The sequence below is a fragment of the Acomys russatus genome, chromosome 29 (genome assembly GCF_903995435.1).
Source record: "Acomys russatus chromosome 29, mAcoRus1.1, whole genome shotgun sequence".
NCBI lineage: Eukaryota > Metazoa > Chordata > Mammalia > Rodentia > Muridae > Acomys > Acomys russatus.
The window spans coordinates 17,055,521-17,198,042 of NC_067165.1; the positions used below are offsets into that span (position 1 = coordinate 17,055,521).

The 142,522-nt window shown below is 46.4% G+C and overlaps 3 protein-coding genes across 6 annotated transcripts; 1 reads left to right on the top strand and 2 right to left on the bottom strand.

The window, feature by feature from the left end:
* Positions 1–16,806: 16,806 nt before the first annotated feature.
* Positions 16,807–40,820, top strand: Ppt1 (palmitoyl-protein thioesterase 1). Its single transcript, XM_051171400.1, has 9 exons — positions 16,807–16,949; positions 22,761–22,870; positions 23,197–23,324; positions 24,647–24,717; positions 31,513–31,615; positions 36,770–36,860; positions 37,375–37,473; positions 38,732–38,803; positions 40,444–40,820. Exons 1-9 carry the CDS (start codon positions 16,814–16,816, stop codon positions 40,564–40,566), a joined length of 933 nt encoding a protein of 310 aa, XP_051027357.1. The 5' UTR covers positions 16,807–16,813; the 3' UTR covers positions 40,567–40,820.
* Positions 40,821–42,702: 1,882 nt separating this feature from the next.
* On the bottom strand, positions 42,703–67,134 carry Cap1 (cyclase associated actin cytoskeleton regulatory protein 1). Of its 2 annotated transcripts, none has more exons than XM_051171359.1 (13): positions 67,117–67,134; positions 54,913–55,034; positions 53,977–54,077; positions 52,230–52,307; positions 50,175–50,318; positions 50,006–50,091; positions 47,866–47,971; positions 47,249–47,426; positions 44,879–45,063; positions 44,579–44,702; positions 44,375–44,457; positions 43,915–44,058; positions 42,703–43,122 (listed from the first exon to the last, which is right to left on the bottom strand). In XM_051171359.1, exons 2-13 carry the CDS (start codon positions 55,022–55,024, stop codon positions 43,039–43,041), a joined length of 1,425 nt encoding a protein of 474 aa, XP_051027316.1. In that variant the 5' UTR covers positions 55,025–55,034; positions 67,117–67,134; the 3' UTR covers positions 42,703–43,038. The 2 variants fall into 2 exon arrangements, with proteins under 2 accessions (XP_051027316.1, XP_051027315.1); XM_051171358.1 differs by having other exon boundaries at positions 54,913–55,037; positions 67,117–67,131.
* Positions 67,135–125,056: 57,922 nt separating this feature from the next.
* Mfsd2a (MFSD2 lysolipid transporter A, lysophospholipid) lies at positions 125,057–140,333 on the bottom strand. Of its 3 annotated transcripts, none has more exons than XM_051171355.1 (14): positions 140,091–140,333; positions 138,400–138,528; positions 135,935–136,059; positions 130,543–130,681; positions 130,342–130,444; positions 129,521–129,678; positions 128,995–129,085; positions 128,726–128,847; positions 128,439–128,522; positions 127,955–128,038; positions 127,748–127,860; positions 127,269–127,412; positions 126,999–127,175; positions 125,057–125,651 (listed from the first exon to the last, which is right to left on the bottom strand). In XM_051171355.1, exons 1-14 carry the CDS (start codon positions 140,181–140,183, stop codon positions 125,588–125,590), a joined length of 1,626 nt encoding a protein of 541 aa, XP_051027312.1. In that variant the 5' UTR covers positions 140,184–140,333; the 3' UTR covers positions 125,057–125,587. The 3 variants fall into 3 exon arrangements, with proteins under 3 accessions (XP_051027312.1, XP_051027311.1, XP_051027313.1); XM_051171354.1 differs by having other exon boundaries at positions 125,060–125,651; positions 138,400–138,531; positions 140,091–140,332; XM_051171356.1 differs by having other exon boundaries at positions 125,067–125,651; positions 130,342–130,420; positions 138,400–138,531; positions 140,091–140,332.
* Between the last annotated feature and the right edge of the window lie 2,189 nt (positions 140,334–142,522).

Here is a 142,522-nt window from a genome sequence, read left to right on the forward strand (position 1 = left end):
GGTTTGTGCTTGTAATCCCAGGAATAGGGCAGTGGAGACAGAAATATCCCTAGAGTTGACTGGCAGCCACCTAAGCTTACTTAATCAGTGAATCCCAGTTACCAATTAGAGACCTTGTCTCAAAAGAAAAAGAAAACAAACCAAGGCAGAGCCAGGTGGCGGTGGCATTCACCCTTAATCCCAGCACTTGGGAGGCAGAGACAGGTGGATCTCTGTGAGTTGGAAGCCAGCCTGGTCTACAGAGCAAGTTCCAAGACAGCCAATACTACACACAGAAACCTTGTCTCAAAAAACAAAAACAAAAACCTAAACCAGTCAACCAAACAAAAACAAAGCAGGTGGCTTCTGAGGGATGACATTTGAGGTTGACCTCTGGTCTTCACACACATGTACCTGCACACTTACATTTACTATACACACTACACACACACACACACACACACACACACACACACACACTCATGTTACAAGAATTATAGATACTGAAAAGCTTCTGGAATGCTGTCATCTGATGCCACGGTGTGGTGGACCAAGAAAGGCCATAGGAGATTTGTGGCCTTTGCTGAATACTTTGTTTTCAGCATGTGGTCCTTATGTGGTGGCCAATTTTTTTCTCCTCCTCCTTCTCCTCCTCTTCCTCCTCTTCCTCTTCCTCTCTTCTTCTTAGATATAAGGTTTCTCTTACTGTCCTGAAACTCACTCTGTGGACCAGGCTGGCCTCAAATTCAGAAATTTGCTTATGTCTGCCTCTCAAGTGCTGAGGTTAAAAGCACGTGCCTCCACCACCCAGACCTTCCTTCGTTGTTGTTGTTTGTTTGTTTGTTTGTTTGTTTGTTTGTTTTTCAAGGCAGGGCTTCTCCGTGTAGCCTTGGCTGTCCTGGACTTGCCTCGTAAGACCAGGCTGGCCTTGAACTCACAGTGATTCACCTGCCTCTGCCTCCCGGGTGCTAAGATTACAGGCATGCGCCACCACACCTGGCTCCCTTCCTTCTGTTTTTAAGACAGGGTCTCATCATGTCACTCTGAGAAGCCTGAAGCTCATTATGTAGACTATGCTGGCCTGGAACATACAGAGATCTGCATGCCTCTGCCTCCTGAGTGCTGGGAATAAAGGCATGCACCACAGCTTGTCTGTGGTCTTTTTAATAACCTGGAAATGTATATGCACTAGTAGGTAAAGAAACCCTAAGAAGGTGCTATCAGAACCCCAATGTATAGCTAGCTGTTCAGAAGATCCAGAGGCACAAAATGCATTCCCTTTCCGTTTCTAATCACGTGTCCACAATGCAATCCTTTGCATCCCAAGAGCCTGGAGTGGAGGCAGGCTCTCTCTGAGCTCAGACCCAGGCCTTGGCATTCCTAAGTACACTTTCACTGACACTCAAGTGTCTGTACATGCTTGTGGGAGTGCAAACTGGTACAACCACTTTGGAAATCAATTTGTCGTTTTCTCAGAAAATTGGGACTAGTACTACCTAAAGACCCTACTCTTCTACTCTTGGACATATACTCAAAAGATGCTCCACCACACAACAAGGACATTTGCTGAACTATGTTCATAGCAGTCTTATTCACAATAGCTAGAATCTGGAAACAACCTAGATGTCCCTCAACTGAAGAATGGATAAAGAAACACTGGTACATTTACGCAATGAAATACTGTTCAGCTCTCAAAAAAAAAAAAAAAAAGGAAAATTTGAAATTTGCAGGCAAATGGATGGAACTGGAAATAATCATAATGAGTGAGGTAACTCAGACCCAGAAAGACACGTATGGTACATATTTACTTATAAGTGGATATAAGCCCAGCAAAGATGTCCTCTGAGAGACTCCACCCATTGGGGAACCGGGACAGATGCCGGGACTTGCAGCAGGACTATGGGAGAAGAGCTGAGAATTGTATGCAAGAGTTGGGGGATGGAGGGTCCAGGAGGGAGCAGGTGCCCCACAGGGAGGCCATTGGGGCCTACAGATCTGGACAATAGGTGCCTGCACGGACTGATGCACCAACCAAGGACAGTGCATGCGGAGAACCTAGACCCCCCCTGCTCAGATGTAACTGACGGACTGCTGATTCACCACGGGAGGGAGGCAGGACTGCCGCTGAACCCCTGACATGCACTCTGGCACCCACAATTTGGTCCCTGACCCTAGACACGATGGCCTAGAAGGCACACAGAGGAGAAGGATGCAGGCTTTCCTGATAGGACCTAATAGACTTTTGCCAGATAGTTGGGTAGGGAGGGCGCCCCCTGTCGGAGGTCGGGGGAAGGGTAATGGGCAGCTGATGGAGGGAGGGTGGGAATGGGAAGATGGGAGAGGGGGAATGGCAGTCGGGGATGTAGTGTGAACAGGTTATAATAAGGAAAATATGCATTCAAAAAAGAAGGTCAAAATGAAACCAGCCTAGGTGAAAGAGAGAGTCCTAACTCAGGTCAGTCTATACTTACATGAATTCAAACTGCAGAACAAGCAGGTAAGATACAGTTCTAATCCCACTACACGGAAATAGCTCTGAGACTGGCTGAGACATGAATGTCTATGTGTAAACAGTGTTTCTTGTTAGTTACAGGATCCCTGTGGCTTTTTTTTAGATGCCGTTCTTCCCATGGTATGAACGAAGCTTTTTGTTGTTGTTGTTGTTATGTTTTGTTGGAAGATCAGGTAGTTTAGTTTAGTTTAGTTTACCATTAAGCTTAGTTGTTTAGGGGTTAAAATTTTTCAGGTCTAGATAGATGTTTTAAAGTGATAGAGATGAGATATGATAGATATTGATTTACATTCAGAGTTGTAGACTCACCAAGACAGGAAAGATGTTTTCTTCAAGGTTGCCAAATACAAATCGCCAAAACACTATGAACATAACTTTTATATAATTCCTGTTTGTTTTGTGGTCCCTCTTGCTGTATGTAGTTTATTGTATGTGTGTAATAATATAAATGTATATGTAAAAATAAATTTTTAATTAAATTAAAATTTTAAAAAACTTTGGGGGCTGGAGAGATGACTCAGCAGTTAAGAGCACTGACTGCTCTCCCAGAGGTCCTGAGTTCAGTTCCCAGCAACCACATGGTTGCTCACAACCATCTATAATGGAATCTGATGCCTACAGGTGTACATTCAGCCAGAGCAATGTATACATAATTATTAACAACTAAATCTTTAAAAGAGCACTGGTTATTCTTCCAGAGGATCTGGATTCAATTCCCAGCACCCACATGGCAGATCACAACTATCTGCAATTCCAGTTCCAGTGGATCTGACACCCTCACAGACATTCATGCAGGCGGAACATCAATATGCATGAAATTTTTAATTAAGAGTGCAAAACCCTCAGGGGGTGGGGCCGGCGGAAACGGTGTGCAGGGGTAGCGCTGGAGGAGGGGACGACTAGCACCCCGGGGTTAGGACGGACTTGCGTGGACACCTGAACAGGAGCCTTTCTGAGCTGGGGCAGACTGAGAGGCTTGGCGCTGCGCGGAGGTCCGGGAGCAGGGGGACTGGGAGGCCCCGGGTGGGAGCGTTTGTGTGTGGGAGGCTAGGACGCTAAGGAGACTCAGAACCGGATAAAAGGAAGCTAGCTGTATCCGAAAGCAGTGGGGGAAATGGGGGTAGTGTGCAGAAGAGAGTGTGTTGAATGGGGGCAGATAGTGGGGCGCAGGTTGTTCTTCGCTGTTTGGGGTTGGGTAGGAGTGAGAGAAAGAGGGGAGGGAGGGTTAGATCTTTGCAAACACCCATCACCTCCCTGCCCACCAGCGCCCGCACCGGATTCTTAAATGGTGTGGCGAGAATGGTGGAGTCACGGACCCACCCAGTTTGCCCGTTCTCCTTGTCAAAGAAATCTCCGACGAACCAGCACTCTGGACTTGTGAAGGGAGAGGTCTTGAAAAACTAGTATTAGTTAGAGAAGGTTGTTGTTGTTGTTTGTTTGTTTGTTTGTTTGTTTTTAGAGTAGAGACTGTGAGTAAGATAGTGAAAGATTGTTGCTCTAAATTAAAGCGTGGGGTGGGAGCGGGAGAGAGACATTCTTGAGGGAGGTGGGGGAGACCCAGAGGTGTGCTTCCTCTTGAGCGTTTGTGAACTGAAAGTGTGTGTTCACAACACGTTTCTTCCTAGGTTCATTCAAATGTAGAATTCCTTTACGACATGCTTGAGAAATTATATAAGCAGTGTAAAATCAGTAGAGACGATATGGCAAAAGAATGTACAGTAAGACACTTACGCCTTTCACAAATAGAACTTAAATCATAGAAAGGCTGTCGCAGCAGGAGGCTGAGCACTCCGTCTGGGGATAGTTTTAGTGCCCTGCATACGAAACTCAGCGTTCCGATCACGTGCCCATTCAGATTGTCTTTGAAGAAATAAATGAGGTTTTTATTTTAGAAGACATTAAAATTTGAATACCTGGATAAAGTAATCTTACTCTCTGGATCTCAAGAGCTGTTTTCTGGAGTTGAGTTTGAACTTTTTGGCTGATTAATTCGTTTCCAGTGAAAGTCATGGATTCATGTGCGAGGTAAAGATGATTTATCCATTTTAATCTGCTGAAACAAGCTTTCTAATTGTCTATTTTGTAGGTACAAATTTACAAGAATAACTTCTTTGGTTATGTAACCGGATTTTGCCATATTGAGATTTACAAATTCATTAATTAGAATAATGGCCTTAAATTCTTAAACTAGCTTAGATATAGCCATGGAACCCACATATTTGATGTGTATTAGAGGAAAACTTGATTTGTAGTATTTGTAACTAAACTTTAAAGTAGAATTGCTTTTCTGGAACAAGGTAAAGAAAGTTTTGTTTGGTAGTTGAATGGAATTTTTTTTTTCTGGAGCCAGGCATGGTGGCATACACATGTAATCCCAGCAGTTGGGAGACAGAGGCAGGAGGATCTCTGTGAGTTCCAGGTCAGCCTGGCCTACAAAGCAAGTCCAGGACAGCCAAGGCTACACAGAGAAACCACGTCTCGAAAAACAAAATGAAACAAAATTTCTTTATGAATCCAATAAAAAACTTTATGGATCCCCTGTCATATGTAGAATATTATGTAAGGTGTTGATGGAGAAAAGATTACATTATATATCCATTCAACAAACGTTTATTGTTGTTTCTGCCTTACTTTGTGCAAAAGACCCCAGGATATAAAAGTAAAACTTGGGGCTTGGCGTGGTGGCGCACGCCTTTAATCCCAGCACTCGGGAGGCAGAGGCAGGCGGATCGCTGTGAGTTCAAGGCCAGCCTGGTCTACAAAACCAGTTTAGGACAGCCAGGGGCACACAGAGAGACCCTGTCTCAAAAAAAACAAGAAACCAAAAGTAAAACTTGGTCTCTGCTTTTAATTGCTTAGCACCTATGTGGGGAGGGCAATAATGAGACATAACTGTGACGTAATAAGTATACTATACCAATATGTGAGTATGAAAGAAGGTTCTTCCAGCGCTCGGGAGGCAGAGGCAGGTGGGTCGCTGTGAGTTCGAGGCCAGCCTCGTCTACAAAGTGAGTACAGGACAGCCAAGGCTACACAGAGAAACCCTGCCTCAAAAAGAAGACAATAATAATAATAATAATAATAATAATAATAATAATAATAATAATAATAATAATAATAATAATAATAATAATGATAATAATAATAAATAATAATAATAATAATAATAATAAAAGAAAAAGAAATAAGGTTCTGTGCTTGTATTTACATAGTTGACTATGTGGTAGTGGTGGTGGCAGCAAAGGCCTTTAATCCCAGCACTTGAGACAGAGATAGGCAGATCTCTAGTTCCAGGACAGCCAAGGCTATATGTTATTACTGAGAAACCTTGTCTCAAAAACAAAATATATATCCTATAATTTGTTATGCTGAGGCAGAAGAATCATTGCAAGCTTGAGTCCAGTCTGGTCTACATTGTGTATTTCAAGCCAAGCAAGACTACATGGGGAGACCCTGACTAAAAAAATTAAAATGACAACGAAAGAGAAGGAACCGGAGGTGTCAAAATGAAGTTGTTAAAGACCATAGACAGATTAGGACCATAAATGACAGATTAGGAATTACTTGGAAGTAATGTAATTTTTTTTTTCCAAGACATGGTTTCTCTGTGTAATAGTCCTGGCTTTCCTGGAACTCTCTTTTATATTTTTGGGTGTGAGCCTAGCCTTTGATGTCTGAGCCATCTCTCCAGCCCCTGGAACTCTCTTTGTAGACCAGGCTGGCCTTGAGCTCACAGTGATCAGCCTACCTCTGGCTCCTGAGTGCTGAGATTAAAGGCGTGCGCCACCACGCCCGGCTGTGATTCTTACTTTTTAAAAATAAAACCGGCATAGTGGCAAAAAATAATAATAATAATAATTATTATTATTATTCATTTTTAAAACCTTCAATTGACTGGTGATTATGTTCAGTTTTCTTCCATTACCAGAGGCCATGGTACAGCAACCTGGCTTTTTTTTTTTTCCTTAGTAGATGCTAACAGAGAGTCTCCCTAGCTCCTACGTGTCCTATGCTTCCCTCAGCAGACCATTCTCGGAAATATTTGGGTATATGTGCAAGGTATGCCTGTTGCCTTCATTGATAATTAAGTGAGAACTACAGACCACCAACTTCGTGGTCAGATAGATCTTAGAAGAGCCAACTGAGTAAGAGTTAGTGGGATTGGCATAGCACTGCATGCTTTTATAATGGCGCTCGGGAGGCAGAGGCGGGTGGATCTCTATGAGTTCTAGGCAAGTCTTGTCTATATAGAGCAGTGGTTACCAACCTTCCTAATGCCGTGACCCTTTAAAACAGTTCCTCACACTGTGGTAACCTCTCCAGTCATAAAAATTATTTTGTTGCTACTTCCTAACTGTAGTTTTTCCAGTTATGAATTATAATGTAAACATCTGATACGCAGGATATTGATACGTGAGCCCTAGTGGGAGTTGAGACCCACAGGTTGAGAACCAGTGATGCAGGATTCCAGGCCAGTCAGGACTAAATAGAAATACCCTGTCTCAAAAAAAAAATTCTTTTTGAAAATAACTTTAAAAGGGCCAGGTGTGCTGGCGGCACACCTTTAATCCCGGCACTCGGGAGGCAGAGGCAGGTGGATCTCTGTGAGTTCAAGGCCAGCCTGGTCTACAAAGGGAGTCCAGGACAGCCAGCGCTACATAGAGACACCCTGTCTCGAAAAAATAAAAAAATAAAAATAAAAAAAATTAAAAAAAAAAAGAATTAATACCTATTCTTCAAAAGTGACAGCCTAAAGGAGATACTGAGTCAAATTAGCTGCAGAGTCTCTGAATAAGCTGGGCATAGAACAGCCCAGGGGAGGCACAGTAGCGTTTGGGAAGGGAATAGTGCTTGAGATCGCTGGGAATGAGCAATTCAGTTTCAGACTCCATTTAATCACAGGCATAAACTAAGTTCAAGGTCCCAGCCCTAGGGTGGCTATTGTTCCCAAGAGCTGAGCAGCTTCTGTTGTAAGGAAACAGCTGTCAGAGTCCAGACATCTCAGGGACAACTTGTAAGGAGGCAATTGTCTGAGTCCAGCCATTTCAAGGGCAACTTCTCCATCTTGCTGGCAGGGTCAACTAAGTTCATATCCATAGGCCCAGGAACCTGTTCCTATCCTGACTGATGGAAACTCCCTTGCTCAACACTTTATGTCAAAATACGATTGGACAATGCTACAGCCTACCACTCCCCCGCCCCACCCCGCTCCGCCTTGCTTTATGGTTTTCTCTTTTAAATATGCTGTACAAGGTTCCTTCAAGGCCACAGTTCAGCTCCCGAGTATGTTCTTTGGCCTCGGTCAATCAATGGCAGCTTGATTATAGTAATTTTTTGTCATTTGCATTCTCCTGGTGTTTGCATTATTATGTTGGATTTAAGCAGACCCTACAACTACATAAAGACTACAGGACATGACAGGACAGGACAGTTCTTAAAGTTGATGAAATTTTTTTTTAAATCATAAGTGACACCTAAGGTGTTGAATTTTTTTTTTTTTTTTTTTACAGAGTCTCACTAACTATGTAGCCGTGGCTGGCCTGGAGCTTAATCTGTAGATCAGACTGGTCTTGAACTCACAAAGAACCACCAGCCTCTGCCTCCCAGGTGCTGGGATTAAAGGTGTGCACCACCACACCTGGCTGGCTAATTTTTTAAATAATTAAAACTTAAAAACAATTGAGGCGAGCCGGGCGTGGTGGCGCACGCCTTTAATCCCAGCACTCAGGAGGCAGAGGCAGGCGGATCGCTGTGAGTTCGAGGCCAGCCTGGTCTACAAAGTGAGTCCAGGATGGCCAAGGCTACACGGAGAAACCCTGTCTCAAAAAACCAAAAAAACAAAAACAATTAAGGCAAGCAGACAGTACTTTAGTTATTGCCCAGCCCACTGCCTTTTGTGGTGTAATGTACTTAGTTACTCTATTTTCTTTTAGAGAGAGAGAAGGAGGAAGGAGAGAGAGAGAGAGAGAGAGAGAGAGCGCATGAGGCATGAGGATGCCTTTGGCCTTATTGCTAAGATACGAGAACAGCTCTTTAATAACAGTGGAGAGTTGCCTGGTGAGGACTGCTAGAGAGAATACGTTGGCCAATAGGAAGCTGATAAAAACCTGTCTAGGGGGTCTGGAGAGATGGCTCAGTGGATAAGAGCATTGTCTGTTCTTCCAGAGGTCCTGAGTTCAATTCCCAGAAACCACACGGTGGCTTACAACCATCTATACTGGGATCTGATGCCCCCTTCTGGCCTGCAAGTGCACATGCAGATAGAGTGCTCAAAATAAATAAAATCTTAAAATTAAAATAATAATAATAATAACCTGTATAGGACAGCGGTAGTAAAAAGGGTCCCCAATTGTTCCTTATGGATGACTTATGTATGCAGTCTCCTCTCCATCCCAGACGGCCTGCCTGCTTCCCGTCTGGCAGAAGTCGGCTAGTCATATACTATTCTTAATTTGACCCTCCCCATTAGGCCCAAACACCTGTTTTCACAGAAAGACCCTTTATTAAGGAGCGGGGAAGCAGCAGAAGAAAATTTAAAGTGGTGGCTGCTTTCTGACTCAACATGTTGAGACCTGCTGAATCAGCCTTTAATATAGCATAGTTTAATATAGCCATTTTGCTTTTTAGTTTCCATCTTGATTATAAGGTGAAATTAAATTCAAGTTTTCAGGCTCTGCCTTCCAATGATCATGTCTCTATGGTTTCATTTCTCAAACTTTGTATACTCTGTTACCTGGATACTCTGTAAAGTCCCCCAACTACAGACCCAATCAAATTAAAGGTCAGTTAGAAATGCTTTGTCTAGCTAGTTAAAATGATGTAATGTTGCTTCTTACACCTGGAGACCTGGTTGTTAGATGGTTGTGTTTTGTTAGCTGCTTATTACCTGCTTACAGTTTTGTTACCTGGTTGTTTCTTGGTTACAGTTTTTCTTATTAAAAAAACAAACAAACAAACAAAAAACCCTGCCTTAGAAGCAGACCAATGCCACAGTTCAGCTCCCAAGTCCACTGTGTCCCTGGCCACAGCCAGTCTTGGGCTTTGGAGATCGAATAAATCATCACTATCTCATTGAGATTGTTGCTTGAGTGGTTTGTGTGGCGATTCTTGTGTTATAACAAACAGGCAGAAAAACAAAAAAGACTCAAGTGTCTTCAGAGTTGGAAGGGATGCTGGGCATAGTGGTTCATATCTGTAATCTCAGCACTCAGGAGGCTGAGACAGGAGGATGAGTCGGAGGCAAACCCGGTTTACATGTGAGACTCAACCTCCAAACACCAAGGGCTGCTAAGGAACTAGCTCAGGGTAACTCAGGATTGGGGTACTTGACTGACCAAACCAGTGGGACAAAAGGTCCTGAAGGGCAAGACATGGAGTGAGAGGACTTGGATGAGAAGATAAAGAAAGTCAGGACCAGGAGCTCTTGTGTCAGCTGATGGGTTATGTCAAACAAGTTTGTTAAAAAAGCAACAGCATCCTTTATACTATTCCCAGGGGGAGAATGGGACATAGGCAGCAGAAAGCTAGCTAAGCAATGTAGGCAAACAGAACAAAGGAGACCTCAGACACAGCTGCCTTAGGACTGACAACCTCGAGCAAGGAGGAAGAGTGGAGTTCTCAGAAGCTGCAATCTCGATTCCTTTCTGACTCTGGCCCCAGCCCCAGCCTGACCTTGCCAAGGCTGCTCCTGGGCAAAGACACAGAACTAAGGTTCGCTTTGTCCTTTCCTCAGGCCCTCAGAGAAAGCCTTGGCTAGGCCTGGCTCCCATCACCTGACAGTCATGCCCGCATAACCTTGTGTTCAAACCCCAGTGCTGATGAATATATCGTAAGAGCAAAAAACTGTCTTGTGACAGTTTCCTCAAGATTAAAACATCCAGCAGGGAAGTGAGGTACGTTGGAAAGTAAAAACAACTCAAACTAGCTTCAGGACATGCCTGAAACTGGCCAGATTCACAGAACAGAGTAAACAATACTGGCCCAGAGTTCTTCTGAGAGGAAGGGAAACTGAGCTGCCAAGAAGACTCAGGCCAGACCAGCTGCCTGGAAGAAGCAGAGACCAGCTGAGCTGCCTGGAGGAGGTTTAGACAGCTCAGGAACCTGGAAGGGACACATTTCAACCTGCTGAGCTGCCCACAGGCTATGCTCCAGGTTCCTAGCTTTGCTCTGGCAATGCAGCTGTCTGACTCATTTCCATTTCTGTAAACAAGCTTTCACCATATTCCTCTAAGTAACCCAAATAAAACTCACCAAGTTGGACTTTAGTGGTATTCGTAATTTGGTCTGTGGTGGCCTTGCTATTTGGCATGAGTGGACATGTGTGATGTGTCGCTTCAGGAAAAGCTTTGTCACGCGACACTATCCTATAAGATCATTCAAAAGATACAGAGCCATGCCCGGTGGTGGTGGCGCACATACCTTTAATCCCAGCACTGGGGCAGCAGAGGCAGGCAGATCTCTCTGAGTTCAAGGCCAGCCTGGTCTACAGAGCGAGTTCCAGGGCAGCCAAGGCTACAGAGAGAAACCCTGTCTCAAAAAAAAAAAAAAGAAAAGAAAAAAAAAAAAAAAAAAAAAAAAAAAAAAAAAAAAAAAAAAAAAAAAAAATAAAAAAAAAAAAAAAAAAAAAAAAGAAAAGAAAGAAAAAAGAAAAGAAAAAGAAAGAAAGAAAGAAAGAAAGAAAAAGAAAAAGAAAAAGATAGAGATAGAAAGAAAACTCCCCTTGACTATAGGCTAAGGTTTATCTTCATAGCAACCAATAGGGGCTTGAAGAATGTTGGATTATAGCATTAGTTGTAGGAGTCTTTCCTGCTACCCACCCTAGCTCCCAGATAATGACAAGGAGACCTATTCAATTTATTCAACAAGCTTTTAAGCTCCATAACTGGGCAGGTATTCATCTAGTCTAACCCAATTAATTATGCTAGTCTGGCCACCTCCCAGCCACCTGCCCTTTTACCTGCCATCCCAGTCTTGCCTTGGCCTTCTGCTTTAACTCTGTGTCTCTAAGGAGAACTCCTCATCACTTTCTCATAGCAACTTCTTCCTTTTCTTCCTCTAAGACCCGTGACTGGCAATGGAAGTCCAGCCTTCTTGTTTTGTCTGCCCAGTCATTGGCTGCCCAGCTTCCTTATTAACCAATCAGAGCTAATTGCGGGGGGGGGGGGGCATTGTTTACACAACATTGTTACAGGAGATTCTTCATAGAAATGACAGTGCCCACATTGGACTGCTACCAGGTCTTGGGGCACAGAAATCACCATCTGAATGCACAGTGCACAAGACCATCCCCAGCACCTCCCCTTCTTAGTTCAATAAAAGGCCCTTTCTCTTACAGAAGATAGTTGAGTCTAAAAGTGCTTGCAACATGAGCACCTGAACTGAATCCCCAGCCTATGAGGAAAGCTGGTTGGGAAGGCACCGGGAAGTGGGAGAGCAGCCAAAGTACTGACAGGGAAGACTTTAGACAACTGAATGGTTCTCTGGGTTTCATATCAGAGTCACAGGCACCAATTTTATGATTAAAAATAAGATGATAAGATACAAGGTACCAGGCAACAGATAATTATATTATATGAGGTTTATTAAATGAGCATGGGGAGAAAAGGGAAGGAGGAAGAGGTACCCCAGAGAGAGAGAGAGACAGAGACAGAGAGAGACAGAGAGAGAGACAGAGAGACAGAGAAAGACAGAAGAAAAGAGGAAGAGAGAGGGTAGAGAGAGAAAAGGAGTAAGAGAGAGAGGGGGAGGGGCTAGATAGGTCTATCCTTTTATATACTGGGTAGGGCCACGCCCCCTTGGCAGGGAGGCAATGACATTACAGGTAGGCCGACTGAAGCAGAATTCTAACACTAAGTACTGCCCTTTCCGTTTCAGACTCCATTTAATCATAGGGGAAAACTAAGTTCAAGGTCCCAGGCCCTAGGGGAGCTGGGGACTTCCCAAAGCTGAGCAGCTTCTGCTGTAAGGAAACAGTGGTCTCAGTCCAGACATCTCAGGGACAGCTACTCCATGTTGCTGGAAGGGTCAACTAAGTTCAAATTCTCAGGCCCAGGAACCTATTCCTATATTGATTGATGGAAACTCCCTCGCTCAACCCCTTATGTCAAAATATGATTGGACAATGCTACAGCGCTCCCCTTGCGTGTGTGTGTGTGTGTGTGTGTGTGTGTGTGTGTGTGTCTGTGTGTGTGTTGATTACGTGCATCGCTAGCTCCTCCCTCCTATTCCCCTAGATTCCTTCAACACATGCCCATCACACTTTCATAACCACCACCACCTCCTTCCCTTCCTCCTCCTCCTCCTCAGCCCCCTCTTTCCAACCTGAGTTGTCTATTCCCTGATCTGCCAAACTGTAGCAAGCTGAACTGCACTCCGTTATCACAGTCGGGAGCTGCTCTTGGTACCAGGAGTGCCAGCACACCCTGAAGAAAAGTGACTCCCTCTCACCCCAGCAGCTGTCATGAGCCAATACTTCCTCAGCTAGGAGCGGAGCCTCGTAATTCCATCCCTCAAACACACTGGAATTTTTGTCTGGCTTGATCTTGTGCAAGTGAGCACAGCTGCTTGCGTTCAGGAGTACGGTGGTCATGTCATGCTCAAAAGACAGCATGCCACGCCACTCTGCCATCCCCCCACCCCACCCCCGTTCCTCCAGCTCTACGTTTCCACCATCTTCTGAGTTACTCCCAGAGCATTTGGTGGTTAATACAGATGTCTCATGCAGGGCTGAGAACTCAATAGTCACTTAGTCTCAGGACCTTAACTAGTCATTAATTTCCACACTGACTGCTGCCCAGGGTCAAGAGCAGCACCAACCTATGAACATAAGCATAAACACTTAGTTTGGCAGTGCTTGTGTCTGTTTTGCAAATCATCAGTAGTGGGTTCCCCTACTGGGGTCTATACTCTCCTATGGCCTTACAGCAGTGGCTCTCAACCTTCCTGATGCTATGGCCCTTTAGTACAGTTCCTTGTGCTGTGCTGGCCCCCAAGCATAAAGTTACTTCATTGTAATTTTGGTTCCGTTATGAATTGTAATGTAAGTATCGGATATGCAGGATATCTGATATACAAGCCCCAAAAGAGTCAACCCACAGGTTGAGAACCACTGCCTTATAGGCTTTTAAGCAGGTTTCAAAACTACTAATAGAATTCTTGTTAAGGGTAGGCCAAGGACTTAGGCACTGAGGGTAGGGAAAATGTAAGACATGGGAAGGGGGGTGATTCTCACTCAGCTGACTCAATGGGACTCACGTTCTAAAGTGGGGCAAGGGGTGGAGGTTTGTCTAAGTGATAAAGTTCTTTCCTAGCATGGGAAAGAACCCAGACTCAATCTCAAGCATCAGAAATAAACAGAATGAAATAGGATGGAGGGCGTGGCTCCGTTGATACCGTGCTTGCTTAGCATGCACAAAGCCTTGGGTTCCTGTGCCAACAAGTGATGCCATTAAAGTGTTTACAATATAAAGTGCTTTATTTCTTGTGTACAAAAAACAACAACAACAACAACTTGAAACTCAAGAGCATTTGGATGCTCCTCCATTCCCATGGTTTCTTGCGTGATTCAAATTATTTAGGGAACTGGCAGGGAGCTTCACTGCTTTCAGTACTGTTTGAAGTTAACATGGAACTTCAGGCTCTGCAATTTTGGGGACTCCTTATTAAAATCACAACTTAAATTGAGAGAACTACACTTACCTTCCACTAAACACTTCCTCCTAAAAACCAAATGCAGAGGAAGTAAGAACTCTGTCAGTTCTCCAGCACACAGTTTTAACTGTTTGATAAAAATATTTAAACATGGGAGCCGGGTGTGGGGGCGCACGCCTTTAATCCCAGCACTCGGGAGGCAGAGGCAGGTGGATCGCTGTAAGTTCGAGGCCAGCCTGGTGTACAAAGCGAGTCCAGGACAGCCAAGGCTACACAGAGAAACGCTGTCTCAAAAGACCAAAAAAAAAAAAAAAAAAAAAAAATATATATATATATATATATATATATATATATATTTAAACATGGGAAGGTCAAGAGAAGAGATGGGCCAAAGAGAGCAAACCCACAGTTATTGTCATGAAAGGAGATTTTAGCATGTCTCCCCCAAATGCAAAATTGAAGAGTATGAATGATTATATGGAAAGTCCGAGAAACAGAAACAACTGACTTCGTGGGCATCCACAACACACACACACACACACACACACATACACACACACACACACACCCTTCTTCCCCTTCCTCGATCCCCACCTCCAACCCACGCTGCAGATCCAAGCGCTGTGCCTTGGAGACACATCACCGTTCCCAGGCATATACTTCCTGTAGAACACAAAAAACTAAGTACCTGGGCTAGCAAGATGGCGGCTCAGCAGGGAAAGGCATCTGCCACCACTGAGCAACCTGGGATCCATCTCTGGAACGCACATGGTGGAAGGAGAAAACCAGCTCCCAAGAGTAGTCCTCTGACCTCCACATGTGCACAATGGGATATGTGCATTCACATACATAGACACACACACACACACACACACACACACACACACACACACGCACACACACACAATGTGAGCCTTGTTATGTATCCTTGTTATAAAAATACCAATCATACAGAAATGTATAAAGTAAAAAAAAAAAAAAAAAAAAAAAAAAAAATGAGCTGGGTATGGTGGCCCAGGCCTATCATCCCAGAACTTTTGAGGCAGAGGCAAGAGGAGCAACAGTTCGAGGTCATCCGAAGCTACATAGAAAGTTCCAGAACAAGCTGGGCCACTGAGACCTACCAGTTTTTCCCTCAGTCCCTCTCACCTTATTTCTGAGACAGTGTTTCCCACTAGTCCTGGAACTCCCTGATGTGATCAGACTGTCTTGGCCAGCAACCCCACGGCATCCCCTTGCCTTTGCTGCTCAGCACTGGGATGAAGGGGCGTGTCTCTACCCCTGTGGGTGTGGGGATCCAACTGAGGGTCTCAGGCTTATGCAGAGAACTCTTTACTGACTGGAATGTCTCCCTAGCCCCATGCATGTTTTTCCTTTCTTTGTTTTTACTATGTTTTATTTGTTTCCTTTGTGTGTTTATATGTGTAGGGGCATGTGACTGTGGGTGTATAAAGCTCAGAAGACAACTTGTAAAACTTGCCTCTTTCCTCAAAACTATCATAGTCCCAAGAGGAATGGCTCAGGAACACATTAGCGGCCAGTGTTTAAGCATATCAAACTGTGCACTGTATAATTCATTATAATCTTGTGTTTTAATTGGCTTTTCAACTACCAAGTAACTACTAGTTTCAGTAGTGTGAAACAGATGGGTTTCATGTGGGTGTAGAACCGGTTTTTCTTCCAGATTTTTCAAGTCACTCTCCAAAAGAGAGTCCCACTGCACCACGCGTGCAGCCTATTTAACAGATTCTTTTAAACACATTCAATTTTTTTTTTTTTTTAAGGGAGGGGGAATGTTTGACACTGTAATTGAGATGCTGAGGCGGGACTGAGAGAAGCTACAAATAATGTGGGGTCATAGAGGCCGAGAGCCTCTGGGTGTAAACCGGGTGTAACTTGCATAGGAAGTGGCCATGTTTCCTCATCTTCCAGCCTATACCCAACACTTCAGAGTCCTTGACAGCCTGGAAGTCCTGACTGGCTCTCTAACAAGATATCTTCTTCCCCTCAGGAGTTCAAACTTCCCCCTCCCTAATTACATCTTTGCCTGTTGAAATTCTATCCTTCTTTTAAGATCCAGAACCAACCCCACCATGATATAATTCGCCCGGGATGAAAAGCAACTCTCCCTCCCCAGTCCCAGCGCAGAGCCGGTTTTTCCAAAGGCAGTGCTGAAGAGCTTGCTGCCTCTGCGGACCTTATGTAACTTCTCATACAGACGAACATGCTAAAATAAAATAGTCTTCTGGGGGAAAGCACCTATAGCCAAGCCTGATGGCCTGAGTCCAATTCCTGCGACCTGAGGAGTGAAAGGCGAGAACCCACTCCTGCAAGCTGCCCTCTGACCTCAACCCGTGCTCTGTGGCACGGATGCCACAAACATAGAGACGCTCACACACAAAATAAAAATAAAAAGGAAAAATGAGACAGAGACTAGACCGCTTTTTTCTGCTAATACACAGCTGAAAGAGGAGACAAAATTCACTAGGGAAAATTGTCACCTAGGTGACTTGGGTGTAAAATGAGAGCAGTGCATAAGACCAATTAAAAGATGTACAGCAGATCCTGGTGAGTGAGAAACAAAAGATAAAAATCAGCCAACCCGGCGTTGTGGTCCGGAGGGAGGCGTGGTCACCGGGATTACTTTAGTTCGCGGCGCGCTCAGGCAGTCACATGATTGCTAACATGGCGTCGCCCAGTTCCCGGCTGCTCCTGGCTGCTTTTCTGCTTCCCTGGTGTTGCGCCGCCTGGGCCCAGGAGCATCTGGATTCGCTTTCGCCGACACCGCTGGTGATCTGGCATGGGATGGGTGAGTGGGCGTAGAATGGGGCATCCTTTCCCCGAAGGGCAGAGCTGGAAGGTTCCACAGCACTTGCCTGATCCAAAGTTTTCGGATTTGAGGGAAGGGAGCCTGGTGTCTTTGGTGAGCGCCCAGGGAGAGCTGTGCACTGCTGGGGTTTATACTGTCCTTGTTAAAATCCTAGTGGCGGTGGCATCAGCCAGCAGCATCTCACAATCATGCCTACTGGATCCTGCAGAACTGGGCAGCGCCCTCGGGCTTTTATTCACATTTGCATAGAGATCTACCAGGCACCTGCATGACCTTGAGCTTTCATACAACACCCGTCACGCCTGAGCATGGAGCGGATTGAATTTTTACCCTTCTGGAAAGTACTTTCCAGTAGGGAAACATGTCAAATGGTGATGGGTGCAGTGGAGACAAACGTAACACCTTGGGGAAGACAGAGCCTGAGGTGTGTGAGCTTGTGCTTGTAGAGAGCAAGACTAGGACAGGATTCACCCAGAGAGTGACAGCTGAGCAGACCTGAAGTGGATGTGTGGTTGAGGTAGGTAGCCTTATGTTTGTGAAGAATTGTTCTAAGCCCACTGTGGTCCCTAGTGCCTGAAAGCCAGTGTAGGAAAGGTATTTCCCCAGCACGCAGGAGGCAGAGGCAGGAGGACCGCTGTAAGTTTGAGACCTGCCCGATCTACATGGCAAGTTCCAGGTCAGGAAGACTGGGGGTGGAGGTAGGGGTAATTTTAGTTAATTATACTTAGGTTTAAATTATACATAATTAATAAAATGAAAAGATAATTTTATTTGTGACACTAGGTGGTCACGCAGACACTTCTAGTGGTTACTGCAACAAAACCTGTGGTTAGCTCTGGGGAGAAGATGTCATTAGAGAGAAAGGGATTGAGGAACAGAGGATTGCTCAGACTGCAGGGAATTTCGGCTGCTTGTCAACTGAGGCATTACCAGGCATTTTCTCTGGTTCTTTAGGAGCCTGGATTTATTAGCCTGAAGATTCCTTTTCTTATTAAAAAAAAAAGTAAGGTTCAGCTCAGTGGCCTCTTTGTCCTGGAGACTCCCTAATCAGTTTTCTCTTTTTCTCCTGTGATAGGTGAAGAGGGATCAGGCCAGGCTCATTCCAGGGATTGTAGGGAGGGAGGACAGAATACATTGTATATGCCACAGAAAGTGCAAGGGGACACTGCAGACCTTAAACCCTACAGATGCCTGTGGCTCAGAGCTGTGCAATGGATGACAGCTGGGTGCTAACATGCAGTGTGGGGAATTGGTGGAACTTTGATGTCCTTGAGGGTGGCATCAAGGGATTAGATGGGGCTTGAGAAACTAAGGAGGACAGAGACAAGTTTTGGCTTAGATAATTAGAAAGTGAAGTCGTTTTACCAAGATGGGGATAGCTCAGAGGTGAGCACACTGGGGTGTGTGTGTGTGTGTGTGTGTGTGTGTGTTCAAAAATTTTTTAAGCAAACAGAGTAACACACACTGGAACTTGCCACCCACCTTAGGAAGCCGAAAGAGAACATCCTAGTGCCAGGCCAGCTGAGGTACATAGCCAGACCCTGTCTCAAAACAAAACAAAAGAGAAGAAATAGGGGTTCTGCTTTTGGACTTAATAAACCTGAAGGGTATGTTGTTATTCATTTTGGTGTGTTGCTTAGTTTAATTTGAGGGCCATTTTTAAATTTTAATTTATTATTATTTTTAATTTTAAGTGCATTGATGGTTTGCTTGCATATAAGTCTGTATGAGGGTTACAGACAGTTGTGAGCTGCCGTGCGTGGGCTGGGAATTGAACCCAGGTTCTCTGGAAGAGAAGTCAGACCCCTTAACTGCTGAACCATCTATCCACTCCCCTTGAGGGCCACTTTTATTAATTTTGGGGGGGGGGCGGGCGGGCAGGGGTCGTGCCACCTGTGCCAGTGCAGACCTGGCTTTTGGCTGAAACAGCAAGGTCTCATGTTAGCTGCAGGCTAGCTCAGAATTGTATTTGTTGCCTAAACAAGAATGACTTTGAACTTGTGATCTTCACCGCCCCCCCCCCCCCCCGCCACCTTGGCAGTCCCCAAGCACTAGGGTTGTAGACAGGATCTTCCGTAAGCCACACTACCCTTGCACCAAGTATGTCGTGAGGAGAGAAACAAGCCTCTTGAGGGCAAGAGTGTTTTCTCCTCAACCTTACCATCCGGTTGAAATGCGGTGATTCAAGTGCAGAGTGGGACAGGACAGCAGCCCACGTTTCTACTCGGTGGTCCATTTGCTTCCTGTTCTTAGCTCCACTTCTTTTCGGGAAAGGAAGCAATCCTGGGCCGAGGCTGAGGCTCTGAGCTCTGAGGCTCTCGCGCCCGAGGTTATACAAGTTGGATTTCAACCCTTTCCCAAAGTTTACAGTGGCTGTGTGATTAAGTTCTGTGCATTCTGGTCCCTCGGGTTACATACAGACTGTGGCGCCATTCCTGGCTTTCCCTTTTTTTTTTTTTTTTCCCCTCTCTCTTTCTATTTGTTTTTGCTTTACAGTAAGAACTCATGCAGCTCAGACTAGCCACGTGCTTCGCTAAGAAGCTGAGGATGACCTTGAACTTGTGGTTCTCCTCCCTCTGCCTTCGAAGTGCTGGGACCATGTGCACATTCCTTGTCTCGTTGATAGAGTCTTGGGGTCCTCCGCAGGGCCTGGTGCATGCTGGGCAAGCACTCTATCCCCTGGGCTACTTCTCCTGCCCCATGTGGCCTTCTGACGCTTGTTAGCACCTGATAACACAACGATGAGCAAGGAGGGTCTTTTATCTGTCACCGCTGAGGTGCAGTTTGCACTACATCAGGTCCACAGTTGTCAGTGCACAATTTGGTGTGACTGAGGCTGTTCCCAAGGTGCGAACACAACTACTCTCTGGTTTCAGGACTTGTCAGCACCAGGGAAACCTCCATATGAGGTAAACCATTGTTTCCTCCCCTCTCCTCTCACTCCTGATAACCTCCAGCCTATTTTCTATGCCCCTGAGGTTTCTTATTCTGACCATAACGGGTAAAAGGTCTTTTGTGTTGGCTTATTTTACGGAACTTGCTCTGAGGTTCATCCAAGTTGTAGCATGCGTCAGCACTTCGTTTTTATTTGTGGGTGAATAGTATTCCATTGTGTGAATGTACCACCGGTTATTTATGCAGCGGTGGACATTTGGCTTGTTTCCATCTTTCAGCCTTTCCCAAAACAATACTACTCTAGACCCTTCTGTAGTAAGGTTTGGACTGGATGCATGTTTTCATTTTCCTTGGATATATGGTAGCAGTGGACCTACTGGGTCATTTGATAATTACGTACTGCAGGGCTTGTACATTGCTGTACTTTTTCACACTGGTATAGTTCCAACAAAACAGAACAAGCATACCTATTTCTCCATGTCCTCACCAACACTTGTTTTCTAATTTTAAAAATGTTATTTTTTTTGCCAGGTGTAGTGGCACATGCCCTGGCACTCAGGAGGCTGAAGCAGGTGACTCTCTTGTGAGTTTGAGGCCAGCCTGGTCTGCAAAGAGAGTCCTAGGACAACACGGGCTGTTACTCAGAAAAACCCTGTCTCAGAAACAAAACAAAACAAAAGCAAGAAAACAAAACAGCCATAAAAACAAAGTTGTTTGGGGTTCTTTTTGTTTGTTTTGTTTTGTTTTTTGTTTGCCAGATATAGTAGTACACACCTTTACTCCCAGCACTAGGGAGCTAGAGGTAGACAGATATCTCTGAGCTTGAGGCCATCCTGGTCTAGGGTTATAATAATACCCTGCCTAAACAACAAGAAGTTATTTTTAAGCAGTCTAGGTGGGTATGAATTGACACTTCATTGCATTTTAACTTGGATTTTGTCAACAGTGACTATTCCCTATCTTCTTAGAGAAATGTCTTTGCATCGTTTCCTATTTATTTATTTATTTTAGTTTTTTGACACAGGGTTTCTCTGGGTAGCCCTGGCTGTTCTGAACTCACTTTGTAGACCAGGCGGCTTCAAACTCTCAGATCTTCCTACCTCTGCCTCCCAAGTGCTGGAATTAAAGGTGCGCCTCCATGCCTACCTCTCGATTTATTTTTTTTAAGGTGTGTGTGTGTGTGTGTGTTTGACAACATATGTGTGTGCTTGCTGTGTGTATGTGTGTTTGACAACATGTGTGTATGTGCCCACAGAGACCAGAAGAGGGAGGGTCCCTGGAGCTAGAGTTATAGGTGTTGTGAGATGCCCGACACTGGCTCTGAGAACTGAATTTAGAGGCCCTGGAAGTGCTCTTAACTACAGATTCTTCTCTCTAGCCTCTTCATTTCTTTTATTTTAAAATTATTTATTTTTATTTTTGTGTAAATGTGTTTGCCTATGTGAGTGTATATGAAGTGAATGTAGGTGCCCAAGGAGGCCAGATAATGGCGTCAGATTTCCTGGAGCTGGAGTTACATGCGGATGTGAGCCATCCAACATGAGTGCTGGGAACCAAACTTGAGTTCCATCTTTTTTTTTTTTTTTTTTTTTTTTAATTAGTAAATGGATTTTGTTTGGGGATTAAGATAGAATTTCCAACAGATTCTGACGGAACCCCAAGCATGCTTCTGACATTTGTACTATATATATTTATGCAAGCAGTGTTTCAGTACTGATTACAAAACCAAAATATTGGTTAACTCTGAAGAACAGAGTTCTTCAAGGAAGTTCTGTGTGTTCGTTATAAACTATTCAGCTAGAACCAAATCATTTGTTTATTTTTGTTTTAAAGAGAGTTTCTCTGTGTGGCACTAGCTGTCCTGGAACTCACTTCACTCTGTAGACTTGACTGCCAGGAACTCAGAGATCCACCTGCCTCTGCCTCGTATGTGCTGGGATTAAAGGCGTGTGCCACCACCACCCGGCACTCAGGAGGCAGAGGCAGGCAGATCTCTGTGAGTTCAAGGCCAACCTGCGAAGGTAGCTCCAAGACAGCCAGCACTACATAGAGAAACCCTGTCTCGAAAAACAAACAAGAAAGACTAGAAAATCAAAATATTTATTTACAATACTGGGCACTGTGGTGCACGCCTGTAATCTCAGCACTTGTCAGAGGCAGGTGGATCTCTGTGCGTTCAAGGCCAGCCTAGTCTACAAAGCAAGTCCAGGACAACCAAGGCTACACAAAGAAACCTATCTCCAAAAACCAAAAAAAGAAAAAAAACGTTGTGTGCCACTACCGTCTGGCTGCCCTCAGTTCTTTGGGTCTCACTTTTTAGGTTTGGCTAGATTGGAACTCAGCAAGTAGACCCCCGCCTCCCCCCTCCCCCAGCCTGGTCTCTCAAATTTACAGAGATCTGCCTGCCTTTGCCCCCTGCGTGCTAGGTTTAGAGGGTGACCCACTATGCAGAGATAATTTTTGTATACCATGATTTGATTGTATACCTTAAATATGATCTATATATACCAAAGAATTATCTTATAAATTCCTTTATGACTCATCATCAGTAAGCGTTTGAGTTGTAAACATACTTTATATTACCATATAGCCAAGGCAGAATTTCTAAAGAAGGGTGCCAGGTGGTAAAAGCTGAAGAAGGACGCGCACCTTCAATTCCAGCAACACTCAGGAGGCAGAGACAGGCAGATCTCTGAGTTCGAGGCCAGCCTGGTCTACGGAGTGAGTTCCAGGACCGCCAAGGCCTACACGGAGTGACTCTCTCTCAAACAAAAACCTGATTCTGTATGCTGCCCTCTCACATACTGGATAATGCCCTTTGAGACATAAAAGGCATTTTGTGTCTTTTAATAGTGTTTTAATCCATGAGTTTCCACCATTGTTTTTCTTGGCTAGGGGACAGCTGTTGCAACCCGGTGAGCATGGGTGCCATTAAAAAGATAACTGAAAAGGAGATACCTGGCATCTATGTCCTGTCTCTGAAAATTGGGAAGAACATGATGGAGGTAAGGTGCCAGCGGGTCCCCCAGCGGGGTTGATGGACAGCCCTATTTGAACACTTCACCTTGCATTTTTAGCAGCAAACCATAGTCCACACTGGTTTGGCTTTATCTCAGGATGTAGGATTTTGTTCCATAGCCCAGGCTAGCCTAGAACTTGCTCTTCCCGCCTCGCCCTCGCAGGTGCTGGAACTGCAGGGTTGTTCCAGCGTGCTCAGCAACAGTCCAGCAGCTACATCCGGGTATTGACTCATGTCGGTCCCTGTCTTAAGAAGGTGCTGTCTACATGCAGTTCCTCCTTTTCACCTCGCTGCTGCTCCTTTTTTTTTTAGGAAATGGAGAACAGCTTCTTCTTGAATGTCAATCTCCAGATAAGCATGGCGTGTCAGATTCTGCAAAGGGATCCTAAGTTGCAGCAGGGGTACAATGCTATTGGCTTCTCCCAGGGAGGCCAGTTCCTGTAAGTACACATCTGTTCCATGAGACCGCCTTCAGTGGAATTGATGGTTCTTTCATTCAGATGAATTGACTGTAAATATTGGTGATCTTCCCCTATCGTAGAAAGGAAGTCATTCTTAAAATGTCTCTGTACAAGAAGCTTTGTGGAACTTAATTTATTTTCTTTCTCAGTGTGTGTGTGCACTTGTGTGAGCATGTGTATAGAGGCCAAAAGTTAGTGTTAGGTATATTCTTTAACTACTTTTCACCTTCCTTTTTTAGGAAAAATATAAATGTTTTGAGTTTTGTTTTTTGTTTTTTTTTAATTGTGTGTGTGTTGGGATATATGCACATGTGAGCGCAGTGCCCACAAAGGCCAGAGAGGGCATCAAATCACCTTAGGCTGGAGTTACAAGTTATTGGGAGTGATCCAATGTAGGTGCTGAAAACCCATTATTTATTATGTATACAGTGTTCTGTCTGCATGACAAAAGAGACCATTAGATCACATTATAGATGGTTGTGAGCCACCATGTGGTTGTTGGGAATTGAACTGAGGACCTCTGGAAGAGCAGTCAGTACTCTTAACCTCTGAGCTGTCTTTCCAGCCCCAGCAAACACTCTTAACCACTGAGCCACCTCTCTCCAGCTCTTATTTTAACTTAATTTTTGTTGTTGTTGTTTTTGTCAGGGTTTCTGTTTATCCCTGGTTGTTCTGGAACTCACTCTGTAGACCAGGCTGGCCTCAAACTCAGTGATCCACTTGCCTGTGCCTTGTGAGTGCTAGGATTAAAGGTGTACTCCACCACCACCTGGCTTAACTTACCAATTTTTAAACTACACGCACCCATGCACGCATGCCTTGGTGTATGTGTGCAGGTCAAAAGACAGACAGCTCTGAGGAGTCATTTCTCCCCTTCCACTATGTGGAGCCCAGGAATCAACAAGTGCTTAACCCTCTCTGGATAACTTGTTGAGAAAAGACAGTTTCTCTGTGAACCTGGAGCTCAGTATTGATAGTTTATATGACCAGATTACCTCTGTGTCTGGCTTTTTTTTTTTTTTTTTTTTTTACTTTTTTGTCTTTAAGGAGGAAGGCGCATGTGATCCAGGCTCAGTCCCTCATTCATGCATGACAAGCACATCACTGACTGAGCCTATCTCCCCAGACTCTATGATTTATCTTCTGTGAAGTAAGACTTGTCTCCAGCCTTAGAGGAAGAAAAGCCTGTGCTTCTGTGGTTTGGGGACCCATGATGTATTTAAGTAGCTTAACCTGTCAAGTGACTGTCGATACATGCTAATCAGACTGTCAGAGCTGACAGCCATCCTTCATTCCTCCAGGAGGGCAGTGGCTCAGAGATGCCCGACACCTCCCATGCTCAGCCTGATCTCAGTTGGGGGACAACAGCAAGGTAACCCCTTTATCCCTCTGCCTCTCTTCCTCTTTTCTAACCCATGGCCGACTGATGTTTTGTATTTCTTTTTTTCTTTCATTTTTTTCCTTCCTTCCTTCCTTCTTCATTGCTTTCTTTCCCTTCCTCCTCCTCCTCCTTTTTAGATAAGGTCTTGTTTGATTGCTAGTCTGCCACCAAACTGTTAGCAGTTCGCCTGCTTCAGCCACCCAGATGCTGAGGCCATAAGCATGAGCCACACCACAGCCAGCACCTGTGTGTCTCTGTGTTTAACTTAATTACATGTGTGTTGGGGGTGGAATGTGAGGTGTTAGGTTTCCTGGGAGGGAGCTGTCCTGCATGGCTGCTGGGAACTGCTCTTAATCATCGAGCAATCTCTCCAGCCCTGCCTTGCTGGTTTTTAAAAAACATGTAGTAGCACTGAATGGTGGCGGCTTAAATCCTTAGTCCCAGCACTCATGAGGCAGAGGCAGATGGATCTGTGGGAGTTCGAGGCCAGCCTGGTCTACAGATCAAGTTCCAGGACAGCCAGGGGCTACACAGAGAAACCATGTCGCAAAAAAAAAAAAAAAGGGAAGGAGGAAGATATTGTTTTATAAAATTATCTGTATTACCTGTAGGCCCGGCTAGCGATCAATTAAGACACAGACACGTGTTATATTTTAAAATAACCTTGGTTAACCTGGGGCAGGGCAGATATCAATCCTCTAAACTACCTCCCATTGAAAATCCCAAATACTTGCTCATGTTCTTCATCTGGGCTGGATTCTCCATCCGCGCCACCGGCCATGTGCTTCTCCTCCAGTTAACCCATGGCCGCCTTCCTCTCTTCACTTCAGGTCTCTCTCCTTCTCCTGGTGGCGGTCTTTCTTCTTCCCAGAATTCCTCTCTCTCCAAGCCTCACCTATCTCCTGCCCTGCCCAGGTGGGATGGCTTTTTATTAGGCAAAAGATGAGTCACAGACAGCAAGCAGTAATTAGCACCAAAATACATCAGATTATCCCAACATCTCCCCTTTTCTGTCTAAATTTTTTTTAAAAGGCCATTTTTTATATAGAGTAAGTACAATAATAAAAATTATAAAAACCAATAGGTAAGACTTACACACATAATTTTTAATCAAAATGTATTTGGCAACCTTGTAGAAAATATCTATTCTATCTTGGTAAATCTAAAGTTTTGACCTTAAATCAACATCTATTAAAGCTCAGATCTATCAACCTAAAAGTTTCTATGTAGACTTAAAAATATCTTTTTAATTTTTAAACAACTAAGCTTCATTTTAAAATTAACTATCTGGTCTTCAACCCCATCAGAGACTTCAGAAGGAATAAATTTAGCTACTGCATAAAAGGGAACTGCAGGTTAGCAGCTTCCAAAATGAAAAAAAATGACAGAGGCAGTTTACTGCCTGAACAGACACCCAAAACTCTCTGTAATGTTGGAGCATCATCTTCAACCTTCTGGCCCAGTGTATCTGACAGACATATTTGTGAAGCAGGAACTATTGAGGACTTGCTTACCCTGTCTTGGCAGAGTCTGCCTGCATCCAAGCTTGCCCATTTTAGGCAGAACTCTGTCTGTGGGAGAAGCGAGCACATTTTTGTGTGCTGTGGCTGTTTTGCCACACTCAAAGCCATCTCCACAAGGAGCTCCTTCAGTGCTCATCATCTTCTGTGTTAGGATGGTACTGCCAGGAGTTAACCTGCCTTCTTGTCAAAGAATCCTTAAAACAATAAAAATATTTTTAAATGCCATATTCTGTCGGTCTCTGAGGTTTTGAAGACCTTATCTATTTTACCACAAATATCTGTTAAACCTAACATGTGTATTCCTATACTTGACATGACTATGTCATGTCAACCATCATGTCAACATGATCAACAGTTGGCTTGTATGACTTCACTTTCCTAAACAGTCTGCACTAGCACTATCAGACTATTGGAAGTAAACTATGTATTAATTGAGCTGTATACGTACAATCCCTCATACTAGAGTAGAAACGTAATGTATGAAGATAATATTAAATTTGAATTCTACTTCAATGTATCAAAAGTAAACTTATTTTGTATCAGTATACAAAATTCAATATTAATGAATTAAATTTAACCCTATTTGTAACAATTAAGGCCTCAAGTTGAGGAGTAGATTCAATAATCTACTTTTTGTCCTATCATCCCTATGTATCTCTATACTCCCCTTTCTTTCTTTACAACCCCTATTTCTATACCTTTTAATGACAATATATATCTATAGCCCAAGAAAGCAGCCAAAAACCCACCCGACCCCCCTTAAGGGAAATGAGGCATCTTTCTCTTAAAGTTTCTTCAAGCTGATTTGGGGCAGAGAATATCTGTAGGGGGCCCAAATAAAGCAATGGTTAAACAAGAGGGGAACAGTATCTGTGGTCCAGTCTCTAAATGTTGAGAAATTCCAGGCTTAATATTAGTTCTGTGTGGGACAGTCCGAAATGCTGGACCAATTGGAATCAGGAGTCTTTTTTGAAGCTGTCCTTCTCTGATGAGGAACAGCAACCAAAGCACTTGGGGCTGGAACATGAAGGATGCAGGATGTCAGCATCTCAGTATGCTGGAGGAATGAATCCTGTCAGGTCTGATCCAGTGTTAATGTCTGGTTCTTTCATTTTGAAAACATATAATGCTTTACAAGCATTATATAGTCTTAAAACTATGAATGTTTTACGTGTGCAGGATGCACATGTCTCAGCCAGTCTTAGAGCTATTCCCATGTAGTGGGGTTAGCAATATAAGTTAACTGCTTGTTCTACAGTTTGAATTCATGTAAACATAGTTTACCAGTCTTAAGTTACCAGTCTCATTTTTATCCAGGTCTGTTTCATTTTTACCTCTTTTAAAGACAAAATATAACATCACCATTAACAACGAACATACAGTTATCCTCATATTGGAATCAAAGCAAGATTGTATAGTTTTAAATGTCCTTTTTTAGGCTTTGTGGCGCTTGATGTATACGCGAGGCCGCAACCTGTTTCCTGAGAAAATGTTTCTCATTTTAGAAACAAGCCGGGTGCCCTGAGCAGAAAAAAAAGGCATTACGTTTTAAATAAACATCAGATAGATTCTCACTTTATCTTAGTGTTTATGTATATAGTAGGTATCTTGTACCTACGTAGGTAGCGTGTATGTTTGTTTCTCTTTTTAACCTTTCCTTGGTCCTTACCTTGACCAACAAAATATATTTCTTCTTCGGCTATAGATATCTTGTACCTGGCTTTTTACATTTGTTTTGGGTGGCTTTGCCTCACCCCTTCTCTACATGGGAGGCCTGTAGCTTCATGTCTGTCTCCCCCTTCAACCTATGTCTTTACCTTGACCAACAAAACATACTTAACACATTTTTTTAATTACCTTTTTCTTTTTTAAACATAAACCTCAGATTAATGCGTATCTACCCTTTAGGTCAGTAAGCATATACAATCCATTGTTAAGAAAAAAGGAACATACCAAAAAAAAAAAAAAATGTCACTTTAAATCCTAAACAGTCTCTTGTAAACAACTTATCAGTAGGGGTTCAAGCCTGTGGAGGCCAGGTTGGAACTCAGGAGTTCCACCTGGCTTTTGTCTCTATTGTGTTGGTATTAAGGGCTGGTGCCACCACCGCCCTCTATAACTATTTCATCTCAAATTTTTAGAAATCTCAGTAAAAAAAATCAAGCAAGGAAACCAGAACAGTCTAAGCCTTGGGTCATTTGTGCCAATTTAGGCTTCAGTTAGTGAAATCCTGTCCACCATTCCTTGGAAATTAGTTACTGCTATCTCTCTTTGGCAGACCTTTCCCAGAAAACCCTGACAAACACTTTGCAGCTAAGGAGCTTAGAATTCCAGCTGTTACCAACTTTATGGAGAAGAGATCAGTCCCTTCTCCCTTTCTAGTTGTTAGTAACTTAGTCTCACGTTTCTCCGCTCTCTGCCTTTTTCCCTGAACATTTTTAGAGAGGGTAAGGAGAAGTGTGACTATGACTAAGCCCATTGCAAACAAATTCATAAACACCAAAATAGAGCCAAAAAAGATCCAGGAGCTTCCTGTCATGGCGCCTTGGAAAGGGACCATAGTAGTTTTAATTTTATTATTTTTCTAGGCAGTTAACTCCATTCCTCAGGCTAGTTTAGAAGACTGTCAGTCTCTTAAGTCCGCCTCTCCAACTGGCCACGTGTATGTAGCCATCTTTGCTCTGGCTCTTGGATGCTCTCTGCAAGCTATTAACCCTTTTTAGACTATGACAACATGATTTTTTAAGAGTGTGGATACCTGCCCCCACATTGGGCGCCACTTTTTGTTTTATAAAATTATCTGTATTACCTGTAGGCCCAGCTAGCAATCAATTAAGAGGAAGAGGAGAAGAAAGAAAGAAAGAAAGAAAGAAAGAAAGAAAGAAAGAAAGAAAGAAAGAAAACAAAAAACATGTAGTAGTTTGATCTGTACACTGTCGATCACCCTTGTCAAATCCCATTTCTGCACAGTGTAGCAAAGTAGCCACCACCAATACGGAAGCAGGAAGTTTCTCCGGATTATAAAGCTCTGTAGTACATGTGAATCATTGCTAGCCATCCTCTCTGCTTAGCTCATAAGATTTCATAGAGTTGGGCTGGAGAGATGGCTTAGAGGTTAAGAACACTGTTCTTCCTAAAGGTCCTGAGTTCAGTTCCCAGTAGCCACGTGGTGGCTCACAACCACCTATAATGAGATCTGGTGCCCTCTTCTGGCGAGCAGGCATTCATGCGGGCAGAACACTGTATACATGATAAATAAGTAAGTCTTTTTAAAAAAGGCTTTCATAGAGTTAAGAGTTCCATCCGATTGACAGTGGTTGAAAATCGATAAAATACATTGGGCTGTGCGTGTAGCTTGGTGGTAATACATTTGTCCAGCATGTGCAAGGTCCTGGGTTCCAAATACAGTGGAATCCCTGTTCTCTGACCTCTGTGCTGTGCCATCGACATTAGGCTTAGGCAAAAACCAGTATGTAAAGCCTTTTGTTCTGTCCTTTAGCACTACTTTGACAGAGTACCTATTTGAGGGAAAACATGTACTGTATGTCATTGTGAACACATTTGACAACAAAAACTAAATTACTTTATTTACTTAGTTTGATTTTTTTTTTTTTTTTTTTTTTTTTGAGACAGGGTTTTGTCAACAGGGTTTCCCTTCCCTGGCTGTCCTAGAACTTGCCCTGTAGTCCAGGCTGGCCTCAAACTCACAGAACTCCACCTGCTTCTGCCTCTCAAGTGCTGGAATTAAAGGTGTGTGTCACCACTGCTCAGCAATTTATTTTTTTTTAATGCTCTATTTCCTATCTTTGTGTTATATTCACATCAGTTCCTCTCCTTCCCCTTCCCCTTCAACTCCTATATTCATGACCTCTTATTTATTTATTATTGGTGTGTGTGTGTGTGTGTGTGTGTGTGTGTAATTTGCTGAGTCCATTTAGTGTTGCTCATGTGTACATGACCACTTGGGGTTGGATAACCTACCAGGTCTTATCCCTGAGGACAGATTCTCCAACTCTCGCCTATCATTAATTGCCTCTAGTCCTTCATTTTTAGAGGTGGGGCCCTGTGAAGTTTCCCCCACCTGCACTGGTATGTCAACTGGTGGTGTCACTATAAGGTCTTCTTTAGGCGACCATATTGTTGAGAGTTCATATGTGTAGTGACCGTTTCACATATAGAAGACACAGTCTCAAGTGTAGCCATGCTAGGCTTCGGCCTCTTCTTCCAGCATGTTCCCTGATCCTTGGGAGTATGTCGTGTTGTAGATGGATCACTTGCACTGGGCACCTCACAAGCGTTTTGACCAGTTGTGGATTTCTGTAGCAGTCTCCATGTGTGCCATAGAGAAACCTCTGTGGTGAGGGCTGAGAGGTACACTTGCCAGGAAAAGCAGGTGCTCAAGTCGCAGGGCTAGAGCGAGGCCTGGGAGTGTGGTGATAGCTAGATCTCGCTCTCGATCTCTCCTTCCTCCTCCCCCAAAGATCCCCAGATGAGAACTATTCTGGGAAAAGCTGTGGTGTTTGTGTGCGTAGAATCCCAGCGTTTAGGGATAGGGGCAAGAGGCTCATCCTCGGAGAGTGAGGTCAGCCTGGGCTATGTTAGACAGACGCTACCCTGTCTTCATAAAAGGAAAGGGAAAGCCAGGCGCGGTGGCGCACGCCTTTAATCCCAGCACTCGGGAGGCAGAGGCAGGCGGATCGCTGTGAGTTCGAGGCCAGCCTGGTCTACAAAGCGAGTCCATGATGGCCAAGGCTACACAGAGAAACCCTGTCTCGAAAAACCAAAAAAAAAAAAAAAAAGAAAGGGAAAAGGACAGAGTGTCGAGAGAGGGCAGGGGAAACTATTCAGGAAACAAGTGAATTTCCTGACCATTCTCACTCCCTAAACAACACAGTGTGATGACAGTCCATGGGACGTTTGTACCCGTATTAGGTGTCAAAAAGTAATTTCCACAGGACTTAAAGGAAGGGGAGAATCATGGATAAAAGTATGACTTGGGAGGGGAATGGGGTCTGGGAGCCAGGTGACTTCCCCAGAAAGAGGACAGGGCAACCATGTGCTGTATGTAGCAGCCACACATGGGTGGAACTGGGGCAGAGGCCCCTGGTGGGGGGAGTTGGGAGGGAGAGGAACAGAAGAAAACTGGCTGCTGTTAGTTCTCAGTACTTGGACTTTTTTTTTTTCTTTTCATTTCTTTTTTTCAGTTCTCACAGTAGCTGGTACAGTGGCCACTCAATATATGGTTGTCTTTTCGCCTATACAGGAGTCTATGGCTTCCCTAGATGCCCAGGAGAGAGTTCTCACATCTGTGACTTCATCAGGAAAACACTCAATGGTGCTGCTTACTCCAAAGCTGTGCAAGAACAGTGAGTGTGGGCCGGGCGTGGTGGCGCATGCCTTTAATCCCAGCACTCGGGAGGCAGAGGCAGGCGGATCGCTGTGAGTTCCAGGCCAGCCTGGTCTATAAAGTGAGTCCAGAACAGCCAAGACTACACAGAGAAACCCTGTTTAAAAAACAAAAAAAACAAAAACAAAAACAAGAAAAGAACAATGAGTGCAGCTAGCTGTGAGGTCCAGACTGTGGGAGTACCCTGCTCGGTGCATGCTCAGTGATCCCAGCAGTAGTTGCTGGTGATATCACAGCTGTTACTAACTCTGGTCTCTGGGGATCCTACAGCCTCTGGGAGCACTGCCTGCACACGGTGCACAGGCATACATACATGCAGGTAAAAAACACACATACATAAAAACAAAAAACCTTGGGGCTGAAGAGATGGCTCCGCAGTTAAGAGGTTGCTCTTCCAGAAGGCCAGGGTTCAAATCCCAGCACCCAAATTCATAAGTGTCTGTAACTCCAGTTCCAGGGGATCTGGCACCTTTACACAGACATACATGCAGGCAAAACACCAGTGCACATATGATGAATTTTTAAAATAAGTAAATGAATGAATCTTTAAAAAAACAAACAAAATCAGGCCTGATGAAGTGGTAAACTGGACAGAAGAACCGAGGCAGGAGGATCTCTGTGAGTTCGAGGCCAGCCTGGTCTACAGAGCAAATTCCAGGACAGCCAAGGCTACTCAGAGAAACCATGTCTCTAAAAAAAAAAACAAAACAAAACAAACAAACAAAAAAAAGTTACAACGTCCAAGGCACTGCAGTGCGTGAGCTTCCAGGCTGAAAGAGCTTACTGAGTAAGAAAAACAAAGCCATGCTGCCATACATTCCTATGAAATTTCACAGCACCATGCATGAGGAAACGACCCCAACCAGAGTGGATCTGGGGGCAGCATGCTCCCCTACAGCACTGCGGCTACCCAGAAGGCATCGGTGCAGAGCTTTGTAATCTGAGAGAAGATTGCAGCTAACCTCAACCCCTGTATCCCTGTACCAAGGAATGGCCCACTGTGAAGGGAAATGGCGTTACCACCTTCCGACATCCAAAATAAAGGGAAGGGAGGTGGGGGTTGTCGGAGAGCCCTCATTGTGTCGTCAGCTAGCTGTGTGGCCCTGGGCACTTTGAGCCTCTGACATGGAGTTAGTAGCCTGCCTTACTGGAGAGTCATTTTTTAAGTAAGTTGAGTATTAGCTATTTAGCGCAGCCTGCATTCCCATTGAGTAAAAGGTCTGGGCTGTTACCAGAGTCGGGCTGTGTTTCAAACATTCAGCTTTCTCTTTCCCTTCCTAGTGTTGACATTTTGTTCGTTTTCTCCTTTACTTGCGGTTGTGAAGTCTTTCATCCATAACTTCACCAAATATTGAAATTGTTACTGTTTCCCAGGCCTGGTTGCGGGCTTCATAGATACCATGGGAGGGAAGCCAGTTGAGCAGCTTGGTCTCATGCTAGTGGGAGAGGGGAAACAGGCACCTCAGATGGAATCTGCTAAGAGGCAGGCATGCAAGTGATGGATGTAGTTCCTGCACTGGGTACCTTTAATCTGAGTATAAAGGAGGAGATGGAAGGAACATGGGAGAAGCCAAGAAAAGGATGGCTGGTACAAAGGCCGGACAAGTCAGCCTTCTTCTGAGCTGGTGTGACTTTAGTGATAGGTGTAAGAACTAAAGAAACAAGTTAGGGCTTTACCATGTAAAGGCATAGCCAGGAAGGGAACGCTGAGAAATGCTGTGCTCTCTGTGTCAGCATTCAACGCTGTCAGGGTTTTAAGCTGAAGACTCAAGTGACTTGTTTACATTTTTTTTAGAAGATCTCTACTGCTTTGTGGAAAGTGGATTCTGAGAGGGCTAGAATTCAAACAAGAGACTGCTCAGGGTCCTGTGGCAGTGGTCTAGGTGAGAGACAGTGGTGGCTGAGACACTAAGGTGGTGACAGATGGAAGGCTTGAGGGGTGTTGTATCCACACTGTCCATGAGTTAGGCCTGTGAGCCAACACAGCATTAACAACAGTCTCCCCGGGGCCGTGCATCCTGAATTCTCAACAGCTGTAGCACAGACTTAACTTATAGGCCACCGCCTAATTTCCGGAGGGTTGTTTGCTTTTTCTTTTAAAGGTATATGGGCAAACCCTCGTTTGCACAGATGGCCGATTATAAGCAAGCAGTCCATACAAAATAGTGGGAGAGGGTGGTAAGACCAACAGAGGCATTCCTGGGGCCTGGGTGGGGCGGGTGTGTGTGGCTGGATGTGCAAACGGGAGGACCTGGGCTCAGATTGCCGGGACCTACATAAAAAGCGAGGCACAATGACATGCATCGGCAACCCCAGCCCTGAGCGTCAGAGACAAGTGGATTCTGGGAACTCACTGTCCAGCCAGCTTGTCACCCTGTCTCAAAGAAAGAATATCGTGCAGAGAGATAGAGGAGGAGGAGGACGGCCAATGTCAACTCCACAAGAATGGGACCATCCACACATGAGCACACGCATGTAGCCCCACATGCAGACTGAAATAATTAGTGGATAACATTCTGTTTCCCAGGGCCTCAACAAGCATGGTGGCTCACACCTGTAATGCCGGAAGAGCTCAGGAGGGTGAGACAAGAGGATTGCTGCGAGTGTGAGGGCCCCATTGGCTACATAGTAAGGACCAGCCAGCCAGAGTTCCATAGCAAGACCTTCCCTGACAAAAACAAACCAGAAGAGTCAAGTGTGGTAGTACATGTCTATAACCCTAACGTCGGGGATACGGGGGCAGGAAGAGTGTCCATTTGAGTCTGTCCTGGGCTACAGAGTGAAACCCTGTCTCAAAACACCAAAGTGACTTACCTTAACTACCGTGGTTTAACTTAGATTAGCCTTTTCCAATCTACCCCTCAGGGTACAAGTTGATAGTGAGACTGCACATTGGTTCTTCTCTGTCTGCTTCATGAACCTCCTCCTCCCAGGGCCCTGCCCTTCTGCCCATCCTCAGGCCTCCTCTGAGCTATACCACCTACATCCCTCCTCCTCCCCCTCCTTCTCCTCCTTCTCCCAGGGCCCTGTCCTTCCGCCCATCCTCAGGCCTCCTCTGGGCTGTACCACCTACATCCCTCCTCCTCCCCCTCCTCTTCCTCCTTCTCCCAGGGCCCTGTCCTTTCGCCCATCCTCAGGCCTCCTCTGGGCTGTACCACCTACATTCCTCCTCCTCCTCCCCCTCCTCCCCCTTCTCTCCCTCCTCCCCCTCCTCCTCCCCCTCCTCCCCCTTCTCTCCCTCCTCCCCCTCTTCCTCCTCCTCCTCCTCCCAGGCCCCTGCCCTTTCTCTGCCCATCCTCAGGCCTCCTCTGGGCTGTACCACCTACATTCCTCCTCCTCCCCCTCCTCCCCCTTCTCTCCCTCCTCTCTCTCCTTCCCCTCCTCCTCCCAGGGCCCTGCACTTTCTCTGCCCATCCTCAGGCCTCCTCTGGGCTGTACCACTTCCATCAAGCTCCTTACAGTGAAATGTTCTTCACATCTTCCTGCCATCTCTCCTCTTAGCTGATTCTTTGATGGCAAAAGCTTAATGGTGATGGTTGTTCTCGTGCTCACGCTTAGTCAGCATCCTCCTGAAATCCTGAGTCACCAGGAAACTGGTTTGACTGGGTCAAAGACCTCCCTCATCATCCCTTTCCATTGTGTGGCTGATTCATGATCATTCACCTTGGGGAATTGTGTGGGTGTTTTTACCCTCCCACCCCTGAAACTGTGGGCCCACCCGCAGAGTCCTCACCACTCCAGCCTCCCCTCACCTTACATCCCTATCACAGGCTCTAGCATAGCTTGTCTCACATCCTGTACGAGCGAGCCCATGTCATTTAGCAAACCCCTATAGAGAGAGAGCATCTCCTGTCTATCAAACCCCTATAGAGAGCATCTACTGTCTATCAAACCCCTATAGAGAGAGAGCATCTCCTGTCTATCAAACCCCTATAGAGAGCATCTACTGTCTATCAAACCCCTATAGAGAGAGAGCATCTCCTGTCTATCAGAGGGCTGACAGTCCTCCAGGGAGAATACGGTAAGCAGCAATACTAAAGCCTTGACAAGATCGGTGCTGATGGCTGTGTTCTATAAACATTCAGTCTGCTGAACTGTTTATCTATTTTTTCAGTGCTGAGGATCAAACCCAGAGTCATATGCAAGTCAAACAAATACTGTTGTCTGTAGCCTAACCTCTTAGCCCTGAATTCTTTCTTTATTTACATGTTAGATATTTTTATCCTGTGTTTGGGTCTTTATCTGTATGTATGCATGTGTGTGTGTGTGTGTGTGTGTGTATGTATGTATGTATGTATGTATGTATGTATGTACACCACATGCATGCCTGGTGCCCAGGGAGGCCAGAAGGCAGCACAGGATCCCTAGGAACTGGAGTTGTGAGCCTGGTGGCTCATGTGGGTAAGATGACTCAACCCAGGTCTTCTGGAAGAGTACTTAACCACTGAGTCATTTCTTTAGCTCCTAGCCCTGAGTTTTTAAGTATCTGTAAAATTAAACTTTTTACAACTTCCAAACACTTTTGTTGGGGGGTGGGGGAAGAACAGTGTCTCTGGTTGGCCAAGGCTGACCTCAGATTTACTATGTAGCTAAAGATAACCTTAAGCTTCAGAAGCCTCTGCCTACCTCCCGAGTGCTGGTATCACAGGTGGGCACTACCACCTCTGGCGCCAAATACATTTATAAACAGATTAGAGTGTCACTCTGATTACTGATAGTCACACCGAGCTGGCTAAATCTCCATTCCAGTCTGAGGAAGATGAGGAGAGGAACAACAAAGGAGTGGAAGGGGCAAAGGCAGCTGCGTCTTACCAGACGAATAGGAAGCCGAGTGAGGGAGGTGAGGCTGTAAGAAGGGACAGCCTGGATGGACCACTGTGATTAGAAGGACGCCACGTACTGACGGATCTCGTCCCCAAGTCTTAGCCTTTTCTGTATCTGCCAGATGGCCTGTCATTCTCTCAGCACTGCCTGTTTCATTGGCAGGTCTAAGACGTATTCCCTGTTAGAAGGCAAGGCCTGGGACTTGGGGCTGTGGCCTAGGAACCGGGGCGTGCTCCGGGCATGCTGACTGAGAAGCGCCTGGTCGTCTTCATCCTTTTTTCTCCCTCAGCCTGGTGCAAGCACAGTACTGGCATGACCCCATCAAGGAAGATGCCTACCGCAACTACAGCACCTTCTTGGCAGACATAAATCAAGAGAGAGTAAGCACCCAAGCACACTCCCATGCTCAGGCAATTCTCTTCTGGCCATCAGAAAGAAAATAAGCAGTGACCATTTATGGACGATACCCTGTGCATAAGCCAGGAGCCACAGATTTTGTTTGTGAGAGGCAGTGCTCATGAGTTTCAGTTCCTTTTTAGGGTAGCTGGGCTGGGTCTCCTTCTCCCCTGAAGCCCTCCCGTCCTTCATGTTAAAACAGCAGGAGGAAGTTATACAGTCAGTGGCCCGCTGGGCAAAGTAGAAATTCACAGCTGGCGTCTACATAAAGGAGGCCTTCCTGGTGGGGCCTTTCAGGGCAGGTTTCCTCAAAAGAGACTCTGGGAAGGGCAAGGACTGTGCCGAGGCACGAGCATGGGTTTGGGACATTCCGGTAGAATCCAGCCTGCGGTTGACTACACGTCAGTCAGATGGGGTTTTGAGGGAAGGCTGAAGATAGAATGCCCCTGCCGGAACTTGGTAGCAGTGACCCTGCAGTACTGTCCCCTCTTCTTTCAGCATGTCAATGAGTCCTACAGGAAGAACCTGATGGCCCTCAAGAAGTTTGTGATGTTGAAATTCCTTAACGATACCATGGTAGACCCTGTAGAGAGTCAGGTGAGACGCATGGCCACAGAGTGCCAAGAGACGGTGGGATGGTCACCAGCAGTACTGACTGGTGCTGCTTTCTGGGCAAAACCTGTCCTTGCCACCAGCCTTTATGGGACACCAAATCAGCTGCGGTCCCCTAGCTGCACCCAGAGATTTATGAAAAGTATGTGGTTACATTCTGGGGGGCGGGGAGAGGTTTATAGTTTTAACGAGTTTCTCAAAGGGACCTGTGACCCAGACAGGTGCAGACTCACTAACCCCGTCTCTAACCCCAGAGCTTATGTCCAAGTCCGCCTTGACTCAGAATGACCAATCTTTGCAGCTCTGCCGCCCGTACTTAGTACTTGAACTGTCCCAAGCTAGTTCATAGGCTTCTGTCTCACATGCCTTGTCTCTCAAGAGCATCTATCTCCCTGCCTTCTCTGCCTCACTACTTCCGTCCCTTCGTTACGGCCAAATACAATAATATCATTCCTCTAGGACACCAATGCCTAACTTACTCCCAGGTTTTGGCTCCTCCTTTTAGGGGGCCCTCACTCTGCGGCTCCAGCTGGCCTCAAAACTCCCAATGACCCTTCCCCCTTGTCCTCTTGAGTGCTGGAATTGGCAGATGTGAGCAACCGACTGATGCTTCCGCTTTTGAAGTCACCAAGCTCAACTGAACTTCTGCTCACAGTCAGATGGCAGGGGAGGAGGGGAAGGCAGCCTAGGGGCCAAATCTCACTATATTTTTGAGTGGCCTGTGAGCTCAGAGTGTGTGTGTATATACACAGAGGGGGAAAGCTAAACTATTGTATGCTATGAAAACTGTATGAAAGCCAAATCTCCATTATCTACAGAAGCATTTCGTTAGAAGACCCTTACTTCCTCTTCACACTCTGTTGCTCCTTTTGTGTCGTGCGATGGCAAGCGAGTAGCCAACCCCGTGATTCTGTATCTGGCCTTTACAGAAGTCCACTGACCCGGAGCTAAACAGTGAATTGGTTCTCTGCCTGCCAGGCTGGCAGCTTCTTAGAAAAAGGGGCTTGTATGTTCATCCTTGAATGACTGAGGGCAGCACAATGACTTTCAGGGTTGATGCAGTTAAGGAAGGAAGCAGAGGTGACCGGGAAATGGAAAACTTCAAGAAGCCTAGCTCATCATCCCTCAGGATACATTCCAGTGTTCATTGGCTGGCAGTTTCAGGTTCTAGCCAGCCTCAAAAGATATCTGAAAGTGTGCTGCACGGGTGACCTGACCCACAATTCTTCCTTCTCTCCTGCAGTGGTTTGGATTTTACAGAAGTGGCCAAGCTGAGGAAGTCAATCCCCTCCAGAAGACCACTCTATACAAAGAGGTGAGGGGGGGGGCGGGGTTTACAAGTGCTTCGGGAGGTTAACGCTGTTTCTGTCTATCCTGGGTTCCGTTGGGACTAGAGCCCCCACAGCTCACGAGCCACCTGACTTAGGTCACCATAGGCTGTTTCACACTCACTTCCTGGTTTGTGGATACTTACTAGATCCTAAGACCTTTGGCTCATGGTTCTCAAAACACAAAAAGGGAAATATCATCTCTAAGGTTTTACTTTTGGAGAAAAGGCTTGGAACTGGCTTCCTTTGTAGAATTAATTAGTTTGCTGCAAATCCCAGAAGCCTCTAAGGAAATGCAGACATGGGTGAGGTGCTGTGCTCTGACAACCATGAACGGAGGCGTGGACTTTGGTGGTCGGAGGGCCCGCCTCAGCGGCAGTCTGTGTGCTCGGCATACATGACGACTCTCGGGGCTGTTCCCTAGCACCAAGAATAAACATGTCAGGCAGTGACAAGGCAACTTCTACTGCCAGGGCTGAACTGGGGCTGGTGTGGCTTCTGTTTGGCAACAGGTCCTGTTTCTCAAGCAGAAATTACAGTGTATTACCACATCCAGCCACTGCTCGCCACAGACTAAAGAACTGATGCCGTAGATGGACTCACAAATGCCCAGGCACCACATCTGAACCATCTTTCACTACAGTTTTCCCACACACAATTCCAGAGACACTTTTTCCTCTGCTTCTCGAATACGCATGGTGTCCCGGTTTGGCTGAGGTAGAAATACAGGGAAGCTAGGTTCTGGTGGCTTTGGAAATTACAGCCAAGGCCTTTCTTATCATGAAACTCAAACCCAAGGCAAACAAGCAGTAGCACTGTTCTACCCTTCTAGATCTTCTCTTCCCATCAAGAGACTGACACCCTGGCTATTGGGGGATGACACTGTTACTGCAAAATACTAGCATGGCCCAAGTTCACTGCCCTAAGAATCAGATATGTTGTATCTTAAAATATTATGTGGCTAACTTTCTCTTCTTTCTTTGGCTCAGCCCCATTTCACTATGATGTTCCGTACCAGTTTTACCTGTGGCTTGCCCAGCTACTTTCCAGAAAGCTGACTATAGGCACTGTGGTGCAGCTCAGGGCAGGCCTGGGTTTGCTTCTAGCATCTTGCAGGGAGTGTGGCAAAACAATCTGTTTTGTTGTTGTTGTTGTTTGTTTGTTTAAGACAGGGAACATCCTCTATGTGGCCCTGACTGTCCTGGAACTCTATATAAACCTGGCTATCCTTGAACTTAGAGATCCACCTCTACCTCCCAAATGTTGGTATTAAAGGGATGCGCCACTATGTTGACACCCTACACATGTATTTTTAATGCTTAGAAGCAAACTGAAGGAACCAGGCATGGTAGTACATGCTTTTATAATCTCGGCACTCAGGAGGCTGAGGAAGTATTGCTGCAAGTTCGAGGCCAGCTAGGGCTACAAAGCAAGGCCCTGTCTCAAAACAAAGATCTAAAAGGAAGTATCTTTTTCTTTTCACCTCAACAATATACCCCTCTATATTGCTTTATCTTGTATATTCAAAGTGTATCCTGAGACTAAATGTTGTTAACATTCTGTCTTAATCGAAAGCCTTTCATTAAGCCTCTTGGGTTCATTGTAGCCTCTCTCTCTCTCTCTACAGGACTACCTGGGACTAAAGCAAATGGACAAAGCAGGGAAGCTAGTGTTCCTGGCGAAGGAAGGCGATCACCTTGTAATGTCTAGCACATGGTTTATCGACCACCTCATACCCTTCCTGAAGTAAAGCCCTGGCACTCTGCAGCCGAGTTCAGGAAACCACAGCTCCTCCAAGCCATGCAGGCAGCTCTTCGTGCCCAACCCTGACCTCTGGTCTAGCTTACAGCCAGTCCTCTCCTGTTATCAGCTAACATGCACTACTTGGAAAGACCTGCTGCGATCTGAGGCTTATCCTTTGCCGCCTCCTATCCTTATATGGTGTTGAATTCAAGTTTAATTAGCTAATTACCGTGGAGATTGTTTTACAACCTTGTGATGTGGTCAAACCCTCTTTTTAAAAAAGGAGTCTAGGGCTGGAGAGACGGCTCAGCCACTAAAGGCTAGGCTCACCACCAAAAATATAAGGGAGTCTGTTGTTTCAGATCAGTAATTTGTGCCCAAGGGAGATGGAAGAAAGTTAAGCAGCGATGCCAGCTCTGGGGGCAGAAACCATACAGATTTGGAGCAGATAAAAGCCTGGTGGTACTCAGTCCCGAGCTGTTCACACCAGCACTTTCGTGCTGACACAGCATATGTGCATGAAGTGTGTACAGCCTGTTTTCAGGCTGTGTTCCCATTTAAGCGCTGCCCTCTAGTGGTACCTAGCAGTCACACCACAAGCCTACCATCACGCTCCACGGCACTCACTTTGTGTCCTTCATCCTCAGTGGACACAAAAGGAGGGAACAGTCCCAAAGAGTTACTTAAGAGAAGTGCACTTTTTCTTCATCTTTTTTTGAGATCACTCACTTTGTAGCCCTAGCTGGCCTGGAACTCACTATGTAGAACAAACTGGCCTTGAACTCGCAGATCACCTGCCTCTGCCTTCTGAGTACAGGGGTTAAAGGTTCCCCACCACACCCTACAGCAAACTTGTCTTATATGCCGTGAAATAGTGGGGAGCGGAGAGGTGAACCCCGGGTGGGTGTTCTTATTATTCCACTCTTGGCTAAGCGCCCTTGATGTTACAAGAGGCATAAATGTCACTCATAATATTACAAAGAATGAGACGATGGGCTTTTACACTTCCTCCCTAACTCCCATTTGCCAGCACTAGAGCTGCTGATTTGGTTCAAGATAATGGTTAGAGAAGACTGTAGACTTCCTGGAGACCAACCCACATTTAAAAACTGATCGTGACTCTAATGGTTAAAGAAAAACACCATTGGCCCACCGTGCCCTCCATTACTTGAGTGTGGGCCCTTTAACACTCATGCTGAAAAGACAACAGCCCTTTCTGGATGGTTCCTATAGAGCACTTGTTTGGAGAAATGGTTGTTTTCATGAAAGCACACTCTATTAGCACTGCAGAATGCACTCACTGCCATTTTCCTTTTTTCTTTCTCAAATCTATTCTTCAAATAAGAGAGGGTTAGGGCAGGAAGTGGAGGGTATGAAGAGTTGTCAAAAATGAAATAAAGTGTTATTTCTCACCACTGGTGTCATCTTCAGTATGTTTAAAAACATTATCAGTACAGAAAGCATCAGATAATAGCTGAACAAGTTTGGTATTAACTTTATTCTATTTTCTGTATAACTTTAAGTACATAAAGGTTTATTTCCACAGGCCTCAGGAACTGGGCAGAAGTCACAGGACAATCTCTCTTCCCATCAAAAGAAAAAAAAGTTTGCATATTTTGGTCAGTGTGTCCTAGATGGAGAACTGGGATTTCCAATACTAACGCTGTTCAGGATTCTGGTGTACATCAAGACAGCTTGCAGAGGAGGTCTTAGTCCTGTTCAGGTGCCTGCAGTGAGGCCCTACGCTGCTGAGTGTGACAGGCATCTGGCAGGGAAGAGAAACACCAGATTCCTTGGAATGGGGGGGGGGGGGGTTGGTTTTTCAGTTGTTCCCACGGGAATCAAGGCAGTAATCCCTCTGGGGAAAAAGAGGGTTTGAGACACTTTTTTTCCCCCCACAAAAAGGATACTGTTAATGCAGCTGTAAAGCGGAATGCCTACTCTAGCATGGTTGAGGCTGACCCAGGATGGAATGCAGAATGAAGGATGCTTTTAGGGAATAGTCAGCCTGGGATGCCGAGTGGCAAGCCTGGCCTCCCTTGTCAACATCGGAAAGTTGGGTTGATTAGAAGAACCTAATACAATCACCGGCTACTGCTACCCCCGTGCCCACTGTTAGGAGATTAGTATTTTGATCCGTTTGTTTCCAAGACGTTTTTAACCCCCAAGGACTGTTGGTGGAATGACCCCCAAAGCTGAATGCTTCAGAGCTCTAGTCTGGGCCTGCAGCTCCGGAAGCTCGGACTGCGGAGCAGCTGCACTGATGCAGAGAGGCTGCTCCTTCCTGCGAAGATCCACTGACCCGCTGTCCCGCCCATCTCAGCCTGAGGTATATTCAGTGAAGGCAGGTAGCTGGGCTTCTCAGCGCAGAGAAGCAGTTTAAGAGCAGAAAGGTAGAGGAAATCTAGAAAAGAAACGTCTCCATACAGATGTGTCCCATGGTGTGAAGGGAGAGGGCACAGGACCCACAGGCATTCGCTTATCCAGCGATTTCAGTCACTGTGGTGACCAACTTCTGCCCGTTCCACAGGGTCTTGAACTGCTCGGGGACTGGGAACTCGTTCTGGAAAAAAAAGAGGCAATCTGTTGATGAGGCTGGAGAGAGGACTCAGTAGTTAAGAGCACTTGCTTGTAACTTGCACTACGAGGCAGCTCAGAACCATCTATGACTCCAGTTCCAAGTGATCCATCCCATCTTCTGACCTTAGGCACCAGGCAAACATGGAGTGACACAAGCTTAGCCAAACCAGCCCTGCAGCTCTACACGGCTCGCCGTTTAGTGATCTGTGGTCCCGAACAGACTTAGACAGTTCTAGACACCCTGATGGGGGATGGCAGCACTCGCACTCTTAGTGAGCTAAGAAAGGCAGGAACAACCCACCCCTTGGAGTCACCTTCACAGGACTTCCTGGCTTCTGTGTGTATTGTTGGAATTTACCTACTACCAAATGTCCATCAAATAGTTTTCTCTAATTAGAGAAGTTGGTCCTATTTCAACTGTCTGAGATAGGGTAGGAGGATTTTGAGTTTGAGGCCAGCCTGCATTATGTGCTAAGACCCTGTAGGGAATATAGGTATATACCAACAGGCCCAGCTTATTTCTTCTGTTTTTAATGTCATATTCCTCAGGGATGTAACTTGTTGGTAGAATGCTTGCCTAGTATGCACAAAGCCTGGGTTTAATCTCCAACAGCCAAGAAACAGCCCTGTGATGGCTGTATCTGAGCACTTGGGAGGCAGAGGCAGGAGGATCACCAATGATCTCCTTGCAACCCTGGAATAAAAGGAAGAAAGGAAGGATGAAAACAGAAAGAGGAGGGAAGGAAAGAAGGGAAAGGGAAGGAAGGAAACTTACGAAATCCCCGCCTTCTGTAGGAATGAGGACATTCATCTCAGAAGATTTGGCACTGACTATCTCACAGTCCAGGGAGTTCTTGCTCAGGTAAACATGGCAGCCATCTGTTTTGTTAATGGAAATGGTTGGCACTTTTCCCATCACCTGTAGAAGAAAACCAAGACAACTGAGTGTGAGAAGACTAAGCTCTGGAGGGAGTAGTCCCAGTTTTAAGTGGTTACACTCCTTCACAAAAGCCCCCCAGTGCACAACAGATATTCGAAACGGGGCTGGGCTGGGCTGGGCCGGGCCAGGTCCTAGACAGAGCTCCCTTAAAGAGCCAGCTTCTGCCACATCCAAGGCAGCTCGCCTTACAGCCCTCTGGAGAATCAGATTCCTGCCCAAGGAACATCTGCGAGTCTGCTGTGTCCCTCAATTAATTCTTCAGGGGCCAAAAGGAGGAGCCAAGACATCAGGTTACCTGCACTTTGACATCCCTGCTGTTGATTACCTCCACAATGCCCACCACATCATCAAACACCAGGCCGAGCTTCTTACAGTTATCTAGAAGCGAGGAAGCAGGTCAACAATGTAACTGCAACAGTGTAAGAGTTTACAGAGAGGCAGGGAGTGCCTCTGGCTGTGGGTGGGAATCTGCCTAGGGCAGCAAGGACGACTGACTCACCTACTGTAATGGAGTTAATTTTGCCCTTGATTTGCAATGTTGTGTTGACACACTTGTATATGTAAGCCACCTGCTTCAGTTCAGTGTCATCAATCACCAGGTTGGGAACATTCTCCTGGTTTTCCTGATGAAGACACACCCAGGATTCTTACCACACAGCACATTATCAGCACAAGCAATGCCTCTCCCCAAACCTTGGTTCTGCCACCATAAGCCAGAGCCCTGCACTCCTCAGCTAAATTCTGCTTAAAGCTTTCTTCCTATTCCCTCCTCCCAGGAGACCCAGTTCTTTTAACTCACCACTCTCCACTTCTTGCCTTCCAGTTCGAGCAGAGCTGGCTCCTTCTTTGTGGCTGGCTTGGGGGAGGGGTTAGTTTGGGGTTTAGGTGCAGAAAATGGCTTGGGACCACTTCGCACTGGACCACTCTGAGCTTTCAGGGCAGGGTTCTTGTGAGTCTTCATGTCATCAGATACATGTTTCAGGGCTGTAAGAACACAGCAGCTACCTTAGTCCTGTCCTTCATGCCAGAGCTTTGGGCTGAGGCAATAAACAAGGTTGCCATCACTAGTCCTTAGCAAAAACTTCAAAGCAGGAACTGAAGTCTTGAGAAACCATCTTGTAAGCAGTTTTGGAGAAGCGCGTTTATGGTTTTTCTAGGTTATATGGGGCTTTTTGTTGTTGTTTTTTTAAGTTTGTGTGTTGAAGGTGAGGAAGGAGCAAGGGCGTGTAAATGCACAAAACAGATCTAGAAGTCTGCTTATTAAATATATGCACACAGAATATGTATGTATGTCAACAAGAAGGGGAAAGTACGGCACAGTGAAGAAAATTTAGTGGGGGAAAAATACTAACCCTCCTAATGAAATGTCGGCATTTGAAATGTTCCTGCTTTTTGTTAGTATGTATTAATTACACACAATAATGTAGCTCACTGTGATTTCTCAGACATGTACAAAAAATGTTCTGATCATATTCACCCCCGTTACCTTCTCTCGTCTCCCTCAACTCCTACTGGCCTCTTCCTGTCCTTTCTGTTTCATGTCTTTGTGTGTGACACAGTGGAGCATGGGTAGGAGGTTACTTATTGGATGTCTTCTGCCATCTAGTCCCTATTCATGCTGTTTTATTTGGTTAAGCCATACAGATTGTTAACAAATTTGATCTGGTAAATTAATATTCAATTAACAAAATTTTTTTCATGTTTTTTAACTCAAAGTATGAGTGCCAATTTTAGCTCTATCGCTGCTTGAGGCTGTAATATAATTGTTTTGGAGGTAGAAGCTGGTGGGAGGATGGTGAAACCCACCTTCTTACGCGGGGCTGGGTCTACGTATCTCCAGAGCTGCTCCGAGAGCTAGCAGTTACACTTGCCATTATTATCTTAACCATTACATGGTCCCTTGGCATGGAAAGGTGTAGCTCATGGCTGCACTGTATGCTCTCAAGAGGATACACCACAGGTAACAGCCAGGTCCCATAATGCTGGGTATGCTCCTGATTATGCCACTACTGGTTACTATAAATATATTTTTATGAATACATTCTTGATCTTTTTTGTTTGTTTGTTTGTTTTGTTTTTCAAGACAGGGTTTCTCTGTGTTAGCCTTAGCTGTCCTGGACTCGCTTTGTAGATCAGGCTGGCCTCGAACTCACAGTGATCCACCTGCCTCTGCCTCCCGAGTGCTGGGATATAAGTACATTCTTAGTCAAGGGTTATACAATTAAGAATTCCAACAGTGCCGGGTGGTGGTAGCTGCAGCAGCAGTGGCACATGCATTTAATCCCAGCACTCAGGGAGGTAGAGGTAGGCAGATCTTCTGTGAGTTCAAGGCTAGCATGGTCTACAAAGCAAGTCCAGGACAGCCTACAAAGCAAGTCCAGGACAGCCAAGGCTACATAGAGAAATTCTATCTCAAAAAAACAAGAAAAGAAATTCCACCAGCTAGGTATAGAAGCGTCCACTTCCTCTGTAACAATAGGTCCTCCTTATGCAAATTTCCCATGTGACAAGTACACATCCAACACAAGGACTACAGAGTCCATGTGGTACTGTGGCACAGGCTCTGGGAAAACTGCCAGCACTGTTAGCTAGCTAAGAAGGTGCCTGAACATGCTACTTAATGACTTCCACTGTCATTATCCACGTTCAAGTTCTACTTCTTAAAAATTATACATTTAGTTACACACCGACTGTAGGGAAGGAGAGGGTGAGTCAGCAGACAACTTGCAGGCATCGCATCTCTCCTTCTACCAAGTGGGTCTCGGGTCAAACTGAAAGCATCCATCAGGCTTGGTGGTAAGCGCCTTTACCCTTTAGTAAAGCTTATTACTGTGGGCGTGAGGCTCCTGCTGCAGTATGCACGTGGAGACCAGGACAGCTCTACAGCATCAGCGCTCTCTTCATTTTTACGGCTTCCAGGGAATGAACTCAGAGATGACCACGTTTGCGCTGCAAGCACCTCTTTACCTACTGCACCATCCCAGTAGCCCTTCAAGCAGCACTTCATTCAAGTCTGACATCACTTGGGGTAACGTGAAGGCAAGTGACACCCCAAATGAATGTTCCCACATGCAAGCCAGTGTTCTGGGTTAGACCAGATACTGTGTCTAGTGGATGAAGTCTAATCCAAACAATTTGCTGTAGCAACTGCTCATGCCAAAATGCTCACCGTGTGTGATGCTCTCCCCCTGATTGATCTGTGCAAACAGTGCGGAGCGGGAGGCAGAGTCGTCAGAGCCAGAACCAGTAGGGATCGGGGGAGGAGGTGGGCCCGGTGGGGGAGGAGGTGGGCCTGATCCAGCAGAGGGTCCAGATGGTAATCCACTCAGGTCTTTTGCCACAGGCCCCTAAACACAAAGTACAGGAATTCAGTGATCTGCTCCTTATCCTCTCTATTTTTCTTTATTTGCTGCGGTCTGTGCATTTATTGTTAACACTTAGCTTGTCAATTTATAACAGGGGTCTGTCTTTGTATTTTTTTAACTTTAATTTACTTCAACTCGCTTTTTTATTTTATGTGTATGCTAGCATGCATGTCTATGTACCACATGTGTGTCTGGCGCTTAAGAAGGACAGAAGAGGGTATTGAAATTACAGACATTTGTGAGCTGCCCTGTGGGCACAGGGAATCGAAACCAGGTCCTCGTAACAGATCAGCCAGAGCTCTTAACTGCCGGACCATCTCTCCAGCATTCCTTTTCTGGCCTTGGTGGCTGTAAGTCTGAGAAGCCACTAGATCCTATGCTGAGAGAGGAAGGGGAAAGAAGAAAAGGAGGACTCACTCACCGTCTTGCTCCAAGCCAGGCCAGTGGTATGGAACTCCTTGATGTACGCCTGCAGCTCTGTCCATATACTCAAGTAAGCTCTGACCCAGTCCACGTGCTTCTTATCCCTGAAACAATTAAAAATAAACTTCAGAGTATGGTAGCAACTCCAGAACTTCTCCTGCCCATGGACTCTCATCCTCCTGTTGTGGGATTTCTTAGGCTCTGCTCAGTGGCAGCTTCCCTATCCTCAATAATACTCGTTTAATTAGTTCATCTTATGTGTATGGGTGTTTTGCCTGTAAGTATATCTGTATGCCACATGCTTGCCTGATGTCCAAGGATGCCTGGATAGGGCGTCAGATCCCCTGACTGGAGTTAGTGCTGGGAATCAAAGCAGGGTCCTACTCAAGAGCAGCCAGTGCTCATAACTGCTTAGCTATCTCTTTAGTTTCTCATCAATGTTTAAAACAAAACAAACAAACAAACAAACAAAAAATGGTTTAGCGATTAATAAGGTGGTGCACACCTTATTAATCCCAGCACTTGGGAGGTAAAGGAGGTGCATCTCTGAGTTCAATGTCAGCCTAGTCTACAAAGCCAGGACAGCCAAGGATTGGGAGGGGTGGGGGAGACCTTGTCTCAAAAAAAAAAAAAAAAAAAAAAAAGAACCAAAACCAAAACCTTATCCTTTTACCCTAATTAGACCAAAGTCCAGGAGAGCTGGGACGCTGGGTTACGTGTCTATCTTTGACAGCAGTGTTTATCAACGTTTTTGTTAGGACTAGATTTTTTCCCCCCAAAATATACCACAGGCAGAACCTAGTAGCAAAGTGGTTAAAATAGACATTTTTGCAGGAAGCCACAGTGGACCAAGATTACTCAAGCATTGCCATCAAACTGAGGGCCTGTATGAGCTCTCCCAACTAAAGAGGAAAAAATAAACCTGGCGGTACTGGCACACGCCTTTAATCCCAGCACTCAGGAGACAGAACCATGCGGATCTCTACGAGTTCAAAGATAGCATGGTCTACAGATCGAGTTCCAGGGCAGCCAGGGCTACACACAGAGAAACACTGTCTCAAAAACCAAAGAAAACCAAAAAGGAAATAACCAGAAATTCTTATAGAAGATACACTGCACTGGGTTTGGACACCCCTTCTCTTTCTAAATGGGAAGGCGCTGATTACTTAGCCCAAGCAAGCATGAGCTTTGGGTTCCGATTTTTTGATCCTCCCTTCAAAGCCAGGTTTCCTAACCATGTCCGTTCTCAGGGCCTATGACAGAGTAAACTCCGAACAGGTCTGTGGAATTCCAGGCAGCTAGAAAGATTCTAAGAAGTGTGTGGTGCTGTGGGACACAGGTCATACAACTGAAGGCTTATTTCTTCCACAGCTAGTCAACAAATGTCTGCTGCCTGATGGTGTCTGGAGAGTTACAGAGCTAAGTATTACAGAGTATAACTGTGGTCGCTTCAGCTCAAAGTAGGCAATGAAGAAGTCACTTAGGACTAGCATGGTTGTACGTCAGAACACAATAGCACCCTTACCTAACACCAGTGTTGGCTAAGCAGCCCGCTGTCACTTTCCCTGACTACATTACTCTACTTAAAAAGTCCTACTGACCCCTGTGCCCTAGTGCCACTGAGACGCAGCAACAGAATAACAAAAGTTAATACAAACAAGCAACTTAAAGGCCTGGAGAGATGGCTCAGTGGTTGTGAGCAGTGGCTGCTCTTCCGGAGGACCCAGAGTCAATTCCTAGCACCCCTGTGTTGTCTCTCAAGATCCGTAACTCCAGTTCTAGGGGATCCAAAGCTCTCTTCTGACCTCTGACGGAACCAGGCACACATACGATGCACAGATTTATTTACAAGCAAAAACCATACATACATATAATAATAATAGTAATTAAAAAGAAAAGAAAGCAATTTAAAATGCATTAATCATGTTAACAGCATAAGGTAAGGAAGGGTAAGGACTAGGAAACTAAAAAGCAGAAAAAGAAATGGAAGCAGAAACATGTCCTGCTTGCACATGCAGTTCTAGGATCTACCAGGCTTTCCATCCAACAGCTGTGAAGTAAAAGGACCAACAAACAAGGCACTCAGCAAGTAACCAGATGCTTCTGTCCTGTCCCAGCTGGGGAAAGGCTAGACTCACACATCTCTGTATTCCTTGAGGACTCGGTTTGTGTAAAACATGGCAGCATCATTCATCTCTTTCACAAAGGGGCCAGGTTTTGCTGCCTGTGAAAGAAAAAGCAGTCAGTAACTGAGAGCCTCTGCAGCCCTATGTCCTTGCCCTGTTTAGACCTTCCCTTCCCCCTTACCAGAGCCACCCAGCCCAGGGCCTGGATGCTTTCACTGATAGCTGACAGATGATTGAAAAACTTGCTGCCTCGGTTCTTCTCCCGGAAGGTTATAACTTCTTGGATCTGCTCCGAGATAGGTGCCAACAATTCAGAAAGCTTATTCTAGGAGAGATGGGAAACAACTGCGGTTAGTATTTCTATTAAAGCAACATATGCTCATCAACTCTTGACTCTGAAAGCAAGCTTTCCCCTCCTCAGTTTTTAGAGACAATATTCTATGTAGCCTAGAATCCAGGATACTCCTGCCTCAGCCCACCACCCCACCCCACCCCCAGTGCTGAAACTCTAACCATGGGAGAACTTGTTAAGTCTACAATGAGCACAGAAGGTAAACTTTGTGTCCATGCTACCTTAAATCATATGGCTAAGAACTGCTCACATCCTTCCTCTACATAAAGTTTCAGCTTCTCAGAAGAGATTCCGAGTTCAGGACCTATATTCTATACCAGAAAAGCCCCACCATTCAGGCCACTTGTCTCTTTTCTGACCCACTAATAGAAGATGCCAGCTTATTTTTGTTCCTTATGTCCTCTTTTCCACCCATGCAAATGCTGCAGGAGCAGCTTTTCCAGCCCAGCTGCCACGGCCTCTATATCACGTGTTGATATGACCAATCTGACGTGCCCACAGGAAACTACAAGCTATCCCCAGGCCCATGTATGAGTCCTCTCCTTTCCTCTGTTTTTCTGTGAGACAGGGTCTTATGCAGTCCAGGCTGGTCTTTAGGTAGCAGAGGATGACTTTAAACTCCTCCTGATTTTCTGTCTCCACTTCCCAAATGGTAGGATTAAAGGTATACTGCCAAGCCTGGTATAAATATGCTTTTCTTTTTCTGTTAGTTTTTCAAAGGCCAGGGCTTTGTCTGAGTTCTCCTTTGTCCTCAATGCACCCTGAGACACACAGCAGCTGCTGAATAGAGATCTGGTGATAAAAATGCAGTCCGAGATGCTGCCATTCAAAGCCACTTAGCAAAATGGAGGAGCTTTGTGTTCCCATTTTTTGATCCTCCCTTCAAAGGCAGGTTTCCTAACCATGTCCGTACTCAGGGCCTCAGTCTGACGAGAAGTGTGAAAACTACTCTAAAGGGCCTGTCAGTGAATATCTGTTCCCATAAACTTCATTCTGATACACGGGGGTCAGATGAGGTCAGCTTGCAGCCTGTACTTCTGCTAACCTTAGTCTAAAACATGACAATGTGTTGGCTGCTTTATTAATTTGGGAAAGTATGAGCTTGGAAGAAAGACTTAAGTAAAACACTATTGTCACTCAAGACAGATATTTAAATTATTTTCACATATTTAGCATGATTAAGATCAAGGGTTTTATTTCTGCCTTAGCAAGAAGACTTGTTTTAGCATTTTCTGTGACTAGGAGAGCCTAAGACAAGTTAAGAATCTTTTCCTCTGAGAAAACTGATTTTTCTAGCTTTTTTGTTTGTTTGTTTGGTTGGGTTTTTTGTTTTGTTTTTTAGGGTTTTGTTTTGTTTTGTTTCTTTTTTGTTTTTTTGTTTTGTTTTGAGGCAGGGTTTCTCTGGGTAGCCCTGGCTGGTCTGGACCCACTCTGTAGACCAGGCTGGCCTCAAACCCACCTGCCTCTGCCTGCCCAAGTGGTGGAATTACAGATGTGCGCCACCTTGCCAGGCTCATTTCTATAACTTAACTTTCCACATCACATAGCACAAAATGTTGATGTAAGAATTAAAGAGAGACTCCTCCATCAGTAATGGACGAAGGGGGTCCCAGTTCCCCGCTGTAGCTCTGCCACTCATCATAAAGCACTAGAGCTGCCTTTGTTTACTAACGGAAGCAGCAAGGTCCCAGGGGCAACTAAAGTAATGGACAAAATGACAAAAAACAAAAAGTCAACAGGGACCAGCAACTATCCAAGGCACACGCCCCCGGGGCCCTGAGGCTGCCTTATGTCTCTACATTACTGTAGCTGCTGTGACAGCCTCTTGCAAATTTGTTTGCCCTGAGCATCACACCAGACAAAACCATCCAGTAATGAACTTACACCGGCTGGCTGCTGGCACTGAGAGGCTGTAACGAGGAGAGCTCGCTCCAACTTCAGGCCTGTGTGCACCATCTCCGCCTGCAGAAGGAAACAACCCACTGTCCATGACACATGACACATAAGCAGACCCTGAAACTGACCCTGGTAGTATCCAAGCCCTCCATGTTGTCTGCCCCATGCATTCCAGAGCCCAGGGACTGATACCAGAATCACATTACTATTGTTCCTGTTGGAACTGTCAAGGACAAATAAAGAACTGAAATGACCATAATCACGAGTCGTCTTAAGTGAAGGCAGGTCAGTGAGCTCACAGGGAAGTACTTTGAGATCTGCTTGTTTGGGGTGGTAGGAATAGAACCCAGGGCTCTGTGAATGCTAAGCACTCTACCACTGTGCTAAGAATACATCCCGGTCCCACGTAACTTTGTTTAAATTTAGGTTTATTTTTATTCACGTGTCTCTGTATGCATATACCTCATTGTGTGCAGATCCCAATGTAAGCCAGGAGAAGGTGTCAGAGGCCCTGAACTGGAGCATTAAATGGCTGTGAACCACCTGGTGTGAGCGCTGAGAAGAAAGCTCGGTCATCTGCAAGAGCTGCATCTCTCCAGCTCCTTTTATTTTTTGAAGTTCTGAGACTGGGTTTTACTTTATAGCCTACCTAAGTTGACCTTAAAATTGTGGCATCCTCCTACCTTGCTCTCCCAAGACTAGGATGACAGGCAGGAGCTACCACAGGCAGCTGGATTTGCACTTTCAAAGATTAAAAATGACACGATGTTTTAATTTTTTTCCCAAAGGAGCTGGAGAGGGCTCAGCAGTTAAGAGCACCAGCTGTTCTTCCAAGGGCTCCAGAGTTGTTTCCCAGCATCCACCGTGGCTCACACCCTCTAACTCTGCTTCCAGGGGATCGAATGCCCTCTTCTGGCTTCTGTGGGCACCATGCACACACTGTATACAGACATGCATACAGGCAAAACACCCGGGCATATAAAATGTTTTTAAAAATTAATTCTTTTTCAAATGTTATAGAACTGTCTGAAGGAAAAAAACACACCACTTCCCCACCACTAAAGCCCCAACACTGCTCCACAGAGCTTAGACCTCTCATACACTGCCAACGGCGTGTGTACACGGGGCTCGGGGTCAGTTAGAAAGATGCTAAATATGGTTACTGCTTATAAATGATCATCCAGTGCACCAGCAGAAAGGTGCTGGGTCCAAAAGTGATGCAAAGAGTGTACGTGTGTGTGGCATGCAGGTGGTGGTGACAATGTAGGAGGCAGTTCATGAAGGGACGTGGGAGGACAGGCATCTGTCACTGCCTACTTCATGTCTCACAGGGGACCAAGTGCGAAAGTTACCCATATTAGCACAAGTAATAACCATCAGGCATGGTTTTACAGGTGCTAGGGTCATGATGATGATTCCTTTGAATAAGCCACCCTCCGCTTGGTCACACAACACTAAGGTAAGTCTGCTAGCACGTTCTCCACCACAAAGGTGAACACCTTTGTATTTTATGAGCAAACAAGCTTTCTCATAAAAGAAACACATAGAATAGGTAGTAAAAACAAAAGGCATAGAAAAATAAAACCATTTCTGTGCCTAGACAGATGAAGGCAGAAGAAAAGCAGTCAGGGAGGTCCTAGAGGGTTCCTAAGCTGAGAAAAAAAAAAAAAAAAAGTGAAGAAAGCCATCAGTCCTTACATAGGAAGGAAATCAAAGCCCCCCCCCCCCTCCTTACATGTTTCTGCACGTCTCCCCCAATCTCCTTACTCATCTTCAAGTACTCTGCCACGGGATTGGCAAGCAGTGAGTCAAATGCTTGCACATACGGAACTGCTCCTGGAGAAGGCAGACACACACAACAGGAAGAATCAATCATACACCAGAAAGATTTTTTTAAAAATGTGAGTGATGTGGGCTGGCACTTATGTGGTCATCACAGGACAACTTCAGATGTCAGTCCTTCCTGTCCTTCTACTGGACACAGCATCCCTGCCTGTTCATCACTGCACACACCTGGCTACTAGCCCACGAGCTCCCAGGGGGTCTTCTGTCTCTGCCTCCCATCTCGACACAGGAGCACTGAGACCACAGACACATGCTACTGTGCTCAGTGTCAAGTGGGTTCTATAGATCTGGACTCAGGTCCTCTGGCTTGGATGGCAAGCACTTAATCTGCTGAGCCATCTCCCCAGACAGGAGACATTTCTTGAAAGTAGAAAACTAGAGCAGGAGCCTGCCTCTAACACCAGCACTAGCTACTTCTGTGGCATCCTTACTCTCTGAGCGTAATGCTTGTCATCTATAAAGTGAAAATAAACATGAGGGTCCTCCAAGATCCCTTTCATCCTTACTAGTCTATGTGTTGGCTAGTATATCGGCAAAATGGCTAATTGGCCAAATCATTTAGAGAGAAGAGTCTTTAATCTCTTGTCATTTGACAGAATGACTAGTCACTCTGCTAAAGGACAGGACACATCACATAGGCAGGAAGTTCTTCTGTTAAAATTAGTTAACCACAGGCCTCCCTGTGCCAATCACTTCCTTCCTATCTGTTCACAGGAGATAAACTACCTACATTAAGTCTGGGAGGTGGGCTCCAAAGGAGAAAGTTCACCAGGACAGAAAAACTGATGCAGGGACAGCACAAAGCACCCCGCTGGGTCCGGCTTACCTTTTGAAGGACTGTCTCCAAACCCACAGTGCATGTCAGAGGTATGTGACACTGCCTCCAGGCGGCCCACTGCCCTTTCCAATCTTTCTACAAGATTTTGCATGTCAGCCATAATGATCCACCTGCTGAAACAGATCAAATATCATGTGCCATTTTAATATTATACCTCCATGGGGTGAGGAGGATGCCAATTCTGCGGAACAGGATAATTTAGTAATAAAATACAGTGGAAAAGTCAGCTAGAGAATTTGCAAAACAACACAGACGTCATTAAGTAAGAAAACTACTCAGGAAAAGGTGTTCACTAATGCAAATCTTACTCAAATACTTGAGTATTTAGTATATACTAACAAATATTTGTGCACGAATTTAGATTTACAAAGTAGGTGATACATATTTTCTCAGGTTAAACCTCCCTACAACTAATTAGGATGATTGCTATACTCCTTTGGGGGCATGAGAGGTTGAGCCCAGGTTTTCATCAATGCTAGGCAAGCACTCTACAACTGAGTTACACCCTCAACCAATTACTATATGCTTAAAGATATAAATTTAATTTTTAGTAACATTCACTGACTTGTGTCTAGTCATACACTAGTCACTACAGAAGCCAACATTCAAATCTCCTAGCTCTATGTTTAATGCGGTTTCCACCCCACCCCCAACTTCCTGCTGTCTGCAGTGGGATGTCACATACCAGGATAAATACCATCCTTACTAACTTTTAACTTAAGGTGGGGAAAGGGTACTTAACATAGACACTAATGACCACCAAACAAACAGGGAAAGGGTTGAAGATGACGGAAGCTGCAGGTGGGGTGGCATGGGGTTTCAGGGAAGGGCTGAATGCTGGGAGATCAGATAAGGGTATCATAAAGCTGCCATCTGAGCCAGGCTCAAAAGAGAATGGGTGGGGTCTGGACACGCAGCCAGGAAGGAGACCACAGACTGGAAAGCTTGTTAGAGACTTTTCAGAGTACCTTACCTAAGCCAGCCTTGCTTACTGTCTAAGATGCTAAAGAGAGTAAGCTCCAAGAGAGAAGAGTGAGCTGATTTGGTAATTCGACTCTCCCTCTACTCCTCTTTCTAGATCACTCACTACCCAGCAGGTTAGGTTTAAGGTGTGCAGTACTTATCTATGAACCTATACATGTTATGAAACCACAGAGGGCCAAGGGTTCTTCTGACAGCTGCTTGGACTACACACCCAAGCATGAAACATTACCCATTCGCCCCTGTACAAGGTAACTGTGATTGTAGAGTCTCAGTTAAAACTTTGACTTATATTCTAATTCATCAAAACACTAGGTAAGTCAAATAACTGAGGCTGACTGTACTCAGTGACTCGCACAACAATTAGGTCCTTCCCCAAAATGACAGATAGCACAGATTGCTACCACACTGGCCTCCCTGTGCAGGAGATAAGCAGCTCTCCAGACAACACAATCCCTGTTCATTCTTCTCTGTGTGCAAGTGCTATCTCTCTGGACCCAGTCACTCGTTACCGAATGTTATTTAAGAGTGTCAGTGAGAAAAAAATAAGTGTGAGAAATCAAACCAACTTCTCCATTTCCTGAACTGAAGAAGCGGCAGAAATCTCTAAGTCTATTCCTACCCAAAGTGGAACAGACCTGGGACAGCAGACACCTGTTCTCCCTTACGTTAGCAAAACCAGCAACAATACCCATTCTGCTCCCCTGTTCTATTCTGGGTACTGGCCAGGGCAGACTCACATATATCCACACTGTAAATCTAGGGGAGTAAACTATATCCCAAAGCTACTATCATACAGAGCACTCAGTTCTGCTAATACAACATGCTCTGTCACACACAATGGCAGCCAGTGAGGCGAGTGCTAATACAGAAAATACAATAATGGGAAATACAACACAAACAGTGTAGGACTATATATGCTACCACAGCTATGAAAACTAATTTCTTTTAAGATTTATTTTTTTATTTTACATGAATGGGTTTTTGCTTACAAGTATGTCTGTGCCTTGTATATAGAGATGGCCCACAGAGGCCAGAAGAGGGGGTCAGATCTCCTAGAACTAAAGTTACAGATAACTATGAGCTGCCACATGGGTGGATAAATTGAACACACGTCCTCAGGAAGTGCATTAACCACTGAGACATCTTTCAGCCCTAAACACTAATTTTTAAAGTTTAATAACAGTTTTAGGAGCTAGATAGATGGAATAGTGGTAAAAAGAAAAATATATACTCCTCTTTCAGAGGACCTGAGTTCTGTTCCTAGGACCCACTTCAGACAGCTCACAACCACCTGTAATTCCAACCCCAGGGGATCTAATGACTTCTCCTGGCCTCTGTGGACACCTTACTCACATGCAGATACTCACACAACTACACATAATTAAAAAATAAATCTTCCTTTAACTCTCAAGTTGCTGAAGATGACGCTGAACTCCACATCCTCCTGCCTCTACCTCCCACATGACAGAATTACAGGTATGAACTACCTTCCTGGAAAACGCTGCCATTTATAGCTACTCTCCTCCTACCACTAACTAAATATAGACCAGTAACCAGGGCTTTGGGTTCTTTTTGTTTTGTCTTGTGGGAATAGAGTGAGATTTGATAGGTTATGGGAAAGAATGTCCAAATGCAAAGGGACTGGAAGACAAACCAAGGCACACCTCTGTCCTCCCAAGTGCTCAGATTACAAGTGTGAGCCACCACTTCCGGCAAGACAGGCCTCTTCTTAGCCTACCCAACTCTGCTCAGGGTGGTCATGTCCACCTCTCCCTAGCCGTCACCTGCCCTTACTATAGAAACACAACCAACCCACTTGCAAACACCTGTTAAGCCCTCAGAGCAGCATACTCAAGTCAAAACGTGGGATTGGGATTCAGAATCTTAGATCCAGCTTCCATTTAGACATGGAAATCTGGCACCTCAAACTGAAACGTCTTTCCCAGCACTCCTCCCACAAGCCCTCTGCGCACTGTCTCAGTGGTCCAGCACTGCTGGCCGTCACACAGCTGCCCAAGCTAATAACCTGGGAACTGTCAGCCATCGAACAGTGAACAAGAGAAGTCTTTCTGGTGTTATGCTTTGTAGAGCCAGGGTCTCACGTAGTACAGGATTGCCTCAACCTCCTGTTACTCCTGTCTGCACCTCCCAAATGCTGCATGAAACACTGTCTTAAATAAACACATCTACAGGCTGAATTTTGCATATCTCAAGAACAGATTTCCTTGCCTTCATCCTAACTTGAAAAGCAAATCACTAAGGTTTTTCCTTGCTTCCTGCCATTACTTCCTAGCTAGTCTCCCCTAAATTCAGTAACATGGCCCGTCTTCATCCATCTCAAATGCAAATGTAATTAGGATGTATTTTTTAACATTTTGTGTAGGTGTGTGTGGAATAGGGCGGCAGGGAGCTATTTTTCTGGTGATGATTCCCTCCTTCCAGCGTGTTTTGAGGCAGGGGCTCTCAGCGTTCCTTGCCGCTGCACTGTGTATATGATCGCTGGCTGCTTCTCTTGTCTCTGCCCCGCATCTTGCTGTAAGAATGCTTGGGTTACAGATGCATGGCCCAGAACCCATCTGGGTTGCTTGTTTTTGTTTGTTTTTCCCCAACATGAGTCCCAGGAATCAAAGTTGGTTTTGTGCAACATGAGCTTTTGCTTACTGAAGTACTGCCCTGGCCCATAAAACTACCGTATTTGTATTCAGTACCTTTCAGTATTCCCCATAGCATTCAGGGTAAAGTCCAAATAAGCCTTTCCATATTCTGGCCCTGCATTATCTCCTGTCCTCCCCTGCACCTAGCTCAACCACACTTCTACAACCAACTTACTTACATTTCCATAATAGGCGTGTCTTCTCTCACTTATTAAGCTATCTACTCTGGCTGCTTGCACTTTGCCCCATCTCAGAAACTCTTACTGTCCTTTAGGTCTCGGGTAAGACATTACCTACGTAAAAAGCATGTCCGCTTATGCGCTTCCACGATACTGTACACTTACCTCTACCACCACACAGAGCTTAAAAGCACTTCTTACGCAGGGCATGGTGGCGCACGCCTTTAATCCCAGCACTTGGGAGGCAGAGACAGGCAGATCACTGGAGTTCAAGGCCAGCCTGGTCTACAAAGCCAGTCCAGGACAGCCAAGGCTACACAGAGAAACCCTGTCTCAAAAATACCAAACCAAAAAAATAAAAAAGAAAAGAAAAAAATTTTTAAAAAGAAAGAAAGAAAAGAAATTTAATAGAGGCCAACAGGGTATGGTAGTGCACGCCTTTGATCCCAGCACTTGAGAGGCAGAGGCAGGTGAATCTGAGTTCAAGGCCAGCCTGGTCTACAGAGGAAATTCCAGGACAGCCAGGGCTACACAGAGAAACTCAACAACAACAACAACAATAAAACAAAACAAAAAACTTTAAAGTGGTACAAATAGACTACGTTAAAACATTTAGACTGCATAGGGATGGCGTGGAGTATGGAAACAAGGCTGTGTGAGCAAGCTGGGTCAGATACCCCGGGAAGCCTGGCAGTGTCTGGCTTGATACGATGATGAACATGAAAAAGGAGTAATGCTGAAAGAAAGCAAAGTATTTACAAGTACTAGCTGATAAACAGTAGGATTCGAATGAAAGGGAAAACATCAGGGTCTGTAAGGTTACTCACCTACCTAGCTACTGAGATTAAATGAAGGCTACTACAAAAGACTTTTGTTGTTGCTGAGACAAGGTCTTACTCTGTAGCATTGGCTGACATGGAATTCCCTGTGTAGACAGGCTGGCCTCAAACTTACAAAGATCCACCGGCCTCTGCCTGGAGTGCTGCGATTAAACACATGCCACTATGCCCCACCCATCACAAATGATATTTAAAACAAAAAACAAAAGAGCCTACAAACAATCCCCTTTGAGGAGCTAGCACCTGAATTAAGTGCTGGGATATTGTTTTTAAAAGGACAAAATAGTTTCCCTGCCCAAAAGGGGAGAGGCAAAGCTACCTTCCACAGAATCAGCTTCTTGGGATTAAAAGTAACTGTGAAAATCACCTTACACAAACTCCATTTGATCCCAGAATAGTCCCTTCAACATTGTTAGCAATTAGCTGGGCAGCCTCTGATCAAGCCAGCAGGGATGGAGGACCTAGAATTCTGAGACAGCCCACTCTATTCAGACAGCTCCAAGGACTCCTTATATGGAGGCAAATCTGCCTCCCTGGAACTTCCACCTACTCTCTCAGCTCTGCACTTGGAGGGCACACATACCAAGTGTGAACTAGACACAAGTGTAACTGTGTGGTCCTGACTGAAAGCACAGCTGCATTCGGAGAGGGGAGAGACACAGCTCTAGAGTTCCAAGTATGAGGGAGGGCCTTATGAGAATGATGGCAGGAAGGCAGTGTAGCAGATTCTAGCAGGTTCTAGTTAGAGCAAGAAGATGATGTCCGTTTTAGATGTACGGAGCCTGAAGAGAAGATAAAGCCTCTAAATGAAAGTGCCCAGTAAGAACTTAGGAAGAGAGCCTGGGAGAGGACCAAGACTGAAGATGGTGTTTACAAGTCACTGGCAAGAAAAGCTTTATGACATCATCATGCAGAGTAGAAGGAAACTATGAGCTTGATTCTCCAGCAACTTCTTTTGCGGTCTATAACCAAGAAAAACTAGAACTGGCTGGAGATCCTTGTCAAAGTTGCTTCTTTTTCATCATTCTGTATTTTTCTGTACATGCTACACAAATACTCTGCCACTGAGCTACAGTCAGCAAGCCCTCAATCTCTTCATTCCAACAACTTCCTGTTATTCATTAACTCAGGCTGAGGGCAATGGGCTGGGTTACTCCTGCAGTTCTGGTCACAACTCAAGAAGCCAGTAGTGTGAATTGGTTTGCACTTTGTCCCATGGGAGTTCTAAGTCATCAACTCATATAAAATGGAAATGAAGCTGGCCTGTGATCCCAGCACTCAGGAAGGCAGAGGCAGGTGGATCTCTGTGAATTGGAAGCCAGCCCCGTCTACAAATCTCTGGAAGAGCAAAGGCTATATAGAGAAACCCATTGGGGGGGCGGGGGGCGCGGGCAGGGGAAGGAAATGAAAGTAACTGTCCAAGTCAGCCTATATTCTTAATAACACAGCTGACCTTAAAATGTTTCTCTTGGCTAGCTGTGATGGCACAGGACTCAGGAGGCAGAGCCAGGTAGATCTCTGAGTTTGAGTCTAGCCTGGTCTACCGAAGTTCCAGGGTAGCTAGAGCTTCACAAAGAAACTCTGGAAGGGGGAGGAGTGTTTCTTGGACTTTTCTTTGTAAGGCTGTTGAGATTTTATCCTAGGAAGTAAACTAGCACGATGTAGAGACAGTGGTACGTGAATATGTTCGCTGCAGTGTTCCGTATCTATCTACCCATCGATAGCAAATGTACCTTGGGCTCCTAATTATGGAGAACAGTTAAAAGGACTGAGAAACAAACAAACAAAAAAACCTGAATATAAGATTTATAATAGCTAGCACATTACAAAGTTTTCAACAAATTCCTCTTTTTTTCTAAACTTTGACATAGGAGAATAATGTTTTACAATGAAAGAGGAAAGCCATTTTTAATCCCAGAACCCAGAAAGCAGAGGCAGGCTGATATCCGAGTTTGAGGCCAGCTGGTCTACACAGCTGTTTCACAAAGGGGCTAGGGGATGAAGGAGAACACTCTCTCCTGGGTTATCTCTTTCAACCTACCACAAAGCTATGAATTAGTTAGTGCTGTCCCTAAAAGTATAGACCTTCTTAGCAGCAGGCGCTAGGCATGCTAACAGGAGACACCTCCATGTAGGCTGCAGCTCTGGTTGGGTTTATGTCAACTTGACACAAGCTAGAGTTATCAGAGAAAAGAGAGCCTCAATTGAGAAAATGCCTTTATAAGATCCTGCTGTTAAGGTGTTTTCTTCATTAGGGACCACTGGGGGAAAGCCCAGCCCATTGTGGGTAGGGCTATCCCTGGGCTGCTGGTCCTGAGTTCTGTAAAAAATCAGGCTGAGCAAGGCATGAGAAGCCAGCCAGTAAGCAGCACCCCTCCGTGGCCTCGGCATCAGCTCCTGCCCTGTTCCTGTTCTGACTTCCTTCAGCGATGAACAGTGCTGCAGAAGCGTAAGCCAAATAAACCCTTTCCTCCCCAACTTGTCTTTTGGTATCAGTATTTCGTTGCAGCAATAGAAACCCCAAGACAGCTGGCTTAACCCAGAAACCAAAGAATCCACTCTACAGAGTAAAGATGTCATCTAAACCTAACCCAAATCAGGAGCCTCTGTTCTTCCCTAAGATTTTGGTTTCACTGATGAAAGCAATGACATTTAGTGCCCAAGTCACTGCCACCTAAGGATTCGATTAGCAGAGAAAAGAAAGGCCTATCTTCCAGAGGGAAGGGATCCAACCCCGTATCAGTGCTTGTCTCCTATTCCGTCCTTCCCCATCCTCTAGCTGCGGCTCCAGGAGTGTTAGGTGAACCGGTGATATCACCTACAAGCTGAAGTCAGACTTGGGAACTAGCTGACTCAGTGGCCTGGGGCTAACAGGCAGCTCTGTGTGACTATGACACTCTCTCCCTTACACTGAAAAGAGCGTCAGAACACTCAGCAGACCCTTGTTAGTTTTCTGAGTTTATGCTGTGTAATGAACGACTGCATTGTTGGTTTCTGCCTTGATGGTTCCTTTAACAGAACAGCCTTTCCAACTCTACCATAAAGATATTTTCAAAGATGAAATCCATCTTTAGCCATGATTCAGCTACAACTAGAGATATGAAAAGATCTGTGATTCTACATCTATAATTAACTTAAATATAGGAACTGTAATGGCCTCTGGAGGGGAAAAAAAAAAAGACCTAAAAACACTCTCCCCAAAAAAGAACCTCAAACAAAAATAGCAAGGCTGCTTATTCCTCCCATTAAACATTTCAACTATTTTCCAGCCCAAATGGAAAAGTTTGGCACATCTCTGGTAATAGAAGGCAAACAAAGCTGCACTGTAGCGGAGGAATATTTTCAGAACTTTGACTTTCTTTTTAAATTGGATTTATATAATGGTGTATCAAGAAGAAAGTTTCATGGTGAAAGCTGAAGTTATATTAACTTATAGGCAGAGCAACTACAAGCCTATCAGCTCTTTCATCCTTTTCCATTAAACCCAGCAAGCTAAGTTCTGGCAAGACAGACACGAACAAACAGGAGTGTACATATCCATAATATTGGGGAAGAGGCAAATCTGCTAAGCTGCCAGGTAACTAACACGAACTTTGCTGCTAGTGCCTGCCAATCACTGGCCTTTCTCTACGAGAAGAGTGCAGCTCAGGGTGCTGGACAGTGAGCTCAGCAGTTAGAGCAGAAGCCCCACATCAGGCCAGCACCACCGTTTATAACTCCTGTTCCTCCTTCTAGCCTTTGTGCTAACCAGCATGAATGTGGTGCACATATATATACACGCTTGGACACGCATACACATAAAACAAAAAAATAAATGTTAAAAAAAATAATAAACAGGGATGCTAGAAAGGTGGCAAGTTCGTCAAAGACAACCAGGGACGTCCTTGAAAGCACACAGCGTCCAGGTGCCTCGGAGCGTGCTGTTTAGAAGGTGCCACACACTGTGCTAAGGGCAGCTATAAAGCCTCCTTGGAGATGTGAGATGAGGAAATAAGACCCTGGAGAACCATGTTTTTTATTGCACTTATTGTGTGTGGAGGTGCACATGCTACAGTGCATGGGTAGAGATCAGAGGACAACTTGCAGGAGTCAGTTCTCTCCTTCCACCATGTGAGATAGAACTGTCCCACTAGGGATAGAACTCAGGTGGCCGTGCTTAGCAGCCGGGGCCGTTACATTAGGAGCCATCTCGCCAGCTCACCTATGAAGTTCATCATCATCATCATTATTATTATTATTATTATTACTTGCTAGCACTATTGGGGAAGAGGCCAAGGATGCTGCCAAGCATCTTACAGTAGAGCCCTAATGTCAACTGTGCCAAAGCTGGGGGAAGGAAAAAAAAAAAAAAAAGCCTGGTCTGATATAAAAAGCATAAAGGGAGAACAAATGACTCACATAAAATGCTAATCTAAATTAGAAAGTCAAGTCTGAAAATTAATTTAAGTAAGTGTCTGAATGGGGCTGTGCTACAGCTCATTGGTAGACAAGCAAGCACAGGGCCCCGGGTCTAATAGGGAACATTTCCAAAACAAAACAAAATACAACCCAGCACAATGGACAGGTAATTGGGAAGAACTGGTAAGTTGGAAAAGGAATTTAGACTTGATTCTTTGGGATTATGAAGTCTGTAAGAATAATGCAAATAATGGACAATGGGGTGAAAAAGTGATTTGTCTTAAAGAACTTTAAAGGATTCACTATGGCTGGGCGTGGTGGCTCACATCTTTAACCCCAGCACTTGGGAGGCAGAGGCAGAGGGATCTCTGTGAGTTTGAGGCCAGCCTGGTCTACAAAGAAAGCTCAGGACAGCAAGAGCTCTGTTACACAGAGAAACCGTGTTTCACAAAAAAGAAAAGAAAGAAAGAAAAGAAAAAGCAAATCTCTATGGTACAGAAGCTGGAGGGTTAGGTACACCAGACAGGTTCATGCTAGATAAGCTGATGATTATATTTAAAGGAATAATCACGACCATTCGTAAGATACAGTTTATGGTCCTCAGATTTTAAATCTCTCCATTCAATCTGAAACCAAAGGGCTTTACTTCTGGTAATACTTTGTATTTGCTTTGTTAAACAAAATGAAACTTGTTTTTATTGTTTCACAGAATATCGGTATGAAGAAATCATCCCTTTAAAGGCTCAGTCTCTGGTTAAAAAAAAAAAAAAAAAAAAAGAAACTAACTCAACAAGAACAACAAAAAATGCATGCACTACCAAGAACATGGATGAAGAGACACCCCCACTCAGCCCCCTCAAGATGGCAACACTCCACAAACTTCCTCCTCAAAGGCAGATGCATCCAGGGAGTCTACAGGACTTCCATTAGGTCTGCAGGGTTACATTACGCTTTAAAGTACTTTTATTGGTACCATTTTTATTAAACTTCTCTGAGTCACTAATTATGCTCAGTTGACCTACAAAGTATTTCTGAAAAGTAGGAAGTATCTACAGAAAGTTCTGCATGCTGGGCTACAGCAACCCGATTAGCAAACTGACAGCTACAAATAACATCCAAACTCATTCAGTTAAGACATCAAAAGGCCCTAACAACTGGCACACCAATACTACCACCCCACCCCAGTTTCTGCCAAACTCCAGGCTTGAGTACTTCTCTGTGCAGTGCAGACCAAACCCTCTTCTGCCACATCTTTGCCTTTACAGTTTGCTCTGGCTAGACCGCCACGTTAGACATCTGTGCCTAGGTAGACTACAAATGCCTGGAAAGCACCAGATTTTATTTTTCTTTGTCACTTCACAATTTTACCTCTTCCCAATGAGCCTTTTATGGTCCTTATCTGAGTGGTACCGCCCAGTATGGCCAGCACACCAGCAAATTCTAGACTACACCTACTTCTTCACTCCTGTAAACAAGCCTCCAGTTCCTCAGAGTCCTGCTGTGACGCCTGCCCCAGGCTGGCCTTCAACTCTTGATTCTCCTGTCTCAAACTCCAGGTGCTAACGTTACAGACCTGCCCTACCACATATGGCCAAGCGTACAGTCTAATGCTGCTCAGACACAAGCCCTCCCGGCCTTTTCCACTTCCCGTCTAGTTTAAGCCACCACATAGCAACAGCTTTTAAATATTGGCCTACTCCTGTCTCTTCCCATTCTGCCAAGTGGGAAAACCCTTCAAAGTATTCCCATAGCTTCCAGGTTAAAATCCAAATTCTTTAGCATGCTTCCAAGGGCCTCTATATTTGACTCCACCACCTCTGGTTTTCTCCACTTCTCCAAGTAACTGCAACTAGGCTAGCTAGCCACTGTTTCACATACCTAGGTCTCTGTGCCCTCCCATCTATAGTGCTCTGCCTAGAAAGCCACTCTCTAGGTTCATTTTATGCCTAAGGATATCTTGAAGCACTAAGTCTCCCTTTTCTGCGTAGAAGTGTGGCTCAGGTATTTCCCCGCTATGTTCTCAGGAGCTCTGTGCTCTCGCAGGGAACAAACTCAGCCATCTTTGATTTGGTGGCCCCCTCCCATATTGTAAACCCCGCTAGAACAAGCCTATCCCCTGCCACAAGGACCAAGTGTCTCATCTAACATTTTTCACACAGTAAGGTCCAGTAAGTCCTTGGCAAATGATGAATTCAAGAGAAAGCAGTACAAAGAGCTACAGCTAACAGTTCTGATACTAACCTCTAGCTAAAATATTCTCGGCCCCCTCTAGATCTTTCAAAATGTTTCTGACTCCCTGGCTACATCCTTCCACGGCACCCTCACCACATTTATAAATACTTCTTAACCATCTTTGCACTGCTAACTCCGTGGGGGGGGGGGGGCAAGGACTAGACTTTTCAAAGTTGTATTCGATGAATTTTACATACTGCCGACACAGAATAAACACGGCTACACGCACTCGGCAACTTGGCCAGACTCAACCTGAATCATCTGACTTCAGATCCAGAAGTGGACAGCACCTCCCATAAAGTTGGCTTGGCTTCCTAGTTAACAGTAGCAGTCTAAGAGTAAAGGGAGCTCTCTGAAAGTAAGAGAAGGGCTTACTAGCCTATTTTAAACTCAACAGGCATTCCGATTTTTAAAAAAAAAAAAAAATTTTTTTTTAAGTTCCACACAGCAGGTAGCCTGCCCAGATCGAAAGACTACTTCAAATGAACGTGGTAAGGATCCGGGACTGAAAACCTTGCTCTAAAACCAGACTCTTCCTCTTCTCCGAGATCAATTTACCCATCCGTGCAATGGGGACGAGACCTGGCCAGAACGAAATTCTAAGGTCTCACAGGTTCCTTTCACTTAGTTGGGGTGTCTTTAGGAATCAGGCCTCCGCGGAGGCTGATAGACAGAGCTGCGAAATCGAGGGGAAAACGGCTTCCCCAGAACCTTCCGGCTCAATCTGGTACCCCGGCCCCACCTTAAGAGACCGCACCCAGGAGCCGAGGATGGCCGAAGGGCCACAACCCCAGCCCCTTCAGCTGGGCTCCCTAAACGAGTAAAGGCTAACAAGGCCATTACCAACGCCAGGACCCGGTGGACCCCAAAGACCACCCCAATCCTTAACCAACCACCATCCCTCACCTTAAGAGTTCCGCCTCACCTCCGGACTGCGATCAGCCGTTCCCTACTTCCGGCAAGAACCGCCCAGCGGTCTCCGCGCGACCCACTTCCGGGCCCTCACTGGGCGCGGCACCTTCACCGGAAATGAGCCACCGGCTGAAACGCTAGCCCCGGAGAGAGGAAGAAGTTTGGCCGCCCGGCTCGTGGCTCCGCCCTTATTCCCCGCCACCGGAGAGCGATTCCGGCTTAGGAGCGCTTGGGAAAGGGCTCCGCCCCCAAGGCGGGGCGACTCGGAGAAGGGGCGTGTCCACCGTTGGTCACGCCTCGAGACCTAGACCAATGAGAGGCTGGAGTCCTTGCTCAAGCCCCGCCTACGCAAAAGAGGACAGGTGAGTGGCTGCTTCTCCTGTCAGATTGTGTTCAGGGACTGAGCTCAGTCCGTTTTTTAACCTCAGTCTCAAGGAACAACAGTAAGGCTGGAAGCCTCTGAGAGCCAGGGTCTGGTCTGATGGTGGGGGGGATCAGGGCCAAACTCCGCCCCTCGTTGGGCGTGCAGATCTTGGTTTTCCTATCTGTGGAGGGGAAAAGCAATGGACTCGCGGAGCTTAGTAGCAGAGCAGGCCCGGCTTTGGGCGTGTGGGCATGCCCGTTCTAGCTCCGTCCTGTGAGAAAACCTAACTCGCACCCCACTTCCTGTTTGCTCTGTGCGTTTTGTGACCATAGATGGTCAGGTCTGTGGCCGCGCAAAAGCTTCCGCCCCGAGGCTTTAGAGTCCTTCCTCCCAACCAGCAGGGTGTGGTCCCTGAGAATGAAGTGAGCGTAATTGGAGGAGATTCTGTCCCATTCGTCAAAAATCTTGCTTTTGAAGCGTCTTCGCCCTAGGCTAAGTATGCTCAGCTGGCTGCTAATGAGTCCAAGAGCGACTCAGAACTGTAACTGCAGCCTGCGGGCCAGTCTTCGCCTCCCCGCTTCTTAGACGGGGGATAGCCTCTTTGTTTGCTCCGGACTTAACACTTTACAACCGGTCATTATCCTCCCACGAAGATTTATTTCTAGAAGAAATTGGCGAGTGCTGTGCTATGGTTCCTACCCCTTCGATTGAATGACTGACAGCTCCATGTTCAAGTTGAATGCAGGTGTTATATACCAGAGTCAATCATTCAACAAATACAGTTCTCGTAATAATAGCTACCATTTACTGCGCGCTGACTACATGCCAGGTTTGTGCTGAGTGCTCAAACCATTTTCATTTAATCCTAATAGCAACTCTCTGCGGTGGGTACCGTTACATCCTCCGAGCTTCAAATGAGAAAGCTGAATAATTTGCCAAGGTCAAGAAGTAGGTTGTTGCAACTTTGAATAGAACACACATTTGACTTTCTTGGAGCTAGTTAGTTTAACCCCAGTGACAGATCGATCTGGAAACACCCGAGGCATTGGATGCCTCTGGTTGCAGACGTACTTCAGTTCCGTTCCTACCTAGAGCCCTTTACTAAGTAAGGGGCCTGGCTTTGGACAAGTCCTTTGAACAACGTACTGGCCTCTCCCAATTTATGACTCCTGAAATGTTTAAAAGAGAAATGATGCCGGGCGTGGTGGTGCCCGCCGTTAATCCCAGCACTCAGGGAGGCCAGAAGATTTCTGTTGAGTTCGAGGCCAGCCTGGTCTACAAAGGGAGTCCAAGACAAGCTAAGGCTACATGGAGAAACCCTGTCTTTAAAAAAAAAAAAAAAAAACAGAGAGGGGGGAGGGAGGGAGGGAGGGAAGGAGGGAGGAAGGAGGAACAACATGAAAAAATTGTGGTACAAAAATAATCACGTAATTAAATTTGGGGATGGGGGCAATGTGGTGATTCTCACCTTTAGTTCCAGCACAGGGAAGCAGAGTCAGGTATATCTTCGTGAGCTCAAGGCCAGCCTAGTCTACATAGCGAGTTCAAAACCAGTGAGGAATACACAGTGAGACACTACCTCAAACAAACAAGTACATCTGGGCTGGAAAAATTAAGACACCTGCTTGCAAAGCCTGAGAACTTGAATTGGATTCCCCCAAGATACACATAATGGAAGGGGAGAGGACCCTAGACAGTCACTCAGGGTCCACGTGCCTTCAATCTCCACACAAACCAAATTTTTGTTTTGTTTGAGACAGCTTCTCATAGGCTTGGCTGACCTTGGGGCTCATCGTGTAAGATCAGACTAGCCTTGCACACACAGAGATCTGCCTGCCTTTGCCTCCTGGGTGCTGGATTTAAAAGTGTGGGTGACCAACGTGCTTGGTCAATAAATACCGTCTTAACGTCAAACGGTTAGACAGTTGTGGTGCACACCCATGACCTCAGCTCTTGGAAAGCTAAAGTAGGAGGCTTCTGAGTTTGAGGCCAGCCTTAGCTACATAGGAACAACTTGTCTTAAAACAAATCAAAATCAAAAGGTTAACTTTAAGTACGTATGAAGCTCAGAACCAACACTCCCTAATCTATTCCATTCTCCTAAGTCTCTTTTTTGAGTCAGGACAAGAAATGTACAGATCATACATGCACCCAAGAGCAACAGGAGAAAGAGAAAGATAAAAAGGTGCAAGGCTGTGGGGCATGTGGCGCATGCCACCAGAGGAATTGGCAAAGGACTGTCACAGTGGAGCCTGTTCAAATCCCAGAAATCTCAAACTTGAGATTTAAATGTTCATCCTTAGATCACAGGAGTGGAACAAGCTCTGTCTCTGTCTCCATGCCTGCCTCTGAGCATGTAGCATGGAAATCCCCAAGGTAGTCAGGCAGTCACACAGCTGGCACCTAGATGCAAATAGAGCTATCGCCAGCATCTTAGCCACAGCCAATTAAATGCATTCACCCAGGAAGCCCCTCCCCTCTGCCCAAGGTTCATAGGACCCTTGTGCTCCCTGGAACAAAGGGGCTACCGCAGACGCAGACACACACACACACACACACACACACACACACACACACACACACACACACACACACACACACACACACGGGAACTTGGGCTGTTTCAGCAATAAAGGCGTGCATAAGCTGTTTCACTGAATATCGGCTAAGAGTCACAGATTTATCCTCATCCTCGGAGAAAGTCTTCCCCACCACCACCGCCACCCCTGCCAGGGCCAGCTGGACTGTAATCCCGCAGGGCTCACCCGTTGCAGACTCTGCTTCCTCCTTCTTGTCTCAGTGTTTCTCAGAGTCTGGGCACCCCAAGGGAAAAGCAGAAGAGGGAACCACAAAAGGGGGGGAGGGGCAGTGAGATGGTTCATGGGTTAAAAGTGCTTACCATGTAAGCCTAAAGATCCCCATAGCCAGCCGGGCGTGGTGGCGCACGCCTTTAATCCCAGCACTCGGGAGGCAGAGGCAGGCGGATCGCTGTGAGTTCAAAGCCAGCCTGGTCTACAAAGTGAGTCCAGGATGGCCAAGGCTACACAGAGAAACCCTGTCTCGAAAAACCAAAAAAAAAGATCCCCATAGCCCATATAAAGGTGAAAGGAAAGAGAACCAACCCCTGAAGTTGTCCTCTGCCCTCTACACATTAGAAATGGTGTACATGCCCACACACATGCATGCTTAATACATACATAAATGAAAGACCATTTCCTCACCTATAAAATTGGGATGATAGTTCATGGAGTTGCAAGGACTAGAAGCAGTGACCTGTTTTGAATTCATTTTGTGAAACAACTATAGAACGTGCACATACAACTTACAACCCATACCCTAAGGCACTGCTTGCTTTGAATGAATATATAGATGCATGCACTAGTTAACTCCAGTCACAGATAGAATAAAAACACTGCCTGTTGCATATTTGTCTATATATTGCAGGAAATTCACTCAGCCCTTCCCCTGCACCAAGCACTATGCTACCGTCTTCCAGTTCCACAGCTGTGAGAAGAACAGGGCTTCCAGCTGTCCTTTTCCTTGCTGATACTGTCCTGTGGCCAGACCACAATGCTTCATCTAAAATTGGCTCACATCTAGCACAAATGCAGCAAGTGCCTTGAATTCAGAATAACCATTTCCTGAGCTAAGGCGGATGGGTAAACAGTGGAGATAGGAACTTGGCCAAGATGTGGTGAGTCGTAGTTCCTGTCGAAGACAACGACTTTGACATCAGGCTGGACAAAGAAACTAAACCAACCGTTCAAGAGGAGAGGTAACCATGCTGCCATCATACGCTCCACCCCTGGGCTGTACCCCCCCCCCCCCGTAGGAGAGGCGGACCTTAACGGAGGAGCTATTACATCACACTCTAGGAGTGTGCTGTAGAGCATGGGCTTGAGTGGGCAAGATAAAGAGACAGGGAGGCCCAGGGAGGCTCAGTGAGTAAAGGTACTGGCTATGAAAACCTGAAGACCTGACTTCTATTCCTGGAACCTACATAAAGTCGGAAGGAAAGAGCCAAATCCACAAAGATGTGCTCTGACCTCTACATGGTTCTGTGGCATGCATACTCACACACACACTGGCACACTCACACACATATGCATACGTGTGCATGCACACACACACACCCCAATAACAATAATTTGATTTTTTTTTTTTTTTTTTAAAGAAGGACAGGCACTGGAGAGATGGTTCAGAAGCTAAGAATCTGTACTGCTCTTGTGGAAGACCTAAGCTCAGCTCCCAGCACTCATGTCTGGTGGCTAACTATTACCTGTAACTCCAGCTCCTGGGGGGAATCTGACGTCTCTGGCCTCCATGAACACGTGCCCTCATGTGCACATACCTACACACACACACACACACACACACAACGCACATAATTTTAAAACATAAATAAATCCTTCTTTAAAAAAGAAAGAGAGCCGGGCGTGGTGGCACACGCCTTTAATCCCAGCACTCGGGAGGCAGAGGCAGGCGGATCGATGTGAGTTTGAGGCCAGCTTCGTCTACAAAGTGAGTCCAGGATGGCCAAGGCTACACAGAGAAACCCTGTCTCGAAAAACCAAAAAAAAAAAAGAAAGAAAGAAAGAAAGAAAAAGAAAGAGAAATGCTGGGGAGTGGTGGTGCACACCTTTAATCCCAGCACTTGGGAGGCAGAGGCAGGTGGATCCCTGTCAGTTCAAGGCCAGCCTGGTCTACAAAGGGAGTCCAGGACAGCCAGGGATACACAGAGAAACCCTGTCTCAGGAAAAAAAGAAAGAAAGAAGGAAAGGAAGGAAGGAAGAAAGGACTGCAGTATATGGTCTAAGGTAAGAAACACCATCCTTATGAAGAGAATGATGATTTTGAGGGTAGAAGACAAATGAGCATGGCCCTTTAGACTACATCTGGTCCCCCAGGACTACCCCTGGAATGCTTGCGTTCCTCTAAAATTCATATAGAAACAGCCTCGATCAATAGCGAGTGATGGGACTTTTAAGTGACTAGGCTCAGAGGACTAATGGGTGGCACTAGTGCCATGAGAGAGCTGGAAAGCTCTACCCACACCTTGCCCTCCTACCTTCTACCCTGCAAAAACTTGACCAGAACCCATCTCAGAAGCCCAGAGCCGGGCCTTATCAGACACCGTGAGGACTTCCAATTTTCAGAACTGTGAGAAATAAATTTATATGGTTTATAAATTATCCAGTCTTAGGCATTTTGCTTTTCCTCCTCAGTGAGCACTATAATCATAATTGTTTGGTTTTGTTCTTTGTGTGGTTTTGGTTTTTTGGGGGGTTTTCTTGGGGGGCGCTGTTTTTGTTTTGTTTTTTGTTTTTGTTTTTGTTTTGTCTTTAGTTTTTGCTTGCTTGCTTGCTTTGAAAGAGAGTCTCACGTTCCTAGCACTGGCTAGCCTGTAAATCCTTATATTAGACCAGGCTGGCCTCAAACTCACAGAGAACCACCTGTCACTGCTTCCCAAGTGCTGGGCACAATTATCTTTTAATGCCTTTCTCCCCCTATTCGTTTCTTTCCCCCCTGCAATTGTGTTTCTGGCATAGAAGTGATAGTAAATATTTATGGGGAAACGTTGACTAAATGAGAAGGGTCAGAAAGAAGGTGGCTCTGAGGCTGGGTGTGTGGGTGACCGGTGAGCAGGGCAGGATTTTGGGTGGAGGGCTTTGAGTTTCAGACCTTAAACTGCAGCCTGGGAAGAGAAAAGGAAGGAAGACTTGGAGGTAATCAGTTTGCAAGCAGGAATTGCAGCACTCTTTGCATATGTTATCACCTCTTCTATGGTGGGGAGAGGAGGTAGGGGGGGCTGCTGGGGGGGGGACTGGGGGATGGGGGAGAGGCTGGGTTTCAGCACATTCTAGGTCTGCAGAATCGCTTGCTTTGTCTCTGAGGGAGCTATCCAAGTCTCCTCCCTTATCGCTCAGGGTTTTAGACACAGAATTCTGGCAGTTCATCTGGAGCACTTCCCAGCCTGGCAGCTAGGACAGCATGGATCCCCGCAGCCTCGCTCAGAGGACTCTGCATCTGTGCTGCCTGGCTCAGAGCCGGCGGGCGGCCTGCATGCATTTGGGCAGATCCTGTATTCTCTGCCGGGAGGGGCTGATGGCAGACAACAGCCTTTGGGGGACTGTCATCTTTCTCCCCTTTTTAAGGAAGAAGAGGGGTGTGCCCAGGCTGCAGCTTGACTAAGGGTCCCAGATCACACTTAGGAGCTGCACAAAAGGAATAGCAAGGATGAAATGTGGTGGTTAAAATCTGACTTTGGGGGTCACACGGACCTGAAAATGAACCCCAAATCTGCCACTTAACTCTGCGATCTTGGAATTATCCTCACTTAACCCTCAAGAAGGAAATTAACACCCAACTGAAATAGTTCATATAAATTAAGAAAGAAAATTTATACAGTTTATAAAAACACTTGGCTCTTAGAAAACAAGTGAATGCTGACAGTTATTACTCAGAACAAAGAAGCCATTGTCTGTGCCCCTGGTGAAGGCCACCAGAGAGCAAAATATGATCTGAAGTGTCAACACACTGGCTGGTGCCACCAGAGCTGCCACTACTATCTCACTAGAAAGATCTCTATAGTTCCTACTTCTTCTCATAGTTATCTTTTGATTCAGAGGCAGGGACTGTGTCCTTGGCTGCAAGTGAGACAAAATTAGTTAGGAAACTGAATGTCTCTGCCTACAAATAGCAGAAAGCCTGGCTGCAGTGACATTAAAAAAAAAAAAATGTTTTAATGGCTTTATATCAAAGCCAGTATCTTTTGACACCCAGCCCCACCCCCACCTCATGTGCCGCCACTTTTTCTTTCCTTTCTTTTTTTTTTTTTTTTTGGAGACAGGGTCTCTTTATGTAGTCTTAGCTGATCTGGAATTCATCCACCTGCCTCTGCCTCCTGAGTGCTGGGATTAAAGGCATTGGGTCTCCATGCTCCACTGACTCTGGCTCACGCTTACAATGGCAAGTTCGACGCCGCAGTCAAAGCTGTCTCATCATATCTCAGGAAAGAGGAAAGGGAAGAGGCAGTGTCCGAAATTGGAAAGCTGACGGTTTTCTCAAGAACCCACAAAGCATACCCCATTTCCTGTCGAAATTAGCCAGATCTTATGGTGAACTGAGTTCAGCTTCCCGGTCTGTCAGAGAGACCTTTCTGCACTCCATTTCACAATGCGTCTGAGGGTCCCCAAGAGTCCTGAGCCCACTTGCTCACATCCGTAACCATTCACACACTGTCTTAGCTGGGGTTGCTATAGCTGCAACAAAACACCAGATTGCTGTTCATCATCGAGGGGAGGCAGGGCAGGGACTCAAACAGGGCAGGAATGCTACCTACCAACTTGCTTCCCATGGCTTGCTCAGCCGGGTTTCTTAGAACCCGGGACCACCACCTCAAGGATGGCACCAGCCACAGCAGGCTGGACTTTTCCCAATCAATAACTTATCTTTTAAAAAATGTCCTACAGCTGAGTTTTTGTTTTGTTTTTGCCTTTTCAAGACAGGGTTTCTGTATGTAGCTTTGGCTGTCCTGGACTCTTGTTTGTAGACCACGCTGGCCTCAAACTCGGAGATCTGACTGCCTCTGCCTCCCAGAGTGCTGGGATTACACCAACTGACTTTTTACAGCTGGATCTTATGGAAGCATTTTCTCAATTAAGATTCTCCTCCTTGGGGCTGGAGAGGTGGCTCAGAGGTTAAGAGCACTGGCTGCTTTTCCAAAGGTGCTGAGTTCGATTCCCAGCAACCACTTGGTGGCTCACAACCATCTATATGTGATCTAATAAATGCCCTCTTCTGGCCTGCAGGTGTATATGTAGGCACAGCACTGTATGCATAATAAATCTTTAAAAAAAAAAAAGATTCCCCTCTTTTTAGTACCTCTAGTTTGTATGTCAAGTTGGCCTAAGATAGGCCAGCAAAGCCAGGCATGGTGGTATATACCTTTAATCCCAGAGGGATATAGTGTGGGACACAGGGTGACACACTACAGCTTCCATGATGAGATGTTTTCTATGCTTTGTTTTTCCTTCGTCTGTTGATTTGTTAGTTTGTGTGGTTTTTTTATTTGGGGGAGGGAGGTTTGCAAGGGTGAAGTGTGGAGCTGAGGAGACAAGGAGATGAGCAAGACTCGGGTGCATGATGTGAAATTCACAAAGAATCAATGAAAGTTTTAAAAAAAAAGGTGTGCTTGCCTAATGTGTCTGAAGCTCTGGATTTGATTCTCGGCCGGGTGTGGTGGCACATGCCTATTAATCCTAGCATTAGAACGCCAGACCAGGAGGATCAGACACTCAAGGTCATCCTGGGCTGCAGAGTGAGCTCCAGACTAGCGTGATAGGTCTGTAAGAAAGAAAAGATAAAAGAAAAAAGAACAAGAGAGAGAGAGAAAAAAAAAAAAAACCTCAAACTTATTTAAACTCACTTGTCTTTGAGAACTCAAAGAGATGGTTCAGTGGGTTAATGTACTTGCTGGAAAAGCCTGGTGATCTGAGTTTAATATTTGGAACCTGTATAAAGAGGAATGACAGATTTGACTCCACAAAGTTGTCTTTCAACCTCCACATGTATACTGTGGCATGCACCCATGGACCCCCAGCCCCCTAATATACATAAAAAGCAGTAATTATAACTGTTTAAAAAAGAATGGAGGAGACTGGGCATGGTGGTGCGCACCTTTAGAGGCAGAGGCAGAGACAGGTGGGTCTCTGTGAGTTCGAGGCCAGCCTGATCTACAGAGTGAGTTCAGGACAGCCAGGGCTGGTACACAAAAAAAAACCCTGTCTCAACAAACAGAGAGAGAGACAGAGACAGAGAGAGACAGAGACAGAGAAAGCGAGCATGAGCGAGAGAGACAGAGACATAGAGACAGACACAAAGAGACAGAGACACAGAGAGAGACAGAGAGGAGGATTTGTTCCAAGCTCCACCCACCACCTATTCCAGGGAATCCAGCATCCCCATCTGGCTTCTATGGGCACCTGCGCACATGTGATATGCATACAAACAGGCATGCATGCATACATACCCACACACACATACATACAAATAAATAAATATTTAATTTTAAAGGAGAATGGAATTGGTTGGGCTTAATGCACTAGGAAATCAACAGTGAGCATTGTCAGCTTTGGTAGCAGCCTGTACCCTCTCACATGTGAGACAATGCCTGCTATGGCTTAAATCTGAAACGTGCCCCCTTGAGGTGCATGTTGAGCGAGCTTGTTCCCCAGTTGTGACACCATTTTGAAGGCTGTGGAGCGTTTCAGAAGTGGGTCCTGACTGGTGGAAATAGAGACTAGAAATGGGTCTTTGAAGGTTATGTTCACCCGTGGTCCCAGTTTGCCTTCTCTGCTTCCTGGGTGGCTGCCATACGCTCCCTCCCCTCTCTCGTCCCTTTCTGTCATGATGGGCTGCGATCCCCTTGAAACTGTGACCAAAAGAAATCATTCTTGGCCGGGCGTGGTGGCGCACGCCTTTAATCCCAGCACTCGGGAGGCAGAGGCAGGTGGATCACTGTGAGTTCGAGGCCAGCCTGGTCTACAAAGTGAGTCCAGGATGGCCAAGACTACACAGAGAAACCCTGTCTCGAAAAACCAAAAAAAAAAAAAGAAATCATTCTTCTTTTAAGTTGTTCCAGGCAAGCAGTCTGTGACAGCAACATTAACCCCATTAACCCATTGCTCAAACATATGAAGGGGATGCAGATGTTGACCGCTCAGTGACAACAACAGGCGGATGCTAGGCTAAGCCTTTTTGAGTGCCCAATATCAACATACACCTTTCTCTCTATTCTTACATTTCAAAGACTAAAACAATCCCCAAAGCCCAAACAAGTCTTTTATAATCTGAAGAGGATGCCCCACATCCACTTTCTACCCTTAAAATAAAATCAATGCAAAGCCCCTTCCATCACGTCATCCAGCCAGGAGTCCAGGCCCACCAGATAACATTTGTGCTTCCTTCAGTTCCCTGATGACTCGGCCTCCATGCTGTGGTGGTTTGAATATGGCCCTCCACACTCACAGGGACTGGCACTGTTGGGAAGTGTAGTCTTGCTGGACGAGGGGTGGTCTTGTTGGAGGAAGTGTGGGCTTTGAGGTCTCAGATGCCCAAGCCAGGCCTAGTGGTTCACTGTCTCTTCCTGCTGCCTACAGATCCAGATGTGGAACCCGCAGCTCCTTCTCCAGCACCAAGCACGCTGCCATGCTTCCCACCATGAAAATAGTGGACTAAACCCCTGAACCTGTAAGCCAGCCCCAAGTAAATGTTTTCCTTTATAAGAGTTGACATGGCCAGGCACGGTGGCGCACGCCTTTAGTCCCAGCACTCAGGAGGCAGATGCAGGCAGATCGCTGTGAGTTTGAGGCCAGCCTGGTCTACAAAGCAAGTCCAGGGCAGCCAAGGCTACACAGAGAAACTCTGACTCAAAAAACTGAAAATAAATAAAGAATTGACATGGTCATACTGTCTCTTCAAAGTAATTAAAAAAAACAAAAACAAAAAAAACCTTAACTAAGACACTTGCCTACAGGCTGAACTTTAAAGTTAGCCACTACAATATGCCACATCCTGCAATATCAGAGAGGAGAAGTGAAAAGAAGAGTTAGGTATACTCCGTAAATATTAAGTAGAATATCAAGAACCCTTCTCGTGAGGGATCACAAGGCCTTAGTTGGTAGCTGTTGACATGTCCCCTTTTCATCCTACATTTTCTTCTTCAGTCAACACCTCAGTTCCCTGGGGTCAAAGCAATGGAAAGGGAAAGGAGGTGTGAAATTGGCATGGCACTGTCTTAAAAGGCCCAGCTCTGCAGTAGCTCTCGTGTTCTCATTTCATCAAGTAGAAACTTGAGAGGGGAGAGCATCCTGGATTATCCAGATGGTCAGACAAAACGACAAGGAGCCAGTAAAGGGAAGGAGGGAAGACAGAGTCAAAGTTCCGAACAGCAGTAGGAGAATAACAGCTCCGAGGTTCTCCAGAGAAAAGTCATGAGTTCAGTTCCCAGCAGAGGGTGGGGGGTGGGGAGCTAATAAAACAATAAAGATCAGAACATGAAAAGGAAGGGAGCAGGTGACAGTAACAGTGGCCAACCTAGCGACCCTTCTAAGAGTGCTGGGGGCTTCTAAGAGGCTGGCAAGGTCAAGGGGCTAACCTGAGGCTGTAGCTTGGGGGGAGGGTAGTGTTTGCCTGGCCCACCTGGGTCCTAAATTCAATCCTCAGTGTTGAGGCGGCGGGGAGGGGTGGGGGAAGTGAGGGAGTAGGCACTATGGATTGGTTGGTTAGGGAAAGAAGCTGACATAAAATTACCCTTCAGGAATTCGCTTTCTCACAAGGATGGGCCTGGATCATCAGCTCAGGATGGGTGTGGAGGTGAGACTGAATTAAAAAGGAGGAAAGTACAATGTATCAAAAAGAGGAGAACAGGAGTAAAGCGAGGGAGACGCGTCCCTTTAAAACCCGGAGCTTTATTAAGACCGCTTAAAGAAGAGTAAGAGGCAGGCATCATAACTGATGGGGGAGTCCCAGAGACAGCCTATGGGACAAGGAGAACGGAGGAGTCTTTAATGGGTGGGAGCACCATTAGGAATTGTAAAACCACAGGCTTAGGGCTGGGGCGATGGCCAAGCAAGAGCGTTAACCCCTGGAGCGGTGGGGGAGGGGGGGGGAATCTGACAGCTCTAGTCTCTGCTGGCATTTGCACTCGTGTGCACACCACATACACACACACACACTCAATGAAAAAATAAAACAAAACAAACCAGCAAACAGCACTGGACAGACCAGTTTCTTAATTCTCTGTCTACAGGAGAGATCTGGCCAGCTCTCTGAGCAGCCAGCAAGGCTTATGTCCTAACACCAGTACTAAACAGAGAAGGGGGGAGGGGGGAGACAGGCTTCCCTATAGACCTTCAGAAGGAGATACCGGTAACAAAGATTAACATAGTGGGCAAATTTGCTAAAAAGCTTTTAAAGTCTTTAAAAGGGAAACATAGGATCAGCTTTTGCTACTATCTCAAACACACAATGACACAGCCTTGAGCAATGTACTCATTTGTATTTCCTTCACCAGTCACTTCATCTTTTAGGTTTTTTTGTTTGTTTTAAGATTTTTGATTTTGCTGGGTGTGGTGGCGCACACCTTTAATCCCAACACTCGGGATCGCTGTGAGCTCAAGGCCAGCCTGGTCTACAAAGAGAGTTCCAGGACAGCCAGGGCTATTACACAGAGAGACCCTGTCTCAAAAAAATAATAATAATAAAATAAAATAAAAATATTTTTAAGCCAGGAGTGGTAGCACACACTTTTGATCCTAGCACTTGGGAGGCAGAGACAAGTGGATCTCTATGAGTTCAAGGCCCGCCTGGTCTACAAGAGTCCAGGACAGCCAGAGCTATTCGGAGAAACCCTGTTGAGCATTTAGCTTAAATTTTGTTTGTGGACCTGTGGAGTCCAGGAGAGGATGTGGACTCCTTTGGAACTGGAGTTATAGGTGACGCTGCTGTTCTGGAATGTACTGTACGGCTATCTGCAACTTCTGTTTTCCCAGTCATGGTGGAAGTTGGAGGGGCTCCTCTGATGCCATGAGGGCTGGCCTGATGCAACAGAAGCAGCTCAAGCAGAAACAATGTGACAAGTAACTCCGTGTTTGTGTGTGTGTGTGTGTGTGTGTGTGTGTGTGTGTGTGTGTGTGTGTGTCTGGGAAGTAACAAAAACGTGTAACTCTAAAAGTCTCTGTCTCAATTACTTGGGAAGCAGCTGGGGTGGAGAAGGCGCTGAGAGTCTAATATCCTCGTCCACAACAACACAGTACACAAAACATCACTCCAGTATCGGTAGTTGGGGGGTGGGATTGTTTGAGTTTGGTTTGGGTTGGGTTTCTGTTGTTTTATTTTGTTTTAAGAGTAAGCAATTGGCCGGGTGGTGGTGGCACACACCTTTAATCCCAGCACTCGGGAGGCAGAGGCAGGCAGATTGTGAGTTGGAGGCCAGCCTGGTTTACAAAGGGAGTCCAGGACAGTTAAGGCTACAGAGAAACCCTGTCTCGGGGGGAAAAAAAAAAGAGAGAGTAAGCAATCATGGCTGGGCAGGGTGGTGCACGCCTGTGATCCCAGCCCTCCAGGAGGCAGAGGCAGGTTATTTCGACAGGTGAGAAAGTAATGGCAGATAAGGAGTACATCGTCCAGAGTCCAGAGCAAAGCAACTCAACAAACTGGCTCTGTAGATCAGGCAGCCTTGAGTTCCCATACAGCCTCTGACTCACGAGCGCTGGCGTTGAAGACACGCCACCACCGCCCCGCCCTGCTTGGAATATTTCTTAAGATTTATTTATTTAATATTTATACAATATTCTGCCTGCATGTGTGCCTACATGCCAGGAGAGGGCACCAGATCTCATTATAGATGGTTGCTGGGGATTGAACTCAGGACCTTTAGAAGAACAGCCAGTGCTCTTAGCCTCTGAGCCATTGCTCCAGCCCTTGGAATACTTAAGAGTTCCTTCATAGGTCCTTACCTCTTGCTCTTCCCAGTAACGGCACAACTTTGTTTTTTAATTATCATCTTTATCCCACCGTCTCTCTGGAGTGCCTGACTTGCTTTGATATAGCTTTCCTTGCTTGAACTTTTAGTTGCTGGGAGTGACCTTAGCCAGCACACATTTAAATCACCAGAAGATGGCAGCCTTGTCAATTCTGGCTTCAGGGAGTCCAGCAACCAGCTTCTTCGAGCTGGAAGGGGAAAGGTTCTGAATAAGACATATTTTTTTTTCCTTTTTTTTTTTTTTTTTTTTTTTTTTCCTTAAATACATGGTCTCTCTCTGTGTAGCCTTGGCCATCCTGGACTCACTTTGTAAACCAGGCTGGCCTCCAACTCACAGCAATCTGCCTGCCTCTGCCTCCCAAGTGCTCGGATTAAAGGTGTGCACCACTATGCCTGGCAAGACTTCTTGAGATCTTGTTCAATTCTGAGTCTTTTAATTATATTAGATGCTTTTATTTTAATTTTGCAAACATTTTGTTTATCCCCTTTTCTAATGAGGAAACTAAAGTTGCCCATAGTTAACTTGCTTAGTCAGGATCTAAATTAGAAACCAGGGTTTTCTGACCCCTAAGATGAGTAATAAGCCCCTCATTAAATGAGCCAATTTTATTTGGCAATCATCTTATTTAGGTTTTGTTTTTAAACTACAAGTTGGGAGAATTAATGTTGGCCAGTCTGACAGAACAATGTGACTAGCCTAACAAGAACAAAGACACACCTGTGGATCTGAAGAGATGGCTCAGGACTTGAGAGGACTGCAAACTCCTCCAGAGGACCTGGGTTCAAGTCTCAGCAAGAGGCAAGGGCAGTAGGGTCTCTGTGAGTGCCAGGCCAACCTGCTCTACATAGCAGGTTCCGGACAGCCAGGGCTGTGTAGTAAAACCCAGTGTAAGAAAGAAAGAGAGAAAGAAAGAAAGAGAGAGATATAAGAGAGAGAGAAAATAAAGACCTGAGTGTGTGGATTTTATGTATCAGACCTTGATGTCAAAATGCTAACTTCTAGGAATTATTGCCTTTCTTTTCTCCGCTAATTAAAGAACTAAAAGACAAGGGGAAAATCTCAGACACAGCAGACAGCAACAAACAGGTAACAGACTTTTTTTAAAGTAAAGAAACACGGGGTGTGGGGGGGGGCAGAGCGGACCCAAAATTTACCCCCCTCCTCCCTGCAGTGCTGGGGATTTTAAATGTTTCAGACCTAGACAAGACCTCTTCTCTGAATTTTAAGTTGGCCTAGTTAGACAAAGAAAGGGAGCTGACAGGCCTGCAGATTCAGGTGAACAAGTTGAGGGCCTGTCTTGATGGGTGTGACCATCCTGGACACATCAGCCAGAAGCACGCTGCCATTCTGCCCTCCGGCTTTGCCTGTATATTCGAAATAGCACAGGAGAAGAGCGAAAGGATTAAATGTGACTCACAGTCTCCTGTGACTCCCCTTTGTTTGGTTGGTTGCTTGGGTTTTTGTTTTGTTTTTTGAGACAGGGTTCCTCTGTGTAGCCCTAGCTGTCCTGGAATTCACTCTGTAGACTAGGCTGGCCTCAAACACAGGGTCCGCCTGGCCCTGACTCACAAGTGCTAGGACTAAAGGCGTGCGCCACCACTGCCTGGCTCACTCTGTTAAATAAAACTGGCCAATATTCTATGTTGTGAAGGCTGCAAGGACACAAGAGTCCTTCCGTTTCTCTTGGCCTCACAACTTCCCTTAGAGGAGACAGAGGTGTAATTTCAGACACTTGGAGCCTAAACTCAGTGATTCTTTTTTTGTTTGTTTTTGTTTTTGTTTTTGTTTTTCGAGACAGGGTTTCTCTGTGTATCCTTGGCTGTCCTGGACTCGCTTTGTCGACCAGGCTGGCCTCAAACTCATAGCGATCCACCTGCTGTGGATCCCAAGAGTGCTGGGATTATTAAAGGCATGCACCACCACACCCGGCCAATAACAGGGTTTTTTAAGACACTAAAACTAGCCAGGAGCAGTGACACACAGCTGTAATCCCAACACTTTAGGGCACGGAGGCTGGTGAATCTCAATGAGACCAGGCTGGTCTACAAAGCAAGTCTAGGACAGCCAAAGCCACACAGAGAATCCTTGCCTTGGGGCGGGGGGAGGGGGAGGCCAGGCGGTAGTGGCGCACACCTTTAATCCCAGCACTCAGGAGGCAGAGGCAGGCGATCTCTGTGAATTCAGGGCCTGGTCTACAAAGTGAGACCAGGACAGCCAAGATAACACTGAGAAACCCTGTCTCAAAAAAATACACACACACACACACACACACACACACACACACACACACACACAAGAACTACAAGCTATTACAATCCTACTTTGGATTTCAGGCTCCTAAAACAAAATAGGGCTGACAAGATGACTCAGCAGGTAAAGGTTCCTGCCACCAGGCCTGAAAACCTGAGTTCATTGCCCAGTAACCACAAGGTAAAAGAATAGAACTTGATGCCACAAATTGTCCTGTGACTGCCACATACGTGGTGTGATACACATGTGCTTATATACATACGTAATACGTACAAATAAATACATAAATGCATAAAACAAAATATGTATCATGCATTTGACGTATTAGATTGATATATTAAGCTATGAACATTTCTTTAACTTCTACAATCTGGTTAGATGAAACGCTGACTTCCTATGCTATGTATCCAGGCATTGTTTGCATTCTGCAGACTTTGTCCTGCATTCATTAACTAGCACTTTATATGGTTTTCTTTTTGGGGGGAGGTGGGGTGTTGAGACTGGTTTTCTCCATGTAGCCTTGGCTGTCTTGGACTCGCTTTGTAGACCAGTTGGCCCTCAAGCTCACAGTGATCCCCCTGCCTCTGCCTCCCTGGTTAACATTTTGGTAGAAAACGCAAAGTTGTATGGTGTTACCAAAGTCTGGTGTCCAAAGTCTACAAGCGTAGACACCACCTGGCTATCATCTCTGGTGTTCTTTATCGACACACAATTCACACACTATAAAACTCACCCGAGTATTATATGTACCTTCTCATAGGGTTGCACAACCGTTGTCATTACCGAATTCCAGGAAAAAAAAATTGTCACCCTCCCCCTCTCCCCCAAGAGACTCTGCCTGCTCCTTAGCAGCCTCTTCCTAGTGCCCTCCCCTAGCTCTTGGCAAGCTCTGCACCAGGTGCCTCCTCCACACTTTATGTAAGCAGGACGGCTCGGTATGTGGCCTCTGTTTGCTTCATTGTGACTTCAGGACTCAACATTTTACTTATTATGTATACAGTGCTGTATCTGCGTGTACACCTGCCCACCAGAAAGGGGCACCAGATCGCATTATAGATGGTTGTGAGCCACCATATGGTGGCTGGGAATTGAACTCAGGATCTCTGGAAGAGCAGCCGGGGCTCTTAACCTCTGAGCCATCTCTCCAGCCCCGCAACTGATATTTTTATCCATCCATCGGTCAGTGGACATTTAGGCTGTTTATGCCTCTTTCTTTTGGTCATTTGGATAGTCATGTTTTTGTGTGAACACGTTTTTAACCTTCTTGGGAATGTGGCTAGGGGTAGCAATACGTCTACTCTAGACGTTCCAGGGACTTCCAGATTGTTCTCTGCAGCACCTGCTGCATCCTACTCTCTCCAAGTACTGGATTAGGGTTCTAGGCCCGAGTGCTTGTCTCTTAGAGTTAGGTTACAGCTGTCCTAGTGGGTGGAAAGCTGTATTCTGTTAGGACTTTTTGTTTTTGTTAGGAGTTATTTTATTTCTTTAGCCAGCACTCAGGAGGCAGAGGTGGGCGAATCTCTGCATTCAGGGCCAGATTGGTCTACAGAACAAGTGCCAGGATAGCCACGGCTACACAGAGAAACCGTGTCTCAGAAAAAAAATATTTATTTCATTTCTTTTAATTGTAGATGTGTATGCGTGTATGTGCATGTATGTATGTATGTATGCACATGAGTACAGGTGCCCACCAAGGCCAGAAGAGGGTGTCATCTCTTGAGGCTAGAGTTACAGGTTGTTGGGAGCCACCTACTGTGGGTGCTGAGAACTGAACTCAGCTCCTCTGGAAAAGCAGTACATGCTCTTTACCACTGAGCCATTTTTCCAGTCCTGTTTGTTTGTTGTTTGTTTCTTTCTAAAAGAGGTGGGGTTTATTTGACTTAGTTATTATGGCTTTGGTTTGTATTTTTCTTTCTTTTTTTTTTTTTTTTTTTTTTTTTTTTTTTGAGTCAGGGTTTCTATGTAGCCCTGGCTGTTCTGGACTTGCTTGTAGACCAGGCTGGCCTCGAACTCACAGAGATCCACCTGCCTCTGCCTCCCAAGCGCTAGGATTAAAGGCGTGCGCCACCACACCTGGCTGGTTTGTATTTTTCTAATGGCAAATAGTATTTGTGCTTTATAGTCTGTGTGTGTGTGTGTGTGTGTGTGTGTGTGTGTATGTATGTGTGTGTGTGTATGTGTGTGTGTGTGTGATCCTATGACAATTACCTTGCTATAGTGAACAATATATTTATAGATAAAATACATGAAAAAACAAAACACCTGTTTCACACTACAGTCTCACTTTTTTGTTTTTGATTTTGTTTTTTGCTTTTTGGAGACAAGGTTTCTCTCTGTGTTGCCTTAGCTGTCCTGGACTTACTTTGTAGGCCAGGCTGTTTTTGAACTTGCAGAGATCCACCTGCCTCTGCCTCCTGAGTGCTGGGATTACTGACGTGGGCCACCGCACCGGGATTTTATTGATTGGCCCCCTCCGCAAGAAACACTCAGTTTCATTTCCTTGTGTAGCAAGATGGGCAAAGGCCAGGAGGCAGAGCTCTTGGAGGACGAAATAGCCTTCTCCCTGCTCCCTTCTATCTATTCCACTCATGCTCTGCTTGGACTGCAGTAACAAAACCTCATGGACCGAATGGCTTAGGGAACAAAAAGATACTTCCCCACAGTTCTGGGAGCTGGCAAGTGTAGAATCAGGGTACCGGCTGACTTGGGTCCTATAAGATCCCCTGGTTTGCAAACCATTATCTTCTTTCTGGGTTTCCAGTGGCCTTCCTTGGTGGGCACCCATGTGAAGGTGGGAGGGGTGTTCGTTTACGAAGAACGCTGGTCTTGCCACCCTGAAGCGCCAACCTTATTGCGCCTTTAGTTACTTCCTGACAGGATTCGTCACACCTCATGTAGGACTTGAAGAGCCCGAGCCATTTCACCTCACTTCCTAGGACATTTCTGCTGTTGTTTTGCTTTGTTCTTTGTTTTGTTGCTGGCTGGCCTGGGACTCTCTACATAGACCAGACTGGCCTCAAACTCACAGAAATCTGCCCAACTCCAGAGGACTGGGATTAAAGATGAGTACCACCATAGCCTGTTCTCCTAGAACCTTAAGAAATGGGGTTTTTTGTTTGTTTGTTTGTTTTGTTTTGTTTTCGACACAGGGTTTCTCTGTGTAGCCTTGGCTGTCCTAGACTCCCTTTGTAGACCAGGCTGGCCTTGAACTCACAGCGATGCACCAGCCTCTGCCTCCTGAGTGCTGGGATTAAAGGCGTGGGCCACCACGCCCGGCTAGAAAGCAGGGGTTTTTGTTTTGTTTGTTGAGATGAAGTCTTATGTGACCCAGACTGGCCTCTAACTCAATATGTAAGCCAAGGGTGGCCTTGGAGCCTGAGCCCCCTGACTCTACCTCCCAAGTGCTAGAAATACAGGCATGTAACACCAGGCCCAACGGGAAGAAACTCTCTAAATTATTTGGTTAAGAGGAAAAAAAAAAAATCAACCTGGTCACTGGGGTGAGAATTGCCCTTGCAGAGGATGTGAGTTTGGTTTGCAAAACCCACACTGTGTGGCTCAGTCTCTTACCACTCCAGCTCCACGTGATCTGATGCCATCTTCTGGCCTCCAAGAGCACCTGCACTCATGTGCGCATACCCGCATATAGACATACATACACATCATTTAAACAATAAAATATAAGGCCGAAGAGATTGCTCAGCACCTCCGAGCATATGTCTCTCTTGAAGCTCTACATCAGGCAGCTCGTACTTTGTGTAACACCAACTCCACGGGATCTGATGCCGGCTGCTGGTCTCCATGAATATATACATAGATACACACACACAAAGGGATGCATAAAAATAAATTAAAAAAAAAATAAAACAAGGGAGGCTGGAGAAATAGCTCAGAGGTTAAGAGCACCAGCTGCTTTTCCAGAGGTCCTGAGTTCAATTCCCAGGACCACATGGTGGCTCACACCCATCTATAATGAGATCTGATGCCCTCTTCTGGTGTCCACACAGACATAACATTGTATACATGATAAATAAATCTTTCAAAAATAAAATAAAATAAATCTTTAAAAAAAGAAATTAATCTGAACTCATATTCTACTTTTTGAAGAAATAAGCCTGGCCACTGTGGTGGCAAATACATGCCTTTAATCCCAGCACAAGAGACGCAGAGGTGAAGTCAAGCTCTACAGGTCTGGGGCCAGCCTGATGTTGGCTCACTTTCCTTAACAATTATACTTTATTATGAACTTAGTAATCGAGTGTACCTCTCTTACAACCCAACTAGCCTAAATTAGAGGAAAAGGAGATTAAGGAAAACAAGACTGTACTTCGGAATGCACCTGTTTGTTCTACTGGACCACCTTTGCCCTTAACATAAGGAAACAGTAACAGCTGAGCAATTCTCTCCCCTGCATTAATTTGCATCTCCTTCTTTACATAGCCCATATTTTGATTGCCCCCTTACAATACTGGGATGCACAATAAGACCCTGAGAAGTCACTCCACTTCTTCCCAGAATTATTCCCACTGTCCCTGAAGGTAAAGGGCCATAAACACCAGTACTTAATTTTTAACATTCAGCCTGTGGGGACAATGTAATAGCTATATCTGAGGCCAGATCTAAGGCCGTGCTGCCTTCAGTAGTGTGCATTAGGTAACTAATACCTAATTTCCATTTTCCTGGGAGTCCATTACTTCTGGACTGGCCAGGGGAATCCGGCTTATGTCGTTGGTGGGGCCCCCAAGCCAATGGGCCCCTCCTGCCATTTCCTGACAGCAAGATATTACCTTGCACATCTCTTTCAGATTGACAATCCCTAGACCAATGTTTTCCTTTCCAGCGGCTACAGTCCCCCGGAAGTCTTGGTACCTCACAACCATCATGGCCAGAAGCTCTTTGTTCTGCCCTATGAGTATCATTTATTTACTCCACATTGAGTGCACCTGTTATTTTGTGGTCTGGAACTTTTAACCTCACAGTTTCTTTGTACGTGACCTATTCTGCCACAATTAAAGCACCGGGTGTTATGATATCTGGGACCTCTGGCCATGGCTTGACCTGCTGTATTGTCTTGATGCTCTGGAAAGCTAGTATTAACTGTCTCTCTCACCCACTCACCTAATGGAGCTCCTCCTTCCTTTAAGGCCCTCTTATCTTCCATGTTAGCCTTCTCATATGCCGTAAGGAGTTTCAATGCCTGTTTGGTGTCAGAATCTGTTACTGCTCTATCTAGCGCTGGTCCCAATCTCTGCAAAAATTCTGTGAAGGCTTCCCCAGGCCCCTGAAATATCTTATAAAGGGAACAGTTACCTTACCAGGTCCCTCCACCGTGTCCCAAGCTCTTAAGGCTGCAACGCGACATTGTTCAATGACTGTAGCATCATATTGGACTTGTTGTCTTACGTCAGCAGATCGCCCTTCACCACGCAATTGCTCCTTACCAACATTTATGTCCCTTCTCCTTTTTTTTTTTTTTCTCGAGACAGGGTTTCTCTGTGTAGCCTTGGCTGTCCTGGACTCGCTTTGTAGACCAGGCTGGCCTCGAACTCACAGTGATGCGCCTGCCTCTGCCTCCCAAGTGCTGGGATTAAAGGCGTGCGCCACCACGCCCGGCTTCCTTCTCCTATTTTCTTGTTCGATTCTCTCTGCCTCCCTTCACTGCCACAATAACCATTGCACTTACTGTGCCTCTTCCAATACCGCTGAAACCAAACTTTTCCAATCTTGAGGAGCAATTCTATGCTGCATGGCCCAGTTATTCAGTATTTGTTTTAACAAGGGTGGAGTGTATTCCATACCTTATGACAGACTGCTTAAAATGTTTTAAATCTAGCATATCTGTTGGACTCCATGCCATTTCATCATAGCCCTCAGCACCATTTTGAGCAGGCACATGTCTTACAGTAACTGGAAACGCTGATGGTGACTGTGTGACTCTGGAGGGTTCCTCTATCGGAACATTTTTCTCCAAAGACCCTTCTGTTTCTCTGCTCTCCTGATCCTCTAGTTTCTTTACAGCCTCTCCCCTCCCAGTTTTCTTCGCCCCCTTTCACGGGCTGGTGCTCTGACCACCTGGGCCACAGAGCACAGAGGGGTGGCAATTGTGGGAAACACTGACTCCCAGTTACCATGTTTTTCCCCTTTATCAACAGCACCTTTTGTTTCCCAATGGTTTCGACCTCTACCCTCAGATTCTCTAGTTGTGCTGCCAACTCTGTAATCCTTTCCAGAACGACGGAATTTACTGACTCTTCCAGTTTCTGTATCTTATGAGTCTCTCTTCCGATCTTTAAAAAAAAAAAAAGTGATATATAGTAAAAGGACAAAGGAAAAACAAAAAATTCCCTCTGGGTATAAAGCAGGAAAGCACTTTGCAATGGCAGCTGCGATTTTGCTGACACCGTGAAAGAGCATGGCTATCTCTTGAAAACCTGTATCTTCCTCCGCCCTCCGCAGTATTTGAAGTTAAATTACCCATTATGCCCAAGGTGCGTTGGGCGCCACCTGTAGGCTCAATTTCCTTAACAATTACACTTTATTATGAATTTACTAATCTAGCATACCTCCCTTACAACCCGACTGGCCTAAATTAGAGGAAAAGGAGATGAAGAAAAACAAGAATGAAACCTGGTGTCAGTTCCTAGGAGCAATTCTCCTGGCATAGTCAGCAGGATTTCAGCCAGCAAGTCCATCAAAGTTGCTGCTGGAACCTGGAGCAACCGGAACCTGGGAAGCTGAAGCCTCAGCCGCTGGAGTCCAAAGCCTTGACGCTTTCCCTGGAGCAGTTCTCTTTAGGAGCGTCTTGAAGTGCAGGGATGAAGAGCCAAAAAAAACCAGTTCCCAACAAAATGCCAAAATCTCCTGCTTTGGGCCCATATGTATATCTCCTCTGAGTCTGTTCAAGGATGTTTTTCAGCTGGCAACAACCAAGCCCCCAACTAAGTAGTTAGACTTCTAAGTGGAAAAACATCCTGCTCACTCACATCTAAGTGGTAAACATCCTGCTCCCTCACATCTAAGTGGTAAACATCCTGCTCTCTTCCCCATCCCACACTCGGGATCAGAACAAAAAACAGGTTTATCTCCCCTACAGCCTGGTCTGAGTGTCCAGTTCTAAGCCAGCCAGGGCTACATAGCAACACCTTGTCTCAAGAAGAAAACATATGGCAATAGATCCCCAAAACCAAACAGGATAAGACCTTAACCACTTAGGCGGGAGCTCATCCTGCGCTTGAGAAAACAAGGGAAGAGGAGACGCCAAAGAACAAACTCACCAACAAGGGCTGGCCCAAAAGAGAGAGGTGCACCGGGCCCCACGCCACCCAGCACAGTCTACACAAACAACCTTTCCTAGAGGGTTTCGTTTATTTATTTATTTAATAATATTTATTTACTTATTTTTATGTACATTTGGTGTACATAAATATCCATGTGAAAGACTCAGATGCACTGGAACTTGAGTTACAGATACTTGTAGGCTGCCACGTGGGTGCTGGGGAATTGAACCTGGGTCCTGTGAAAGAGCAGCCGATGCTCTTAACCACTAAAGCCATCTCTCTGGTTCCCCTAGAGGGTTTTACAGTGCATGTTATTATTATTCCTGGGTAGGTGTGTAGGATGTGTGTTTGTACCACTGTGCATGTGTAGAGACCAGAGGACAGGTTTCAGGAGTCTGTTCTCTCCTTCCACCACTAGTTAGGTGCAGGGATCAAACCCAGGCCCTCCAGTTTAGAGGGCAAACACTCTCCCTTAAGCCCTCTTGCCTGCTGGTGGCACCCAACATATAATGCTGCACGAAGGGAGTAGCTCTGAGTGCAGTGTGTCAGAAGGTTCTGGCAGCTTCCCAGAAAGTTTTTCTAACTTTACGCACTGTGGAGGCGTGCCCGGGGAGAAAACTGCCATGTGCATATATTGAAAAGGCTTGATCGTTATAATTCCCCTCACTCATGCTGCCCTCTTTACCAGGCTGTTCTTCCAACTGAGCTAAGGCCAAATGAGTCGCCCCCTGGCTGCAGGTAACAGAAGGCAGCTCTGACAAACTTCAGAAGGGACATAAAGCCAAGCGTGGTGGCTTATGCCCTGTAATCTCATCACTTAGAAGGCTGGGGCGAGGAAACTAGGCTGGGCTACCTAGCAAGATCTTGTGTCAAAACTTAAAATATTTACTGTAAGAAAAAATGTGAAAGATTCATAGGCTCAATACAACCTGGAAACATTTGCAACCAGAGCAGTCGAGTACTATTTTAAAATAAACTGGATCGTGGTGGTTCCGGATAGTCAGGTCACAGACAAACCCCCTCATACCTGCTACTTACACAAAGCTAATCAGCTCCGGGGGGGGGGGGGGGGGGGGGGGGTTTGTTTGTTTGGTTGGTTGGTTGGTTGGTTGGTTTGGGTTTTTTTGTTTTGTTTTGTTTTTTGTTTGTTTTGTTTTTGCCTTCTTGTCTCCCACTATTTTTTTTTCCCCCAAGAGAAAGCATTTCCAATTGGTTTTGTTGTGATGAGATGTCATCCTCTGACAAGGGGGGCTTTGAACTGTGACTAACAGCCCCACCACGCCAGCGTGCAGTGGGGGGAGGGGCCCTCTCCAAAAGAAAGGGCTAGAACAACGCTGGTAGAGGGAAACAACAGATGTCCTCTGCATCCCAACCACAGGTTACCAAGCAACGTCTTCCCACGTTTTAAAATACCATATACACATTTTTTAAATGCTTCTGCCTAACATAATATGACTATTTCAAGGGCAAACAAAAGACACACTCAACCTCTTCCAAAAAGACACAACCCATGTCCAGCAATGGTATCCATCTTCCCCACCCCACCCTGCCCCCACCCCACCCCACCCACCCCACCCCACCCACACACACACACCCTGGGTTTGATCATGACGGGGCTTGAGAAAGGGTTTCTCTGTGTTGCCCTGGCTGACCTGGAACTCTCTCTCTCTCTCTCTATTGACCAGGCTGGCCTCTAACTCAGAAATCCTCCTGCCTCTGCCTCCCGAGTCCTGGGATTAATGGCATGTGCCACTATCACCCGGCTAACTGCTTTGTAAATATATCAAACTTTATGCAGAGTATTATATGTGATTTGTACGTCAACAACAAAAAAAACCATGATACATAAAAGAAGGCATTTGTCCCTGTTACAGCCTTACCTGATATCTGTAGGTTTGGTTTGTTGTTTGTTTGTTTGTTTTGTGTGTGGGGAGAGGTGTGTTTTGCTTGTTTGTTTGTTTTGTTCTTTTGTGGTTTTTTTGGCTGGCCTGGAACTTCCTATGTAGAGCAGACCGAGCTTGAACTCATAGAGATCCTCCTACCTCCGCCTCTGGATTGCTGGAATTAAACCTGTGTGCCACCACACTTGGCTTTGTCTTTGTTTTAGTTTTGTTTATTTGTTTGTTTGTTTTGGGGGCATTTTGTTGTTCTTGTGAGGGGGGAAGTTGTGCTCATGAGTGTAATGCCTCTAGAGGCCAGAAGAGGGCAGCAGATCCCTCTGAGCTGGAGTTACAGGTCGGTTGCTTGCAACTTCTCCCTGTGTGTGGGTGACAGTGACCTTACTCAGATCCTCTGGAAAAGCAACAAGCACTCTTGGCTGCTGGACATCTCCAGTCCCTCACCCTGGCATTTGTGATTCTGTCCTCCCATCCCCAGTCCGTACCATCCGGCCACTACCTGGCCACCATCTTATTTGGTTTAGTGCTTTGGTAGGCAGGTTGTGAGACTTAGCCATCAGGGCAGCACCTAATGATTCTCAGCTTCTGTTGGATCTCTACATTAATTAGTTAATTAAGTACCGGGGAAGGCACATATAAGACTGCTGTGCGCAGAAACGAGATTCGCTTTCAGAACTGCTGGTGCTTTATCCTTGAGACTCGCCTTTTGAATATCATTGTTTAAATCACAAATAAAGCAATCCTGAGTTTACTTATTACATTTATTGTTTTGTATTATTTGTTTTTTTTAGGACTGAAAAAGCTTCCAGGGGAAGTGGAATTTGGCTATGCTGACCTCGTTATGAGTCTGACAGGACACGGAGAGCCACATGTTAGGGGAAAGGGACAAAATTTACCTGCACACACACTCTTTGCATCGGTGATTATAGAGTCGGACCCTTGACAGAGTTGAAAATTTGAATTGTTTAGACTCACATCTCACAGACTGGGGCATTGGAGCTGGTCAGTTTCTGGACTGAAACAAATTGCTGGGCTTGGAGAGATGACTCAGCAGTTAGTATGCTTACTGATCTAAGAGACTAAGAGTTCAGTTCGCAGCTCCGTATCAGGTCTCCGAAACTAGCGCTTGCTTCTGTCTTCCACACGCACCTGCACACACATGCACGTACCCACACAGAGACATATATTCCCATATACAGACATGCATTCACAGACCCACACAGGACATACATGCACATACCCACAATAGACATGCACGCACATACCCACACACAGACACACATACCTATACACAAGAATACATGCACACACCACACAAACACATGCATATACCTATTCCCAGACACACTTACACATACCCACACACAGACATACATGCGTATACCCACTCATGGACACATATACTCACACATAAACATACATGCACATACTCACATATCCACATGTAGACACATTTGTACACATTACTGAAAAAAATTTTTTTTTTTTTTTTTTTTTTTTGAGAGAGGGTTTCTCTATGTAGCCTTGGCTGTCCTGGGCTCACTTTATAGACCAGACTGGCCTTGACCTCACACAGATCTGCCTGCCCCTGCCGAGTGCTGGGATTACAGGTGTGTGCCACCGTGCCCAGCTAGGAAAAAAAAATTTTTTTAATATTATTTATTTATTTATTTATTATGTATACAGTGCTCTGCCTGCATGTATGCCTGAATTCCAGAAGGAAATATTAGATCACATTACAGATGGTTGTGAGCCACCATGTGGTTGCTGGGGATTGAACTCAGGACCTCTGGAAGAGCAGTCAGTGCTCTTAACCTCTTAGCCATCTCTCCATCCCAAAAAAAATATATTTTTTTTTTTAAAGAAGAAAATAAAAAGTTTTTTTTTAAGTTGTAACCAATGGCACAGCTTACATCCTCACCTTGAGAAGGCTAAGGTGGCCTGGTGCTAGTTTAGAGGCTAACCAAGGCTATGTAGGAAATGAGGGTTCTTCTTTTTTAAAAGATTGATTTGGGGGTGCTGGAGATGTGGCTCAGCAGGTAAGAACACCTATTGTTCTTGCAGAAGATAAGAGTTCAGTTCCTAGCACTCACATGGTAGCTCCAATCCTAAAAGACTTATTGCTCTCTTGTGGGACATGGAAAAATAGTCTGTCTTTTCTTTCTTTCTTTTTAAAAAGATGTATTTATTTATTTACTATGTATACAGTGTTCTGCCTGCATGTACACCTGCATGCCAGAAGAGGGCACCAGATCTCATTTTAGATGGCTGTTACCATAGCTAGGAATTGAACCCAAGACCTCTGGAAGAGCATCCAGTGCTCTTAACCTCTGAGCCATCTCTCTAGCCCTAGACCGTCTTTTCTACCGAAGGGTAAATAAAACAAAACTCTATATTAAATGTAGAGAGGACACTTGACAAAAACCTCACAATTCTCCAGGGATAACACTTCCGGAAATCAAAATACACGCGCAAGGTTGCCTCCTGTTCTCAAACGTTGTGCACCGCGGATCCGCTTCACTGTTTCGAGCTGGCCTGCCACGTGAGCGGCTGAGCTCTCAGAGTGAGGCACAGGACCCTTTGCATTAGGAAGAAAAGACAGTTGTTTGCCTGCCTCTGTGTCTACTCACCAAGTGCTCGGCCAGAAGAGGGCATCAGAGCCCCTTGGAGGTAGAGGTTGTGGGTGCTCGGAACTAAACTGGTGTCCTCTACAAAAGCAGCACGTGCTCTTAACGGCTGAGCCGTCTCTCCAGCCCCATCTACTCTTAATAAAACAAATCATGATTGGGGACAGCTCAGTGGAAGAGTGCTTGCCCGGACTACACGAGGCCCCGCTGTACAATGATAGCCCACCAGAAGCTTCCTGTTCCTGTCGACCATTTACTGGCCCCACTTCCCCAAAACAGAACTTCCTGTCTTTTCCAACCCTGCACTTGGCTTTATCTTCACCTTTTCGGAGGAATTTCGTGTAGTAGTTCTGAAAAACTTACAGACGACCTTGAGCTCTTCCTTTTCCTCCCAAATCCTCAGCCTCGGCCCTGCGTCGTCTAATTCACCGTCTGTTCGGTTGACTTTTTCCCTCCGAGGATACCCAGAATGCAACTGTTTCTCAGAAGTCCTCAGTATCGAGACTAAACCCTGAGGTCTCCTGCCTCCACTCCTGTAGCCCCCTCCTCATCCTCCGCCCGCGTCCACTTTTCTTCCACCAGGATCTCTGCAAAGAACAGCCAAGATCAAATCTGGTCACTTGAGATCCACTCGTAAGCCAGTTCGAAAGGAAACAAGTAAGCATAGCTCTGTCCTTCCTGGCCACACTACAGGAAACCCGGAGGCGATCTCATTAACCATCTCTTTTTTTTTTTTTTTTTTTTTTTTTTTTTTTTTTTTTTTTTTAATCTATTTATTATCTCCTAGGGGCTGAAATCAAGGCCACATGCATGCAGACCACAATATACTTACTCTGCCACCGAATTATATCAGGCCCCATAAAATGTAAAACAAAACTTTTTTTTTTTAAGGTAGGGTGGAGCAATGTTGTTGCTATAGAAAGTTATAAATAGCTGAGCTTGGCTCTTCTCCACACTGCATTGTACACTGTGAACAAGTTCTGAACAATCAGTGTGTGAGAATGCTGGGGGGAGACAGTCATAATAACCCGGATGTTTTCCAGATAGGTTCCTGCCGTGTCCAGTTGCTTCTCCCGTTTCAAAGTTGGGCCTTTGATGAACCAGAGAGTCTAGATTCTGTGACCCAGGCAGCTCTGATGTTATGCCATCCATTCAGCAGAAATGAATACCATGCACTTTGGTTCTTTTCCATGCTGTCTTCCAAAAGAACAGACGGCCAGAAATACAGTGGGCCGGAAGAGCCTTTCTAAAGCTTGGGCAGCCTTGAAGGCTTATTTACTGGGAAGCTTGTAGAGCCTAATTACTGACCCTTCCTTGCTTGACACCCTTCCAAGACCACGTTCTTAATTTTTTATCAACTTGCCACGCAGCTGCGAATGACCCTGACCTCCTGGTCCTCCTGCCTCTATTTCCCAAGGGCCAAGATCACAGCTGTGTACGACCATGCTGGGTGTATACAGTGTGGAGAACCGATGTATCGACCCCAGGGCCCCGTGGTGCTACTCAAACGCTCTCTTTACTGAACTTCACCTCCGTTCTCTGTGCTGTACTCTTGTACCCTTCTTTGCTTTATTGTTATCGTGTGTGTGTGTCTGTGTGTGTGTGTGTGTGTGTGATATGTATGTGGAAGCAGTTTGTGTGCCACAGCATGCATAGCATATGGAGATCAGAGGGCAACTTTGTTTCTCAGTTTCTTTTCTTTTCTTTTTTCTTCAACCAGGACATTACTAGATAGTAGCCCTATCTAGCTTGGAACTTGTATGTATTCTAGGCTGGCTTTGAACTCCCAGAGATCTGTCTGCCTTTGCTTCCCTAGTGCTGGGATTAAAAGGTGTGTCTTACCATACCTGTGTCTAGGAGAGCAGCAAGCGCTCTTAACCGCTGAGCCATCTCTCCAGCCAAGTGGAAAAATCTCCTTAAAAACAAAAACAATGGGGCCAGTGAGGTGCTCAGCTCCTTCCTCTGGGCTCCGGGGGTATTGCACACATGCGGTGCACAGACACACATGCCACCAAAACCCACAGATAAAATAAGAGCGTTTTTTAAAAATTGCTCTCTTCCCCGGTTGTGTGGCTGCTCCCAGAAACAGGAAATGACGGTGAGGTCACAGGAGAGGAGGAGAGGCAGCGCAGAGGCTCTGCCCTTGCTTGACAGAGAATATTGGTCCACTGGGAAGGCTTCCGGCTTAGCCATTCCAGGTCACTAGCAGCCATGCCCTTAACTCAGCAAACCGTGAAGAGCTTGCTAAGAATCCTGAGGAACAGCCGGGCATGGTAGCACATGCCTTTAATCCCAGCACTCTGGAGGCAGAGGCAAGCAGATAGATGTGAGTTCGAGGCCAGCCTACAAAGCAAGTCCAGTACAGCCAAGGCTATACAGAGAAACCTTGTCTCAAAAAACCAAACCACAAAAAAAAAAAAAAAAAAAAAAAAATATCCTGAGGAACTAGTCCATCCAGGAATACTGGTCAGGCTCCATTGAGGAAGATGTTTCTAGGTATCTTTTTTCCTTTACTTAATGTATGTCTATGCACTGTGTGCATGAAAACCTCAAGGAAGCCAGCAGAGGGTGTCAGATCCCTTGAGACTGGAGATATAGCCAATTATTAGCTGCTATGTGGGTCCTGGAACTTAAATCTCGATCCTCTGGAAGAGCAGCCAGTGCTCTTGAGCACTGAGCCATCCCTCTAGCCCCATAGCTAGTTATCTTGAAGAGGAAACATCCTGTTAGCTTATTAGTCTCATCTGTACGGAACAATAAGATCAATGTGCAAACAGGAGAGGTACTTGGCCCTCCTTCCTTCCCACTTATCTGCGATTGTGATTCACTGATGTCTGGCATGAAGTAGTTAAACATCTTGGTACACAGGGAGATCTCTGACTTATTTAACTTGCTAATCAGTGAGGCCTTTTGCTTCCATCTCTAATTCCTGAATGACCAAAGCATTAAGAAACTGTAGATACAGAGGTAGCTTTGCCCCATCTTTAGGTAAAATTACTCCCCAAGTAATTATACTGGCATGGTTTGAATGAGTGTCTCGAAATGGTCCATGAGTGTGCCTTTGATCCCAGCACTCAGGGAGGCAGAGGCAGGTGGATCTCTGTGAGTTCAAGGACGGTCTGGTCTACAAAGTGAGCCCAGGACAGCCAAGGCTACACAATGGACAGGACATTCTCCACAGTTATGTGGAGAGCAGGGACTGACTTCAACATAAACTCTGGTGCTCCATATTTGACCACCTCTCCTTGGTGGCACTCAAAGAAAGAATAAGCAAGCAACCAAACATGAGGACTTGAATTTGATTCTTAGTACCTTTACAAAAAAAAAAAAAAGCTGGGGACTGGGCAGTGGTGGCACACGCCCTTAATCCCAGTACTTGGGAGGCAGAGGCAGGAGGATCACTGTGAGTTTGAGGCCAGCCTGGTCTACAAAGTGAGTCTAGGACAGCCAAGGCTACACAGAGAGACCCTGTCTCCAAAAAGAAAAAAACAACAACAACAGAAACAAAAACAAAAATAAAAAAGCTGGGCTTGGCAGCATGTGCAGGAAATCCCAGTGCTGGGAGGCAGAGACAGGCAGCTCCCTGGGGCCTGTCAGCCAGCATAGCTGTGAGCTCCAGAGAGACCCTGTCTCAAAAGAAGTAATTGGATGGCATTCCTGAGGATGACACCCACCCAAGGTCAGCCTCTAGCCTTCACATGTATGAGCACCCACATGCATGTGGACACACATACACACACTTGCGAAAAAACCACAGTACATTTTCACTAACTTAATTTTTTATGTGAATGTGTGTGTGTGTGTTCTTGTGTCTTGAGTGTCCATCTTCATCTTTTATATTATTTTGAGGCAAGGTTCTTGTTCACCTCTGCAGATGCTAACTGGCCTGAGACCTTCTCAGGATTCTCCTGTCTCCAGTGTGACTGTAGACGCGCTGGGATCATAGATAGGTCGAGAAATCCTAAATCTGGTCCTCACATTTGCATGTCAAACATTTTATCCACTGAACCACTTCTCCAGTTCCATATTTCCTTTTTTTTTTTTGTTTTTGTTTTTTTGTTTTGTTTTTTTTTTCCCGTTTTTCAAGACAGGGTTTCTCTGTGTGTAGCCTTGGCTGTCCTGAACTCACTTTGTAGACCAGGCTGGCCTCGAACTCACAGCGATCCGCCTGCCTCTGCCTCCTGAGTGCTGGGATTAAAGGCGTGCGCCACCACGCCCGGCTCTTCATATTTTCTAACTTTATAAATGTTTAAGAACCACTAGTAATGACTTAGTAGTTGGGTGTGGTGACACACACTATTAATCCTAGCACTCTGGAGGCAGAAATCAACCTGATCTACACAGTGTATTCCAGAGCAGCTGGGGCTACATAGTAGGACCCTGTCTCAAAAAAAAAAAAAAAAAATTAGGAAGGACATCTAATCTATCTCAAATTAGAATAAAATAAAATAACAACAGCAACAAAAACAAAACCCAAAGCCTAACCTAACTTCTAACTTTACCTCTTCTGAGCCTGGTATTGTGGCACATGCCTTTAATCCCAGCACTTGGGAGGCAGAGGCAGATGGATCACTGTGAGTTTGAGGCTAGCCTGGCTACAAAGTGAGTCCAGGGCAGCCAAGGCTAACACAGAGAGACCCTGTTTCGAAAAAAAACAAACAAAAAAAAAAAACAAAAAAAAAAAACCTCTTCTGTACTTTAAGTAGTTCACTAAAGAACTAAAGAATTCATTATTGATAGTCTTTGATTTCAATTTAAGGAAATCTGATATACTATACTAGGAATATATATATTTAAACTAGACATGCACAGAACATCTGTATTCCCAGCAGTATAGAAAGCAATGCAAGAACTTGAGCTTCTATCCTGGCTAACACTTGCTCTCCTAGCTTTACTTACTATGCTGTGCATCCTCTTGTAAAGTATCATGCGTCCCAGAGGTTCACCAGAAAACCCCAGTGTTCAATGAGGTTCCGCTATTGGCTTGGTTGTTTTGTTTTGTTTTGTATTTTGTCAACTCGGTGCGCACTAGATGGTGGTATTATGAAAGAGGAGGGTGTCCACAGACTACAAGACTCCACTCAGTGCGTGCAGCTCTCCCAGCTGAGGTCCAGAACTGAGGAAATCTGAATTGTTCCACATGTCAAAGTAAAACAAATCCCTGGAGGATGGAAGGCAGTCCTAGAAAGGAGATGGAAGGGGAGGGGAGGGAAATCAGAAAATTCTGAAAGATGAGGGAGTGTACAAAGAGCTGAGTATCAGTAAGGACTCTAGGATGCTTGGGAAACTGAAAGGAGTTGGGTTTTTGTTTGTTTGTTTGTTTGTTTTTAAAGATTTATTTATTATGTATACAGTGCTCTGTCTGCATGTACACCTGCACACCAGAAGAGGGCACCAGATCACATTATAGATGGTTGTGAGCCACCATGTGGTTGCTGGGAATTGAACTCAGGACCTTTGGAAGAACAGTCAGTGCTCTTAACCTCTGAGCCATCTCTCCAGTCCTGTTTGTTTGTTTGTTTGCTTGGTTTGGTTTTTCATTTTTCAAGACTTCCTTTGTAGACCAGGCTGGCCTGGAACTCACAAGATCCGCTTGCCTCTACCTCCCGAGTGCTGGGATTAAAGGCATGCACCACCATGCCTGGCTGAAACTGAGAGGAATTTTAAGACGCAATTTCCTCCTGCTGCAAAGTCTAAGTATGCCTCACCTAACAAGACATTTATTTCAGGCTGGAGGCCGACCTGAGTTGTAGAGGCAAGAAGTCTTGAGTTTGAGCCACACAGAAGGATGTCACTTCGTTTTTCTATCACTCATTCTCAAATATTTTAATTTATTTATTAAGTTTTATCCATTTTTATTTTATGTGTATGGGTTGTTTTTGTTGTTTGTCTGTTTTATGTATGCATGTGTATGCAGTGCCCATGGAAGCCAGAAGAGGGCGCTGGGGCCCTTGGAACTGGAATTAGAGATGCTGGTGAGCCACCATGTGGGTGCTGGGCCTCAGACTCGGGTCCTCTGGAAGAGCAGCCGGTGATCTTAACTTCTGAGCCATCCCTCCAGTCCTCAAACCATTTAGAATACACGAATACCCAAATGAATGTTTCGAATGAGCGGTACTTGTAAAATGTGGAGGAAAGACGTGGGATACTCCCTGTGAGGGAATCCTGACGAAGATGTAACCCACTTGTAGAGTACTTGCCTGGAACAAGCAAAGCCTTGGTTTCCACTCCCAGCACCAAAAGGAGAAAAAGACAAGGAACCCAAAAACCCTAAGGATGGCCAGAGAATGAAATCCCCAGGAATTCACAGGATTCTTAAGGACCGTGTAGAGTCCCGCCGTAGGGTTTAGCCGATGTGAAACGACCTCCGAGGATAGAGAGCTTTTCGTTCACAGATATGACTGCCTATGACGGTGGTCCCCAGCTCTCCACTTGTGCCCACTCCTGTTGGCAGATGGGCCCTGCACTTGCCAACGGTGAGGGCTGCTACTCGGGGGTTGTTTAGCATAGCCTTGAAGTCGCACAGCCCACATTTTTCTCAGCAGGCAAGGAGAGATGCCACTGGCCATGCGTTTGTAACTCACACCAAGCAGCCCCCCCCCCCCCCGGTGGTATAGAGGCAGCCTTGCTGCGGCTGTATCAGAGCAGGAAGGGAAAGCCTACACCTCCCACCTCTGTCCTGTATTATACCTCTTCGCCTCCTTTCCTTTGGAGGTTTCAACAATTCCCCACTGTGGCTTCCTGCCCCAGCTACCTCACTCCCATAATTTGCAAAACTGCCCCTCTCACAAAGGACTCTGGACTTCTGTGTGCAAGGAAGAACAGTTTTCTTTCTTTGATCCCTGTCCTTTCAAACGGTGCTCTTTCAGGCCTGCCGGGAATACCAGAGCAAGTCTATTGACGAGCCCAGGTACCTCTACACAATGGCACAAAGGCCCTGCCAAAGCTTTGAAACTAAACCCTGAGAGTCCTCCAGGCCGTGCCTGAACCGTTACGTAACAAGAAGCCCAGAAAAGCGCGAAGGAAGGGACAAAGCCTGTGGTTTTCTTCTTACCATTGTGTTTTCTGATTTCTCTGAAACACTTGCGCAGAAACCCAGGGAGCTTGTGTAGTTTGCCTGCAGTCACTCCCCTAGCTGGTGTGAGCTGGGAGTCCATCCAGCATGGGACTTCTAGTGTGCACAGCAGGCTCTCTAGCACTGAGTCACGGCCCCAGCTGCTAAGGTGGAGATAGGATCCACCCCTGTCCGTGAAACCAACCAGAGAGGGGTAGAATGAAGTCCAGAGGTGTGTCTTAGTCTGATTTGTGCTACTTTTTGTTTTGTTTTGTTTGTTTTTTCAAGACAGGGTTTTTTTGTGTAGCCTTGACTGTCCTAGAATTGCTTTGTAGACCAGGCTGGCCTTGAACTATCAGCGATCTGCCAGCTTCTTCCTCCCCAGTGCTGGGATTAAAGGTGAACGCCACCATGCCCAGCATGATCGCTGCTACTCTTAACAGAACGCCAGAGACTGGGTAACTCATAATAATTCAAAATTGACTAAGCCCACGGGGTTTGGAGCCTGGGAAATCCAAGGTTCCGGGACCTCAGGTGATGTGGGTTGATCGTGGTGGAAGCTACTAAGAGCCGTTCACCGCTGACGAAATGCGCCAGTTCAGGTCAGATTCAAGCATCAAAGCAGGTTTATTGGGTGCAGCTCGTGGGTGGGTTCACTGGTCCCAAGGAACAGGGAGGCCAGGGAAGTCGCCATGGGGAGGGAGAGAGAGAGGAAGGGGAATGGCGCGCAGGGAGAGAGAACATGCAGAAAGGAGGGAACCAAAGTGTCTGGATTACACAGGGAAGTCTAGCACCTGGCCGGGCAGTGGTGGCGCACGCCTTTAATCCCAGCACTCGGGAGGCAGAGGCAGGTGAATCGCTGTGAATTCGAGACCAGCCTGGTCTACAAAGCAAGTCCAGGACAGCCAAGGCTACACAGAGAAACCCTGTGTCGAAAAATCAAAGCGGGGCGGGGGGGGGGGGGAGAGAAAGAAAAAGAAAAAGAAAAAATTCACGGTAGAGGGCTAGCCACGCCCTGTAACTGGTAGGGACTGAGGGATACTGGGAGAACCCGGAGGCCAGGTCTGCTTTGGTGTGTTAAATAGGCACCTCAGCCACTCATCCAGGGTCTGAAACCCAACAGGTGCCACACTGGGTAAGAAGACATGAGAAGACTGGATTTGCTTCGACAGCGCGCCTGATCCTATAATAGTGTTAGTCTTAATCCATGCATGATAGCTCTGTCCTTGAGGTGTCTAGTTAAAATCGTTTACTTTACTAATGTTATTCTTGTAGGGCGGATGCGTGTGCAGATCAGAAACAATGTATGGAGTCAGTTTTCTCCCTCCACCTTTACAGGGGCTCCTGGGAATCGAACTCAGGTCATCAGACTTGCACAGCAAGTGTCTTTACCCACTGAGTCATCTTGCTGGCCCCTTAAAGGTCCCGCTTCAAATGTGGATGCCTTAAGAACTGAGTTTCTAACACATGAGCTTTCAGGACACATTCCAATAAGGTCCTGTGAGGTCTAGTGTAGCCCTGTGCCTCTGCCGTGGATCGGAGAATAGGCCAAGCTGCCCTGGCCTGCTCAACTGGGCCTCCGTGCTTAGGTAACTAAGGAAGAAAAGGAACACTTAGTGATGGTTATAACAGATTTGAGAAGTATTTCTGAAGAAGAAGAAGAAGAAGAAGAAGAAGAAGAAGAAGAAGAAGAAGAAGAAGAAGGAGAAGAAGAAGAAGGAGAAGAAGGAGAAGAAGAAGAAGGAGAAGAAGAAGAAGAAGATCATCTCCAGCCAAAGGTATGGTGGCACATGCCTTTAATTCCAGCATTCAGGGAGGTAGAGGCAGGAGGATCACCGTGTATTCGAGGTCAGTCTGGTCTACAAAGCGGGTCTAGGACAGGCAAGGCTATACGGAGAAACCCTGTCTCTTGGGAGGAAAAAAAAAAAAAAAAAGGAAACGAGGAAGTACAGCTTTCAAGAGGTCTCACCACCAATGATCTCATCTGGCAGAAACACCAAAGTAAGGTGATTCATGGTGATGCCTGGAGGCCGCACCCCAAGGCTCTGGCTGCAGGCTGCTGATGGCCTTTACCTCCTCACCCGCGGCGCGGCAGAATGAAGTCAGCTTCTGTTTTCCTCCTGGCCTCAGAGTCTCGCCTGAGTACCTGTCACTGACAGAAGCTAGCCCGAATCCTGCTGTCAGGACAACCAGGGAAGTGACGTCCCAAGGCTTCCCCCTCTCCAGTGGAAGGGGAAAGCATGGGAGGGAAAGAGGATGCCCCTGAAATGTCAGCAATAGGACGTGACCTGTACCTCGGGTTAGTTGGTGACATTCATACGTGCTCTTCTATCCATGCCTAACTTTTCTTTAAAAAAAAAAAAAAAATTACCAGGCATAGTAGTGCACACCTGCAATCCCAGCACTCAGGGAGGCAGAAGCAGGCAAATCTCTGTGAGTTCAAGGCCAGCCTGGTTTACTAATTGAGTTCAGGACAGCCAATACTACACAGAGAAACCCTGTCTCGAAAAACATATATATATATATATATTTATATTTATATATTTGTATGTATGTATAGATACACATAAATTTTAAACGTGTGCGTGTATGTGTCACATGTACATGAGCATGGGTGCCCAAGGAGGTCAAAGGGTCAGATTTCCCCAGTACTCCAGTTATAGATACCTGTGTGTACTGGGAATTTGAACTTGGATCCTCTGAAAGAGCAGGAAGAACTCACTTATGCCAGACACTTCTCTTGCTTTCCCACCATGGGGCCTTCACCAGAAACCAACTGCATGCTAGCTGTCTGGTAAGACACAGAACTGTAGACCCAAATAAACATCTTTACAAAAAAAAAAAAAAAATTTTTTTTTTCAGTCTCAGCCATTTTGTTATAGTAACAAGAAACAGAGTGAGACACGGGCCAAGCTAACAAAGACCACAATTTCACCCCACCTCTAAAGGAAGATGACTAGTCCCACCAGTCAGCCACTGAGTCGATCTCAGAGTGGCATTTGTTCTTCTTGTTGGCTTGTAATCCGACCTCTGTGTCCTGTTAGTAAAAGATAAAGTGACACACCTCGGCACTGCTGATCCCTATGTATGATACTGAAAACAGAAAGAGGAAAAGCTGATCAATATATTCAAATATTTCAATGTGCATCTCTGTGTGTGTGTCTGTGTGTGTGTGTGTGATGTGTGTGCTTCCCTGTGTGTGTCTCTGTGTGTGTTTATGTGTGAGCACCTGTCTATGTCTCTTGCCTGTATCTCTGTGGTATGTCTGTGTGTCTGTGTGTGGTATGTGTGCTTGTCTGTGTGTGCCTGTGTATGTGTTTATGTGTGTGCACCTGTCTGTGTCTCTGTGTATATACCTCTGTGTGTGGTATGCCTCTGTGTGTGTGTGTGTCTGTGTGTGTGTGTGTGTGTGTGTGTGTGTGTGTGTGTCTGTGTCTGTGTGTAAATATATACAGATCATCTCTTGGCTTTGGCAGCAGAAGCAAGGGGATGATGGGAACTTCATCATTTGAACTGCACTTCAGTCAGATGTGCACACTGTGCCGCTGTTGAGGCTCAGGGGTAGTGGCCTTTAATCCCAGCACTCAGGAGGCAGAGGCAGGTGGATCTCTGTGAGTTTGAGGCCAGCCTGGTCTACAAAGCGAGTCCAGGACAGCCAAGGCTACACAGAGAAACCCCTGTCTCAAAAAACAAAAAACAACAACCAAAAAAAAAAAGGGGGGGGGGGGGGGGGAAGCATAGCTGCAATGCAAAGGCTTAAAGACCAAACCTCACCAGGACTATCAAATAAGGCACCTACAGATGGTCTGTCTGTCTCAGATCCAGATGTGGTTTCCATGGAGTAACACCGAAACCCAAGAAGGTGGCTATTGCAGCATTCCAACCACCAGTCATAAAACAAATGCTTTGGTTTCAAAAATTAAAGGAAAAATGCACACACAGAACAAAGAATACAGTTAGGATGTACAACTTGCTTCCTCTCCTTCCTGTTCCATATTCCCTTCACTGTCTTTCAGCCAGGGACACAGTAAGGACCAGGACTTACTAGCCAGCCACTAGGAGAGTTGTGAGTGGAAGCAAAGAAATGAAACAGTCTCTAAAGAAAGGCTTTCTTTTTATTAACAAGGGAGATGTGCCAGCATGACTTTTTTTATTTTTTCTTTTTTGCTGTGGAGAAAGATAATGTTGCAGAAAAGTAGTAATTTTAAAAGCTATGACCTTGACTTGACTAGGAAAGAGGAAAGAGATTCCAGTGCACAAGGAGAGAAATTGGCCTAAGATCAGTTCATGATTGGTTTCAGTGAAACACAATAGATAGAGGATATGTGTGTGTGTGTACCCACACACACACACACAAACACATATGTGTGTGTATGTATATATATTTTTTTTTCCAGCTTTGTGGTCTAGATTTTATTTTATTTTATTTCTATTGGCCCACTGAGCCTTCTCCCCTGCCCAGCTCTTCTGGATGGGTACACACACACACACAACTATTGTCATCAAGTGACTCTAGGAATGGCTGTCGCGGTTTCTGGTGAAGCTGTGCATAGTTCACACTTGTTTAAACATATAATATTTGTGCTTCTCAGCCTTTCTAACCCTGCAGCCCTTTAATACAGCTTCTCATGCTGTGGTGACCCCCCCCAGTCACAAAATTGTTTTTGTTGCTACTTCATAACTGTAGTCTTGCTACTTTATGAATTGTAATCGGAGTGCCCCTGCTTTCCGATGAAAGGGTTGTTCGAAGGGGCCATGACTCACAGGCGGGGAGCTGCTGTTTTATACAGTTCACTCGCTTGCAAGTGCATATGTGAAGCTGTTTGTGGGTGTTCTCAATTTGTCCCTCCTGACCCACTCTGCTCATCAGCACCCGACTCTCTCCCCCTCAGGAAGTTATATTTCATAACAGCATCCACCAGCTCGCTTGCCCAGTGACTCGCAGTTGGGTTCAGCCAAAAGGAGCCACTACTCCTCATCTTGTCCCTCCAGGCCTGTGGGGCAGCGGAGACTCTCTGGATGCTTCACCCTTCCTTGTTGCTTCCCGTAACTTTGCCCGTATTTTTTGACAATACTCTCTTTATTACTACGCAAGTCTTAATCAGACTGGGTTTGAGTGTACCATCTGTTTCCTGCCAGGCCCTAACTAACACAGTAGACATTTTTATTATCTTTGCATTTCATTTCAGAACAGAACGGAGCCAAATTACAAAAGGCGGGCTATAAAAAGGGGCGTCGGTCCAGAGTGTGGAACATTGTACAGGACAGTTGCAGTGGTTCTATGTAAATCAGTGGTTTAAAAAATAACAAGGGAGGCTCTCTACCCCCGTCTCTTACCCCTCTTACTTTCTCTCTCTCTTCTTCTTCTTGTTTCTGTCCCTGTCTCAGTCTTTCTCTCTGGGGTACCCCTTACCTTCTTTCCTTCTCCCCCCATACTCACTTAATAAACTCTGTATAACATAAAATAATAATAATAATAATAAAAAGGGAGAAAGGACTGCAGATTAAAGAGAGTAAAGGGCTCAACACACTGTAAACCACGATCTTCCCCTCATCTAAATGTGAACAAATCCAGGCGTGATAGATAAGCAAGAAATTGTCCGTGTCTTTAAGAACTGCATCCCTAGAAAGGCGGAGTGAAATAATATGGTACCCAGGATTTGTTTTACCATATTGTGACAAAGAAACAGAAATGAGGAACACGGGTAGTGTCGTAATTACTTTTCTATTGCTGTGATGTAAACACCATGATCAAGGCAACTTATAAAAAAAAAAAAACCAAAACATTTCTTTTGAGGCTCACAGCTTAAATCTTTATCCACAAAAGGGAAAGAGAAAGAGAGACAGAGACAGACAGACAGACAGAGAGCTAACTGGAAATGGCATGGGCCTTTGAAACCTCAAAGCCTCCCACTCCCCCAAGTGACACACCTCCTCCAATAAGGCCACACCTCCTAATCCTTCCCAAACAGTTCCACCAACTGGGGACCAATCATTCAAATATATGGACCTATGAGGACCATCCTCAATCAAACTGTCGCAGGTGAAATTGTAGGTATCCGTACCTAGGAATACATTGTACTATTTCCTTAGTTTTGAATGTATGCCATAAAGAAATAGTTTACAAGCCAAATATTTTCTGATTGGATCTGGGGCCTGCTCTACCAGAGGTAATTCATATCTGTGTCTCTAAACCTAGTCAAAAGGCCATGGCTGGGGAGGGACCTACTATGATTGTTTTGCTAGAGGGACATGTTATCACACTACCTTCTGGATATTTTGTCTGTTCCTGTCTTAGTTAGGATTTCTGTTGCTGTGAAGAGACACTGTGACCACAGCAACTCCTACAAGGAGTATCTAATTGGGGCTGGCTTACAGGCTTAGAGGTTTGGTCTATTATCATCAGGGCCGGAACCACGACACCACAAAGGAACAAAGGGTTCTACCTCTGGATCTGCAGGCAGCAAGAAGAGAAGGGACCCCTGGGCCTGGCTTGAGCATTTAAAACCTCAACCCCCCACCCCCACCCAGTGACACACTTCCTTCAACAAGGCCATACCTAATAGTGTCACATCCTGGTGACGAAGTGCTTTGAGGTTTCAAAAGCCCAAGGCAGGGGGCTGGAGAGAGGGCTCAACGCATCTATTATGTGATCTGATGCCCTCTTCTGGCCTGCAGAAGTACAAGCAGGCACAGCACTGTATACATAGTAAACAAATCTTTTGGTGGGGGGGGGGGGACGGGGAAAGCCTGCCGGTAGCGGTGGCTCAGGCCTTTAATCCCAGCACTCAGGAGGCAGAGACAGGTTGATTGCTGTGAGTTCGAGGCCGGCCTGATCTACAAAGCGAGTCCAGGACAGCCAAGGCTACGCTGAGAAAACTCTCAGGTACTTTTCCCCAGAGCCATGTCTGTCTGAGTGCTGGACTGTTCCCCCACCACGACGACAAAGAACTAAACCTCTGAAAACAGAGGTTTACAGAATTAAGAGCTTTCCTTTTAAGAGTTGAGGTGGTCATGGTGACTCTTCACAGCAAAGAACACTGACTAAGACATGTTGTTGCTTCAAAACCACTAAAAAATGCTATGTATTTACATGTACGTATGTATGTATGTATGTATATATGTATATATGTATGTATCCTTGCAACCATATCAAAAAACACAAAACGCTGGTCAGTCAGTGCAAACTCATGGCAAAGTTCTTGGCTACCATGTCTGTTAATAAGGTCCTAAGGTTTGATCTCCAGCCCAGCTAAGGAAACCTCAGTGCTATGCAAAGTGACACACGGAAAGCCTGTGACAAAGTGGCATAAAGAGTTTACTAAAGACACAAAAAAGCAGAATTAATTGAAATACACTGCAGGAAAATAGCAGGTGTGTGCCCAGACAGGAAATCTTGCCCCTAAGAGGAGTGGAGGCTCCTTTGTAGCTGTTAAAGGGGAAGTTACTTGGATTTATTAGCATAAGACATGTGTGTGTGTGTGTATGTGTGTGTGTATGTATGTGTGTGTGTGTGTGTGTGTGTGTGTGTGTGTGTGTGTGTGTTGGCAGGGACAACTGTATCTGGGTGGACATATGTACATCTCACTCTCTTACGAAATTAAAAATTTAATAGCATACATTTTTCTTGAGACCGGTTACACTTCATATGTCTAGTAAAAAAATCATATTATGGATTATAAGACATCCTAACATAAAATAAACATTAAAAAAAGTAGTTATTGCCTGTTTAAGTGTGGGGAAATTGGTATTTTTTTTTTTAAACCTCTGTCTCTACACCCAATGCTGAAAACAATAAAATATTCTTTCTCTTTCTTAAAATTTTAATTTATGTGTATGAGTGTTTTGTCTGTAGTTGTGTTATCTGTGCACTACTTACATGTTTGGTAACCAAGGAAGTCAGAAGAAGAAAGCACCAGATGCCCTAAAACTGGAGTTACAAGCAATGTGAGCCATCACGTAGGCTCTGAAACAAACCTGGTCTTTTTTTTTTTTTGTTTTGTTTTGTTCTGTTTTTCAAGACAGGGTTTCTCTATTTAGCCTTGGCTGTCCTAGACTCACTTTGTAGACCAGGCTGGCCTCGAACTCAGTGATCCACCTGCCTCTGACTCCCGAGTGCTGGGATTAAAGGCGTGCACCACCACAGCCAGCTTCAAACCTGGTCTTCTGTAAAGACCAAGTGCTTGAACAAGAGCAACAAGTGTTTTGTTGTTGTTGTTTTGGTTTTTGGTTTTTTTTTGTGGGGGTGGGGTGGGGGAGGGGGCTCAAGACAGTGTTTCTCTGTGTAGCCCTGGCTGTCCTGAACTCACTTTGTAGATTAGTTTGGTCTTGAACACACAGCAATCCATCTGCCTCAGCCTCCTAAGTGGTGGGACTAAAAGCGTGCACCACAATAACCAGCCCATCCACAAAGCATCTTGAGTAAAGTAAGTGTGGCATAAATAAATGCCTATCTTATTTATTCATGAGTTAGAAGACTCCACAGTTGTAAGTTATCAATTTGTTTCCAAAACGATCTATGCATTCAATGCGATATCCAATCAAACTCCCAGCAAGTACTTTAACTGTGTGTGCATGTGTATAAGGTGACAGGCTGGTTCCCAAGTGCGTATAATCAAAGGACTCTGGATACTTTTTAAAGAAATGATTTAAAAAAATAAAATTAGGGGTTAAAGAGATGGCTCAGAATGTGTATCTGTGTATTTGTGTACGTTAAATACGTGCTCGTCCCTGAAAAGCCCACTAGATGCCTTGGAGCTGAAGTTCCAGGCAGTTGTGACCTTGCTAATTGATACTGAGAACCAAATTTCTGGTCTCTGTAAGAGCAACAAGTGCTCATCATCAAATCGAGCCATTTCCAGTCTCAGGAAGGCATTTTAATAAGTATAACCATACTAGGGAGACACAGGTAATCATTAGCAGTTGTAGCTCTGCCTTCTTGAGGACCAACATGACTTCTCAGGTTATATAGTCAAGGGCCATCAGAGGAGGGACAAAAGTCAAGCATCATTATGTCAACCCTTTTTTTTTTTTTAAAGATTTATTTGTTTATTTACTTATTTCTTTATTATGTGTACACTGTTCTGCCTGCATATATGCTTGCATGCCAGAAGAGGGCACCAGATCTCACTATAGATGGTTGTGAGCCACCATGTGGTTTCTGGGAATCGAACTCAGGACCTTTGGAAGAGCAGCCAGTGTTCTTAACACCTGAGCCATCTCTCCAGCCCCATTATGTCAGTCTTGTCTGCTTGACCATTATCTTAGGATTGGCCAGACAGGACCTTATAATAATAACAAGGCCATTGCTGTGTGGAGCTTAATTTCAAGTAGTGACTGCCATTCTTAAAGTTCAAGGTGACTGCAGGAAAAAATGACTCAGAACAATGGAGATAAGTAAACTGAAAACAAAACCATCAAGTTTTGGTTTTACTCATTTGTTGTGTGTGTATTCTTTTTTTTGTTTTGGTTTAGTTTTGGTTTTTTTTTTTTCTGCATACTTCTCTGTACACCACTTGCATAAGTTACAGACAGTTGTGAGACACCACCTGGGTGCTCGAAGATCAGTCAGTGCTCTTAACCCTTAAGCCATCTCTTTGGGGTGCTAGCCAGAGCCTAAGAATGACGTTTCCGGTACCTTAGGCTGCATACTCTTCCTCCAAAATCCCCTTCCCTGCATGCCTGGGTGTAATTGACCTCCATGCTGGCTTAATTCAAATGGCTCAGCTTTTTCCTTCTCCCTCTTCCTCTTTCCGGCAGTTGTCAAGATTTACAGGTTTTTCTTTTAAATTCTAATAAAATTGTCGAGAAGTTTCCATTTGAGTCTGCTCTTAAATGCTCTTACTAATAAGACTAAAAACCCCAAGAGGGGACTCTGATTTCTCGAGTATTAGTGACTATGGTGAGATTCCCCCAAATTTTCCAGTAACAGAGACACAACGTTAAAGACAGGAAGTGAAGATCTTTTTTAACACCATGCTCCAGAAACAAAAGTCAACCTCAGACCATAATGAGCCATCTACCAATAGCATATGCACACAGAGCCAAGCAGCCACCAGGAAGGAGAGCTCGACCAGGTGGAGGTTAGGCAGCCCAGGTCTCTTCCTTGGCCACAGGATCCATTTAAGGAAACAGGGCGGGTTCAGCTCCTTCCGAATGACCAAGCCCATTTGCTAGAAATTAGACCGCTGGGAAGAAGGAAGCAAGAGTATTAGGTTTTGGAAGTGGGGGTGGGGTGGGGATCAAGATGACACTAAGATAGATTACTGGGGAATATGGAGTTTATTAGAAGAGTTAGTGATGCCATAGATAGAAGGGCTGGGGGGGAGGGGGAGGGGAGGCCAGAGACAGACAGTATGAGGGTCTCTGAGGTGAGGAGCTGGAACCCCTGACAGAGGAGGGAGCCTCTTCTAAGGATGGTGGGGGTGGGGGAGGGGAGGTGGAGGGGGTGGGGAGTGTCACAGACAGAACATAGAGCCAGGTTCTCTTAGTCCCAGGCAGGAGGCAGGGAAGGGAGTAGGATGCAGGATGCATTCTGCCTATGCCCCTTTGATGTCAGAAATAAGTTCAGGGTTGCACAGAAAGAGAGTCTCAGCAAAAAGAAAAAGTGTCTCAGCAAAGCAAAACGACTGACCGGAAGGAGTGAACGGAGCTGGGCATGGTGGCTCACCTTAAATCCCAGCACCTCAGGGAACAGAGGCAGGAGCATCTCTCTCTGGGTTCAGCGGACAGCCTGGTCTACATGGGGAGTTTCAAGTCAATCAAAGCTATACAGCCAGACCCTGTTTAAAAAGAAAATGTTGGGAGTTAGTGGGATGGGGGCTGGAGAAATGGCTCAGCAGACAAAAAAACACCTATACACATAAAATAAATAAATAGAAGAAGAAGAAGAAGAAGAAGAAGAAGAAGAAGAAGAAGAAGAAGAAGAAGAAGAAGAAGAACCAGGCATAGTGGCACATATGCCTTTCTGCCCCCAGCACTTAGGAGTCGGAAGTAAATGGATCTCTGTGAGTTCAAGGCCAGTCTGGTCTACACGATAAGCTCCAGGCCAGTCATGGCTACATAGTGAGGCTTTGTGTTATGATACACCGTGATGAGGTACCACAGCTGGCCCATGCCAAGGTGTATTCCCTGAGGAATTATGCCACGCGACAGATCTGGTGTAAGGAAGGTTGTTGGGGGAAGGGAAAGCCTGGAGAAGGGCTAGGGACAGTGAGGAAGCCGCAAGGGCCCAGAGGGGCAGGGAGGGAGAGAGGGAACACCTAAGACAGAGAGAAACCGCTGGTACAGAGGAGAGAAGAGAGAGAGCCTGGTGGCCGGGTCCTTTTATTTGGCAGAATCCTGGCACACCTGGCTATGGCAGGCTAGCAGAATCACCTATGTGTTAACACCTTATACACACACACACACACACACACACACACACACACACACACACACACACACCCCAAAGGCGGGCGTGGTGGCGCACGCCTTTAATCCCAGCACTCTGGAGGCAGAGGCAGACGGATCGCTGTGAGTTCGAGGCCAGCCTGGTCTACAAAGCGAGTCCAGGATGGCCAAGATAGAGAAACCCTGTCTCGAAAAACTAAACCAAAACCAAATCAAGCAAACAAAGAAAACAGGAAGAGAAAGCACACAGGGACAGGAAATGCCCTTGGTTTTTATTCTAAGGCTGGTAGTAACTCTATCTTTTCTGCTTTGTCCTGGGGGCTTGAGTCTGACCTGACAGCCATTCATGATTGGCTAGTTGGGTTTGTTTGTTTGTTTGTTTTGTTTTGTTTTTAAGAATCTCAGCAAAGAAAATGAAGGAAATTGGGAAGGGGCCCACCACTTGAGCTCTGAGAGTGCAGCAGGGACTCTGTGTACTGTAAGTTTTAGAAGGTGGAAGAGAGAAAAAGATTGAGTTTGTGTTATAAACAAAAGGTTCACAATGCTTGCCAGAAAGGGCCAAAATTTAATGTTTCGTGTAGTGCTAACTCACTTCCCAGGTGAGAAATCTGGACCCAGGATCCACTCCCAGGCAGAGTCTCAGCAGAGTGTCCAATAGGGACAGAGGAAGCTGCTGCACCCTCCAAAAGGCAGGCCAAAGATCCAGAAATGAGTCCAACCTGATTATAGGAGAGTTTCTAGTGGTGAGAAGCTGGTTCCTGGTTTCCAAAAGGGGCCATTTCCCGTACCTCTGACAGGCAGAAGGGACATGTGGCTACCGTGGCACTTGTCAGCGTACCAAAGCTTGTGCTGGTGTCGAGGCTCCTTCAGCATCATAAATACCTGTTACACATTCCAAAACTCAACACTAGCATCCCAGTCCTTCTTATCCCCTCCCCTCCCCCCCCCCTCCTCCTTCCCCCTCCCCTCCTCCTTCCCCTTCCCCCTCCCCTCCTCCCCCCTCCTCCCTTCCTCCTTCCCCCTCCCCCTCCTCCTTCCCCCTCCCCTCCTCCTTCCCCTCCCCCTCCCCTCCCCTCCCCTCCTCCTTCCCCTCCCCCTCCCCTCCTCCTTCCCCTCCCCCTCCCCTCCTCCCCTCCCCTCCTCCTCCCTCTCCCCCTCCCCCTCCTCCTTCCCTCTCCCCCTCCTCCCTCCTCCTTCCCCCTCCCCCCTACTCATTCTCTTTGTCTTTGCTATGCTCTCTGCTGTGCTCTCACTTCTCTGGTTATGTTGTCTGTACCCTCTATCCTGTCCTCCTCTCCTCCCCCTCCCTCCCTCCCTCTCTCCCTCCCTTCCGTCCCCTCCCCTTCTCTCTCCTCTCTTGCTACCCTCATATCTACAATAAAACACCTTCCCCTCAACCATACCATGGACTGGTCATGTCATCAGTTTATGAACAGACTAGACTCCAATATGACATTTTTACAAGCAGAGCACTTGGTGTTCGGGGAAAATAACAGATATGATGAGAAGAGCCGGGCGTGGTGGCGCACACCTTTAATCCTTCACCTCTCAGAACCTGGATGCTAAGACAAGTGCTCCCGAGGTTTTCAAGTCTGGGACCCCAGGATGCTGCATGGGAGTTGCTGAAGGGAAGGTGCTACGACAACGATTGTGGTGACTGTCCTGGAACATGGGAGTGACATCGGATCTGAGTTCCGTATAAACCCCAAGGAGAGCAGCCGCTCCTGTCCCTGTCCCCCTCTGTGAGCTCAGGGTACGTTGGGATCACTGGGATTCTTCTCAAGCCTCACTTGGCCTCCTTGGATCACCTTGGTGAGGAGGACCTGGCACACCCACCCCAACCTAGTTTTAAAGGTATTTCTGTCAGAGGAAGGGCAACTTCCTTGAATGGTGAGCAATCAAGGCTTGGCCAGGGCTAGGCCCTCTTTAGAGCCCAGGCCTCTCCCAGGAAATATCCTCAGGTCAAGGCAATTAGGGACTTCTCTGATTGCTCTGAAGATATGAGCCCTATCCTGTCTGCCCCAGAGGGGAAATGGGCTGGGCACTAGAATCTGGATAAGACCCAAACACACAGCCCTGCTCCTTCCCCCACATGCCTGCTTGTCTTTCTCTTTTCCTTGCCGCCTACGGCCAAGCACTGATTTATAGCCGAAAGACACAAGTCCTAGACCCTGCCCTAAGGACCACACACACGCCAGAAAGAGAAACAGACCCGTACACTTGGTTGCATTACTCCTTTTGGCTATATTTTAAAGTTTCCAAAATTAGCAGGGCAGTGGTGGTGCATGCCTTTAATCCCAGCACTCAGGAGGCAGAGGCAGGTGGATCGCTGGGAGTTCGAGGCCAGCCTGGTCTACAAAGTGAGTCCAGGCCAGCCAAGAATAATACGGAGAAACCCTGTCTTGAAAAACCAAACCAAAACAAACCAAAATAAAACAAAACTTTCCATAAATAATAAATTAGCTAATACTAGACTGTTGATCTCTGGAGAATCATGGGCGAGGGTTCTGAGAGCCGCTGGTTGCAGCGTTATTGCCAACTGATCAATACATAACACCTGTGCTTCTTGTTTGTTTGTTTGTTTTGTTTTTCCAAGACAGGGTTTCCCTGTGTCAGCCTTGGCTGTTCTGGACTCACTTTGTAAGCCAGGCTGGCCTCGAATCCACAGTGATCCACCTGCCTCTGCCTCCTGAGTGCTGGGATTAAAGGCGTGCGCCACCACGCCCAGCTCACATGTGCTTCTATTTAAAGACACTATTGAGCATGTAGTGTTGACCCATTAACATTGATTTCATGCCTAAATGAAGCTCACTTGACACATGTGTCCTCTCTGGAAGGCGTCTAGCCGCAACAGCCTTAGATATTATAGTTGAAATCCATTTTAATAGTGAAATCACCAAAAAGGACACAAAGACACAAATCACACCATGGCACTAAATAGATTCCACATGGGACATTTGTTAACATGGAAAAAAGAAGCCAAGAATATGACTTTTTTCCACTGAAGCTTATTACTAAGGTCAGGCCTGTCTAGTTGCCACTCAAAAGCCAGGACACAGAAATGACATGTTCTTTTTCTTTCTTTTTTTGATTTATTCATTTATTATATATACAGCATTCTGCATCAGATTTTGTTATAGATGGTTGTGAGCCACCATGTGGTTGCTGGGAATTGAACTCAGGACCTTTGGAAGAGCAGTCAGTGCTCTTAACCTCTGAGCCATCTCTCCAGCCCCATGTTCTTTTTCATATGCGTGTATAAAGTGACCTTTCCAAGGTATGGTTGAAGGGAAGCTTTTATTGTAGCTATGAGGGAGAGTTCAGGCAAAGGCATCTGGAAAAGTCCAGAGCCAGGAAGGAAAGTGGTAAACTAAAGAGGCAAGCAGATGGATTGGGCCATTGAAGGGTGGCGAGGCAAGACAGGAAGAGGGAAAGGAAGACAGAAGAGAGATGAAGACAGAGGAGAGCCAAGAGAGTGCAGGTTTATAAGCATGAGAAGTTGGAGGAAGGGAAGCCCATGAGCCAGAGAAGTTTAGGGTAGGGGCCAGGGCGAGAAAAGCTGAGAGGAGCCACAGGTAGCTGTGATCCTGAGAAAGCCTAGAGGCCACTGTGTGCTTTAGTATGCTAATGGCTACCACAGATAGTCATTTGTTCAGAGTTCTTTTTGGACCTGATAATGCAGATCCTGACTTATAATGTCATATATCAATGTCTATATCCATGTATAGAAATGAGGGTGACAATGAGTATAGACTATGAAACTATCAAGGAGACCATGAGGGGGGATGGGAAGAGTTGCTGAAGAAGGGGGTGTGTCGCACTTAACTGTCAAACTAACACAAGCTAGAGTCACCTGAGAAGAGACACTCTCGATGAAGAATGATCCATATTGGGTTGGCCTATGGCCATGTCTGTACAGGATAATCGTGATTAAATGAACTGACATGGGGTGGCCCAGCCCACTGGGGTTGGCACTATTCTCTAAGCAGGAGGTCCTGAGCTGTGTAAAAGTGGAGAAACCAGACTGAGCACAAGCCAACGAACGAGCACACGTTCATCATTCGTTTTCTTCTCTCTTAACTGTGGACGCGATATGACTGATTTTCTCACAATAGACTGTAACCTGGAATTGTAAATGAAGTAAATCCCTTTCTCCTTTAAGTTGCTTTTCACCAGGGTATTTTCTCATAGCAACAGAAATGAAACTAGGATCTAGGATGGGAAAAGGCACAGGACAGAGGGAACATGAAAGCAGAAAGCAGGCTGTGGGGGGCAGATAGAAGTGGACAAGGGAAGTTGGGGATAGGTGAGGAGAACCGGCGAAATACATTATTTTAAGGCCAGCCTGGTCTACAAAGCTAGTGCAGGATAGCCAAGGCTACACAGAGAGACGTTGTCTCAAAAAAAATTACTTTAAAATATTTTTAAAACTTATTTATTTTATGTGTATGAGTGTTTTGCCTGCATGTATGTATGTGGACCACATGCGTGTCTGGTCCCCAGCGAAATCAGAGGAAGGGATTGGCTCTACTAGAACTGGAGTTAAGGATGGTTGGTTGTGAGCCACCATGAGCATGCTGGGAGTTCAACCCAGGTTCTCTACAAGAACAACAAGCGCTCTTAATCATTGAGTCATCTTTCCAGCCCAACAAAACAACTTTTGCTTGAAAATACCAGAGGGAAAATTGATACAGTATATGCTAATTTTTAAAACTGTTTTTAAGCCAATACTAGAGAAATGAGAGTTGTATAGGAAAGCAATTTTATTCACGAGCCAGAATTCTGAAAGATGGAGGGATGTGCTGGCTACTTTTATGTCAACTTGACATAAGCTAGAGTCTTTGGATAGGAGGGAGCTTCAACTGAGAAAATGCCTCTGTAAGGTCAGGCTGTAGTCAAGCATTCAGGGAGGTTTCCCTCCGCCCCCAGGGAGTTTTTTAAATTTGTTATTGATGGGGGGAGGGCCCCCCAGCTTATTGTAGGTGGTACCAACTCTAGGCTGGTGATCCTGAGTTCTATAAGAAATTAGAGTGAACCGGGCATCGTGGCGCATGCCTTTAATCCCAGCACTTGAGAGGCAGGAGCAGGCAGATCGCTGTGAGTTGTTCAAGGCCAACCTGGTCTACAGATTGAGTACAGGATCGCTAAGGCTACACACAGAGAAACAGAGAAACCCTGTCTCAAAAAAAAAAAAAAAAAAAAAAGAAAAGAAAAGAAAAAAGTAGACTGAGCAAGGCATGGGAAGTAAGCCAGTAAGCAGCACCCCTCCAGGGCCTCTGCGTCAGTTCCTGCCTCCAAGTCCCTACCCTGTTTGGGATCCTGTCCTGACTTCCTTTGATGATGAACAGTGGATGTGGAAGTGTGAGCCGAATAAACCCCTTTCCTCCCCAAGTTGCTTTTGGTCATGGTGTTTCATCACAGCAATAATGACCCAGGCTAACTTGCCACCAAGCCATCCTCTCTGCTCTCTACTGCCAGCACCCAGGTGGCATGCCCAGAACGTCATTCATTCTAGCAACAGTGCACAGACAGCCTCTTCATTAAAGAAAAAAAAAAAAAAAGCTTCTTACTAGACTGCTGAGATGGATGAGCAGGTAAAGGCAGTCGTTGGGTTCAATAAAGGTGGAAGGAAAGAATAGACAACATGAAGTTGTCCCCTGATCTTCACACATGTGCTATTCCTCCTCATGTGATACACATGCACACACAATACACCATCATCATTATTTTAAAACTTAATTTTTTCCCTTTTCCTGCTTTCTATTCTTCTACTCTCTCTCTCTCTCTTTCTTTTTTATTTATTTATTATGTATATAGTGCTCTGCCTGCATGTACACCTGCAGGCCAGAAGAGGGCACCAGATCTCACTATAGATGGTTGTGAGCCACCATGTGGTTGCTGGGAGTTGAACTCAGGACCTCTGGAAGAGCTGTCAGTGCTCTTGACCCCTGAGCCATCTCTCCAGCCTTACTCTCACTTTCTTGAGTCTTTTGTTGGAAATAAGTTTGGGGTCGAAATAAAAGAGACCACAATTCCAGCTGAAGTGTCTGGAACAAGGCAAACTTTACTCCTGGCCAAGAGAGTGCGCTCAGAAGAGCAAACAAGAGACAAGACTTGGTTTCTTACTCGAACTCAGATGGTGACAGCATCTTTTCCCCATTGGCTGACATCCACGTCACAGTGTTTTCCAATTGGCTAGTCTGAAAAGAGCAGGAAGTGAAGGAGGAAGGAAAAGGGATTGCTGCTCTGAAGAGAAAGGGGTCACTGTTCCAGACCATCGAGCTCCTGGAAAGCTGCAGGAGCTTTTAAAGGATGAGAGGAACAAAAACCGTTTGCGTACAAGTCTTACAAGGTGGGGATAACAAGTAGAAAGAGCTTATATTTGCTATGCCTTACACCTTCTAGAAGTTGATGCTCTTCAGGCTGGAGAGATGGCTCAGAGGTTGAGAGCACTGATTGCTCTTCTGGAGGTCCTGAGTTCAGTTCCCAGCAACCACATGGTGTCTTTTTTGTTGTTGTTTGTTTGTTTGTTTTTGTTTTTCAAGACAAGGTCTCTCTGTGTTAGCCTTGGCTGTCCTGGACTTGCTTTGTAGGCCAGGCTGGCCTTGAACTCACAGCGATCCGCCTGCCTCTGCCTCCCGAGTGCTGGGATTAAAGGCGTGTGTCACCATGCCGGCCCACATGGTGGCTCACAACCATCTAAAATGTGATCTGATGCCCTCTTCCGGTCTGCAGGTGTACATGCAGGCAGAGCACTGTGTACATAATAAATAAATAAAAGAATAGAAGTTGGTACTTCTAAAGTCTTAGTCTTCCATATGGCTCATCTGCTTAAAATTATTAATGGCTCTCTGTTCATCTTAGAGTAGGACCCAAGCCGCATGTGCCTGTCCTTCTATGCTTTCCTCCTCATCCTCATCTTCCTCCTTCTAACTGCACTCCTCTCTTTCCTTTATACTCTGTCCCTGGCCTTCCAGAGCGTCACCACAGACCATTGGCCCGTTCTCCTCCCAGCCTAATCTCCTTCTGTTACTTCCTCTTCCTGGTAACATTCATGACTCAAGTGTTCACCCAAGTAACACCAGTTTTTCCAAGCACAGGGAAAGTCCACAAAGGCAGGGTTCTACTGCAGCCCCTACTTTTAGAACAGGGCCTGGCAAAAAGGAGGGCGCACTCAGTACCGAGTCCAATAAGCAACGGGTCAGCCCTTGGAGTCCTAGTGCATAAACAGCTTTTAGCATGTGCTCCACCTGATTTGATGGAGGCAGGATAGCGAGCCCCGCCCCCGCCCTCCACTTAGGAACGTTCAGCTGGTGATTCGGGGTATGTGCCACGTATCCACAGCTGCATTGCATTCTCCTCCTCAGCCTTTCTTTTTCTTTTCTTTCTCTCTTTTATTTTGTTTTGGGTTTTTTTTTGTTTTTGTTTTGTTTTGCACAGGGTTTTTCTACAGCTGCCTTGAGCTCACTGTGTAGACCAGGCTAGCCCAAACTCAGAGTGCTGGGACTAAGCACATGGGAGCCAACCATGCCAAGCAAGATTTACTCTTTTATAAAGCAGCGATCAGAACCCAGAAGATTTTCCAAATGTAAAATTGTTTTCTGACTTCAGTGTTTCCGGTATTTTGACTGCTCTCAAAATTAAATTCAAATGCTCAAGACACCAGGTGTCCATGGTCCTTGACACTCCCTAGCCTCACCTACCCAACTTTCTGGTTCCTTCCACTCTGAAGCACAAGGTTTTCTAACCTTCAAATACACCAAGCATTTTGTAGTTCAGCTGCTCTTCTCCCCACACTATCTCATGCCAAGCTCTTTAATATCTGGCTCCTTCCTGACTTAAGTCAAATGTCAGCTAATGTTTCAGAACATTCCATCCTGATCTTCCGTGATCACATCAGTCAGTCCTCTTTTTTTTTTTTTTTTTTTTTTTTTTTTTTTTTTTACTGTGTTCTGATCACAATCTAAAATTTTGTTGTGGTTGTGGTTGCGGTCATCGTTGTTGTTAAGAAATTTTCTTGACACAAAGTCATTACCTAAGACCTGGCTGGCCTTGACCTAGCTATGCCAGCCTTAAACTCACAGATCTGCCTGCCACTGCCTCCTGAGTGCTGGGATTAAAAGGGTGTGCCACCATACCCAACTAAAGATGGATTTTTGTTAATCTGTGTGGATGTGTCCATGTGAGTGAAGGCTACATGTGTGTATGTCCCTGAAGAGTCCAGAAGAGGGAAGGAAATTCCATGGGTGCTGGGACCAAACTGTGTCCTCTGGAAGAGCAGCAATACTCCTAACTGCTGAGCCATCTCTCTAGGCCTCTAAAATTGCTTATTTTCTTTTTAATTAATTAGTTTATTTGTTTGTTAATGTTTATCATGAGGGACATGTATAAGGACACATATTGGAGGTCAAAGGACAACTGTGGCAATCAGGTCTTTCTACCATGTGGGTCCTGCGGTCAAACTCAGGCCACGCTTGGTAGCAAGGGCCATTACCCACTTAGCCATCTTGCAGGATTTACATTCCAAGCTTTTGTTTGTTGGAGAGAGGGTTTCTCTGTGTAGCCCTGGCTGTCCTGGAACTCCCTCTGTATATAGAACTGGCCTCAAACTCAGAGATCTGCCTGTCTCTGCCTCCCAAGTGCTGGCATTAAAGGTGTGCCACCATCCCCAACAAGTTTTGAGATTCTTTTCATTACATTTTGTCTATTCATCATGAGTCTCCACCAAAAGTCCAAGCTCTGTGTTGTCCACCAATGTCCTTAGAGCCTAGCAGGTATATGGCATCATATGACAGAATCACTGTAAATATGAACAATCACTTAGCTGGACCTTTTTTTTTTTAAACAATGTGGAGGTCTTGTTCTCATCTCCCAGTAGGTGGCGCTAAAAGCACACCTGGTCCTCTGCAGTGGTGGGCATTGAGGGGCGAAATGTCCACAGTGTAAAGGGTCAGGACCTGGCAAAGACAGGTGGGTGCAGTGATACAAGATCTGGATCCAGACTGGTGGAAGTCGGGTGGCACTTCTTCCAATGGATGGGAAAGTGCGAGGGAGGGGAAGTGTGAGGGATCCAGAAGGGGCCTGGGACAGCCAATGACCTCGGCAAAACAAAAACAAACAAACAAACAAACAAATTTGGAGAAATATCTAGACAAGAGCAAGTTGGAGAGTGGGTAGGAAGCAGGTCTGGCCTTAACCTATACTTTTTCTGGTCAGCTCTCATTCATTCACTTCCTCCTGTCCAACACACCCTGCCATTCTTAGTCACAGGCTATGTGTAAGAGACCACAATAGGGAGGGAAGACTCTAGAACAGGCCTAAGGAGCATAGGGGCCAGAGCTACCTCACAGGCTTCCGTGAGCACCATTGGGTATTTCTGATACAAGAGCATCTTCCAGGATCAAGAGGTGGGCTTTTTAAAAAAGGGGGGAGGGGGGTTGCAGGGCATACAGATCCCTAGAGAAGGGGCACGAACTTCAACTGCACAAAGGCCCAGATGAGAAGAGGCCTGAGAAATCAATGTAGCCATAGAAAGGGACAAACTTACAAGTCTAATTTTTGTTTCAGCAGTGCTGGGGATTGAACACAGAAGAACCTCATCTGTGGCAGGCAAGCACTCCACTATTCAACTATAGGTGCAGCCATAATAACAGTAATAATAATAATAGCAGCAGCTATTCTTATTATTTTAAACATAAGCCTTAGGCTATGGGTGTGGCTCAGTGGCAGAGCATTTGCTTAGCTTGAGGAAAGTCCTGGATTTGATCCCTAGGGCTGCCAAAAAATAAATAAATAAATAAATAAATAAATAAAAATAAAAATAAAAAAGATAGAAATCAATGACAAGCCTTCGTAGCTTCCCATTAGAAGTGAGGAAAGGAAAAACAGGAGTGGACCTTTGCAAACATTATCAAAATCCCTGAACCGGAAAGAGAGGGTAAAAAGAAAATCTCTGAGTACTCCAGTTACAGGGGCCAGTCTAGGTGGGAGCTATCTTGTCATACAGCCTGTGACTGAAGATGGCAGTTATAAAGGCCATGGGACTTGCCTGGCATGATTAAACTGGTGATTAAAAGCACAGGACCTACAGCCAAACAGTCTGGACTTAAATCAACCCACCCGCTTACTAATGACCTTTGTCTAAAGTCACTTAACTTCCCCATGCCTTGGTTTCCTTATCTGTAAAGCCAGACTAATAGCAGGACCTTCCTTGTAGGGAACTCATGACTAGATGAATTAGTATTTCTGAACACGCATAACAGTGCCGGCTAAAAGCACCTTTATGAAGTTTACCAAAAGAAGTTTATCCATAACAATGGAGCCCAAATTCAAGAGCAAAGCAGTCCCTAGTAGTCCAAGCACTGCTCTCAGGGGGCTCATTTGTCTAAGCACAAACCAAGGGGCTTAGATTAGTCTCTCCTGATTGCTGCCAGTTTCATTTCCCTGTGGTTGTAGAGCCTGACTTGGGTGGGGTGTGTGCAACCCAGTGGTGTAGTAGGTGAGCATTATGAACGTGTAAGAGCCGACTATTAAGTTCTCGGCAACTTACAAGATGGCACAAGTAACTTGAATTGGTTATGGGGGCCATGCTTACACTGAAGGACTGAAGGAATGAGACAACGGGACCTTCTACCAGAGTTGAGGCGTGACACTGCCTGACCCTACTCCTAGACAGATACAGTCTCTGCCCTGAACATTACTGACAACAGTTGTGAGGGAAGAATGATAGGTCTCCAAGGACACTACAGCCCGCCCCCCCCCCCAACCAGTACAGCTAGCCCCACGGACTCAGATACACACACAGTGCCTGGCAGGACACCTGTGGCCTGCTGCTGCTTCCTTAGCTCTTCTCTCATGGAGAGCAGTGGTTAAAGTGCTAACAGTCTCACAAGATGACGGAGCTTTGGGCACCTGGAGAGATGGCTCAGTGGTTAAGAGCACTGACTGCTCTTCCAGAGGTCGTGAGTTCAATTCCCAGCAACCACATGGTGGCTCACAACCATCTATAATGTGATCTGATATATACTGTATACAGAATAAATAAATCTTAAAAAAAAAAAAAAAAAAAAAAAAAAAGAGTTGGTCTCACTTTAAAAAAAAAAAAAAAAGATGATGGAGCTTCATTTGCATCATTCTTGGCCACGTGACTCTAGCCACATCCTTTATAACCCTAGCTTGATGGAATTTTTGGGTTTGGTTTTGTGTGTGTGTGTGTGTGTGTGTGTGGTGTGTTTTGTGTGTGTGTGTGTGTTTTTTTTTTTTTTTTCCCTATATATAGCCTTGGCTGTCCTGGAACTCACTCTGTAGACCAGGTTGGCCTTAGACTCAGACATCCACCTTCCTCCGCCTCCTAAGCGCTGAGATTAAACCGTGTGCTGCCACTGGGCACCTGGCTCCTAGCTTGGGTTTTCATTTTTTTATCTTTTAAGACAGGGACAGTCCTGTCATGACTCAGGGGTTCTGCATGTTCAGTGAGAACACCATGGATGTGTGCCAAGCCAGCATAAGGCACTTGGTGCAGAGTAAATATCAGCCAAGGCTATTAATGTACTCTCAGACACACTGTTCCCCTCACTGGCACCTGTGGCTTTGTGTAACCATTGACTGTATGGATCTCAGCAAAGGGCTCCATGGACGGCCGAGAACACAGACAGAAGCAAGCAGCTTTGTTTTTCAGTTTTTATGAAAATTAATAACATTAATAGCTTACAGACATATACACACTATGTACACAGTCATTAAGTTATTAATTAGTCTCTGTATAAAACGTTTCTACATTAGTGTTCCGAGCTAGGCTCGGTCAGTCCTTGGCATATTCACAGTAGCAGTCCTAGGGCTTGGCCCTGTGGGCAGGCAGTGAGAAGGCTACAGTACGGCCAGCCCTGCAGTGAGCCACAGATGTCCTGGGCCCCGCTCACCCTCCACTCCAGTCCTTGGTCCCTGTCTCGACACAGGAAGAACAGCTGCTCAGTGCAAGGGCAAAAAGATCCCGTGCCTAATGCTACCTGGTGGCCCCAGGTCTCCTTTGTGTGGTCGCTTCGGGCAATATGGCAGGTCCTAGAGAATGCTGGCCAGCTCTGTGGAGTCCGTGTCAGAGCAACCTGAGCTGCTGGCTTCGTCTCTGCAAGAGTAAGAAGAGACAGGTTGCAAGGACGAAGCATCTTTGCCTTCCTCTGCTGCCACCTGCCTTAGGGGATCTTGGCCCTGAAGTCCAAGCCAGCTCTTAGTCTTGTCTAAAACCACAGGACAGTTTACTCATGCCCACTGTCTGCCCAGAAACTGCTGGTTTGCTGCTTCCACTGAATAAAGAGCATCGCCAACCTCAGAGAGCCACCGACTCTGACTGGCTGACATGGCGTCATGAGTCACTCCACCCTGCCCTAGCTATCATCTGGCCACGCAAGAGGACCTGTGTGCCAGGAGGGCATCGGAATACAGGTTACAGCTAGAACACAGGGCAGGGTTCAAAGCTTTTCTTCCACGTTTCCTGGCTAAACTTCAGTTTTCTTCATCTGCAGCTTAGGAACCAGAAGGATCTTGCCCTGGGGGGTGGCTGTCGTGCCAGCACTTAGGAGGCAGAGTCAAGTCAGTTGTGTTGGCATCAAACAGCTAGTTTGATACCAGTCTGAGCTAAATGAGACCCAGCCTTGCCGGGCATGGTGGTGGCACACGTTTTTAATCCCAGCACTTGGGAGGCAGAGACAGGTGGATCGCTGTGAGTTGGAGGCCAGCCTGGTCTACAGACTGAGTCCTGAGTCCAGGACAGCCAAGGCTACTCAGAAAAACCCTGTGTTGAAAACCGAAAACCAAACCAAAACAAAACAGAGACCCTGCCTCAAAAAAACCCAAAAACAACAAAACATCTCAGCTGCCTAGAAGTGGGTTATTAAAGGACTAGGGGGATCCTGGAAACATACTTCTAAACACAGACTTCTTCAGGACAGGAAGTCTGGGTTTTGCTTTTAGAGACAGGGTCTCTCTACATAGCCTTGGCTGTCTAGGAACTCACTTTGTAAAACAAGCTGGCCTCAAACTCACAAAGATCCACTTGCCTCTGCCTCCTGGAGTACTGAAATTAAAGGTATGTACCCATACCATGCCCAGCCATTATTTTTCCCTACCACAATGCTGGCACTCTGAAAGTGTTTGTTGCCCAGAGCAGTGGTGGGGCGCTCCCTTTTTTTTTTTTAAATCCCAGCACTCAGGAAGCAAAGGCAGGCAGATCTCTGAGTTCTAGGCCAGAGAGTTCCAAGACAGACAGGGCTAAGCGCAGAGAAACTCCAGGGGAAAAACAAACAAACAAACAAACAAAAAAAAACCAAGTGTTTGTTGCCTGTTGAGTAAATACATACACAGACAAAGACAGTCACTGTGGTTCCTAGTATGTAGCTAAGAACTGTGGTAAATCTGTCCACCGGCAGCACAGGCTGAGGGCTTAGACTGGCTGACCCCCAGCCCCAGCTCTCACCGTAGAGCCTGCAGAGCTTTCTTATTCTGCCGCCGCTTCTCCTCGTCAATGGGATACAGCTTGAAGAGCAGCAGGCCCAGCAGGATGAGGAGGATAGGAACCATGGTCACCAGCATCTTCAGTGTAAACTTGACCTGTTCTGGCTGGGAGCATCCCTGTGACTGGTACTCAGCAAAGCTGTGGAACCCGGTAGGCAAGGAGTGGTGAGGATGGAACGCCTGCACCCTATCCCTGTCCCCCAGCCTTGCCCAAGACTCACAGGCCACTCACTCAAGACTGAGGGTAGACACACCCAGTGAAACTCCAGAAGCAAACTTGGTGAAGAAGACATAGAAGGAAAAGAAGATGGGCTCCGTGCCAGGGGAGTGAGGGTGCTTCAGGTGGAAGTCATCGATGACATCAGGCAGCATGGACCTAGGCAGAGTGGGGTGGTGGCAGCCGGGAGTTACTACCCTCATCTAGCTACCAGCCCATATGGTACCCGTGTCATGGAGCTTAAAGTGAAAAGAGAGCTGTATATGTGATTAAGAACGGGCCCCATCTACCAATATGTGTCCCACTTGAGACAGTCTGTTTGGCAAATAGAGGGCAGGTTGTGTGTTGCACGGTTCGCAACCCTATAACTGTCTCCGGCACACCCACCTCATCCCCAGACCAATAGAGAGGCAGGAGGAGAAGGCACCAAAGTGCTATCCCCAGGTGGAGCACGTTGCCTGGGGGACATCCTTGGCGAGCCTTTATGTACCTACCAGGGTAGTAAGAAGGCAGCTGCGACACTGACACCAGCCGCTATGGCCACCACGTAAGTGACGATTAGATTACTCTTCATGAGGGCCACCAAGATGAGAAAAGGAACCGCTGACTAGGACAGAGAGTACAGGGAAGATGGGTCACCTAGGAGGCTCCCATCTGTGACACCTCACACACCCCAACTCAATCCCTTGATCCGCACTCACTGAGATCCCAACATATACAGCTGTCTTCTTGCCAAACCGGGTTAGGAACCACTGCCAGATGGGGATGGTGAATGTGGCTGAGAGCTGTGAGCAACAAAACAGGTGAGGGAGGTGAGTTACTGCTGCAGAGAGACCACCCTGCCCTTTGCAGGCCCCAAAAGGTGCTTCCCAGGGCAGCCTCTGGTGGGTGGGGAAGTTGATAGGCATGCCTGATGGCTTCCCAGGGGAGCTAAGAGCGAGCAGTTCAATCCCAACGCAAAGCTACACAAAGCTGTTGGCACTCTTGTTTACGAAGGCATTGTGCTTTCAAACCAGCTAGCCTCAGATCCTCTCCTAACCCTCCTCCAGGCAACTGTAGTGAGGTCCAGGGAAACCTCCCTCATCCCTTCACCACTAGGGAGTGGCCTGAAAGCATCCTCCGATTGTTCAAAGGACCATACAGACACATACTCTTAAGCCAGCTAACCTTATGCCCTATACTCACCATGATGGCCAGGAGGAGGTTCTGGAACTCATTCCGGAAGCCCAAGGTATAGGTGCAGAACAAAGCGAAGTTGCCCTCCACCAGCTGCGCGGAGAAGGAGGGGGTTGGAGCAGGACAAGAAAATGAAAGGAAAGTGGGGGGTGACTCAGGGATGCCAGAGACCTGTGCTTGTCACACTCCCTCCGGCCTGCCCCTCAGCTTCGCTGCAGTCCCAAATCTTCTCCACACACACACCGGCACCCCTATTAGACCTACTCTCAGGATGAGCTTCTCAGGGCCCCACTCACCATGAAAGCCAGGGAGGTAAACAGGAAGCCCGCAATAAGCTTGACATAGGGGCCGTGACTCATGACCAGGCGGAGGCCCTGAAAGAAGGGCATCAACTCTGCCTGCTGGGCCTCGTAGGGTTCTAGGGATCAGATAACGATAGTGATTAGGATAACGAGGAAAATGAGGAAGGGGCAGAAGTCCCTCCCAAAGCCTGGGGACCCGGCAGAAGGGGAGTCCTGCTCCCCCAGGCCACGGGTCGAACCCTTCTTAGTAGGCTTCTCCTCACCTCTCTGCTCCCGCACGCCTAGAACCAGGATGACGGCGCAGATGACGTAGATGGAGGCGATGATTCCTGCTGCCAGCAGGTACGCGTTTTGCTATGACATACAGAGACAGGGTCAGTCTGACCTCATCCCAGCAGCCCCACTCCACGATCTCAGGCCAGGCCCTTCTCCCCATGGGGGCCTCACTGTCTCCGTCTGTGAACCAGGAAGGTGGTCATCCTGGCACTGCTGCCCGTTTCCCAAAGCTGGGCCAAGTCCAGGCGCACAAAACGTTACACGCCCAGACTGTGTAGTGTGTGAGCCCACAGCCCAAGTCTTCTGGCATCTCTGTCATCCACTGGGACCCTGGGCAAGTCACTAGGCCTCCCCTTTGCTTGTCTATAAAGTGGGCATCCGTACATACTCCTATTTGCGTTTACTAAATGCCCACTAATTAATAAGCACTAGCTACTCTTACTATTTTGGGGGTAACCGCAAAGCACCCATTCGTTCTCCCCCCCAAAGTCCTTGCACTACCAAGGGCCTCACCGTTTCTTTGAGGGAGGCAGTGCTCTGTGTGCGATTGACAACTTCTGAGGTCACTGCGGAGCCATTCTGGTCCTGGAGACAAGGTGCTTTGGCTTGGCCCACAATTTGTCCTTGGATCGCTGTGCCTATCACTGTGCCCAGCACCTCCACAGTCATCCCTGGGCAGGGAAAAGGTCTTTCTTTTTGGATGGGCCTCATGGCCCCCGGAGGCCCAGGGAGGAAGGTCGCATGGCTGGGAGCCACTCTTAGCTCCAGGTAAGTTGGGCTAGAGGGCAAGGCAGATGACATTTCAGGCTACATTCATGGCCTTTCGCTGTGTGGCCTTAAGGTTAGTCTCTGTACTTTTCTGGGACTTAAACTTGAGTGATAAAGGAAGTGGTTTTTTTTTTTTTTCAAGACAGGGTTTCTCTGTGTAGCATTGGCTGTCCTAGACTCGCTTTTGTAGTCCAGGCTAGCCTCGAACTCACAGTGATCTGCCTGTCTCTGCCTCCCAAGTGCTGGGATTAAAGGCGTGTGCCACCACGCCCAGCTCAGAAGTGGGTTATTTTTAACATGCTTTCATGGGTTGGGGATATAGGTCAATGGTTAAGTGACTGCTTGGCAGACACAGGGTTCTGGGTTGAATCCCTAGCAACATAGAGAAAGGGGACGGAGGGAAGAGGGCTCACACACGCCTGTGCGCGCGCACACACACACACACCACACTCACACATGCATTTACAAAGAGTTGGACCCACAAAGCAGGTTGTGTGGGAGGGGACCAGGAGCAGAGAGGTCCAGGGACCCCTAGGCAGGGCCAGGCTGAGGACGGAGGGACTTACTATAGGCAGTGGCCGAGTCCCGCTCACTCTGCTCCGTGCTGATGAACATGGTGAGTGCTGAGTAGGGAACGTGGAAACACTGTTGTGGAAGAGATGCTCTGGCCTGGTTAGATGGAGAGGTCATGCAGAGGCCCCTGGGCCCCACCCTTAACCCTGCCCCTCACTGAGCTACCGCTACCGAGGGGAGGGGCCCACACTCACCGTGACCAGTGTCTCAAAGAGACAGTAGAAGAGCAGGTACCAAAGGAATCCGTGCGACCTTTCCATCCCCTGTGGGAAGTCAGGCACGAACCAGATGAGGAAGTATGCAATGATGGCCAGGGGAGTGGAGAAGACGATCCTGAGGAGGAGAAGAGGGTCTGCTGAGTGGAAGCTGGAAAATTCCAAGAGCCCAAATCTGCTCCACAGGTGTCCATCAACAGAGAAGGAAGTCTGAATCCTCCCAACCCAGAGCCTCAGGGGAAGAGACCTGGACCAAAATCTCCAGCAAGGAGCTTGAAGGGGTCAGAGAGCAGGGAGCATGAGGTCAGACTAGAGTCTCAGGCATGTTTTTTCTGGAACAAGAGTCACAGGGAGGGGGGCGGAGGGGTGGTCCTAGTGAAGGGGGCGGTCCCAGCACTGCTCGCTACCCTCCTGTGCATCTTCTGTATACACACACACAAGGAAGCTGGAAAGGTGGGAGAGGCCATCTTCAGGTGAAGGAGACAGGGGCTCAGTCACAGATAAGGAGGGGGGGCACAAATATCTGGCCCACACGTGGGTCCAAACTATCATGAGTGGTTATTCCTCAGCGTGGGTCAACTTCACTGCGTTAACATAGGAAGTGGAGTGCAAAGGTTAAAAGGAAGGTCTCCGGCCAGAAAGATGCCTCAGCAGGTAAAGCTGCCAGGTCTGACAGCCTGAGGGTTCTCTCTGCAGCATGCATCAACTCCCACAAGTAGTCCTCTGGCCTCCATATGTTGTGCTGTGACATCGCATGCACGTGCATACATACACCCGCGTGCACCATAAATATTAAAAGCAGGGAGACCTTGACTTACACTTTTGGGATCCAATTCTGAATCTGGCACTAACTATAAAAACTTAGTCTTGGGCAAGTTATTTAACTTCTCTGAGACTCATTTCTTCATGTATAAAAAATATTATGAAAATAAGAACTAGCACACTGCTTACATTCAACATTTACCCAAATATCTATGAGGCGCAATTATGTGCTAGGACCGATTCAGACAGCTGAAGGTGTATCAGTGAAGAAAAAGACACCACTGATCTTGTAGATCTCACATTCTAGTCAGTAAACAACAAAAATTACATGTTATTCAGCCCTAAAAATAAAAAATCTTGACACGCTACAACACAGAACCCTAAGGAATGGCCAAGTGAAATACGATATGTCCGTAAAAGACAGATATTGTACAGGTCAACATATAAAGGTTCAACAAATCCACGGTTTCATACTTGATTCTGCAAGAGCACTTACTAAGCCTGATGCCCTGAGTTCAAATTCATAGAACCCATTTAGCAGAAAGAATCAACTCCTGGAAGTTGTCCCCTAACCTACACACACACCACGGTATATCCTCCCTGAACACTTGTCCTGCCCTGCCCCCCCAAAAAATGGTGGCTGACAAGGGGAAGGAGGAGTAGGGATTGATTATCTTTTTTTTGATGAACTCAAAGTTTGGTTGGAAAAGATAAAAAATTATTGGGATGAGCTGGTGGTGCCACATGCCTTTAATTTCAGGCAGAGCCAGGTGGATCTCTGAGTTCAAGACTGGCCTAGTTTACAGAGTAAGTTCCAAAACAGCCAGGGCTACACAGAGAAAGCCTGTCTTTAAAAAAGAGCAACAACAGCCAGGCATGGTGGAGCACGCCTTTAGGAGGCAGAGACAGGCAGATCTCTGTAAGTTCGAGGCCACTCTGGTCTACAACGCAAGTCCAGGACAGCCAGGGCTATTACACAGAGAAACTCTGTCTTGAAAAGTCAAATACAAACAAACAAACAAACAAACACAGCAACAACAAAAAGTACTGGGATGAAAGGTAGTGATGGTCGCACACGGATGTGAATATGCTTAGTGCGTGACTTTAATCCCAGCACTCGGGAGGCAGAGGCAGGCAGATCTCTGAGTTTGAGGCCAGCCTGGTCTACAAATTGAGTCCAGGACAGGCAAAGCTTCACAGAGAAACCCTGTCTGGAAAAACAAAACAAAACAAAAACAAACAAATAAAAAAGGTTACAATGAGCTGGGGTAGTGGGTACATGGCTATAACCCCACATTTGAGAGACAGAGGCAAAAAGATCTGGCTTCAAAATCAACCTGTGCTACATAGTGAAATCTGTGTTTTAACAAATGAGGGCCACAGGGGCTGGAGGGATGGCTCAGCAGTTAACAACACCTGTTCTTACATAAGACCCAGGTCCAATTCTGAGTAACTACATGGCAGCTCACAGCCATTCATAACCGCAGTTTCAAGAGATCCAACACTCTCTTCTGACCCTCCTCAGGCACCAGGCACAGACATACATGCAAGCAAAACACTTACACACTATATTGTATACTGTGGTTTGGTGTGTTTTCTGTTTTGTTTTGTTTTTTGCTTTTGAGACAGGATCTGTCTGTGTAGGCCTGGCTTTCCTGGAACTTTCTATATAGACCAGGCTGGCTTCAAACTCAGGAATCCCTGTGCCCCTGCTCTCAGCCGCAAGTGGACTTCTGTGAGTTTGAGGCCAACCTGGTCTACATAGCAAATTGCAGGGGAGCCAGGGCTACATAGTAAAACCCTGTCTCAATAACAAAACAAAAGTTGAGTTTGGAGGTATTGGTACATGACTACCATCTGTGTGCTTGGTGTCTGGGGGCGGAGGGGAGGGGGTGTGGAGAATCAGGAGTTGGGGGCCACATGGGCTATATGAAACCTTATCTGAGTTTGAGTTCTACCACACATAAATACATAAATAAGCCAGGCGGTGGTGGCGCACGCCTTTAATCCCAGCACTTGGGAGGCAGAGGCAGGCGGATTGCTGTAAGTTCGAGGCCAGCCTGGTCTACAAAGTGAATCTAGGACAGCCAAGGCTACACAGAGAAACCCTGTCTTGAAAAACCAAAACAAATTAAAAATATAAAAATAAATAAATAAGGTCAATGATATTTTGTGTGTGTGTGTGTGTGTGTGTGTGTGTGTGTGTGTGTGTGTGTGTATGTGTGTGTGTGTATGTCTGTGTGTGTCTGTTAGGACTAACACTGACCAACCCTGATACACACACACACACATATATAAATATATACACATACATACACACTAAAAAGTGACAAGTGCTATGGAGAAAAGAACGCAGTCTCAAGATAAGTAGACATGAGACTGGAGTGCAGTTCACCACTGGCTGAGAGGACATTAACTGAGAAGGCGTGGATGAGGTAAGGAAGTCAGCATTACAGATCTCTGAGCCAAGAGTGGGCCCAGGCAGGGGAACAGCCAGTACAAAGGTCCTCAGGCAGGCGCATGGAACAGCGGGACCCGTGGGCTGCAGTACAGTGAGCAAGGGAGATGGAATTAAGAGATAACATGACGGGAAAACGGGCCACCTCACAGGCAAGTGTGTAAGGACTTCCAACTTTGTGGGTTGAAGTAGGCTTGAGTTTTAAATAAATTGACAGAAAAGTGTTGAGCAGTACTTGGGGACATTTAAGTGTTTGCTGTGAGCATATCAGGAGGGCTCAACAGAAGTGGCCTTCGGGAAACACTACAGGCCCAAGTAGACAATGCCTGGTAATCAACCACCCTCCGGTCCAGCCCGGAGATGCAGCTCAAACTGTGTGACCCTGCTGACAGGGTCTCCCAGGTGGCCTTAGGAATTCCTGGGAAAGGAGCTGTCAGTATCTTTGTGGTTTGTAGGAGGGGCTTGGAGTAGGAACTGTCCTGAGGCATGGAAGGGCGTGTGTGTGTGTGTGTGTGTGTGTGTGTGTGTGTGTGTGTGTGTGTGTGTGTGTGTGTGTTTGTGTGTTTTAGGACTAACACTGACCAACCCTGATCCAGTCTCTTTATGGCCTCTAAGGCCTGAAGAGGTGCAGCCTGGGATGTCATGACCACAATGGCCCCTCAGCTTACCAGCCACCCCACGTGAATTCTGACTCATACCCAGGCACTTGCCACCCAGAAAGCAACCTACGGGGTCCCCAGAAACTTTCCTGGAGTTAACTGTCACACTGACCCAGCAAGAATCCTCAGATCCTCCCTCGCACAAGGAGGCCTTGCCCGCTCTCCTCCTCCTTCCTCCACCCCTCCACGTCTGTCTCCTCCTCAGCCTTCCTCAAACACTGCATCCTCTGAGACAGGCCACTGAACAGAGAACAGGAACCCGATGTGACTGGGAGTAACCCTGTGCCCCAGCGCGCCAGGCAGCGCCTTCCTATTGGATGGGCCCCATGAGGCGATGTGGGAGCAGGGCCCCGCCCTCCACCAGCTGCCAAGAGGCGGGCTCGGGGCCAAGTCTCACAGGCTGGCGCTCAGGACTCCCTGAGCAGCATGCCCAGGTAAAGGAGGCTCTCCTGCCCTCCCCTCCACCCCTTTGGCCGTGAGGCCTGGATCAAAGGCTGCAAAGCTGGGCTTTTGCCAGGGGCTGGCAGGATTGGGGTGGGTGGGGGGCCTCGTGGGAAAGGAAGCCGTGGAGGTGCAGAGGCTGCTGGAACAGCTTTGAAGGCCGGAGACCAGGTATGGGCGCCCCTGGGGCAGGAAGGCGCCCACTTAAGCTTGGATGGGCTGGAGATGAAAGGGGTACACCCCCTCCACCCCCTGAAGCAGGATGTCCTGAAGGGAACCAGAGTCCCGGCTTGGCCTGTCTTGTGTGTCCCCCTCACTGTCTGATCTATGGCAACTACCTTCCCCCAACCTTGCCCCACAGGCTGAAGCTGAGTAGCACTGTGGGAAGAAAAAATAAAATAAAATAAAATAAAAATAGTGCCTTCGCTCAAGACATCAGAATGGGTCTGCAGTTGCATTCTCAGTATTGCCCATACCCATATCCTACCATATGGAATGACACGTTGTGTATCAATTCCTGCCAGGCACTGTTCCTAATGCTTTACATAGTGAAGTCCTCACCATATTTCCATTTTACCTAAGGTTCAGAGATGTTTAGTAACTCGCTCAAGAATGCACAGCTGGAAGTAGTGAAGCTGTCAGTCAAACGCAGGCAACCTCTTCAACTGTCCTGGAGACCTACCTCTGCCACCATAGAAGTGAGGAGTGGGCAAAGTGAGGAGTCCAGTTTCACCAAGGTGAGTGAGTGGACTTTGGGGAGCCCTGAGGCCTGAGCTGAGGAAGGGTCTCTGACTCAGTACTTTGGCCAGGCGGGAAATGAACAAGCTAGGTGTCTCAATGGCCATATCTGGAGCAGCTGAGGCCTCAGCCTTGGCGTCTCAACACCTCTGAGGTTTTGTGTGTGTGTGTGTGTGTGTGTGTGTGTGTGTGTGTGTGTGTGTCCGTCCCTTTCCCCTCAACCTCCAGCCACTGACAAGAGATGGAGGGACCCAGTGGGAAGATCACACCAGAAGCCTGGCCTTCTGCACCTCGAAGGAGCAGCTCTACTTACCAGGGCATGAGGCGGCCCAGGCGGGTCCAGGAGGACTTGCTGATGCAGAAGCCCACCAGAGGGTCAGTGAAGGCATCCCAGGCTCGGCCCACAAAAAGGATAATGGAAGCAGGGAGTGGGTCCACCTGCCGTGGAGGAAAAGCAGAAGACGTTCATCATCCATTCATTCGCCTTTCCCCTCACCGCTGCAGCCAGGCCGCCCAGACCTCACACTGCTCCCACCCCCGAGGTTCAAACATTTTCACTCACTCCTTCTTTTTTCCAGACAGGACTTCTCTGTGTAGCCCTGGCTGTCCTGGAACTCACTCTGTAGACCAGGCTGGCCCTCGAACTCAAAGAGATCCACCTGCCTCTGCTTCCCGAGTGCTGGGATTAAAGGCGTGCAGTGCCACCACCTGGTTTCATGCACTTAATAGTGACAAGAGCAAGGTTTAGCTCAGTAGCGGCAGGCTTGCCTAGAATGGATGAGGTGTTTGGATTTAGTTCGTCCCCCCGCCCCCACACTGTGACAAAAACAGCTGGGTGTGGTGATGCACACCTTTAATCCCAGCATCCTGGAGGCAGAGGCAGGAAGATCTCTGTGAGTGCGAGGCCAGCCTGGTCTAGACAGTGAGTTTCAGGACAGTCAAGACTACGTAGAGAGACCCAGTTTCAAAAGAACAAAATAATAGTAATAGTGATGACAGCATTTCTCTGATAGCTGTCTTACTGGAGTAGGGCTGTGTTCGTAGCTTTGCTGGGTCTTCCTTTTCCTCTGTTGTACCTTCTCATCATACAGAATGAACCTAGAATCATTTCCTTCCTCCTCGCAATTCTGAGCCCCTGGCTACCTGATACAAAGCTAGTGTTTGTTCCCTGGGCCACCCCAGTGAGCCTCAGCTTCCCCATATGTATGAGAGTTATGGGTTATAGTGTGTTTATGAGGTCAAGCTTTATCCTTGATATGGGGAAAAAAGTCTACTATCATTTAAATTATGTGATTGTGTGCTGGGGTTTGTTCTAATGCCTTGGAAGCCAAAGGTATTAGACCCCCAAAGCTGGCATTGTAGGCAGTTGTGGTTGTGAGTGACATAGGTACTCACTACTCATGTCCTCTAAGAAAGCAGTAAACTCCTAAACACCGAACAATCTCTCCAGTGACTCTCCTACCCTGACACCATGTGTGTATGTACGCGCGTGCACGCGCGCGCATGCACATGCATGTAAGGTTCCTCTACTTGCCTGTATCTTCGAAGTGCTGAGATTACAGATGCATGCCGCCATGCCTACTCTATAGATGAGTTTTAACTATCTCTTAACTTCACAAACACTTTAGCTTCTTTTTTTTTTTTTTTTTTTTTTTTTAAAACTGTGTAGCCCAGGCTGGCCTCGAACTCGTGATCCTCCTGCCTCTGCCTCCTTCAGCAAATCCTACCGGCATGTGCCACCACTACCGGCCACTTTAGCTTCTAAATACAGACTTTCTGGCTTCAGCCTCATCCATAAAACCTTGATTTTTTTTTTTTTTTTTTTTTTAAACTTTGTGTTTGAGACAGAGTCTAAGGCTGGTTTTACAATCTCAATCCTTTCTGGAAAGATGGCAGCCTTCCTGCACTGTACTCCCCGCCCCTACACTCACCCCACTTACTCTAACCCCATTTTATACTCAGCTGCAGGTCCCTCTTATTTATAACCCCGTTGGGGCCCAGCCACGGGAACTGTTTGAAAGCTAGCTACTGAATGAGTCTTCTGTCCTTTCTGGGGCTCAGTGTTCCACACCTGCAAGTGGAAACTAATATGCCTCACTTGCCCAGAGATGCTACACAGAAAAAAAGGCAGTGAGGGCACCCCGGAGCCATGGTTACTCAGTCTCCCACTCTCTCATCCAGACAGGGCGAATTCTTTGGATGCCAGGCTGCTGGCCAAGGCTTCTCAAAGTCCACACAGTAGCCCCGCCTCTCCCACACTACCTCTCCCTATCAGAGACCCCCCAAGTACCAGGGCCACTCTAATACATGCCAGCACCTTCAGGTCTCCCTTACCCACCAGCAAGCTGCCACTCCTCAGATGAAGGTGAGATACAGTTCCTCCATCACCCTTGTCAATGGCAACACCCACTAAGCCCTCAGCCAAGCCAGCTGACTGTCTTCCAGCCAGGGACATGGTGTGCCAGTCTCTTCTAAGAAGGGCATCACCAACGGGTCCCATTCTCCCTCACAGCCACTGCCTATTCCTCCAGGCTTTCTATTGCTCCTGCCAGGCAAGGACGAGGTAGTTGCCAGCTGTGGTTCCTTGGGGGCAGATAGACTCCCCTCCTGCACATCTTCGTAAAGCCGTATTTCTCATCCACTGGCACCCTGAGTGGCAGCCAAGGAATGTGTTCTGGCCCTGTTTTACCACTGGGGAAAGCAGTGACCTTATGAAGCGGAGCCTCCCACTTCCCACCTCTGGCTACTGGAGGAGCCTGTGGAGCTCAGGCCACCTACCTTTGCCACATCTAACAGGTAGATCTGCAGGAAGAAGCCTAGAGCACAGCCAGTCAGCTGGTATGGGGCTCCTCCAACTGCATAGCAAAGCTTGTTACAAATGGACAATTGCTGCTTCTTCTTTGGTTCCTTCTGGGAAGAGAAAGAAAGAATGAAAATAGGCCCAGGATTCTGGCCTTCCAACCTAAAACGTGCCAGAGGCCTGGCCGTTTATATCTCCAGCCAACTGGACCAAGAGGAACAACAGATCCACCTTGCCCAGGTCCCACCTTGGGAAATCCCACTTCCCTTACCCCAGAGGAAGTCGCCCTCAAACCCAGACATAATCCTCTAGACTCTGAGGTAACCTATCACCTTCCATCTTTAAAGATGTCCCAGGCCAGGTGTGGTGGCACACACATGCCTTCAATCCCAGGACTTGGGAGGCAGAGCCAGGCAGATCTCTCGAGTTCCTAGGCCAGCCTGGTCTACAGGGCAAGTTCCAGGACAGCTGGGGCTACACAGAGAAACCCTGTCTCAAACAAACAAATACCTTCTCCCAGGCCCTCAGCTGCTGCTCCTTTCTAAGTTACCTTGAGAGAGCATGTCACAGCAGTGGCCCTGTCCCAACCCGACACTAACTGCCACAACCTGAAAATCCTCTTACTGCCAGAGGTTGCCTGAGCCCAGCCCAAGCTCCCTCCCTGATGCCCTGCAGCAGCCAGGATCCACCTGCCTACTGGGTGAAGGCACCAGAGCGCCTGGGGGGGGGGGGTTAGGGAGGGGCGCCCAGCCCAGCCCGCTGCAGCCACAGCTGTTCCTTCCATCTGTCCCAAAGTTCCAGGGCCCCTGTAGGGAGTCTTCAGCTCCGAGCAAACCCTTGAGCGGTCCTGTCCTCAAGCCGCCTGACACACACCCCTTCTAGCTCCTGGGGGACCTTGGAGAGGGGTGAGGAGGGCTCCAGATGCAGGTCTCAGCCTTCTCCGGGTGGAGCACTAGGGGAGGCTGTGGTTGCCCAGGGAAAGTAGAGATTACTCATACTTGGTAACAGCATAATTGCTCACTGGCTCCTTCCAAGATCAGTTAATAAAATTAAAAGGAAAAGTTAAGCACCACCCAATTAGATCTATCGTCAGAGGTCTCTTTCCTGGGGCCGCATGGTTTCCATGAAGTGGTTAAATAGGTTCACAGCGCGAGGGCCGGTCAGAGAGAGAGGCTCCAAGACCAGCGGAGCTCTGAGCGCGTGAACGCTGGGTGACACACAAACGCTTTCGGTACGCGGCTCCTTTAAGAGCAGAGCCCTTGTTCTTATGAATGAACTTGAGTGGCCCTCCTCAGAGTTAAAGCATGAGAGTGGGGGGTGGTGAGAGATGGATAACCAAGGATATTACGATTTCTGGGGGTCTCTACAGATCTAGGGAGAGAAACTAGCGTGGCTCAGCACGGGGGACCCCAGAGCGCCGAGGAAAGCCTCACGCCATGTAGCTTTGCCGGCTTTGCCGGCGCCACGCTAGGCTCAAACCCAGCGTAGGGGTGTGCAAAGTCGGCTTCAGCCTTTCTCCATCAGTCCCCGGTCCCGGAGCACCCCTTTTCCCAAGCCTCTCTGTACCCTGTTACCCCCAAAGTGTCCCAAGACCAGACCTGAACTCCGATGCCTCTATGCCCACCTTCTCGGCCTGCCCACCACCCCTTGCCTTCCTCTGGGACCTTACCTTCACCTGGGCCGGCCGTTCACTGGCTTGGAGGATGCCGGTGGGGAGCAGCCCCGCCGCGGAACCGCTCTCCGCGCCCTCTCCTTTGGCCATGACCCGCGGGCCACGCCGTCTGGCACCCGAACGCCGGGATGCTCCTGTGTTCCGCCTGCCCGCACTCGCCTGGGGCTCCCGTACTAGGCGCAGCCGCAGCCACTGCTACTACGTTCGCCAGCACTTAGCGAACCAGAACTGCGCGAAGAGGAAAACTCCCTTGCACGCCCCCTCCGCGCCTCTTAAAGGTTTGGTCCTGTGCCTCCCAGCCAATCCCTGCGCGCGCTTGCTCAACTCGTCTAGCCGAGCCTCTAAGCTCAGCCACGTTCTCAAAGCCGGCATCCTTCAACGCGGGCTCCTAACCACCTAAGCAAAGCGGAGGAACCCACCTGATTCGCCCCAGGAAACTGAAGCCCAAGGTTGAAAGTGGCCTGCCTAAGGTCCCCCAGAGTGAGTTCTCCCTGAGTTAAGCCGGTGGCCCATGACTTCTGAAACGCCCCCCCCCATCTGCCTCTTTTAAAATCTGGAGTCAGGTGGCTTCTCCCCCAAACTTGAGGCCATAGGCTGCAACTTTGACTATGTCTGTGTCTCAAGATCGACCCTTCCATCTTCTTGCCTTTGATATTTAGGGTGCCTTTTTCAATGAGGGGGAAAAACATTAGCCAGTCCAGGGGCTGCCCCTTTCGTCAAGGGAGTTCTCAAGTAATAAGACGACGGAAACCATGGCCACAGCTGCCTTTTACGGATAACTTCTAACAGGCTTAGCATGCTCTCATGATCACCAACTCCATCTGAGGATGGCACTGTTATTACCCCCGTTTTACAGCCGAGGAAAGGGGGGCACAGAGAAGAAGTGCAGCTGTTAAGACAGGGACAGGACAGGAAGGTTTTGTCCGGTTCTTAAATCTTTGCTCATAACTCTCTGCTCTGCCCCTCAGCATAAAATACAGAAGGCTGAACTAGGTATACAGGCTCTCAGAGAGGAAGCCCTGAGAGATACAAGACTTCAACGGCTCTCTGTGTCAATAATAATAATGATGATGATGATGATGATGGTAATCAAGGAAAGCTTTGAGACAGAAAATAGCAATGTAGTCCTTGGAAGAAGGGAGGACTTTCCTCTAAACAGAGGCTAGGCATAGATGCCAGCCAAGAACGGCCTTTTCTTCCACCTCTGCTAAGTGCACCCCAGGCTTCCCAGATCCCCAGGAGCCTGGGTTGAAGTCCAGCTGTCCTTCATCAGTGAACTAACTAACTGCTGAGATTTTCGGAGGCCACTGTGCTGAGGTTCTCACACAGGACCTGTGGCTCTCAGTGTCGGGCTCCTTTTTCTTTCTTTCTTTCTTTTTTCCCCTCCTTTTAATTCGAATTGTGGGGAAGAGATATTGAGACCTGACTTTCCCACAATGACCACAGCACGATCCCTGGTGTGCCCTGGCAGATGCCATCTGGACACAATCGCTGTACAGACACAAGCCAAGCGAAACAGCGAAGAAGAACCGTACGGAAAGCATGGATCGGGCTTTGTGATTCCACTGTGAGCTTCGTCACACTGTTCTGTCTCTCTTCCCTGCTGTAGACTTGATCTGGCTAAGGAGTCCTCGTGGTCCCTTCCAGCCCTAAATTCATCACTCTCTTGAAACACATCGCATCTTATAAGTGATCTAAATAACCAAGCCAGACCATGCCCTCTTCAAAAATAAAAACTTTCCCTGTTTTACTTCCATATCCCGCTAAACTACAGCGAGTGAAGAAGATACAAGCACCAAGGGAGCCAGCCTGTTCAGAAAAGCCTCCTCCACGTACCCGCTATACAGTTGACCCTGGACAATTTTGTTAACCTCCTTGTGCACAAAACAGGGAGCTACCAGGATTGTTTGGGGGCACATGACAAGAAACTATACAGGAAGCATTTAACACAAGAGCTCAGGAGCTGAGGCTGGGCTGGTCCCCCTCCTGGCCTGATTCCAGTCTGTCAGTGTAGCAACGCAAGATTCCAGATATGGCCTGACCAAGCCAGCACAATAGGCCTATTCTTTCCCTCAGTCTGGACACGACACATTGTTAATGCAGCCTAGAACTGCTGGGTTTCAGAGCCTCTCTCTCTCTCCCGTGATCCGCTCCCATCAGGTTGTGGTTAACTAAATCATTCAGATCCTTTGCACCCGGGAGCTTGGGGTCAAGCCGGGTTTCTTCTCCATCCTGTGCTGTCGTCAAGCTCCCAGCCGAATAATGTCACCGTGCTTACCTCAGCCTGTAGAAATTGTTGTGAGTTCCAGCTCCATTGCCTTTGGTTTTTCTTCTCCTCTAAATTTAGGTCCAGCTTCCCCTCACAACTTCAGTTCTCTCTGAATGGGTCAGGACCAGAGACACTCCGCCCTAAGCACGATGGTTCCTAA

Bases quoted from the DNA above. Each gene is read 5' to 3' on its own strand.
- Ppt1 (XM_051171400.1), top strand. From the start codon at position 16,814: ATGATTGCTAACATGGCGTCGCCCAGTTCCCGGCTGCTCCTGGCTGCT. The intron at 16,950-22,760 runs GTGAGTGGGCGT...TTTCTTGGCTAG, and splicing joins GGTGATCTGGCATGGGATGG to GGGACAGCTGTTGCAACCCG. The intron at 24,718-31,512 runs GTAACCCCTTTA...TCGCCTATACAG, and splicing joins AGTTGGGGGACAACAGCAAG to GAGTCTATGGCTTCCCTAGA.
- Cap1 (XM_051171359.1), bottom strand. From the start codon at position 55,024: ATGGCTGACATGCAAAATCTTGTAGAAAGATTGGAAAGGGCAGTGGGC. The intron at 47,972-50,005 runs GTGAGTCTAGCC...TAATTGTTTCAG, and splicing joins CTCAAGGAATACAGAGATGT to GGATAAGAAGCACGTGGACT. The intron at 44,703-44,878 runs GTGAGTTAAAAG...TGTCTTCATCAG, and splicing joins AAGGCAAGAAGTGGAGAGTG to GAAAACCAGGAGAATGTTCC.
- Mfsd2a (XM_051171354.1), bottom strand. From the start codon at position 140,183: ATGGCCAAAGGAGAGGGCGCGGAGAGCGGTTCCGCGGCGGGGCTGCTC. The intron at 138,532-140,090 runs GTAAGGTCCCAG...TTCTCTTCCCAG, and splicing joins AACGGCCGGCCCAGGTGAAG to AAGGAACCAAAGAAGAAGCA. The intron at 128,848-128,994 runs GTGAGGAGAAGC...TCTGATCCCTAG, and splicing joins AGGCGTGCGGGAGCAGAGAG to AACCCTACGAGGCCCAGCAG.